At 48.5% G+C, this 143,512-nt stretch overlaps 4 protein-coding genes, 1 long non-coding RNA gene and 1 other non-coding gene across 6 annotated transcripts; 1 reads left to right on the top strand and 5 right to left on the bottom strand.

Moving 5' to 3' along the window:
• Positions 1–55,516: 55,516 nt before the first annotated feature.
• Positions 55,517–59,393, bottom strand: LOC144100565 (uncharacterized). Its single transcript, XM_077633474.1, has 3 exons — positions 59,089–59,393; positions 57,020–57,161; positions 55,517–56,033 (listed from the first exon to the last, which is right to left on the bottom strand). Exons 1-3 carry the CDS (start codon positions 59,225–59,227, stop codon positions 55,691–55,693), a joined length of 624 nt encoding a protein of 207 aa, XP_077489600.1. The 5' UTR covers positions 59,228–59,393; the 3' UTR covers positions 55,517–55,690.
• A 5,521-nt stretch (positions 59,394–64,914) lies between these two features.
• LOC144115587 (uncharacterized) lies at positions 64,915–68,721 on the bottom strand. The gene is made up of 3 exons (XM_077650009.1): positions 68,456–68,721; positions 66,386–66,527; positions 64,915–65,398 (listed from the first exon to the last, which is right to left on the bottom strand). Exons 1-3 carry the CDS (start codon positions 68,592–68,594, stop codon positions 65,044–65,046), a joined length of 636 nt encoding a protein of 211 aa, XP_077506135.1. The 5' UTR covers positions 68,595–68,721; the 3' UTR covers positions 64,915–65,043.
• A 5,234-nt stretch (positions 68,722–73,955) lies between these two features.
• LOC144115586 (uncharacterized) lies at positions 73,956–131,797 on the bottom strand. Its single transcript, XM_077650008.1, has 8 exons — positions 131,552–131,797; positions 130,373–130,542; positions 125,914–126,008; positions 121,058–121,120; positions 117,415–117,516; positions 77,496–77,853; positions 75,427–75,568; positions 73,956–74,439 (listed from the first exon to the last, which is right to left on the bottom strand). Exons 1-8 carry the CDS (start codon positions 131,584–131,586, stop codon positions 74,085–74,087), a joined length of 1,320 nt encoding a protein of 439 aa, XP_077506134.1. The 5' UTR covers positions 131,587–131,797; the 3' UTR covers positions 73,956–74,084.
• Positions 78,682–81,638, bottom strand: LOC144116477 (uncharacterized). The gene is made up of 2 exons (XM_077651198.1): positions 81,457–81,638; positions 78,682–79,203 (listed from the first exon to the last, which is right to left on the bottom strand). The coding sequence occupies exons 1-2, from the start codon at positions 81,636–81,638 to the stop codon at positions 78,816–78,818; spliced, it is 570 nt and encodes a 189-aa protein (XP_077507324.1). The 3' UTR covers positions 78,682–78,815.
• On the top strand, positions 101,157–106,864 carry LOC144100557 (uncharacterized). The gene is made up of 3 exons (XR_013307732.1): positions 101,157–101,374; positions 104,920–105,026; positions 105,156–106,864. It is a non-coding gene; the product is annotated as an uncharacterized LOC144100557 (long non-coding RNA).
• Positions 131,798–132,595: 798 nt separating the features above from the next.
• Positions 132,596–132,667, bottom strand: TRNAS-ACU (transfer RNA serine (anticodon ACU)). Its single transcript has one exon. It is a non-coding gene; the product is annotated as a tRNA-Ser (tRNA).
• Positions 132,668–143,512: the final 10,845 nt, after the last annotated feature.

Below are 143,512 nucleotides of genomic sequence, written 5' to 3'. Positions count from 1 at the left end.
ATCCCAGCTGGATCCCAATCAGCTCCGCCGTGGTGGAGGAGCCCAGGAAGGTGGTGTGTGTCTGGCTGTGCAGCCGCAGGGCGGGTATAGTAGCCGCCGCTGCGAGGGAGTGGCTTTCGCGGACCACTGAGCCGTCGTTGTACACGAGGAGATGGTCTTGAAGCTCCTCGTGTAGGACGGCTCTGGTCAGCAGCTGCACAGCGCACAGGGGTGTGCTCCGCTTTCCCGCAATGCCGACGATTTCTCGCTGTATCTCCGAGGCAGCAGGCCAGGGCGGGCAGGGGCCGTAGGGGGGGGGGGGGGGGCGGCTTCTGTGAGGCGCTCATATTCCTGTAACGCCGCACCCATTCGTGAGCGTTGGTGCGTGCGTATTCGTTGCAGAAGCGAGCCGCCGTCCGGTGCGCGATGGAGACGGTCGATATGATGCAATGCCCTGCGCGCTGCTTGGAGCTGGAGAGGCCACGCTCCTGCCGCGGCCAGTGTTGCGGCGCACTGGGAGTTCTTAGGCAGGCCGAGGCACACGCGCAGGGACTTGCGGTGCTGGAGCTCCAGTTTCCTCCAGCACGGCTTGCGCACCGAGACGAGCGCCAACGTGTAGAGTGCCGCCCCCAATGCTGCGGCGTTGTACAGTCGCAGCGCGGCTTGCTGTGAGATGTCCTGGCCTCGAGCGGTGAGCTTGTGCACGGCGGCGGTGATCCTCTTCATCTGCAAACAGGCCTTGATCGCCGCGGGGCGGAAGGAAAGGCGCCAGTCGATGTCGAGGCCAGGGTACCGCACTGATTTACGCCAAACAATCGGAGTCCCGTCCAGCAACAGTGGCGCAAGGCGCGCGCGCGAGCGCCAAACGCAAGCCATGGCTACCGATTTTTCCGCGCTCGGCGACAGACCTGGGCAGCGCAAGCAGGCATCAATTGCTGTCAGTGCTCCCTGCAGGCACTCCCGCACGCGTAGCGCCTCGCCCGGTGGCCCCCGGCACCACAGAGCAATGTCGTCCGCATACATGGACATGAACACATGGTGTCGGCCGCTCTTAGGGAGGCAGGCCGGCACCACCGACATGGCCACGTTAAACAAAAACGGGGATCTGAAAGACCCCTGCGGCACGCCCAGTTTCACCGGACGAGGCTCGGAGAAATTGCCCCCTACTCGTACGCGCATGGTGCGTCCGCTCAGGAAGCCGCGAACATATTGCAACAGGCGCCCGCTCACACCTGCTCCCTCGAGCACCGCGAGAATTGGTGCGCGATGGACTTTGTCGAAAGCGCTCGAGAAGTCCAGCAGCAGCTGCAGCGCAACCTGTCTTGCCGCCCTGGCATGCTCCAGCGCCGTGACGACGTCCGAAATCGAATCTGCCGCTCGTCAAACAAATCAGCATCCGCGGCTCGCTCGTTCAAACGCTGCAACGCTATATGCTCCATGAGCTTATCCGCCGCCGATGTTAGTTCCACTGGTCGGTATCCGGTCAGCTCCGTAGGTGGGCGCCCTGGCTTTCGGACAGGACAGACGACCGCGGTGCGCCAGTCCTCCGGTAGCTCCCCGTGCTCCCACACCAGGTTGATCTGCTGCAGGAGGATCTGTCGTTGCTCCGCATCCAGGTTTCGCAGCATCTGGTAGGTCACCCCGTCCGGTCCGGGCGCCGATCGGCCGCGGCAGCGCTGCAGCGCGTTGTTCAGTTCCGCCGCGGTGAAAGGCGCGTCGCAAGGACCTTCCGAGGTGACGAGAGAGGGAGTGGCACCGCTTCCGGGGCTCTCGAGTGCAGCCATGCTAGCAGCACCTGCGGGGCTTAGCGGCACGAACCGGTCGGCAAACCGCTCAGCGAGCTCTTCGTCGCTGAGCCCACTAGATATCGCCAGGGCGGCAAGCGGCTGCGGGTTTGCCTGTGGTTCCGTGATGCGCCACAGGTTGTCGAACAGACTCCGCGAGCTGGCGTTTTCATCCATCCTTTGGCATAACGAAGCCCACTGCCGGCGGTACAGTTAGTTCGCGTGGCGGCGCGCTGCCGCGTCCAGGCGGATGTAGACCATCCAGTCGGCGCCCCTGTCTGTCCGTCACGCCCTTCGCTCTGCGTGGTCCCTTTTTTCGCGCAGCTCGAGCAGTTTGTTGTGAGGTGTGGGCTGCCCCGCCCTCACCTCTGCTCTTCGGGTGGATGCGAGGGTGCTCCGTACCAGACTGGTGAAAAATGGGGCGCCTGAAGCGGCCGCCTCGTCTACAGCCTGCCTGAACGCACTCCAGTTGACAATGGAATATGTGCGTGTGGCGCGCGCCTCCGTCGCAGTGGGTTCAATCAGGATGGAGTAGTGGTCCGAGCCCCAGAGAGATGGTGATCGGTGCCATATCGCCTCGATGCCTCTGGATGCGAAGGCAACGTCGATGCAGGAGCCGGGTGCTCCGCGTCGTCGGAAGGTGGGCTCGCCGGTGTTCATTGGTGTGAGTCCCAGCTGCATTGCTGTGTCGTGCAGGTCGTCTCCTCGCGCGGAGTGGTGCACACTGCCCCACGCACTGTGGTGAGCGTTGAAGTCCCCACAGATGATTCGGCGTGGGGCACAACACGAACTCACTGCACGAAAACACAGCGCGTTCCACGCGACAGCTGGGCGCACTAAACACAGGCCACCGACGTGTCGACACCACCGACGCGCACTGTCACCACCACACACTCCTGGGCATCGGTTGTCGCCGCCGCCGAGCCAACGAGACTATGTTGTACATCCCGCCGCACATACACTGCACATCGCGATTTCCCAGGCCGATGGGAGCGGTTCTCACAGGGCACTGCAGCACAGGACTTCTCCTCACATGTAGTTGCCGAATGATAACCAACATAGCCGGGTAGCCGCCGTTGCGGCTCCCCATCGTGGACCCGCACATATGTTTCCTGCAGCGCGATAACCTCCGGCGTGCTTTCGTTGATGCGCACGCAAAGCTCGGAGTACCGCGCTGCAAGAGATCGCACGTTCCACTGCAGGATTGTGGGGATCCGTGGTGGAGACCGGCGACTAGCCATGTTGGGTGGCATCCAGTCGAGGAGAGCCTGCAACTTCTAAGCAGGCCCGGCGTCCTTCTGAGCCCTCCGGAAGCAGGGAGCTAAGCGCCCGCAGGGCGAGCTTGAGCATCTCAATCTCCCGGTCCCGTGCATCCGTAGGCTGGCCTGGGAATTTGGCAGCAGGTGCGAGTGATGCCTGGCGGGATGCACGCGGGCCCGGTCTCTGCCGGTCCCGCTGTGGAAGGTGCTGGCTACGCTGACTCCGTCCGCCGGTCACCACCTGCGTACGAAAGAGCGCCAGGCGGTGTAGTGCGGCGCTGCAGGGAGGCCTGGGGCGCCGTTTACGCGGTGACCATGGCCCGGACCGCGTGCCGAGACAGAGGCACCTGCGACGTGGTGAGCACGGTAGCCACATGTCGCTCGCGCTGCCAGTAGGGCACGCGGGGTCCGTGGCCGCATGTTGCCCGCCACAGTTAATGCAGCGCGGCTTGCGGCGCGGACAGGCGCCCTCCTGCACGTGGGGGCCCCCGCAGCGTGTACAGCGATGTGGAGCCCGGCAGGCCCCGGTGGTGTGGCCCAGTCCGCTGCACCTTCCGCACTGCAGTGGACGGGGTCTGCAGGCCCGTACAGCCAACCGCCGCCTGCAAATGTAAATATGCGCCGGGGGCACCGGCGCCGCAAATCTGACAGTCAGCGTGCTGTCAGACAGCGACGTCGACACTATAGGCACGGCTGATTCCGTAGCGGCGAGCAGCTCAGCAACCGTCCGGCGCCCGTCCACCCCGAACACCAGGCCAGCGCATTGGTTCCGTGGGGCAGGCTCCTTGGCGCTCACAGCCATTCCGCGGATCACCGCGGTGGCGAGCAACTCGTGCTTGGTGGCTGCAGTCTCCACGTCCTCAGCCACAACACCACGCCGAGTGTTGACGCGGACTGCCAGGACTCCAGGCCGCGGCCCAAGCTCCTCCGCCAGCTCCCAGCCTTGTTCGCGCGAGTAGGCCGCGTCCCGCTGGGCTGGGCGAAAGAGAATGTCCCATGGACGTTGTCCGGGACCTGCACCGCGGTGGAAGCCCTGACCAGGGCAGCCTGGCGTCGCCGCTGGGCCCGCGACGTTGGCTGCCTCCACGGCACCAGGCAGCAGTTCGGTTCCACTCCGCTGGAGCTGTGCGCGGCTTGCTGCTGCGTGGATGAGAATGTACCGCCCGCCGCCAGCTCGGCCGCTTCCTCCACCAGCTCAGCCGCTTCCTCTGTTTCCTCGCGGCGGCCCGGCGGCGCCGACTCCCTCGTATCTCGCCTCCCGGCAGCCTGCCTGGGAGAGGATTAGGGAGAGAGGCCCCTCTCCCCTCGCGCTGGGTGGGGCGAGGCTGAGCGGAGAGGAGGAGGGCTGTTCGCAATGGCGGCCTGGTCTGGGCGAAGCCGGAATGCCCCCCATTGTGCTGCTCGGGTCCCCCTGGAATGCGGTCCGGCCGGGCGACGAGGCGAGGCTGCCTGCCCCACTTCTTGTTGCGCCACGTGGTTGCCTTCCGCGGCCATCGGTGTTCCCAGCGGATGGGGAAGGCGAGCGACGGCGCTTCCGGTGAGTGGACTCGTCCATGGCCTCGTATCCCACGTCCGAGACCACGGCTGCACGTGGTGAGTCACTCTCTGGGGCCCCCTGGATGGTAATGGGGAGGCCCGCCATCGTTGCCAAGGCCGCTGGTGGTGGTGCAGCAGCCGACCCACGTGGTTGCTCCCGGCTCGGTCCAGGGAGTTGCAGGGCTTGAACTGACGCAACCGCCTCGGCCGGGGACAGGTTGGCAAGCTGTACCTCCTGAGTGGCACGCTCCAGTGCCACCAGCAGCCTGGACAGGATGGCAGCATCACATGGGCGAGCGTTAAAGCTGATCGACCTCGGCAGCGGCCTCATAGCACTCGGCTCGCGGTGAACGTGTCCGGGGTACGTGGGCTCCATGGTGGAGCCCGTCGACGCGAGGAAGGCTTAGGTGCTGCGAAGAGAGAGCCCTGAGAAAACACGTCTGCTCCCTTCGAACGCTCAAACCGTACTCAAAGTAGCATTCACGGCACCTGAAAGATTGCTGAGCTTGTGCAGGATGCGTTGCCCGGCAAGAGGCGAAAGCCCGGCTGATGTATTAGATACAGTAAGACCTATATCTCTTCTCGATGGGCATTGGTGTACAAAATTCTAAGGTCATGCTGAAAGTTCTACATCAGCCAAACGGGCAGGTGTATAATTGTGCGCCTGATGACGTTGTCTTCGTTCCATTTCTTTTTGCATTTTTTCGACACCTGTATATCTATGTTCCTCATCATGCGATTGGCCTAATCCTCAGTTGAAATTTGACGCTTGTCCTTGTCTTCTCGTTTGTCCTGATTTTTTGTGCACTATTATTTAATTTTGAGAAAAATATAGACCTAATATGCTTAATGAGGCTAACAAGAGGTTTATAAAGTAAGCACAAATGGTTTTGGGCAGGAAATGTGCGTAGAACCGAAAACCACTAAGACGAAGACAACGTCATCAGAGCGAAATACGCACGCCTGCACCAGCTGTTCGCGCCATATATTCAATTTACAGTTTTTGATGAATTAACGACTTCCTGATGACACACTTGGTTCCAGTTCGCACCATCTCGGAGGCATCTACAACCTCACTTGTTAGTTGGTCGTTGTCATCATGGCGAATAACTGTACAGTGAAAAAAAGTGGTCGGCAAGGTAGGCTATAGTCACACGTTTTGCAATGCATAGCCAAATGGCCGTCACAGCCGACGCGCACCTTTTTCTTGTGCTCTTTTAGGCGTACATTTATACACCTGCCCGTTTGCCCAATGTAGAACTTCCCGCATGACAGTGGAATATTCTACACCACTTCCCGGTGAAAAGGGACATAGGTCCTCATGTGACTCATAATGGAAATGCACTGAACAAAATACATAACCACTAAGAGTGCAGACAAGTACTGAAATATCAAGGACGGTGTTAAGGTTATGTCTTGGCTGGAATACGGTGGTGGTTGCAAGCGCAAAACAAGGCTAAGTGGTCTTTTTCCTGCTGCTGCCTGATTAGGCAAAGGCTCATGAATCTCGTTGCATAGGTCAAGCAAAGTACACAGCGCTGTAAAAATTGGAGATACGAGACAAGTTTCAATTACAAAGTTAGCGTATAAAAAACCGCTGAATGAGGAAGAACCTGAGCGGTACTTGACGCAGTGCGTTTCGTGCTTGAGATAAAGCGCACCGGTCTGAAATTTTTACCACAGTAGTGCGTATTTTGATCATGAACCTCTGTCATACTGGCTGCTGGCATTGTTAGCGCAACATGGCGTCGCCGCAGTGGTTATCAATACGTGATTGCTGTGGTTCGCCTGCTCAGGCGTGCCCAACACACTGCTGTGCGCATGTTGTTCGTTTACGTGACGGCAGACTTTCACAAGTGAAATTTGTTCTTGTTGTCGCTCGCCTCTGTTGAAAATGGTCCATACCCAGAGCGCAGGCCGTTGAGCAGCGTTCGGTGCAGGCCGAAGCAAGATCTCTCAGAGTTGTTATTTTACTGCTATATTAGCTGAAATTTCAACTGCAGCTGCAATCTTCTCCGAAGTGGGTTTATGCAGACGGACAATCTTGCTGACTTCTGTTATGCATGCATCCGCTGCCATTCACGCGAGTGGATGGCGCGCTTTGGACGCTTAACTATAAGCTTCGTATTTAGGTTTGCCTAGTTGCTTTGCAGGCAATTACCTATTGTAGGTGAATTCAGTTGCTGAAAAAGTGCGCGATTGCGGCGAGGTTACCGGCAAAGTCGACGCAAGACTTATATTAGTATGGGCAGAGAAAAAGAAACAAAAACAATGTTCCCAGCCCGCAAAAAAAAATCGCCCCAAGACAGGAGGCGCTACAGGTGGCGGGTTAGACCTGCTGCCAGAAGCCAAAGGACGGTCTTTCGACGTGTGCCTGAAAACAAGGGACACGTGAGAGCGGCTGCACGCCAGGTACCACCATGAATCATCCGTATAATTTAGAGGGTATATAGCGAGCCTCGGCGTTTTCTCAACCATGTCTTCATGACTTCGCCTGGCAACCTTCGTGGTGGCTCGGTGCTTATGGCGCTCGACTGCTGACCCGAAAGACGCGTGCTAGATCCTGGCCCCAATGGTCGCATTTTGGATGGAGGTGAAATGATAGAGGCGCGTATACTGTGCGATGTCCGAGCACGTCGAAAAAACCGCAGGTGGTCGAAACTTCCTTCAGCCATTCGCTACGGCATCCCGCATAGTCTGTGTCTATTTGAGGTGTTAAACCCCCATAAACAAACAAAGATTTCGCCTCGTTTCCTTCCCCAAACCGATCTCTGTATAGCAATAGTTTCATTTCACAGCTCTTCCTTCCAAAACCCTGCGTACACCCAGCGTTATTATCCGAAAGTTGACACTGGCAACAGCGGCAGCACCGTGAAGACAATACTCCCTGTGGAGTTCCACATTTATAGCAGGATATGCGGCTTGCACTAGGTAAAAAGTCGCATTAACAGCTAACAAATTGACGCACGTGCATGGCGAAATTATGGTTCACTTGAAATCGCAAACCCGTATTCACCGAGGTAGAAACTGCGTTAGCCCTCGCGTGAAGTGAATTGCGCATGACTTGCGTCGTGCTCGCCTCTTCTTCGCCAGTACACGAGCTGACGTAATGGCGACAGAGCTAGGAAATGTCCATCCTGCAAATGAGTATGCAGTTACCGGCCAGTCACATCATAAAGTTTACAAATGCTAAAAACGGCACGGGTTTTTATCTATGCCGCCAGTGATTACCCGACTTAGGAGAAATGCAAGGGCTGCATTTTGTTTTGCACACGATTTCAAAAGGCGAGGGCGCTCTCGTTACTGCGCTAAAGGTCCCGCTCGCAAGTACACTCAACTTTCGGCGCTATAATTTGAGCACTGTGCGCAATTTATTTCCTTGATAAGCTCAGGCAATGCACTGCACAGACAATCGAAGCGGACACACAGATGCAGCCGGGAAGAGTAGGTTCTTGCGGACGTCTTCGACCAGTGTCACTGAGAATGGATACTCGAAGAAGAGCGACAGCATGGAGCTGGTCTGACAGAGGAAGCCGACCAGGCAGCCAGAACACGCGCATGCCGCTTTACGCCGACATCGCCGAAACTAAAGCTCAGAAGGGCGCATCCCGTGGCGCTTATATGCATGCTCAGGTGCCATTGATTGGCGACGATGCTTCTGCGGTGATTTCCAGGAGACGAAAACATCCGTTGAACGGTCTTCCCAAAATGAACATTGGGGCTGTGCCATGTGGAGAGCGAGCAGTGCAACTCTCGAATCGCGGGACTTTGTTGGTCGGCGTTCGAGCAACACTTGGCCACGGTAGGGTAGCAATGTTAGATAGAAGCAGAGATTTGCCTACATTCAGATTTAAAATTAGATGCAACGCAGAAAAATGATGGCTTCATGACCAACGTACGTGTGCGTTTCACAACGCGCGCATGTGTGCACGCAAGTGCTCGTCGCATCTTCGCATTGTTCCTAAAAATGCGACCGCAAGGTTTGCCCACGAGAACAAGGACTTGCAGTGGCTGATTCGTGCTACAATAGCGAACAGGGAAGCTACCTTCGAGTCTCGCAGTTGCAATAGGCCAAACATAAAGTCTGCCGGACGGTCAATCAAAGCGCTCGCTTTGGTGCGGTACCACAGCAATGTACATGCGTAGATGCGAGCTACACACGCGTGCGCCAGGTGCCAGGTATTTCACGGGAAGGTAGCGCTGCGACCGCATTCACTGCACGACCGCAGCAGGAGCTCACTTCGAGACGATTCGGTGCGGTGTGTACCACCTGGCATTGGATACTTCCGGCCAAGATGCAGACGCTGTACCTGTGATGCGAATGGCGGAGGGTAACAACTCGTAATATTTATATACCTCATGAAATGCAGCCGAATAGATCTGACGTACAACGGAGGCCTTAATTTTTTCGGCTTGCCGTACAAACTGCCTCGAAAGCTCGCTCGAAATTTTCTAGCATCTGAGGTGACAGCACGCAAATAAAGAACATGCGTCCAAATAGCATGACGTTCGGCTCCACACGACGAGGGGGAAATTGCACGCCGAGAAAACACTGCATGAAACGCCCGTAACAACAGTACGTTGAAACAACCAGCGTGATGACAAAACAGCGCGGTAACACAATAACACGGTGAAAAAAAACATACATTAAAGATCTTTGTTAATGATTAAAGTTATTTTTGCGAGTAAAAAAAACGGTCTCTTCGAGATAGAGTGCAGCAGTAGCGGATGTAGTTGGCCTGTGGCCTGTATCGACTGGGTACGACGTTCTAATCATAAATTGACCAATTTCACCGAAAACGCAGCTTTATCAAGCTACGAACGACCAAGGACGGAAATACAGGTGGCGCCACCACCGGACGATTCCGAAAATGAAATGCGTTCCTCAGAACCCTTAGCCGCCGATCTCAGAGGCTATATATACGCTACACTGCCGTTCACATCAAAACGGCGGCCTCCCGACCTTTTCGGTCAGTTCGCACGATTTTTAATCGACTGACGCGAGGATTTTTAAATGCAATTTTTTCCCCTTACGCGCGCATTTTGCTGACGGACAAGCGTCAACACAGCCTCAAAGAGCCACATAAATTTCAACTTGCGCTGACTGAGAACAACTGGATTCAGTAGTCAAATTAAAATATTAGACAGTTTAATATCACAGTTCTCGTTCTAGTTTATGATTTGACGCTGCGGGAGCAATAACTATCTGCATTCAGCTTTAAATTTTCACTAACGCGATTCTCGTTGGGGCTGCAGTGCTAGTAATTCTAATTCCCCATCTGCTGAAGACAGAAATCGCAACTAGCGATAAGCGCACTCAGCAACGACCCCAAAGAACCACCGTTCCAGCAACGCCGCACTGCGGCCACCCCTCTTCGTTGCTGGGGTGGTACGCAGAGTCGAGGGCGTGATGTCATTTCTTGTAAACATAGAAATTATGATTACCGGGAAGAAAAAAGGCTGAAAACAAGTGGGGATAGGGCGTTCAGGAAAATTCCTTCCGAAACCCCATATCCTATCTGCCACACCGATCTAATCTTCAAACCCTTCTGTCCACTGTCAGACGCACTGTGGAAATAGCTGGCATGGACCCGAAAGGTTGTGCTTAATTAAAGCAGATTTCAGTAGGAAACTATATATGCCTATTTAATTATTTTGCTCAGTCGGTCCGCCTTCCCCTTTTACAGCTGCTTCCAAACGGGGTGGATGCAGCAGCAACACGTTGAGTAGGGTCTGATACGAGTACCTTTACGTCACCACCCCAAAGGCGCCACAAGTGCCAGCTTACATAAAGTAGGCATAAAGGAACACAAAGCAATGCCCGCAAATAAGAAGAAATAAAAACAATATTGCCAACCCCGCACCGCCTTCGGCACGACCGGCCAGTGCCAACTTACAGTCGTCTTCGCACATCAGCCAGGGTTGCCTATTTCAGTCACCCTCTAAAAAGAACACACTGAGGCAGCTACCGACTGGTTCTTAGCCGCAGTCCCGCGGAACTTTAAATAAAATGAAAGATGCTGCTCTCGAGAGCATGCCTATATCGCCACATTCATCAGGTACTCCCGCCCCTATTTTTCCTGCCGTCTGTTGGAAGACCAGCTTAGAAGCAAGATGGATGTGCAGACCTTTGCGAGAAATATGCACCACAAAATTAATAAGAAGAAATGTTAGCGTGAACGCCCCCAGGAGAACATGAGGCGGCTTGGAACAGACAATTTACATGCATGTAAAAGTACCGGCCAACAGGATGTCAACCACAGCATCCACGGGCGCGCCACGGGAATTAGTTAATGGGGCATCAATTCGGTGCCAGGGAATCGCCCAGGTGGCAGCGGCGGCAATTGCTTTGGCGATGGTTTCCCGGAAGGTGTCGTGTGCAATTGCGGAGTCCTAGATTACAGGTCGCAACTATACCAGAGGAAGGATTGGTAAATACGCTTATAGAATACTCAGAACTAAAGAAGGCAGACTTTAAACCCATAGTCATTTGGATTCTAGTACACTGCGGATGTTGGAAACGAGGGTGCTCACGCCAATGACCACGCGGTATTACTCCGAGTCCCCCAAAATTCGCAGGAACATAACTATTCAAAACCGCTATTAAGCTATAGTGTTTTAATCTAACACATAAGATTAACGAGGAAAGTTTACGCCGAACCGCACGAAAATGTAAACAGGAAGCATGGGGCCATTCTAAAGAAATTTGAAGTCGAACATTCAGATAAAGCTCGTCAAACACAGCGATATGTATCCAAATTAATACGATCCGTATTCCGCCTTCCGCGCCGAAGCGGCTAACTTATGCCGTAAGGTATATCCATGCCAGGAAAGCCCACCTATACTAGAATCAATAACCAAATAACTCAGGACGGGGGGGGGGGGGGGGGGAAGGGGGCGGCGGCCCTGTCAAGCTCAAATTCGGAAGACCAGATTTTGCTAGACAACCGGGCAAGAGCGGTGGCAAAAGCCTATAGGCTCCAGGAATGAGCGCCCACCCAACTATTATATGCATTACCTCCTTATTGCATGCATGAATTTTTATTTTTGCGCGCAAAAAATTCAGTGGCCTAGTTCTGTAACAGAAACAGCCAAACCAAATTTAGTTTTCAGAGAAACCACGCGGTTTTGAATTGCGACAGCATTTTCTTTGCTTGTCATATATGATACACAATGCAGTTACAGCTAGCCAATTTTTGTTGACAAGAAGAAAAACATAGGATATGGAGATAAACAAGACGCAGGCTGGAAAAATGAACAGGAACGAACTGTGATAACACAATTTAATGCACAAATATGAGGTAGCTTCCAAAAATTGATCCCTGGGGCTCTTGCAGTGTGATGACGTCTCTCATTAGCATGACAAGGACTTGCAGCCCTCCCAGTCAAACAATCCAAAGAAGTTTCGGTCTCTGTTGAAACAAAGGGCAGTGTCACAGTCTCGTTTTCACTCAGCCGTTTCACGTGGCGCCACCCAGAGGTATTGCCATATATCTTATGTGAATAAAAACCACGGATCGAACAGTGAATGTGTTCTTTTGCTAAGTGGAACGCAGTATACTTCCTGCCTCTTCTTCATGCATCTTCTTCAGAGTATAGCCGTCGACGGCGACCTCCTAGCCGGTACGCTTCTCAGCAAAGCCTGAAAATGCTCGTAGCAGGCAGCAGTGTACTTTTCTCAAGATAGGTTTCTGAGGCGGTTGCAAGAACGCTGTCTCCAGTGCCCACGCTTGTCAAGCCAATAAGGCAAGTGGTTCATTTTGTCCAGGCGAACATGAGTAGTTGGCAGCGGCGCCAGAGGTGCCTTCTTCTCTGCTTGGTTGAGTGACTCTATATGAGAACTAGGCGCCCTGCGCGCTTCCTCTCGTGTGGTTTTGTCTTTCTCATCGTCCGACAGATCCCTATCGCTGCTTCGGTCACCATCGCCTGGAATTGGCCGGACTCCACAGAACGTGCCGACATCTATTGCCTGAAAAAAAGGATGCTTCATGTTTCAGCACTGACAAATCAATCAGAATTATTGCGCCACAACGCATTCTTGTTACTGTCGCGAAGGCGCCGACGCGTTTCCGAACCACAAAACTTGTCCCTAACTGCATGGTGTAAAAGTGGTCCTCACGGCGCATTGCAAAGGTTTTGCATCCTCAAAATCCCTCAAGAGGAATATAACGAGCTTATTTACACGCTAGTGATTTTTTTAAAGGCAATACAGCATTTACTTACCGAATTTCTGCATGGAACGCATGACGCTAACTACTGGTACAGTGCTATTGGTGTTGTCGAACGTACATGGGGTTCAAAATAGCTTCAAAAGATTGAGCCACTACGGGTGTCGTTGCTAGACCGGATATAGATTCACGCTAAGCACGAAAGAATTCGTTTTTTTTTTCGCCAGCTCTACAAGAAACGTAGATAGTCTGGTGCGTATCATAAAGCATAAGAAATATTTTTGTTTATCTCTCTTTCGCTCACTGTTTATTTTGTACCAAAGCAAATCCAGCTTATACCACACTAACGTTCTGGAAGTCTTGGTACATTCAAAAGAAATTTAAAATAAAAATAACGGGTAAAACAAAATTATTTTGCACGGAGAATGATGGTAATAAAAAAAACGTGCTTGCACGCATTCTCAGCTTGGAAATCTAATGGACGATAATAAGAAGCAGAATTTATGATAATGATGATGGCCTCTGGATGAATGGCACGTACCCACGATGGGGGATTGGCCAGGGTACATTGTTGATACAAAAGCACACATGTGTAATTAGTGGAGTAATTGGATAATTTTGTGAAGAAGACGCAAATTTGGAGAAAAAAGGTGAGAAAAAGGAAATGAAAAGCCTTGAATTCCAATTTTAGCATAAGAATCGACCTGATGCAATTATATACCCGTGAATAAAATCGCACACAGGTTTCAAGGCATGTCCCTAGGCGCTTGCCCCAAAGAAGAGTAGGATCGGAATAGATAGAGGGAGCCCCAGTCGAGCGCAGAGTTGCACGAGCAGAGTTGCGCGAGGCCACGCAGCGCGTGCTCTCCCTGAGCTGACTGTGTGTCGATGCATGTTCCTTGCGACTCGCGCGCTGAGGCCGTCATTCTGGAAACAATATTGACTGAGAAAAGACTTTTTCTGTACCTCAGCAGCATTCCTCTTCGTTAGTGGCTCCAGTGAGTGCGGCGAGACAGCTGTAAAAGGTGAGCACCGTTTCTCAATTCTCCGCACTCCTCAGCCTTCAAGCCGACTTAGCACAATGAAAATTTAAAATTAGTTTTTGGGGAAAGGAAATGGCGCAGTATCTATCTCACATCTCGGTGGACACGTGAACCGCGCCATAAGGGAAGGGATAAAGGAATAACTGGGTTTTTTTGGGGGAAAGGAAATGGCCCAGTATCTGTCTCATATATCTCTGGACACCTGAACCGCGCCGTAAGGGAAGGTATAAAGGAGGGAGTGAAAGAAGAAAGGAAGAATAGGTGCCGTAGTGGAGGGCTCCGGAATAATTTCGACCACCTGGGAGATCTTTAACGTGCACTGACATCGCACAGCACACGGGTGCCTTAGCGTTTTTCCTCCATAAAAACGCAGCCGCCGCGGTCAGCTTCGTACCCGGGTACTCCGGATTAGTAGCCGAGCGTTCTAACCACCGAGCCAACACGGCGGGTTAGCACAATTCCCCGTAGGCATATTTTAGAACCGTCTTTGCTTTCTCGCACAGTGAGTTCGATCACGACCCTCACCATCTCATTGTGACGTAGTGCCGCGTTTCACTACGCATGAAAGTCTGCTTGAGCCTTTAGCACTGAGCGCGTTGTGCCTCAGTTGTCAAAAGCTGAATACTTTTTTTCAGAGGCGCGAAGGAAAAGAAATCCGAGCACTACAGAGCGCTTTGAAAAGGGACCTCGGTTTCCGCTGGTCGATACTGGGCGCTCTTTTTACATACGTCTGATACGTTCGCATGCAGCGTCGCCCTCTAGCATGCAGCGAGATTCACTGAAAGAAATCCAATCTATCTCGTCGCCTAGAATAGATGTAAGCACGAAATGCCTGGAGTAAAGACATTTAGCATGGTAGAACTGCTCATAGACGGTGGTAGCCGCAACGGAGTTCTTGAAGAGCTTCTGTCATTAACAACCTTTGCATTCCTAGCACTTCTTTTGTGAGCCCAAGCGTGCTCGCCACCTTCCTCCTCCACATTTTGTGTATGGCGACGCGCGTGACCAGCGCTCGCCACGGGCCGAAGAAGTGGCGGTGGGGCCAGCACGTGCTACGCAGAACGCCGGGACGTTCGCCTCGGTTGGACGCCGCCGTCGGTTCGTCGATGAACCCGTGAACGGAACAGTGGTCGCGGTTATGCAATAAACCTCAATTGATTCAAATTAAACATGAATCCTGCATTACGGCACTTAATTTCTCTTTTTCTTCTTTCACTCCTTTCTTGATGCCATTCCCCACGCCGCGATTGAGGCGTACACTGAGCAGTGAGACAGATGCCGCGTCTTTCCTTTCCTTTCCTCAAAACCACGGTTTCGCTCAGCGGTCTTCGCAATAATTCGGGGCGCAGAATGAAATGAAAATGAAAATTGGTTTTGGGGGAAAGGAAATGGCGCCGTATCTGCCTCACATATCGGCTGACATCTGAACCGCGCCGTGAGGGAAGGGATAAAGGAGGGACTGAAATAAGAGATGAAGAAAAAGATGCCGGAGTGGAGGGCTTCGGAATTATTTAGACCACCTGGGGATATTTAACGTGCACCGACATCGCATAGCACACGGGCGCCTGGTACGCATGCAACACAAGATCACTGCCCGCCTATGTGCTTATTGGCACTGTGTTTGATCCTATTTTCCCTGAGTGAGCATTTGGAATTTGCTCCGTGGAAGTTGGTGATTCTGTTCGGTGATTATAAGGAAAATTGCAGACAACCTGCTTACCCTGTGCACTCTTAATGTGACTGCGCCTACAATGATGAACATGTTGCCATTTTCCAGTTTAACAAGGGTGACTGTTGGCGTCTCAACTTTGACATTGATGGAAGGCAGCTCTCTTGAAAAAAATTTGTCCTTTTGTGTGAGCCATACTGGTCAATATTTGATGTTCCAGTAGGTAACGAACTGCAGTGTGGCTGCAAAATGTATTCCAGAATGCATGAAGGATAGTGGTGAAATTAAATCATTACAAAAATATTTCACTCCACAAAGTGTAACTGTGGGCGAAAAACACACCTCACTCCTCTGAGGCATAGCAACTTGTCTTGATCCCCCAAAAAACTTTCCGTTACTTTGATGTGCGCAGGCTTTCCATACAGTTTTTCTCCAGTTGCACATCTGGCCAAGTTGATTATTAAAGGGCCTCTGAAATACATCACTGCATTGGGTGCTCGCACCCGCCTCCGTCGCTTGCACCTGGGTATATAAGTTGAGAGATGGCTATTGGTTAAATTCATTGGACATCTACCAGCTGCAATAGCCACGGCCAATAAACCGTGCAGCTCCGGCGGGTCAGGAAGCTCTGCCCTTGGAGATGGGGCCGGCAGAGGAGCACCAGCTTTCCAGCGTGCAGAAAGTGACTAGAGAAGAGGGAAACACCCGCAGATGCGGAAATTCAAGTTTTGACTACAGATCGCTCAGCTTCTGCAAAGCACACTAAAAAGTTTTTCTTTTACAATATTTGCAAAGCGGCGTGCTTTAACATCCCAGGCAACGTTATTATCTCGCTTTCAAAACCCCTTTGAGGTATTGCCGATGCCACATGCCATACAGCACTGCTGATATTATCTGGTAGTATGACAAAAAAAAAACCTTTATTCTGACAGTACAAGGAAAGAACCCTGACTTGCTTTGCTTTGATGCTCGGGTTTAGGTCAAAAATAAAATTGCCAACACAGGAGTAGAAAAAGCTAATTTTTCAAAGGCCCTTACAATCATATATTTTGCAACCTTTTCTACCATTATTTGAAGATTAATTGTTTGTGTTATTTATAAACTTTAAAACTTCGAAATTCAGCGTCATACTTGGTCCCTGTGTTTCGCACTGCCTGAATGATGCTGTAAAGGCACTTTACCTTCCATGTGCACAAACCACTATGCGTTTTAATTTTTTTTTGTTCCTACAGCAAGGGACAGCAATTGCCTTTGTTCCGATGCAGTTCAACCTTCATAATCATGTGCACTTAATACATTGACTGGAAAAATCTATCGCACAGTATTCGTGCTCGCACCCTCCTGTGTCGCTTGCACCTGCGTATATAAGTTGGGAGATGGCTATTGGTAAATTCATTGGACGTCTACCAGCTACCGTAGCCACGGCCAATAAGCCGCGTAGCACAAATACCCACCTTTTCCGTAAAACTTCTATGCATATGTTGTTTAAAATTCTCTGTCTGCTGTCTGTGCATTTTGCATTCTGTTGATGTTATTTTGCTCCTACTTGTCCAGTTTCCGGTACTTAAGTACCGCAGCAAGGACAATTTGAGGCATCATTAAACGAATCAGTAAATAAATGACTTGAAATGGGCTGAGTGACTGCAATTATGCATGAACATGGAGAGATTCCTTTTTGTTGGTTAGGCTTTGGAATCAAGGAAAGCATTATGGATGCATGTAAGCTTGAGTAATTGGCAGTAAGTGCTTTATGCCATCATCGGTACCTCAGTAGACACAGTAATATTTTTACCTGCTGGAAACAAAAGCAAAGATAAACATGCAATACACTGTCATGTCTAGGGCATGGTATGTCTCAAAGAGAGCACTTGGACATGTTGGCTAACAGCCAAGAGGCAAAAATTCCTTTTGTTCAATTGTGCCTTCCTTATATACTGGTGTGCGGTGATAAGGTATGTACATGTGCCGTTTCACCATGGTTGCACATAACTATGCGCACACAGATCGGAGTGACACCACATGCCCAAAGCTGCCACTCTTTAAAAGCGACAGGTGAAGACTACACGAGGAAACAATTTTTAAGATTTTTATGCTTTTCACGCTCCGAAGCTCAGTGTTATTTGAGGGCTCTAATAGAAAGTTGTGATGGGTTCTTGTCTCAAGGACCCTGCTGACATTGTAAATGATTTGGCTTTTCAAGAACACTTTCAATTTGTTCCTTGATAAATTTCTCTGAAGAGGTTACCAAGCATTCATGATATGTAATGTCGATCTGCTTGATGGGCTCTGTGGTTGCAGGTGTCTATGTTATTTGTGAAGGGCCGCATGCTGCGCATTTAGTCATACAGCTGTGTATAGTGTGGGTGGAATGACTCAGGAACATGGATATGGCGTACTTTTCTACTTTGCTATGTGCTATACATTAAGAAGGAGTTTATAAATGTGTACTTCGGTTGATCCTTTACTAGGAAACATGAGTCAGGCTTGTTGCATTCTACAGATGAAAGCATGCAGATAAATTATTTTTGTTCATAGGCACGGTTCGTTTTTCATTCTTGCTTGACTGTACATATGGGCCCTGCTGTATTTTATAAATACTTGTTTCCATCTGAAATGCAGCTGGATATATTTTATTAATTGGATTCTTTTGTATGCACTACACTTATTGTTCGCAACTGCATTTTATCTCCCTTGTCCTTTAGATGATCTGGTGGAGACTTCTTTCTGGCCTTTCACAGATGCCCTTAGTACTTTATTTCGTGTTATTCATTCCTGGACTGTTTTTATTTTGCTCACCAAAGCCATGGTCACGAAAACACAACTCTTCTTGAACGCTTCTGGCAGACATGAAAAGTTTCTTTGAGCAGGAAAAAGTGAAAGCTATTATAATATGTCTTCACCTTCCATCTTCACTCTCTGCCTCTACGTTTTTTTCCCTTCCACATTGTTGAGTAGCTTATGTGAATACATTTTTAACTAGCCGACTTCACCCTTTTGAACATTGGACCTTTCCCTTTTCCAAGGAGTCTTGCTTCATTGGAAAAAGCTGCCTGGCGCTGCTGTAGATTTTATTTATTTAGTAATACTGCAGACCAATATGTTGGCCCAATCAGGAGGCATTTCACAAACAAGAAGAAAGCACAGACTAGCATGTATCCTGTGACATGAAATCAACATAATGCACAAAAAGAAACACGAATCTTGCGTCAACGTCACTAAATTTCACAAAGGAGATTTTGCAATGTAGCCATGAAATCGTTCGACTGAAATACACCACTGGGAACTGAATTCCACTCGCTCACCATTTGAGGGAGTAAACTGTACTTGTGGGTGTTCGTTTTTGCGAAAATTGGCACAAGCAAATTCTCATGACTGTGTCATGTTCTCCTGGTAGTAGGCCGACTTACGAAAGCTGTTAGCCTGATACTTTCTCCAAAAAGAGTATTGTGTAGTAGTACAGCACTATTAAATTTTCTGTGTTTGTAGTGTCTATATTCTGTTTTGTAATATTAATGGGAGCGGCTTATCTTTCGTGGAATATTTTCCGTATATGAACCTCGCAGCTTTTTTTGGACTCGCTCGAGTTTCATGGTGTCCTTTTTAAAAAAGTATATGGCTCTTAGAGTTCACAAGCATATTCTAACTTAGATAGCACCATTGCATTGTGGGCTAACATTTAGGTTCTTACAGGTGCGTGTTTAAGCTTCCTCTTTATGAACCACAATTTCTTTAGCGAAGCTGAGCAAACTACTGAGATATGTGTTGGCCATGTAAGCTTATTGTTAAGAGTAACACCAAGGTAGTTATATTTTAGACTTGTGGGCAGTTCTGTTTCCAAGCTCGTATGAAAATCTAGATTTTTTCTTGTTACGTGTAAAGAAAGTTTTTTCTGCATTGAGCTCCATTCTCCATTTGGAACACTAGTCAGTAATTTCTGCAAGGTATCGCTGCAACACATCGTGATCGTCAAAGGACACAATTCCCATGAAGATGAGACAATCATCTGCATATCACCAAATGGGCTCTTTACCAGGAATAAGATCAATCATTTCATTAATATAAATTAAAAGTAACAATAGCTCTAGTACACTGCCTTGAGGGACTCTTGAGGTGACGTGATGAGTACTGGAAGTACAATTTTGAATTTCAACAAACTGTCCTCTGTTTTTGAGAAGCTGGTATCCACTGTATGGAAAGAAAAGGAGGTCCTATTCTTTCTAATTTATATAGTTGCTTTACATGGAGAACCTAATCAAAAGCATTGTTAATGTCGAGAAAAATCACATCTATTTGTCCAGATTAATCAAGTATCTGGAATAGCTCATGTGTAATTGTTACGAGTTGATTCACAGTGGAGAGTTCTTTCCTGAAGCCATGCTGAAAAGGTGAAAATAGGCTATGACCTTTCAAGAACTCTTGTATGAAACCAGGGACAATGTGTTGCAATAGCTTGCAACAAGTGCTAGTAATAGATACAGTATGGCAATTTGAAACAGTTTGGCGGTCTCCTTTCTTGTGTACCAGTACAACACGCGCTTTTCGCCAATGTGATGGTATTGCTCCTGATTTTAAAGATAGCTAAAAAATAGAAATTAATTCAGATATTTGTTCAGAATGTCGCCTCAAGAAAGCATTGGGACTGTTATCTGGCCCAGCCGGCTTTTTAATATTTATATTTAGAAGCAATGCCAGAACACCTCCGCGAGCAATTAAAATAGGATCTACCGACGGGCTACTTTAACTGGAAAGTTCAGTCTGATCAAGCTCTGCAAACACACTTCGAAAATAAACATTGAAGTATTCGGCAATGCTGTGCGCATCCTCTGTTTCAATTTCTATTGATTTTAATGCTTTCTATTTGTTAGTTTCTTGGGTGTATAGGTGTAGTGAAAACTTTTTAGGATCGCTAGAAACAAATTCTTAAATGTTCGAGCTATAGAACTTATCTCTGGCCGAATTTACCTTTGACAGTAATTCTTGATTCAGCTCCGCAATTTGTGGGTTCGTCGTTTCGTCCGTCTTTCTCAGTCTTTATTTTGCTCTGGGCCTAAATAATATCTTGATTTATCCAAGGACTCAGGTGTTGTTTTCGAACTGCTTTTAAAGAGACAGAGTGCTCTGTACCGTACCTTACAGTCTCCAGAAAACGTTGCCATGAAAGTTCAAAGTTATTTTGAATTATTTGAAGGTGTGTATCTAAATAATCTGTGATCACAACATCATCTACCTTATTGAAATCTCTAATTTTTTTTCGGCTCTACGATTTTGGTAGTTATCCGCAGTGACTTTCCCGGAAAATGATATAAGCTTGTGGTCCCATATACACCACAATCGGCTATTGTCGGTCGGCCATAAAATACTTCGCTCAGGAATAGATCAAAAATATTATTTCCCCGGGTATCATTAAAAGGTTTGCAAAACACTGCTTGAAAGGATGTCGGTTACACATCAGCTGGATTCTTTGTCACAGATACTGACTCAAAAAGAATTACGAGAATCGATGCATATGGACGGGAGTTATTCATTGAAGAAATTTTAAAATATACGCGAACAAAATGCGGCCCCCAACTCGATTTTCGCGCAGCTTCCCATTCCCATTTCACTCTCCCAATGACGACACTTAGTCCGACCAATAAAAACAGCCTATCTGAGCACGTGGCGCAATTTTGCACTCCATGGTTGCCTGTTCTCTGTAACTCTTTCGTACCAAGGCTGGCAGCGCCGTTTGCATGGTTACAACAACCATGTGAACGCCCAGCTGACCCAGCGATGCGTCGTCACGTCAACGGCGCAGATAGGAACACTGATCAGTGACGTTCCCTTACTTTTGGATGCGAACTCGAGCGCGAGATACTGCGACGGTGTGTCCTACTGCGCAAGATATCAGACACATTCAGCATAGCGCATGTTGCTACTGCTTACCGCCTACCATCGACCGTCGCTCCTAGCGCGCTGGTTGGTCACTGCGAACAAGGAGCGCGCGCTGTTGACGGGAACGTGGCGCCATCTGGCGCTGCCGCCCGGTGATCCTCCACAAACTGACATTGCGCACTGCCTGCTAAATGTGAAACGAACGCATCCTTCTTTGGGACCGAAACGAACGCTTATGAGTGCAATGGCCCGATCATTGTGTGCATTACAGTTAGCGTTGACAACGTTCTAGACTCTGATGATTTTTAGGAGAGGAAGGCACGTGACTAGCCCTCTGGGACAGTACGGACGCCTCAATCGCGCTTTGAGGTACGTGGCGGTGGTGAGAGAGAGAGATGTGGGCGGGCAACTTTTGCGGCAGACACGCGGCACTGCAGCTATAGGCCGCAGCGTTCATTCGGTGAGCAACCTCTCGCGATCAGCGATTAATTTAACTGCCACCTGCCAGGGTGGCACGGTGGGCGCACTCCCTATCCAGTGTGCGGAACACAACGTTACAGACCCCAAGCCGCGTCTACTTGCCCGATATACCTCAGCTTTCGCTCTCTAACCAGATTTAGCAGTAGTTGAATCGCAGCTCATTTTTTTTTCCGTGACGACCGGCTTGTAAGGTCTTCGCATGCGTTCAGCACCATCACCCATCACCATCAGCACGTCCCGTTCAGCACCATGACCCAGCGAAAGTGTGTGGCGGTTACGCGAGGACCGCCGCCGCAACGCGTTTCACTTCCCTCTCTTCGGCAATACTGAGCGACGCGTACGCATGTACGTACACGCCACAGCTGCTCGGCTTCAGGCATGACTTTAGAGCATCTGTGTTTTTAGTACTTGGCACCAGGTAGCAGACGACAGTATTTATAATTTCATACTTCTTTATTTTGCAATTTCGTGTGGCGCCGCCTCGATATACAAGTCACGGGTACGCCCCGCTCTGGGGGGGATCGGCGAATATCGAGAATCGGGCCGGTGGACATGGTGAACCTTGACCACCCTGGGCCAGCCTCAAAGCATGGCCCACCCACGCCCAAAATTTGACTTTGGCAGATTTGGCCAATATCAATGTCTAGCGATAATTGACCACGCCCAACACGATGGTGATCACTTAGAAATATGGCCCGGGCTGGTCCCGAAATATGAACCACCCACCTTCGAGTTTTGACCTTGGTAGATTTGGGAACCCCCGAACTAGTCCCGGACAATTGCCAAATTTTGACCTTGGTGATTTTTTTTGGTTTATGGGGTTTTAACGTCCCAAAGCGACTCAGGCTATGAGGGACACCGTAGTGAAGGGCTCCGGAAATTTTGACCTGGGGTTCTTTAACGTGCACTGACATCGCACAGTACACAGGCCTCTAGAATTTCGCCTTCATCGAAATTCATCAGCCGCGGCCGGGATCGAAACCGCGTCTTTCGGGTCAGCAGCCGAGCGCCATAACCACGGATCCACCGCGGCGGCTCCTTGGTGATTTGGGAATGCTTTCGCAATATAACAGGTTTAACCAAGTTCGAACCCTGATAATTTTTTTCTGCCTCCTCCCATTCGGACAGACAAGATACGTGTTTCGGATACGTTCGAGTTCCTGCTCTTCAGGCGTGGGCTAACGTTGTTCTGGTTCGGCTTCGTGTTCTCCTTCAGCTTTTGACGATCTTCGCTGGAGTTTGCCGAGATTAGAGCTAAAAGAATTTCATGCTTAAAGTAAGTCAGAGTGGTCGCGCGAAGACAAGCTCTTATGCGGGTGCTCTTGATCACGTGGGGTACGTCCCACCATTGGAAGAGGTGCGTTTTCAATGTTGAACCAAATATTGATGAAAAAATTGTCTGCTGTCGCTACTTGCGGTTACTACTTTCTCCCCCTGCTCGCCTGTATCATTGTAGTCGCTATGTCGATATCGTTCTTTATACTAATTATTTTTAGCAATATCGCTGATTATGCATGCATTATAGCAAAGCCGACAGAACCTCGATTCGACTTTGCTTCGTGGTGTGTTCTCACACCAAATGTCAGCTGCAGTGCAACCAAAATAATAAAATTAGGACAAGGCTTTCTATGATCACGACATATGCGATGTGTTGAGACGCGCATTGCGCGCAGTGGCACAATATGGTCGAGTGCTATCCCCATTGACAGCATCTGCACGCTGTTAGGAAATATGCATACACCGTCTACTGAAGTGACAGGTTTCAGCGTTTCACGGTCGCTGCGGCAAAAGAAACAATGGTCCGTTAAAATCGTTTAAACGCACGTTAAATAGCTGCAGTGATTACGCGCAGTAGCCAGTCTACGGCGACGTATTAACCATACCAGCACAGGCTAACCTTTGGCGACTATCAATGTTTGCGCTCAAGTCATGCACATACGCAGCATGCTCTGGTCCTGCTATGGGGCAGTATACACGCATCGACGACGACGCACGAAAAAAAAATACAGTGAATAGACAAAGCCATTATGCACGGCGACTGCGATGGAACAGCTCGTAGGGCACACTGGACAGGCAAGCAATAGCTAGCAGATCATTTTTTACATGATCCCTTTTGCTGCCGCTAGAAGCACGTCGCCAAACCTTACCCATCTCAGCGCTGCGCCGCCGGTCGCAGTCGCCCGATTCCGGGCGATGAAGCAGCGAAGTGGCAGTGCTATGGTGTTCTTGCGCACGAGTTGTGCAAAAGATTCAAGCCAACGAAGTTAAGGAGTATGACTAGGAGTTTCGGACCTTTCCTTTGCGGTACGTAAGCAGCGCTGACCACGTAGTTCTGATACGTAAGCAGCACTGAGCACTGATATCTTTGCGGCGGTGACTGCACTTGCATTTGCAAATTTTTGACGGTTGATCATTGCCGCTCTGGTTTTGTGCTCTGCAAATGCATCGCTGGTGTTAATCAGTGGAAACAATGAAAAAGAAAAACTGCGTGTGCACGGCGATAGTGCAATGTTTTCGTGGATCATAGCGACAGTGTCAGCTGGAGACTTACTGGCTGAGAACTACGCTAGTTAAGCTCTAAAGGCATGTTTCGGTGCCGATCAAAATACACCGACCATTTCCAACGGTCGGTGGAAGCCAGAAGGCTTTCAGGTTCCGTTTCCGTCACGCTACCGCTCTGCAAGCGCCTGACATATTCGGTCTGGCGGCGCATGCTCCCACAGTGATTCAGAGTTCGTACACGATCTGTGCATGTACACTTTGCAGCTGTGACTTTTCTACCAGAACGGTGGCACAACATCTAGCGCTCGCAAGCAAGTCTGAATTGGTTTCCTACACGATCTGTGCGCTCTGGTTCAGACGATCAAAGCGATCAGTCGAACAAAATTTTAACCATCTGAACTTCAGTTTTTCACCGTTAACCCTGGTGAATGCCCTTCGTCATGTGTAAGGCATGATTGAAATTCCTGCTTTGGGTAACAACGCCGTGAAGCTTTTCCTAGCGAGCCGAAGATGAAGCGTCGAGGGCAATGCGCAGCAGTTTCTCGACACCAATTGCTGTCGCATAGCTTGAGGCTCGGACACCCGTGCTCTGGCCAGGCCTTACGTGGCGTACTGGTTTTTGTAGTAACGTGTACCATGCTGTCTAGTCTTGGTTTCCCGACAAGCTGCTCTGTTGACACCTTTAGGGTAACAATGGAACGATTGCAATGCAAACTGCGCAATGCAGGCCGTTGCTGTATCTACAATGATGCCTTACAAACGGTTGTGCATATGACTTGCTGAAAGATCGGTTAAACGAAACTTTACTAACTGACACAGAGCCACTGGACCTACGAATAGTACCAAAGTATACGACCAGAGCCATGGGAATGTCATGTTCGCCCAGTTATAGGTTTAGATAGGTTATTAAAAGTGAGGCGCAATAAATGTTTGTCTGGGTGAACGGTTCAACCGCGTTATTAGGGAAGGAGCGAAGGGGATGATAAAAATTGGCAGGACGATCGTGACACCTGGCATGAGAAAGCTGCGATAGCAGTTGCATTTAACTTTGGTGATTGATTTGATTCTTTCGGTCTAATGAATATTTTTCCTCTAAGCTGAGGCTTCACACACACTGAAGAATTTTTCTGGACGATGAAGGTGGGCGGAGATCGGTCGAGAGTGGCTGGTGGGTGGTGCTTCTGGAAGATAGCGGGCTTTTTCATTGCGTCCTTAATTTAGTTTCGTTGTCGCTTTTAATACGGTAAAATTTAGGCTGTCGTCGCACTCTAAACATAAAGGAGAAGAAAATTAGTAAGCTTTCCTCTGGCGCAGCCCTTTTTAAACAAGGGTGTACGCTAGGGGAAGCTTACTCTCTTTTTACTCTCATATAGCCGTATTCATGTTTACAGTGCATGCAGCTTCCGGTTTCACCCGTAACGAAATTCTTTATATGGTAAATTCTGGTCACGTGACCTTGTGCCGTCATCACAACTTGCCCACCGTGGCAGGTGGCAACTTGCCCACCTAATTATGAGCAGTCGACTGCCCACCGCTACCAAAACCAATACAGTTGCCACCTGCCCGCCATGGCGCTGCGCATGAGCCTTACGGCAACTCGGGAAGAGCAACTTGGGTCTCAAAAGCCCCACCGGTGGCTGTGTTTTAAGCAGCCACCTGCCGGGGCAGTGGCGCATCGCTTAATGCACCACTTCACCAGTAGTGGTATGACTACCCGCGATCCATGAATGCGTTTCATATGGTCGTGACATCATCAACAACACATGACCTCCGTTGAACCTATCTAATACACCGCCAAGTATTGAAACCTGAGGTCGTCTAAATTTGGAAGTTTGCCTAGCCCAAAATATGGATTAGGGTGGATTGGTGGGTCAGATTAGTATGATCTTGTACGATAATACAGCGGATGTTACTCCAAAATTTTAGAAGGTGATAACTCATGCATACCATGTAAGGGCAGTGGAACCGGTGGGGGAAAATTGCATCAAGACAATACGAAGACAAGTCTTTTTCCCTCGCTTGTTCACTTTGTAATTATCAAGAACCACCTCACCAACCTCTATCTACCATTGTTCACTTTGTGTGTATAAAGAACAACATTAGACACTCATTGTAGACACTATAGCAGGCAACTGAAACGCTACCGGGTTTTCGTGTTTAAGGGCGTGGTTAAGAAGGCTCCCACGTTTTTTTTTTTTTTTGCTCCTCTGATGCATGTGCTTCTTCGGTGTGGTGGATCGCGTTTCTGGAAGCTAAAGGTGGGCGGTGTTGGGATGGACAGGCGGATCGAAAGAGGCGGTTGGCGCATGGGCAGCCCTGTAGCAGTACTAGGGGTCAGCTTTCTGTGGCTATAGATTGGAAGCTACGCGCGCACGACGGCAGCTTACACGCGTATCGAATGTCTTTCACTCCTGAGCGCGTGCGAAGAGCGCCCTTGAGCAAGCTTTGCGCCTCGTGCTCGTAGGTTTCATTGCAAACTACGGATCAGTAATTTCACCCCTACTTTTCAATATTGCAATGATCGGGCTGGCCAAGCAACTAGAAAAGATAGAAGGAATCAGACACGCGATGTACGCCGACGACATCACGGTCTGGATAAATCAAGGCGCGCTCGGAGAAAAAGAAGAGAAGCTGCAAGAAGCGGCCACATGCATAGAGGAATACGTAAAAGCAAGAGGCCTCGCTTGCTCTACAGAGAAATTAGAACTGCTAAGAGTCTGGAGAGGCAAGATGAACGAAACGGTGGCGCAAGAAGTGTATAAGCTAAGGATTTATCTGGAAGCGCAGCCGATACCAGAGAAGACAACCGTAAGAATACTAGGAATGTGGCTCCAGTCCAATCAAAGATGCAACCAAACTCTGGCCCTACTCAAGAACACCACGACGCAAGTAGCGCGCGTGATAAACATAAGACGCGATGAGGGATGAAGACACGCTCCAGCTTGTCACGAGCCTCGTAATCAGCAGCGTAACATACAGCCTCCCCTACCACAACTACACCAAGCAGGAAGAGCAAAGAATTGAGGCTATTAAAGGCAGGCATACAAAACAGGATTGCACCTGCCACAACGCACATCAACCGTAAAACTATTAGCGCTAGGGATACATAATACCTGTCCCGAACTAAAGGAGGTAATCATGAGCAACCAAATCCAAAGACTAAAAAAACTAAAGCAGGAAGGGCACTCTTAAGGAGATACTGCAGCGAAGGATTAGTAAAAGAACTCGAGGCCACAAAAGAGATACCTGAAGAGTATCGGAGAACAATATATGTCGCGCCAATACAAAAAATATGGATCGAAATCTACATAAGGCAAGAAGAGAAGCTAGGGCCGAACACATGTAAAAAAGGTTAGATTAGAAAAGCAACGTTGCATACACCGACGCTGCGAGATACGACCACCACAACGGCGCACTGGCCACAGTTGTAAACGAAAACCTACAAGAAGTTACAAGCGCGTCATTAAAGGACTGCACGGTTGTGGAGGCGGAAGAGACGGCGATAGCTCTAGCAATCTCTGAAGTCAACCGTACCGTTCAGATCCCCGACAATCGTAACAGACTCGCAAACGGCAAGTCGAAATTACATGAATGGCAGAATAGGGAGCAGAGCGCTACGCATTATAGACACCCACCCAGCCGGCAAAAAAAACCATTAAACACGCGATTGTCTGGATACCAGGGCATACAGCGGTAAAGGGAAACCAAGTGGCTGATAGAGTGGATCGAGGGCCTACAAGCCGAGCACCCTATGCATAGAGCCACGAGCAACCCGAACCAGTAACCCTAAATATTCAGACATACTGAATTACTACAAAGCTGTAAGAAGATATCCACCACCCAACGCAAGACTAAGCACTGAAGATGCAGCTGGATGGAAAATAATCCAAACAAACAACTTCCCAACCTAAATATCTTAAGGAAAATGTTTCCTGAACAGTACGAGGCAAGACGCCCATGGTGAGGTGATGATAAAGTCATGGGCCTGTCAAAAGATAGAGCCCCCGACCATTACGATAGTCAATAACCCGAATATGAAACAGTGGGAGGGTATGCTGACCAGCACACACCTGGAGACTCAAAAGGGTCTGATAAACAGAGTGCGAGGCGCAGCCATACTCAGTGGAGCCTTGGACTAGGGCCTCAATCCTGTAACAAGATGGAGTGTCAACCGAAGAAGGAAGACACCGTCTGAAGCCATCAAAAATGAATTTGAGAGCTCAATATATGTTCTTTCCTCCTCCTTCATTGCATAGGCACACGAAGTTGTTCACGAGTGGGGAGTGGTGGGGCGAGGAGGTTGCTGGTAGTTCGTGCTTCTGGAGCATGGAGGCTTCATACAGACGCCGGAATTTTCCCAAAGTTTCGTTACTGCTACCGCAGTAAAGAAAAAGGGCGAGGGGATGAGGAGTGTGCAGGCAGATGGCACGCATGGCTTCTGACATGCGTTGGTGTGCAGAAGCCGCTAGGCATGCAATGCGACATGGGAGGCGATGGCGCTTGGTAAAATTTTCAACAACGTTGGTTTTCTTGACGGTTTCCTTTGCTCAACTAAATAGCACTACGCTGAAACTCTGTGCTAAAACACCTGCCCTGTCTGGGTGGTGCTGGGGTTATTCCACGGCAGAATGAAACCGAAAATATATCGCCAAATCCATTTCTGACGTGACAAAAGCGAGACTATATAGACCCGCTTGCCTGATTGACTTTCTCGTTTTGGTGAGCATGAAAAGGTTTTACCTAACCAACCTGCGTGAGTTCGACTTGATCTGGTCAGACTGACGTTTAGGCTCAGTGTGCCTTGGGCAGAGCGCGATACATGGCCGCCCGTATCGGACGCGCGACAGCCCTCCACGCGTCATACCTAGGCGGCCGCGGCGTGAACTCACGTGCCTCGGGTTCAGGTCTGGTGGCGTGAATCGTGGCTTATACAATGAAGAATAAAAATATGTACTGGACTAAAAAGCTCTTCTCGCCTAACCGAATGTTAAAGCTCTACGGGTGCCTAAACTCCTCCCCTAAATGGCTGGAAGCAAACACTGTAGCCGGTAGACTTTTGTCAGGCCTTGTACATGTCGCCTCCTCGCTGCTGCAGCCCTTGCGCCTTTGGCGTTTGCCACACGTGCCATTATACTCGCTCAGTCTACCTGCCGCTGTTCTGACTGCACGGCTCGTCGCACACTGCACGTTTCACATTTGGCAATGCGCTCTGCAGTTCTGGCAGTGAGCCGGAGACATTTTTCTTTGCTCCGTCATCCTTGCGTTCTTTCCGTTCTGACCACTCGAAGGACCAAGCGATCCCTCGACCTCGCACTCATGTGCATGCAGCCCGCCGCGCAGGCAGTGTGCCTCAATCCGCCCGTGTCCGTTTTTGGCTCCATTTACATAGTACAATACACATTCATACTGATATAGCATAGCATTTTATACGTCCCTTCCACCGCACTACAGAGCGCACTTCATTCTTTGTTTTTGTACTCGGTACAGCGCTCACACGAATATGTGTAACCTAACCATGTATGTCACTGTTCGTTCTTGACTTCGACGTCACTCCTAGCTTAACAAATCCTTGTTTTTTGTTGTGATATACTCGTAAATTTTGGAACGCTATTCCCCCAGTCTACCTGTAAATCATGTTTGCCTGCAACTGTCCTTTAATATAAAGAAATCTATTTATATCTGCCAGCAGATCAGCCCAATTGTTACAGTGCACTCATGTGGCTTCTTCAAATTTCCAGGTCGTTTTAGTTCGTTTCTGGAAAGCTTGGTGCGCATGAACCGCCGTCACCTCCGGCGAGACATTCCCAAGAAAGAAGCCACACGCGGGACCACCCGCTCTATCACCAGTCATCGAGTCATCACCAGCAAGATGCAGAGTAGTAAGCTGGCACAGCCCCTTTTGTCCCAAGCGCCAGCCACGGTGTCCTTGGCGAATGCCAGCAGACCAGGCAGCAAGCTGTCTTCGGGATCCGTTCAGAGGCAAGAATCTCGGTCTACTCTTGGGAAGCTTTAAGGGGTACAGACACAAAATTTAGAACGCACACAAACGATATTTTTTGTTTCATGGCGAATTCCTTCTAACAAGTTCCTGTCGAAGGCATTGAGTCGAACATAATTTATTACGATATTAAACGTTGTCTGAGGAGCCGCTCGGCATATGGACCTGAATGAAGTGAAGTCATGGTCCACTTGCCCCCAATTATTGTGACGTAACCAAACCCAGTGGTCGTTCGCTGGAATGAGCAGCGCTTGCCGTCGACGGTGTTGGCCGGTCGACCGTCACGTCAATGTTCATTTCAGCGCTGGCGCCGACCAAGTCCGACACTGCCGGAGCAAAATCGTTCGTAATGAATAATGCTGCGAGCTTATGTTTTAAGCCAATTTTCATAATAACTGGGCCCGAAGACCTTTTTCAAAGGAAAAATGCGGATGCCTCCGCAACTCTGTACCCCTTTCTGCACCCCTTTAAGCTCGGTGTGCCTGCAGGGTCCAACCGCCGAGCTATTTTGATAACGTAAGGACAACGTGGGCTTCCTTGATTTGAGACACGTCGGCGGCCAGAGCACAGCGCACAGGAAGAATAGCTTACTGGAGTCCACACTTCATCTGACTATTTCCTGCAGTAGCCAGCGCACGCGACGGCTACCACAAGTGAGCTATTCTCACGTGCTCATGAGCCAACCACAGTGTACATAGTCTGGAGGTGCATGGTCGCCTCCAGCTCATAGGTTCTGCCCGTTGTGAGTCGGCGGAGGCGACATGGCTCGGGGAGCCCAGCGTGCACTGCATTCTTTAACGACTTGCCAGGAAGTGCAGACGCAAAAACGGCGACGAATCTGGTATTGCCTATCGACCTTTTAAATGCAGGCGGAATATAAGCGCCTTGACATTCTAGACGAGAGCGTGCTGTGGAACCCGACTCCCGGATTTTGTCACATCTCGTAAATAACGCAGTACAGCCAGCCATGGTTCTGTCCTGTTGACAGCTGAAGAAACGCAGGTCTAAGAGTGAGCGGGTATTTGCGAATTTGATGCTTTGGGATGGCGTGCTCTGAACTATTTAGCTTAGCGCTGGTTTCACTTGGAAAGTGCGCCACTGTGATTTCGGCATTTGCTATAGTCGTGCAAAGCATCTCTATGCGGTGCTGGATATATACAGTGTTGCCGGTAAAGCGTTACAAGTAACGGCGTTACCGGTAACGTGTTACTGTTTCCGGCAACTTAGTAACGTACTCGTTACCACTTCGTAACTGTAACGGGTAACGTCCTTCCGTTAACATATTTTGGTAACGTGAGGTGTCACGTTACCAGTTACTGTTTGCTCCAATTGTCACCCACTCCACCCCCCCCCCCTTTTTTTCTTTAAAAGCGCAGAGCACGAAAAGTAATGTTGTAAATAAACGACACGTATAGGTGCTCTCGACGACCCTTGTTGCGGCTCGAATGCATGCCAGAAAACACCTGCCCTTGACGACGCAGCAACTAAAAAAAGGGCGTCTCCATGTCAAACGCCAAATGCCCTGGTTCGATTCGGGGCATCGGCACAGGCTTGCTTTTCTTTTATTCAGTGAGTGTGCGGGGTTTTCAGTGGCTCCCATAGATCCCGCCACCTGGATACGTTGGTTAGCGGTTAAGCGCAGGCTCTGTTGCGTTTATACTCCGGCGTAACGCGCGCGCGCACGCTGCACGGCGACGTCACGTCGGCAAAAGCGAGACCCTCTATATCCAACTGCGCTTGACTGCCGACGCGTTCGGCGGCTTTGGCGCATTTTGACTGCAATGGCGGAGACTTGGAGCGTCTCTATTTCGCGCCGAGTGCGCCAGCCGCCGCAACCCCGGTTCGGCTCCGCGGCGAGGCGCGCGTTGTGATGTCATGTGCTTCCTGGGAGCACCGCGATGGCGAAATCGCAAGTTCGCGGCCAGTAAAGTTTTCGCTTTAAAAGGACAGAATACGCATCAAGCACGCAACACGTGCATGAACATTCATTCACACAATTGCCTTCAACACCCTCCGCTTCCTAAACCACTCACACGCACACAACTCTCTAAAGAGTGGAAGCATGCGGAGCATTTGGAATATCACATTTTTCAGAATTACCTTAAAATGGTTCATAGTGCAGCGAGATTTTCTTTGTGAAGATAGAAATATCGATGTGTTATTTTGTGCATAATGTCACATTCAGAAAATGGCTTCACCATGCGCCACTATAACATTGCTAAGCTCCGGCAGATTTGTGCAAAATAATGGTTAAATCAGAATTTCGCGTGAAATCGTTGTTTGAGCTAGACGCTTTATGTGAAATGTGAGCTTTATAAAATTCTTATCGGTTCACAAGGCGAAGTCTAATTAAAGTTAGTGGCCATGAAGTAACGGCAAAGTAACGTGCGGTGCTTTTTTCAGGTAATGGTAGCGCGTTCCTTTTATTTTAGATTAGCGATTTACGTATTTAGTTACATTTTTTCAGTAACGCCTACAAAATTGGTTATATATACCGTGGTTCGCGTGCCCCTTTTACTTGGCGTTGTTCTGGGAGCATTGTACATGAATTGATCGCGTTAGAACTGGATTTCAACTGGCTTGATAGTGTCGTTCATCAAGGTATCCAGGCTGCTTGCAATTCGTAAATAATGGGTGGCTTCTCACAACTTATTTCAAAAATTTTCCACAAAGAAAACTGCTGTCCATACATAAGGTCTAGTTACGCAAAATAGCCAGCTGCCAATCATTGCCAGATTGCATAGTGAGTGTGAATTCTCGTCCTTGGAAACCAGTAATAAAAGAACCAAATATGCACAAAAAGTTTGCAGAGTGAACTAGGCAAGGAAGAAGTCCTGAACCTGTTCAAACTGCCCATTATTGCAAACACACATAACGGCGCAGCAACGAATAGCTCTCGTTCAGTCTGTACTTCTCTCTTCGAGCGCGGCTAACGCACTTTTTAAGGTGTGTTCAGGGACCCCGGATCAGGAGGGGCAGCCTCTCCCCCCGCCAACATTTTTCCAGGGGGAGCGGAATCCTCAGGATCGCATTTAATATATTCTACGGTGCACCTTTAACAGGCATTTTAGCCGCTCATTCCACGTTGAGTTTCTTAATGGATCTCAAGTGAGAACGTACAGTACACGCGCTGCCGGCCTCGGGCAATCGGCAGAGCCCCAACATCTGGCAGCTGCTGAAAGGTTCTAGACTCACGGCTTGCAGGCCCTTTTTCAGCCAGATGTAATTAAGAAGCAAAGCATCGTCCGTTTCGAAAGCAGAACTCTTTCTGGCACCTTACAGACGGGGTCAAAGGGCTGCGGCGTCTGCAGCAACACACATTTCTTGCTGCAGGTACACACGTTCGACAAGGAAGCTGAACCGTGCATTGCCGCTGCTAGCGCGGCACACGACACCCCGCTCTGCGGCTGCGGCTCCAGTGGGTACAACGGACGGACGTGATGTGGCGGCACCTGGCTCCAACTGGGTCGCGTCTAGGGCCGCTGATTTGCGTAGACGTTCCTGCTCTCCTTCTCCCGGTAGTGGACATTCTCGAAATGGGTTGCACACCTAGGGCTGCTTGCTTTCAATTCTCTTAATGGATCATACAAGGACAATTTATATTTACCGTAACTTTTATGGCTGGTTCATAGCATATTTAAACGCGACTTCTGAGCGTTATAATGAGGCTTCACACAAAAGGCGATGTTTTTTTTTTCTTATACACTATGCCAGCACTTTGTGATGATTGTTATTATGCGTTGTTACACTTTTTTCTGTGTGCAGTAGGAAACTGAACCCAATGAAACGCGGAATGTTGGATATATACTGTTTAATGAAGACAAATTCACCATCAGATGGTAACAATCTTGATCAGTAGGCTGGACTGTAACATTATTATTCATCAGAATTATTGAAGATCTGCTGTCTGTCTTCCATTGTAGGTCATCATTCACTTTTTTGTTGGCTCATTGGGAATCGTCGTTGGGTGCATCAGTGGGTTTGCGTTGACAGCTTCAACCGCTTGTGGTACCCGCACTGTACGCTTAAATAAAAGAGTATAGACGCCATAATTGTTGCTTGCGTATTTTCTTCTGTGAAATTATTGCTGAGACATTAATGTACATGGTAATGTAATGTACATTAATGTAATGTACATTAATACCCTTATAATAACTTACATTAGGGGCCACAGACGAATTTTTTCAGCATGAGGCGCGTGTAGGGTTACTTGACGGCGGAACGAACCACTGGCCCGTCAACGCAACGGTTTGATCGAACAGACCCTTTTCCCAAGCACCTCACTCCAGGACAGCCAAGCACCAAGATGGGGGAAATCTTATACGCAATAGAAAACCGGCGGGTACCCGGCAGCACAAGGTATCGAACCCAGCACCTCCCGAACGCGACGCGAATACCCAATCAAAAAGCCACGCTTCTGTTCACTCGGTTTATGTGGTATTTTCTTTCGATGGCTATATAAATTACTTTTGAGTTTCTTGATGCTGTTTTTATTTTGGTTTCATTAAGTTAGCAAGGTCTTTGACGTGACAGGTAGTTTATGTCCTGTGAGGCATAAGAAAACTGCAACATAATCGCTGATACGCGGTTTCAAGTCACTGCACCGGTATGCAGAAGATTGAAATAGTTGCAAAACACCTTTGGCACAGCCACTGGGGTCCAATACAAAACGTTGTATTCAGTTTTGCCGAAATAAAGAAAATTTTCATACCCTCAGGGCCAGTACGTCATTACAGAGGGGAGTGGTTACAAAAATGAAATCAATTTAACAAATGGAGGTAATGAAACAGACAACGTTTATGTATTGGGTTATTTTTTTATTTATTTAAGTTTAGGACTGGTCGTTGACGACGGCGCTTCGTGCAGGCAACTGGAGAGTGGTGTGTATGGTCTGATCAACGTGAGGGGCAAGGGGGCATATAATAGAATGCGAGGTCCCACCTGCGGTCTTGCACCATGGGGCCTTTTTGAAATGTATTTCTTGTGTAACTTAATTGTTCTTAATTTTTAACTAAACTTTCACCTTCAACATTCCGACCTACTTTATAGGGCGTGTCCTCGGAGCAAGCCGTCGTGGACCGGTCGGCCGAACAACGAGCTCTGCTTCGGCAGAAGAGAGCTACTGCGCGGGCTCGGCCACTCGTGGGGCTGGCACGCAGCCGCACTCGCGACCTGGCATTGGCGTCGCAACGGGACCGGGAACAAGCTCTGGCGTGGGCCAAAGTGCCCGCGTGCGTGCCATCCGACTCCCGACACCGGCCACTCTCCGAGACTTGGTTAGTGCTCTGGGCATTCTGTGGGATCTTCTTCCTCCATATTAATTGTGACAGCTGTGGGGTTGATTGGGGAGGGATAAATACGTTCTTCGCACTTAATCGCGACTGACGTAGTTCAAAGCCGCCCGGACCCCACCCGGTGGTCGCGTACACTACAGAAAGCACGCCGACCACGGCGAGCCTTGCTCTGAGGGAACAAAGGAACGACGCTGTGCCTGACACAAACAGGTATTTATTGCTACGGCAACAATAACGCCAGCTAGCCACAAGATACGATAACGAATCGAGCTCGTCCGACTCACCAGCGAGGTTCCGAGCCAATGTTCGCCCGCGCTAGGGCAAGGGATATGCTCCGAGGCTGGGCGGGACGAGTACGGGAGCCAGTGTTCCCACCGCTTCCCCACCGCGCTGGAGAAGAGCGGAGCCGCGAGCGACACGTCCGCTCGCGCAGACGATCCCAGCCGAACTGTCTTCTACCCTCTCCCGCATGCGAGCAGGCTCTCGGGCTGCGATGCACTCGCCCTCTCTCGTTAGTTATGGCAACAAGAGAATGTGCTCCTCCTCGAGGCGAGGCTGCTGCATCGCTGGAAAGTCTACACAGGGGACTGCAGGGCAGATCCCCTCATCCCCCCAACCTGAAACAGACCCACGCGCCTGAAAGGACATGATATGGAGGAGTCTCCTGGTCTTCATGCAGTTGAGGCAGGTTTTGCAGCGGAGGTCACGCTGTCAGCGTCCACGCAGACATCATTGTGTTCCGAAGGCGGCGTGATGGTCTCCGCTGGGACGAGTGGTATGGCCCGCGGACTACCGTGTCCGCAGGCCCGCGAATAGAAGGCCGGTGGGAAAACTGCAGGCCAGGATTCTGCAGTAGTCGCCAGAGCAGCAGCAGCCGAATGTGACTGCTGACTGGTCTCGCCACAGCTGCCCCGGATGGATCCGGCGAACAGGATACAGGCCGCTCCGTCGCAGCAGGTGACAACGAGACGATGTGCACCGGACAGCAAGCCTGGGTGGCTCCACCGGATCTGCAAAATTACAGGAAACGCTCTCGGCTTGCCTTTAAAGTAGGTTACGGGAGGGGAAACGGTATCTACAAAGGCCTTGTGGCACACTGTCTAACTCGCTAGCAAAACGTGTCGGGTGGCTGTGCAAACGCAAAGTTCGAGTGAACAAAGCCCTTTCTTGAGTTGAACGAGACTGCTCAGTTCGTGCGAGGTTACAAAAAAACGGGCGGGCAGCAAAGTGTGCCCCCTCTCAACACCACGGTCCGGTGGTCGTTCCTCTTCTGATGTGGTGCAAGCAGCTCCGAAAAGCATCAGGCCTGACTACCGCTGACAACGACCGTGACCACAACAAAGACCCGAAACGGATTACGAGCGCGCAGCCGCGAGAAGACGTCAGCTTGTGGGGTAGTCCTACCCCGCTCACTGCACAAAGCAGCTTCTGAGGGGTCGGCGCCCACCCTATCGGATGGAGTCGAGGCGCCCGGTGCCGGGCTTAAATACCAACGAGCTCGTAGCGGCACCCGCGGCCCCAGGCCACCCGGTTCCCAGAGCCGCTACTCCCAGAGTCGAAAAAAGAGACAGCAGAGAAAACATATACAGAAACTCGGACCAACCGCTTCCGTACTCACTCGCTTCGGGCTCGGCAACTCCGCGGGTACTAGGCCTCGCGCTTCCTCGATGTGGACCAAGCGATTCTTCCGAAAAAATTCCAGGAAAACTTGATGAAAAACGTGCTGAGCATGTTGAAAACTTCCAACATACTGCAGCGCAATACACCTCGCTCTCAAGAAAGCATGCCGCAGGGCGTAGCGCTCAAAAAATTCACTCTAGGTTTAGCAGTTTCCATGTCGGGAGAAAGAGCGTTCTTCGAACCGAACCGACAGCCATGCAAAGTTCACAGACCAGGCCCCACGTTGGGCGCCAGATGTGGGGTTGATTGGGGAGAGATAAATACGTTCTTCGCACTTAATCGCGGCGGACACAGTTCAAACCGCCTGGACCCCACCCGGTGGTCGCGTACGCTGCGAACGCACGCGGACCACGTCGGGCCTTGCTCCGAGGGAACAAATAAACGACACTCTGGATGACAAAAAGAGGCATTTATTGCTACAGCAACAGTAATGCCAGCTAGCAACAAGATACGCTAATGAATCGAGGTCGTCCGACTCACCAGCAAGGTTCCGAGGGAATGATCGCCTGCGCTAGGACAAGGTATATACTCCGAGGCCGGATGGGACGATATACGGGAGCCAGTCTTCCCGTCGCTTCCTCACCGGCTGGCGAAGAGCGGAGCCGCGAGCGACACGTCCACTCGCGCCGACGATCCTAGCTGAACCGCCTTCTGCCCTTTCCCGCGTGCGAGCAGGCTCTCGCGCTCCGAGGCTGGCGCAGTCCCTCCTTAATTAAGGTAACTAACAAGGGAGCGTGCTCCTTCCCGAGGCGAGGATGCTGCTGCACGGTGCATCGCGGGAAAGTCTACACAGGGGACTGCAGGGCAGATCCCCATACAGCAAACGAGAACTGCTAAGAGCTGCTGCGTTGCAGCTCGCCGGTGTCTTTCTCGACGTTTTAGCTCTAGCTATCGAAAAAAACACTCACAGAAAGGTTACACATACAAAAGGTGAGGGACCAGAAATAACGGAGTCGTTTGCAAGAAAAGAGTCACCTAACACTGCTTTATAACCAGATATTTAGACAAAAATAAACGCTCTACGTTTTGGCAGCAGCAATACCTACGGTTTGAAAAATGATGTACTTCTTAAAATGAGGCGGGATCCAATGGTGTAAAAAAACTTCATACAATGTCCCAAAACAAGGCCCGGCACATGAACGACAGGTGTATTGAATGAACACTTCTCAACCCAACCATTTACAATGTTTAAGCTCCAGAAAAAAAACGCAAAGAATTAATTACACCAGATTGTTCAGCTGGTGGAGTTGATTCTGATGCATAATGAAGAAGCAGCCCAGAAATACGATGAAGGAGAGAAGGGGCATGACACGGGTGCTGACTATCAACACCTGGATTGATTGCAGGAATGCCATACATATGCCTGAACATAAACAACGGAAGGAATGAATTAAACCGCTATCAGCAGTCACCAAGTCGCCGAGTATTTCAGCTCGCAAGATGGCAGGTTGACGCATATATATTGTCGTATACGCTAAATGAAGAGACCCCTGTCCAACGCGTGCCAATCCACGCCAAACTGCATGCGGGCGTGGCCTGACGAAGCACTCCTGTTGTCAAGATCCACGCAGCCCGCTCGCTGCATCTCTGTGCTCGTGATCGACGCCAGCCGGTGCGCCAGCCTCGACACCAGGATGGCTTCATCAGGCTGCACTAGCATTCATTTTGGAATGCATCGGCACGGGTTGGCTGGGGCATCTTCATTAATGAGCCAGCATTGAAGGTCCTATGTCGCAGAAAAAGCGATGCCGTCGTTGCCGTGGTCGAGAAAGGCTTAATGGACGGAGTTGTGACGCCGCAGCAATATTACCTCCCACGGGTAATTCGAACACGGCAGTGCAACCACACTCTTTCTTCCCGTATAAAATTCACGCTGCTTCGTCTACGCGCAGAACCTGCAAGCTGTGAAGGAGTTCAATTGTTGCTAGCGTGATCTTATTGGTCGCAAACGTCTGAAGCGTGCACGTTTATGTATTCAAAGTAAAGTAACTTCGGGGAAAAATGAATTGATATGAATAAGGTGGGATTTGAACCTCGACCTAGCTTGGAAGCGAGACGAGCAGGCTACCCCTACCGGGCCGCAAACGCTCGACGGTTTAAGCGGGATAGAGGTGGACCTGATGAATTCGTTGTGGTCTTTGACTTTATGTGGTGTCATAAGGACATGTACTCATGTATGTATAGGTAATTATGAGTAAGCTTATTTTCTATTAGGTAATTCAACCACATTAATTCGATTTTTGAGATGCTTTATTGTACTTGAACAGTTTGATGCGTGAGTATGTGTGATGTATCGATGTGAGCGGTACGATTCTGGCATCACTAATCTAGGAAAGAAGGAGAGGTATACAAAGGCGTCGCGAGGCTGACGGCTGTGGCGCCACGTGGTGATGCGATACTTCTTGACATTAGGTCTCGTCTGACTGTCGTGGCTTCGTTTCGGGTTTGGATTGGGCTGTAATTTCTGCTACACTCAAAAGAAAAAGAAGTAAGCATCTGTTGGAATGTTTGCATCCGCCGTTTGCATATGTTCCTGCTCGATCCGCTGAACGAATCAAATAGTGCATTCAGAAAAATACTCGAAATGAATCAAGTATGTTTTCAAGTTTTGAATACTTGTCGAATAACAGACGCTAACGTCGGTGAAGGCTGGACGTGGATTGTTTCCACAACAGGGTGCACTCCGGCGCTGCACAGCATGCTGCCGCAGTCGATATGCTCGGGGTGGGAAGTTTTGGCGGCTCGACGCGGTCTCTTCAGGTGGGCTTCGTTCGTGACAATTCATACGTGGCCTCGAAGGTTGAGCGATGCGGCATGTCGCGGGCAGAGTTTGTAAGCCCTGCCTTAGGTCTGGCATTCCATGACTAACACGTCGTTCTCACCCTTCTCATGCAGTGAGATGTGGCATTTGTTTATTCCCTGTCGTAAACAGTAGCAAACTGAATTTTTTCATACACAGGACGGTGATGGTCACATATCTATTACGCTGACTTCATGACACGTACTCCTTTGTAGAGATGAGTGCCGCGTACTTTGACAGGTATATTTATAAAACTCTAAAGTTACAGCGCGGTACGGCAGCGCCACCGCTAGCGCTTCGCTTTGACACACAATAATTGGTTTCGCACGAGTTTTCACGCAAGTACCGGACATTCGTGAAAGATTTCATTCGTATTCTATTTGAATACCTATATGATTCGTATTCGATTATATTTTGAAAGAACTATTCGCACACACCGCGTTCACTTGTCATTCCTCTAAAACATGCCCTGGATTGATTGCAGGAATGCCATGCATATAACCTCAACATAAAAACGAAGGGAACGAATAAAACCCGTATCAGCAGTCACCAAGTCGCCGAGTATTTCAGCTCGCAAGATAGCATGTCGACGCATGTATACTGTCGAATACGCAAAATGAAGAGACCCCTGTCCAGTGCGTCAGTACACGTTAGCCAGCTGATGCTCAAGAGCTCTCTTCGTTTGCGCAGCTCGTCGTGCCCTCGTCATCCGGACCTGCGACGCCGACGCTGGGGTCCGCGAAAGCACCTCCCGAGCTACACCTGAACTTCCAGCCGCAGTCTTTCGGCTCTTCATGACATGCCAGGCAGCAGTCGGCGCGTAGCTCTTCTGGTGTTGCATGGTGCTGTAAAGGTGCAGGACCACTCGGCACTGTCCGTCGACGAGCTGCGCCACGGTGATGTGCATGGTCAGCACAGCTGCGTGAAATTTAACGTAGGTTAATTGTTTTTAGGTGTTTCTAGGAAAAACACGTATAATTCGACATATGATTGGTGTGGGGTGTGGATTCACCTTAGGAGTCCAAAGAATAAAATAACAAAGATTTGATTCGTCACTCCTGTAGTCGTGAAATTTTTTTATGACCAGGCGAAGTTGTCGTGGTCCCGTTATCGCACTTCATTTAATACCGTAGTCTAAATCGGATCGTCGTATTGTTGACCTGTCGCTCCAGTTCATTCCGTTCTTTCCGTCGTCCGTAGCCTCACTTCGAAAGGAAAACTACCGATATCTGCAGTCCCTTACTTTCGTCAAACTTCACCGAGCATCAAGTCGGAAGCTATAAACTACTTTCCATAAACAGTTTTGCATTTTTGCGTCTCACATGCTGCCCTGGCAACGAAAAGTTCATGGCTGCGTCTTATTCGTATATGTGTGATGTTTAAGCTGTTATCACTAACTAAATCAGGTGTCATAAGAAACTCTATTCTGTGTGTGTTTTCTTTTTGCGACCTGCTTTAATCTTGTACAAATCAATACATTGATCCCACATCCACGGTATTTTCGAAAACAACACGACCATGTCAGTAAAACCAGGCGGAGCATGAAATTTTGTCAGCGGAGAAAAAAAGACTGGCTCTACAATGGAAGAGTATGAAATCAACTGATGTGTCAAACAACACATGCCCGCCACTTCAAACGGTAAGATGTGGCTTTCCTGAAGCCTCGCGTTCAAGTGAATGTACTGATAAAGTATGGCGGCTAATCCGAGACTTTATCTCCGCGGAGCGCAAGCAGCCGCGCCCTTTGGGACAGGCCACTGGGCGATGTGCACTACGCGTACATATACCCTTCACGCGCATTCCGTGTGACACAAGGATTCCCCTGCGACAGAATGTTTATCATCTTGTTGGCTGCGTGGAAATTGGCACTGGAAATAGCCTGCGTCGTAATAGCTGAGCAGCTCTCCGTTTCTGCTCAGGTGTCAAGTAAAACACGGAGTGACAAGTTCGCCATTCTATATTAGTGCACCGTTGAACTCAATCATCCTTTTCTCATATGTATTGCGACATATTTACAAGTTAAACGGATTTGAACTTGCCGCTCTAGTGTCCTTGTTGGTAGTTATAAAAATACTTTGGTGACACGACTTATTGGATTGCAGTATTTTATCTATTTTCTGTGCAGTTTTTAACGTATAATTTGATTGTAGAGGTAAAATATGGGCTCTCTGAAAAAGTGGCTTGCTAGGGCAACTGTTTTTGCAATATGTGATGATTCTTAGGGCTCTCTTTTGTAGTTGGACTGTGGGTTCCAGATATGTGGGGTATGTGTTGCTCCAAGATTCTATGTAGTAACTTAACTATGTATAAAAGCAAAATATAGTATGCGTAGAATCAAGTAATCAAAACATCCTCGCGCTTTCAAGAGAATGTGACATCCATATGCAAGTTTTCAACAAACTTTTTTTGTGTGATTTCTCCAGTGCATGTCAGAATCAAAATGCGCACCAAGGTATTTAAAACTTGTTACATTTTGTATCGGCTAATTGTTTACATGCCAGGTGATTTCTTTGTAGTTTAAATTTTTTTCCCCTTGAGCTGAGGACAGTGTATTTTGTTTTCTGGGTATTAACAGTTTGCTGGTTGGTAGTAAACCACTTTAAGACCGTAACTAGGTCTTTGTTTACTATGCTGTTTAGTTCTCCTATTGAGTCTCCTATAAATACTAACGATGTGTCATCAGCGTACAATAATGGTTGGGAATATTTTAAGGTTGACGGAAAGTCATTTACGTATAGCGAAAAAAGTTCGGTCCCAGTACTGAGCCCTGTGGCACCCAAGCCAGCACGGCCTGCGGTTTAGAGATCAAGTTATTCATTACAACCTGCTGTTCGCGGTTGGTGAGATAACTGTTAAATAACTGTGCTATATTCCCTCTAAAACCGCAGTCGGTTCTTGGGTTAGTGAACACTCAATCGCGCTTTGAGCTACACTCGCAAGGAGTTTGCTTGTGAGGCCTGCATTATGCTTCGTTATGAATCCTCAGCGACCGTAACCTAGGAATGGCTTTGCGTCCTCAATTCTCCCAAACTTTATACTTTTACCAGGTATTTCAGGGAAGACAAAAATTTCCAAAAATAGGCATTTTGGAGTAAAAATTGGGTTTTCCGGCGTACCATTCCCAATGTTGCAGGATATCAGAAAACCGGTGAAACATCTTAAGTAGTAAGGTGTCTAAATAATTTTTAATAATTATCTTTTTAAGTTATAGAGTTACGCGCCTAGTTTCGATTAGAGACTTGTAGCAGTTCGTTAGTATAGCCATGCCAGTTTTTAGAATTTCAAAAACGCAATTATCCTTGGCGCTGTTGCAGGAAAAATTTGGCGTTTTTAACCCATCACCTGCAAAGGAAAGGTGGCTTTGCCTGCATGCTTTCAGAAAGCGCATGTATTTTGGCAGGATGTAGCCAAATTTTGTTGAGCCATAGCGCAGAGAATAATCGCGTTTTCGAAATTCTAAAAAAAATGAATGGCTAGACTAACGAGCAGCTACATATCTCTAATCCCAACTAGGTGCATATCTCTACTAGTTAAAAAGAAAATTATTTAACTTTAGTTAAGCAGCTTAGTACTTAAAACGATTCAATGGTTTTTTGTTGTCCGCCAACCCTCGTAATACTTGTGGCAATACCGCTCCTCATGTGCACGTGTACTCATGTGGTGCTCGGCAGGTGCGTGACGTACTCAGTGTCTGCATATTTACTTGTCGTGAAAATAAAGCGGGGTGTTTTATCATTTGGCGTTCGCCAGGAGGGAGGGGGACGCAGGAGTCATTATCGAGGTGTCATCCAGCAAGAAACCACATTGTGTCGGAAGTCGCTGTCCAAAATATAGTGTACCCACTGTAGATATCGCTGCCTGTTGCCGGCCGCCAGCATCATTGTATACCAGCCGGATAGCAGCAATGAAAAATGTCACAGGAAACGAATGTTTCTTCAAAGCTTTTTTATTGCAGCCACCAGCGAGCTTCATCTTTAACAAGACGTCTGAATGGCCGGCGTGGATACAAGAATTCGATTACTACCGATTCGCCTCAGGACTTTATGAGCGAGCTCAAGAGGCTCAGGTGCATACGTTGCTGTACACGATGGGGCGACAGGCACGCACCATTTTCAAGACTTTCAGCTTGTGAGAGGAAGACTCGAAGAAATACGACGTTGTGAAGAAACAGTTCGATACCGATTTTGTCGCCACACGAAACTTGGCCTACGAAAGCGGGTGCTTCCATCGCCGCCACCAAGATCCAGGCGAACATGTTGTTACATACGCTGGCCGATAGATGTGACTACGGGGAGATAAAAAAGCGGATTATTCTTGATCGACCGTTTCGTAGTTGGACTACGAGACGCAAAGTTGCCCGAAGCTTATCGAATGGATGCGATGCTGGGACAGGCTGGTTGCTCACTGGCGCAGTCAGTTTATTTTTCCGAACTCGACGCGAACTCTGGTTTCAACCAAGTGAGGTTAGCAAGGAACTGTGAACTGCTCACAACATTCAATACTCTTTTTGGCCGTTATTGCTGTGAGAGGCTGCCATTTGGCGTAACTTTGGCTCCGGAGTATTTTCAAAGACAAATGTGTGATATTCTTGATGGAATTCCGGGGGTCATGAACTTAAAGGGCAAGTGAAGAGGTTTAAGAATTCAATGAGTGTTAACCAGCCGAATGTTTGGAACTTGTAGGTAAAGCATGCGAAATCTTTTTCTTCCAGCATTTGAAACGGAGCGTAACCGCCGACTAAAGTGGCGTCAGTGTTCAGACTTCTCTGCCGTGCACAGCGACAGGCAGAGGCCGCAGTGGTCACGTCACGTATAGCGGCAATATGTTCCCAGCGAAGAAACGGTTGTTTCAAGGAAGAAAACGAATGCCGTCGAAGGTGAAGCTCACGAAGCGTTGTGCATCGGAAGACGCAGGGCATCCTGCAGACAAATGCAGCGCACATCTGGTTTCTCCAGCAATGACGTCATCATGAGTTTCCCCGCGCGCCTTCATCGCACAAAGGAGAAGCCTGAGCACCGTCTAGGTTAGAATGAACTAGATGATAGTTCACCGTAGTTGAGACTTTAATTGGTCAGTACGTCACAATTTTAAATGCTAGCGCAAAACTACTTCGTATGCTTTACCACGGCCGGTCTCGAGGGGAGCGCGCGCTTCTCCTTACGGCCTTCGCAATGGGGTCTGTTTCCGCCTCCCGCCGCACCTCGGTGGGGTCGCCACTGCCCCACCGCTCCGCCACTGCGACTGCCGTTCACAAGGAAGGAGAATAACGCGCGCTCGCTCCCAGTTCGGCCTGCGTCAGTGGTAACCGTCAAGCCTTTATATTTTTACCTCTTTACGCAAAGGCCGCGTAGTCAGCCCCTTTGCCACGGGAGAAATTTGAAACAACGGATTAACGATGGCGCGCTCTCTCCTTTAGCCCGACTGTGTATGGTCGAACGCATTGCTTCGAGCACGGACGTCAACACGTTCTACCCTTATATTTGGCTAAAAAGCAAGGCTATCGGCTTACATAGTTCGTCTTCCTGCAGGTTCTTTATGAGCGTGTAGTATGATTTGCGGCATGTAATACTTGGATGGCAAGTTTCAAAGAGTAAAAGATTCTGCAGCGTACTGATAGCTCCTGAAATTTCAAGTGCAGCTGCTTTAATTTTGCACAACAGCGGCGTTAGCAAGAATTCATGGTGCTCCCCAGGAAAGCGCATCATGCCATTTGCGAAAGGAACGGGTATAGACGGAACCCAACCCTGGGCCGCAGGAGCAGAGCACGTTGCATACACGTGATGTCCAAGACCTCCTCTTGGAACAGCATTTTGAAGTTTGGCGCAAAAATTATGTCAGTAGTTGACAGTAACTGCAAGAATGAACTAACTGCCAGCAAAGCAAAATTAGTTCGGAACTGCGTTCTGTCAATAAAATCGGCCTTTACGAGCGAACAGACTTATCTGAGAGGCGATGATTATAAAAGATTTGCATATTCTCCGGCATTTCTGTAGCCTCGTCATCGCTTTCGATAAAACTCCCGAGTGCACGAACTTTCCTCACGTCATTCAGGAAACAAAGTAGCACCCCAAAAAGAAGTTTTCAGCAACCTAACGGAGCTCCACTAAAACTCACAGCAATGCGCTTTATACCAGGTGACTTAGCTTACAATGTAAGGAAATAAAAATTAACATTTGCGATGCTTACATCTTAATAAATGTCCCCGAAAATAAGAGACTAAAGTGCACTGGGCATTCAACTGCATAATCTGAGATCTTTCGCAAAGATATTTAAACCAATTTTTTTAGGCAGCTTAAGGACACGCCGCAGTTTGAATATACGTGGGCAACAAAAAATGGCGCTCTTTATGGTAAATGAAGTCAATCACTGGACATACATACTCTCTGAAATTGATATACTCAGTACGTGTCAATATCTGTGGCAGCATACGCAGCTTGTACTGGTTGCTTCTGCTACGTTCTGGTAGCGTTAGTCAGGCCAGAATGACGACAAGGAATCTTGCGTTCAAGTCGAAAATTGGTTATTGGGCGAACTCGTGTCCTCAAACAGGCGGCGCGGCGATAAAACAAAATTTAAAGGTGACAAGGAACTTGAAACATTAGACGCCTAATGCGCTTACAATTTTGAACATAAAGAGAGACTTGTGCGCAGCTACAGTCATTCCAAAGAAATCTTGTGGCCTCTCGTTTTACAACAAAAGCCAAAACGCCGCGTGCCATTGGCTTTGAGCACGGAACAGTGCAATACAGTTCTTCTTGAGACTTGCTCGCACATTAGTAATTAGCATTCTTTTGAGCTATCGATACAGGCCTCTCGTTCAAGGAAGTTGTGACGTATATGAGGGTGAAAATAAGTACATTCAGGACGTGCGAAAAGCGATATCGGCCAAATCGAGTACTATATACATCTCCCAGCAATCAGTTTATCTGACAGCTCAACGTTGGTGTACATGAGCCTGACTTTCAACTTCACAAGTATCGTCTCAAGCCACCAGCTACGGCGCTCTCGGATTTACGGCTCACGCGTCGTAGAGAATATTTTCCTCGATATAGTACATTTTTATGGGACGAGCGCAACACTTCCCTTCTCCAAGATTTCATTCTTTTCCCCTTAGCATTAACTTGTAATTTAATCAGGGACCATGAGATATACACGAGCAAGTGATCAGAGTATTTCCTTCTGTATTTAAAACCACAAATGCTTGACATAGTTGTGGGAAATGTGAGAGTGATTCCTTATTTTAAATGTTTTCATCGAGCAAAGTTTGTGACGAAGAATCTGTGCACAAGTGGACTGTATTAAAGATACGCAGCTTAAGCACCTGCATTTTGCTTTCTTTTATTTCGGTGCTGCGCCCACCGTGAACCAACGGGCTGCAGCGCGAAACCAGGCAAAAACCATTCGCCGCCGCAGATGCAGGCGTGGAGCCAGCTGTAGGGCCGTCGCGCCTGTAGCGGCGGCGGGCGGCGTAACTCTCGGAGAAAAATTCGCATTGCTTCCGCGGCGAATGCGAAGGCCGTATGAAAGAGCGCGCGCGCCCCCCTCGAGACCGGCCGTGGCTTTACCTAGATGCTTCATAATTCGAATTCTTGAATAACCGGCAATTCTCAGAAAACCATTTTATCTTCCCTTTCACAAACGATGTCCTTACCCAAGTGAAAATTTTCTGCTGGTTTGCTGCTAAAATCCTACTGGTTCCAGTAGTACTGGTTTATTAGCACATTCCCAGCAGCTACTGGAACAAGCAGCTGATGGAACCAGTAGGCTATGGAATCAGTAGGTGTTGGAGACATTACCGTCCATATAGCATCGAAACATTACATTTAATTCAGTTTAGATAAATCATTCGTAGGATATATCTTTTATTTTTGAACATTTCTGAACCATTATAAACAAATTTTAACTTCCTAAACACTAAGCACGCAAAAAAAACACTTGAAACCTGCAGTAAATTGGTAAACTCATCCTGCAGGACCATGCAAACCTGCCCGTAGTAGGAACTCAAGTACAGCTTCAAACCCCGTCTTGAAAAGCAGCAACTAGCAACACTAAAGCCCTAAAATATACATACAACTTCCATGTGTGACTTGTGCTCACATTCTAATACCACATGGGTTCTTGCTTATATATACCGCCAAGATGGGTGTCCCACAGGTGTTAGTGGTGAATAGTTAATAGGCAAAGTTATCTCATTAAATTTCTGACTTTTTATTCAATTTCTCACGCTCCTAGTCGAATAGGTTTATATTCTGATATTACATAAGTCTGCAGTGAAGTGCCGCCCAAATTCACCACCGCCGCACAGATTTCCTCCACGACAAAAAAGTAGACCGTTGTTAAAACTTTTCTTGTTCCCTAAGCAACAAACTAATTGCAAGAAAAAAATTATTGGAGTTACAATTTTAATGCCTTGCTTGTTTAATATAGTCAAACATTAAAATGTTTATTTTGTTTACTATAGCGATGGGCCAGCGGAGTAATACAGTACGCTGCGGATCATGGCCCAGTGTTCGCACCTGCTGTTTTTTTAAGTTGTATTCTACTATAGCTGTAAAGTTCTGAGGTGAAGGATATATTATTAACAAAAAACAAAACAAAAAAGCTCTCCGAACAGAACAACATAAAATCCTTATGCTGGAATCAGAACGACCAGCAGAAAACAAGTATAAGCACCGGGCTGAAACCGGAACAACAAACAGGAAACCAGGAGGTTTCCTGCTGGTTCCAGCAGAACCAGTACAAACAAGTCGGCTCCCATACACAAATTTTCAAATGGTAATCTTTGGCAGTACTCATAAGAAACACGACGAACGGTTGTTTCGCGTCTTGGAACGCTTGGCCTTAAGCGGCATGACCCTAAACGAAAAAAAATATCAAGTTTAGTGTAAAAGAGCTTTGTGCTGGTGTGCCGCGTGAGCCAATATTGCATACGCCCGGATACAACGAAGTTTCGCGCAACTAAACATTTAAAGCCGCCATCGAACGTTTGCAGAAATGAGCAGATTTTTAGATCTTGTTAATCATTACTCACCATTCATTTCAGAGTTGGCTGAACAAACGACACCTTTGGGTCAACTGCAGCAAGAGGGCACTGAGTGGGTCTGCGCAGCGCTTCAGCCGAGTAAAAAAAAATCGGCCGGATGTTTTTATGTCAAGGTCAATGAGAGCAACTGAGATGCGCTATGCGCAAACTGAAAAGGTGACGTTAGCTATAACATGATCCGCAAAACGCCTCGAAAGCTATGTGCGTGGACTGCACATTACTCTAGAAGCGCATCACGAACCGTTGGTTTCTTTGCTAGGAAAGACTCCACTTTATCTGGATCCACCGCTCATTCCAAGGTTCAGAATGCGGCTAATGGAGTTTAGTTTCGAGGTGCAATATGTCCCGGGCAAAAATCTGTAAATAGCTGATGCACTCTCCAGACCAGACCTAAGCTCTCAACTTGCGGTATTCAATGCCAACTGCCACGCGTGTTCCCAATTTCGCCTCCAGCCTTGCGAGCCGATGATTCCGACCGAGACGCCTTTTCGGCAATGCTAAAGGGTTGCAGCGGATATCTAATAATAATAATAATTGGTTTTTGTGGAAAGGAAAATGGCGCAGTATCTGTCTCATATATCGTTGGACAACTGAACTGCGCCGTAAGGGAAGGGGTAAGGGAGGGAGTTAAGAAATGAAGAAGGAGGTGCCGTAGTGGAGGGCTCCGGAATAATTTCGACCACCTGGGGATCTTTAACGTGCACTGACATCGCACAGCACACGAACGCCTTAGTGTTTTTCCTCCATAAAAACGCAGCCGCTGCGGTCGGGTTCGAACCCGGGAACTCCGGATCAGTAGTCGAGCGCCCTAACCACTGAGCCACCGCGGCGGATAGCGGATATCTGCCATGTGAAATTCTGTGACTACTTGCTCATGGCGGATTACTTTTCTTCATTTCCGGTATTGTGTCCGCTGACCTCCTAGCAGCACTGAAGGTATTTATCATATAAAAGCAGTGTTTTCTACGCACGGCATACCGGAAACGCTGGTATCAGATAACGTAGGTCTATTTGGGGGCCAGGAGTTCAAACAGTTCGCGCAGGTTGATGGATTCATAAGTGTGACGTGTGGCCCTAGGTACCAGCAGGCAAACGGGTAGGTACAAAGAATGGTGAAAACCGTCAAAGAGCTGTTGCAAAATTCTGGTGACCTACATCTCGCTTTGCTAGAGTACAGGGACACGCCAGGACCCCTACGCAAAACGACAGCAGAGCTACTCAAGAGGCGGCGGCTCCGCACTACCTTGCCTCTACAACCAAAGGAGTAGACAGCCAAGACGCCCAATCTGAAAGAAGCGCAGGACAAAGACGCAGCTTTCAGGGAGTATAGCGGCAAAACTATGATCACAGGCATGCTGCCCGTCAGCTTTTTATGCCAGGTGATTCTGTTCGGGTCAAGTACTCAGAGTCTCTCTCTCTCTCTCTCTCTCTCTCTCTCTCTCTATATATATATATATATATATATATATATATATATATATACACACACTTTTTTGGCGCTTGGCGATGGCCTGGGTGGGGGGGGGGGGGCGAGGCAGGAGTCTTCATCGAGATGTCGTCCTACGCAGCATCACAATACTAGGCCGCAGAAGCCATACCTTTACCAACCAAAAAGCCTATTTTTGAAAATTTTTTAAACCCTCCCTGAAACATTTGGTGTATGAGGAGGGAGTCCCCTAAACAGCTTTGAAGCGTACTCCTTGGAATGTATATTTTTCACGGGGGCTGTACCGGGGGAGAGGGGGGGGCGGATCTTCGATTAGCGCGTGCGTCCGATACATTATCTGTATCACATAACGGGAGGAAGGTGAGATAGAAATAGTAGAGGCGCAAGCCGTCTGCAACCGCCTGATTTAAATTTGACTATAACCAAGCGGCGAATTTGAATGAACTGATTGACAGGTCCCTGAAAGAATTATAAGAACGTGTATGTGAGATGCTGTAAATAGAACGTCGGCCAGCAGTCACACGTGAAAGTTGCATTTACGGCATCTGAAAGATTGCTGAGCTTGCCAGTTTAGCATCAATAATGAAAGAATAATCGTATTTCTCTTTAGCCTCGTCTTCGGAGAGCGGTCCCGTCTGCTACAAGTAGACTGACCGATAGGCGCATCCACCAGTCCGGTTTACGCGCAAAGTGATTGCAGAAAAAATGTGCAAACTTGTTGAAAACACGTTTTTAATGATCGTTATTGCTCAGTTTGAAAAAAAATATAGTACAGCTGTTTATAAGCTTTAGTTATATTATTATGCCGCGAGGCGGCGTGAGCAGTAGACAAGTTCCAATACATGGGCATGCAGACGGATTCTTAGACGTCACACTAGACGTCTTGTTAGGCGTCCAGAGTATTGGAACGCAGCCACTGTGACGACAAAGCTTCGCCCTCACTCTCCCCTGAGCACGCCACACGGCTGATAAATGTCAAGTGCGGCGTTCGGCTGTTTCGCGGCTGACTGTCAGTATGAAGGGGCGCGTCTCCGCTTTGCGCCGTTTGCCAGACGCGTAATGAAGGGGATTGCGCGCGGTTCGCCGTTGCCACCTCGATACTGCTTCGCTCTCGTAAGTCCCGCGCGCCCATGCGTGGTGAGCCTTGGAGCACGGGCATTACGGTGCTCAAGAAATAGGGCAGAACAAGCTATTTTTGCGTCAGGACCCAGGTCTGTGAACTCGGTGAAGCCCTGTTTTGTTTCTGGTAGTTTGTTACTCGTAATTTCATTGCAGCAGGAACGTGCTTTGATTTTTTTTAGCTTTAAATAATGATTTTAAAGCAGCGAGCTCCAGCTAGTAATTAGGGTTAACTCGACCAAGCGCCGGGCACTGGAGCGCGGCGTATACGGACGCGAGGCGCGCGTAACTATGGAATGCGAACCGAACTCGGACGCTTCGCAGGCAGACGCACTTAGTCGAACTGCCGAACGCACGCCTGCCGTAGCCGATCTGTGCATAACGAAGACGAGATATTCGAGTAGGCGCTGAAAGTCACACGCAGCACGCATCGCAGACCCCTCTTTCGTACTGACCGTCAGCCGCGAAACGGCTGAACGCTGCACTTGACATTCATGAGCCGTGTGGCGTGCTGAGGGGAGAGTGAGGGCGAAGCTTTGTCGTCACTCTGTGGACCCTCGCTGCGAGCGCCCGACGCAGGTAGCAGCGCCGCGGTGCGGCCCCGCAGCCGCTCCTTGCGCCGTAGCCGTGGGCCACGTATTTTTGACCGCAGCTGTACTTTATCGTTTACGTGAGTTTAACGTTCCAAAATGGAACAGGCTTTGAGGGACGCCGTAGTGAAGGGCTCCGGAGATTTCGACCACCTGGGGTTCTTTAACGTGCACTGACAATGCACAGTACACCGGCCTCGAAAAGTTTGCCTCCATCTAAATACGACCGCCGCGGCCCGGATCGAACCCGCGTCTTTCGGGGCAGCAACCGAACACGATGACCACTGAGCCACCGCAACAGCTAGGGGACAGTGGGCTTAGGGGACGTACTGGGAAGCGGTACTTTGAACGCGTCGTTGCAACGTCTGTCCGTCCCTGCGCGCTCTTCCGTGGTTGAAGGTTTCTTTCTCGCTGCTCAGTAATGCTCGCGTAAACGAACAACCGTAACGTCCGTAGCGGGATGTGGACGCGCCAGTTTTGACATATAGATTGCTAGTTAAATTTATTGCGAAGTAATTACACAGTTAAAGCCAGATTTAATGATGTGTAGAGCAGCCACGAGTTATTTCGATAAAAATGGAAATTCGTAATATTGTTGTAAGACATTTTTCCGCCCTTCGAAATCTGACATTGCATCGTGGTGTCAGCGCACGTTAAAGATCCCCAGCTGGTCGAAATTATTCCGATGTCCTCCACTACGGCAGCACTCTCTTCCTTCCCTTCTCTCAGTTCCTCCTTTATCCGTTCCCTTACGGCGCTGTTAAGGTGTCCGCCGATATGTGAGACACACTGCGCCATTCCCAGACTCTGTCGGGACTCCTGTACCGAATCCGCTTACCACATATGCAGGCATTACAAGACATCTGCGCCTCAGTAGGCAGACGTTCCCAGAGCCCGCCAGGGCCTGGATAGAGCTGAGGAACGACACCGCAGATGGCTGCAAACGGGGTCGTTTCTGAGCCGTGCGATTCTGAAACGCTTAGACCCAACTTTTTCGGTGTACTGTAAGTTTTGTGAGATGTGGGGAGACGCATATCATATGGTATGGGCCTGCCTGAAAAATCCGCAGATAAAGAGAGTAAATCAGCCAACGAGGCAGGTCTGGAAGGCGACCTTGTCCGGCTTCTTGGACCTGGAGTCTCAGAGGGCTCTGGTCGAAAGAGAGCGGGCAGCCGCTACCACCAATGTTGTCCCGGAATGAGGACTACCACCCAGGCAAGGGAGTGGTGAAACCCTCCACTCTCCTCTAAAACCCACCCCAGGGCATCCAATAAGATTTTACTTAGGGCGCTCGACTACTGATCCGGAGTACCCGGGTTCGAACCCGACCGCGGAGGCTGCGTTTTTATGGAGAAAAAACGCTAAGGCACCCGTATACTGTGCGATGTCAGTGCACGTTAAAGATCCCCAGGCGGTCGAAATTATTCCGGAGCCCTCCACTACGGCATCTCTTCCTTTCTTCTTTCACTCCCTTCTTTATCCCTTCCCTTACGGCGCGGTTCAGGTGTCCAACGATATATGAGACAGATACTGCGCCATTTCCTTTCCCCCAAAACCGATTATTATTATTTTCTGCGGCTGCGTTTTTATGAAGGAAAAACGCTAAGGCGCCCGTGTGCTTTGCGATGTCCCTGCACGTTAAAGATCCCAGGTGGTCGAATTTATTCCGGAGCCCTCCACTACGGCACCTCTTTCTTCCTTTCTTCTTTCACTCCCTCCTTTATGCCTTCCAGTATACGGCGTGGTTCAGGTATCCAACGGTATATGACAGATACTGCGCCATTTCCTTTCCCCAAAAAACAATTATTAGATTTTCGGCTTCAGGTGCCAATACAGGCGCATGCTGGCTGGTACCTATTCTAATATGTGCCCCGCTCCGTGTTCTGCCTTTTCCTTCTTCTTCTAGCTGACTTTTTAAACATCCTTCTTTTGTTTCCCCCTTTTTCTGTACTTGCGCGTGCTCACACATACACTTAGTTGTGTAGCAGCGCCAGCGTTGTCTGCCAGCATCTTTTTATCCCGTTGTTTTCGTACGCACCAAACAGCCAGTTTCCGCTGCTTTGTCGCACTCTCCCGTTGCTTCCTTTGATGCATGGCTATACCCGCCTGCGTGCAATACTAAGCGGGTTGGCTTGTGGAAATATCTGGGGGAACAGCCTTCCACCCCGCCCCGCACTCCCACTCCGCGGATGCAGCGTTCCCGCTCGCTAACCTCGGAGGGGTTCGTGCTCGAGGGAAACAAAAGGAGGGGACGACAACGCGTTAACACTCATATGCTATTTATTACAGTTGCAATTAATACTCAGAGCGGGCCAGCTAGCTACAAACCATCAACGAGGCATCCTCGGAAGTAGAAGGCAACGTAAGAAGGACTTCCGACTTACCGGCTGGGGCAGGGGCGCGACTTCGGAAGTATCGGCGGCGAACATTTGTATGCGCCGACAATGGCGGCCGGGTTTTCCCGTGCGCGCCGCATGCTTGAGGCAAAACAATTCCCTGCATTTGCTGGGGAATGCGACCAGAGCGCGCGTTTGATGCACTCGCTTCGCTGCCTGGAACCAGAAGTCCAGCGGCAAGGCACGACGGATCCCCGTGCGCCTGCCGCGGACGGTGACTAGAGCGTGCGGCTCCAACCGCTCGTAACGCTGGCCGGATCCCGAAGATCCCGAAGAGCGCCACCTACGAGGTGGCGCTCCCGTCGCCGTTCCCTTTCAACCATGAGGGAGACTTCCCTCCTCGCCCAACCCGTGCTGCCCGTCCCCGACGGCCGACGATGAAGATGGGCCGCATCGAAATGGAGGGGGGAAACAGGTTTCCACAGGCTTGACCTTCATCAGCTAACCGTGCTGAGCGCATTAATGCAGTGACCTTTAGTAGCGCATGATCTTTGTCTGAACAGACGTGATGCGCCATAAAACTGATGAGATGAGCTACCTTGGCACGCTGACGAAAGCTAGAGTTCGACATGACGTAGAATATAGCGCAAATAAACACGAAAGACAGCTTGACGCAGACTAGCGCTTGTCTGCGTCGTCATTTCTGTCTGTCGTGTTTTCTTTGCGCTGCATTTTAATCATGAAAGTTCACCAACTCGGCTAACTTTCGGCTTAACTTAGACTTTACAATCGCTTACTTTCGAAGTATCGAGCTTGTTTATTCCTCGCTGAGGGCAACTGACTGTGCACTCTCGGTTGCACTCAGCTGTCAGTCCTCGAATCTCACCAAGTAGCTCACTTCAGTCCATTCTGATTTGTAATGTGTTGAAAGCAAATGCTGTAGTGATGAGGCATGCGCGTGCCACCCAACAGACAATGTATTTTCATTCCTAGTCAAACAAAAACAAAAAAGGTACAGGTTTCTGCCGGCTGATGAGTGGGTGCTCGCTGAAGCCGGCTTCTTTCCTCGTCCTCCGTAATGTCGTGCACCATCTACGGGTCTCCTAGCGCGAACTCTCCGATGTTCTCGCCAGATTCCAAGTCGTGCAGTGTCTGCAGCATCTTCATCCTGGCCATGTGTCGTTCGCGGGGCAGAAGTCTCTTGAGGCGCGTCGCCAGGCTTAGGCAGAAGAGCTCCTCGGGGTCCGAGGAGAGCGCCTGCGCCACCGCGCCCGCCGCCGCCAGGCGATGCGGCATCACGGCAGCCGGCCGCATGGCCAGAGGTGTTGCTGCCGCCGCAGCCACCGCTGCCTCGCGCATTTCGGCGTCTTCGCCGGGCTGCTCATGTTTGACTTCCACATCGGCCAGGGCCGCCGCGTTCAGCGTCGAGCGTCTCCTGCGAGAGAAAAGGGAAAGAGGCGTGGCAGCTAGGGTGTATGAGACACTCAAACTCGAGCTGACAGAGTGCGGTGTTATAGTGGCTTGTACCCCGTAACCGCTAACTTCCGAGTTCGCCCGTTGGCCAATCTAATTTCCTTCCGCCAGCCGCCCACAGCTCATGCTCATTTACGGCGGTTCTGTGCACTGTGCTGAGACGCCTCGTGAAAAGCCTGAGACGCCTTGTGAATTATTATTATTAATTTTCCCAGACACAGACCCCTTGGTCCGCGAAATGGACATGCCGTACGCAGTGGGTTGCGTGCCACCCAGCATCGCGGCGATCTAATGCGAGTCGCGCAGCTTTGTGCGGACGGTAAAGCATGGCAAAACCGGGCGCTCGCTTAAGTAGCCGCTGGGCCACGTCGCAGTCACGCGAGGTAGTGCTTGTGACGCGAAGGCGGGCAGGTGTCTTCCTGTATTAATAATAATGATAATAATTGGTTTTGGCAGAAAAGAAATGAATCAGTATCTGTCTCATATATCGCTGCACGCCTGAACCGCGCCGTAAGGGACGGGATAAAGGAGGGAGTGAAAGTCCGGCCCCAGTAGAGTATCTGTTACGGGTCCAATTGAACTTCTTTTTGGAAATGTGGCGGAGAGTTTGAAGGATGCTTCACTCCCGCCATCGGTTGGCCCGGTATTGCACTGCCTCCGGGATCGGCCTTGTCTTTAGCGCGTCTTTACTATCCTGTCTTCCTATCCCATCTTTCAACTCCCCTACTATCTGCACGAGGTAGCGATTGTGGCTCGGCTAGAGTCAGTGAGCAGGCCTGTGCACTTTCCTTTTCTTTCTAACTGGCAACAACAGACAGACAGGGAGTGAAAGAAGAAAGGAAGGAAGAGGTGTCGTAGTGAAGGGCTCTGAAATAATTTCGACCGGAGCCCTTCAATACGGAACCTATTTCCTCCTTTCTTCTTTCACGCTCGGTACACAACACTCACGTTCGCGGCCTCAGGAAGTCATCGAGGAAGCCGAGATCACGCTCCAGCACGTTCCACTGCCCGTTGGAGCCGGCGCGCCGGCGCTTCTTGCGCTTGAGGTACGTGTCCCGGAGGGTGCGCCACCGGGTCTGGCACTCCTCCACTGCGCCAGGGAACGCGCGGTTTGCGGTCAAAACAACCATGCCTTTGTCGCGGTTAGGGGCACCCCACAATTAGTATACAGCTTTCGTGAAAACAAAAACCGCTCTTCCAGCGCCCTGTTGCTCTTGGTATAACTGACAGTGCCTCGTCGTGAGGGGTATGTACAGTCTCATCAAACTTCTCCGCAGTGAAGCTCCGCCCACATTTACGACCGGTGAAAAGAATTCCTCCACGACAAAACCGTAGTCCGTTAACACTTCTCACATAAACAAGAAGCTAATCGCAAAAAAAAGTTATAAGCTCTAGAATTTTCATACCTGGCTTGTTTAATAAAGTCAAACATAAAAAACTGATTCGTTTGTGGCTGGCAAGTGGTACTCCGAGATATGTGATACAGGCGTATTTTCCTTTCCTTGAAACCATTTTTTTTTTCATTTCATTTTCTTTCGCTTACGGGCGCCGTTCGGGTGTCCACCGAGATATGTGAGAAAATTATTAATAGTATTACTACTGCTACTGATAATAATAATATTTAGATTTTGGGGAAAGTATATGGCGCAATATCTGGAAGAAAGAGATGCCGTATTGGAGGGCTTCGGAATAATTTCGACCACCTGGGGATCTTTAATGTGCACTGACAACGCACAGCACACGGGCGTCTTAGCCTTCTGCCTCCATAAAACGCAGCCGCCGCGGTCGGGTCCGAATTCGGGGACTCCGGATCAGGAGATGAGCGTTCTAACCACTGAGCCACTGCGGCGGGTGAGAAAATTGGGTAATTATTTTTTGGGAAAAGGAAATGATACAGTATCTCTCTCACATAATGCGGACCCCTAAACCGTGCCGTAAGGGAAAGGATAAAGGAGGGACTAAGAGAATGAAGGAAAAAAGGTTCCGTAGTGGAGGGCTCGGGAATTTCTGCCATATTCAACGAAACGCGGCCGCCGCACCGAGGTTCGATCCTGCGTTCTGGTGTTAAGCACACTAACGCCGTAACCGGGTATTTGGTTATGGCATATTGGGAGGCCGACGGCGAAATCGGTGCCTTTTAAGATGGTGCTGCCTCACATATCTATAGCTGTAAGAAAACCGAACGCAAATGAAAGAAAATAACGAACGTTACGTTATCCTGACAGTAAGTAGCCTAGGCCCGGCACGTAGCCAGTAATTTTTTCGGGAGGGCCCAAGGGACTTCTTACAGGGCCCTGCCTCAAGAACGGAAAGGAGAGGGTGGAGGTGCTTGACATTGAGGAGTTGCTCGGGCCCCCCCAACGCCCACGGACACGTGCCTGGCCTAGGCCTTTTAGTACCCCAGCCACCGACGGCAGATTAATTGCGACGACGGGCAGTCGTGAGAGGAAAGGCTTCCGGCACAGTACTGGACGCGGCAGCAAAATACTAATATCGCTTCGAGAGAGCCAGCAGTCTTCGAGGTACAGACCTGACGTGGCAGCAGAAGGTTCAGACCAGATGCAGCAGCTCGTGGATCTAAGGCACCGTCAACTAGGACGCCTGTCGACAACGGACCAGAGACCACGCAATTCTACGCGGCAGCTAGTCGCGAAGACACTCTGGCTATGAGCCCGCAATCATCGGTACGACACTCGTTCCCGGCAAAGCATCCTCAATGACGCGAACAGCTGAAACGCGCGCTCATCCAAAAGACACGTCTTTCTATAGGCACCATCAGCTGTGCCATCAGCACGCCAAAGGAGCCTACGGAAGCTCAAGGCTCACGGCAATACGTAAAAGGAGGCCGATTCCGCATCGTACGGTGCCAGCTACACCGTATAAGACGCGGTCCACACCAAGTGTCTGCGACGAAGCCAGCTGCGAGGTTGCAGTGCACCTCGTCGGACACGTACGCGTTCGAGACCGGAGCGCGAGGCCGGCTGTGTGTGCGGTGAACGCAGCATGCAGCGGCTCACCGGTCACGGCCAGCGCGGCGGCGATTTCCATCCAGGCGGCCTCCCGGTAGCCGGCCTCCTTGTGCAGCCTGGAGTACTGGTCCCAGAGCTGCGTGTGCTTCTTCACCTCCTGGACGAGCTTCTCGTTGAATGAGGCCATTGCGCGGACCCGATGGAACGGAACACTGATCGTTGTCGTCGGGCTCGGGCTTCGGAGCCGCGTGCCAGCGTCTTCCTCGTCTTTTGCAGTGGCGACTGAGACAGCGGTGCCCACCACAGCGCCACCACGAGCTCCCGCGGGATACCGCACGTGCGCATGCAGCGCCGCCATGCTGACTTTTCTCTGCGGCGTTCGTTTGTGCCGGTCGTGCGGAAAGTCCAATCCAAGCCTTCGTGTGGAGTCTGTGGACACGTACAGCCGCGATCAAAAATACGCGGCCCACGGCTCCTGTACAAGGAGCGGCTGCGGGCCGCACCGCGGCGCTGCTACCTCCGTACGGCGCTCGCTGCGAAGCTGCTCAGAGGCTGCGTTCCAATACTCCCAAGTAGATGGCTACTTAGACGTCCAGCCGGACAGCCGCCATCTTGGGACGCGTTCCATTTCTCACGAAGCCGTCTAAGATGACTGCTTCGTCGAAGTCTACATCGATGCAGGCTAACTTGCTGTCTAAAGATGGCTGATGTGCGCTGATGAGCGAGTCGTGCTCTTGCAGGCGTCGGACTGTACCCGGAGTATAGGAAAGGAAAAATGTGAGTCATTCCATTATGTTATTTGGTACGCAAACTAGTGGCTAATTAATCTCCGTGGACGTGCGATTCCTAGCAGTGAATCACGCAGGAGAAAATCGTGCAGTTGAGAGCTTTGCTGCAGCAGCGGACGCTGTAGGTCTGTTTACGTGATTGGGCATCTGACGATGCCGGATCTTAATTAGCACCTTTATTTTAGAGATTATTACTCGTCGCTGTCGTTGGGTTCCTCGACGGGCGTTAAGACGGCTAGCGTGACGGTTAAAAAAATATGTTCTGTTGCTGTATTAGTTAGTTGCATCAACTCTTTTGCGTACATACTTTTTTATCTCTATAGTCTCAGAAAAAACACATCGGCATGTTGCGAATTGATTTCAGTCTTTGCAGGATTAAAGCTCGCTGCTGTCTATAGGTTTCTCGCCGTCTCCGAGTGCCACGCACGGCAGACAGCAGGTTTAATGGCACGCGTGCGTTTTTCTGTTGCGGTGTATATTAGCCGTATCGCATTTCGCGTATATTGATTACAGTCTTTCGTATCCTTTCTTATGTTTTCAGGACCGTCTGGACGAGCACGTTCGAGGAGCATGTACAGTTTAGCATCAATAATAAAAGATTAACCGTATCTCTCTTTAGCGTCGTCTTCGGAGAGCAGCCCCGTCTGCTACAAGTAGACTGACCGATAGGCGCATCCACCAGTCCGGTTTACGAGCAAAGTGATTGCAGAAAAAATGTGCAAACTTGTTGAAAACACGTTTTTAATGATCGTTATTGCTCAGTTTGAGAAAAATTATAGTACAACTGTTTATAAGCTTTAGTTACATTATTATACCACGAGGCGGCGTGTGCAGTAGACAAGTTCCAACACATGGACATGTAGACGGGTTCTTAGACGTCACACTAGACGTCTTGTTAGACGTCTAGAGTATTGGAATGCAGCCACTGTGACGACAAAGCTTCGCCCTCACTCTACCCTGAGCCCGCCACACGGCTGATAAATGTCAAGGGCGGCGTTCGGCTGTTGCGCGGCTGACTGTCAGTATGAAGGGGCGCGTCTCCGCTTTGCGCCGTTTGCCAGACGCGTAATGAAGGGGATTGCGCGCGGTTCGCCGTTGCCACATCGATACTGCTTCGCTCTCGTATGCCCCGCGCGCCCATGCGTGGTGAGCCTTGGAGCATGGGCATTACGGTGCTCAAGAAATAGGGCAGAACAAGCTATTTTTGCGTCAGGACCCAGGTCTGTGAACTCAGTGAAGCCCTGTTTTGTTTCTGGTAGTTTGTTACTCGTAATTTCATTGCAGCAGGAACGTGCTTTGATTTTTTTAGCTTTAAATTAATGATTTTAAAGCAGCGAGCTCCAGCTAGTAATTAGGGTTAACTCGACCAAGCGCCGGGCACTGGAGCGCGGCGTATACGGACGCAAGGCGCGCGTAACTATGGAATGCGAATCGAACTCGGACGCTTCGCAGGCAGACGCACTTAGTCGAACTGCCGAACGCACGCCTGCCGTAGCCGATCTGTGCATAACGAAGACGAGATATTCGAGTAGGCGCTGAAAGTCACACGCAGCACGCTTTGCAGAGCCCTCTTTCGTACTAACCGTCAGCCGCGAAACGGCTGAACGCTGCACTTGACATTCATCAGCCGTGTGGCGTGCTCAGGGGAGAGTGAGAGCGAAGCTTTGTCGTCACTCTGGACCCTCGCTGTGAGCGCCGGACGCAGGTAGCAGCGTCGTGGTGCGGCCCCGCAGCCGCTCCTTGCGCCGTAGCCGTGGGCCGCGTATTTTTGACCGCGGCTGTACTTAATCGTTTATGTGAGTTTAACGTTACAAAGCGACTCAGGCTTCGAGGGACGCCGTAGTGAAGGGCTCCGGAAATTTCGACCATTTGGGGTCCTTTAACGTGCAATGACAACGCACAGTACACGGGCCTCGAAAAGTTTGCCTCCATCTAAATACGACCGCCGCGGCCGGGATCGAACCCGCGTCTTTCGGGGCAGCAACCGAACACGATAACCACTGAGCCATCGCAAACAGCTAGTGGAAAGTGGGCTTAGGGGACGTACTGGGAAGCGCTATTTTGAACGCGTCGTTGCAACGTCTGTCCGTACCTGCGCGCTCTTCCGTGGTTGATAGTTTCATTCTCGCTGCTCAGTGATGACCCGCCGCGGTGGCTCAGTGGTTAGGGCGCTCGACTACTGATCAGGAGTTCCCGGGTTCGAGCCCGACCGCGGCGGCTGCGTTTTTATGGAGAAAAAACGCTAAGGCGCCCGTGTGCTGTGCGATGTCAGTGCACGTTAAAGATCCCCAGGTGGTCGAAATTATTCCGGAGCCCTCCACTACGGCACTTCCTTCTTCTTTTGTTCTTTCACTCCCTCCCTTGTCCCTTCCCTAACGGCGCGGTTCAGGTGTCCAACGATATATGAGACAGATACTGCGCCATTTCCTTTCCCCAAAAAACCAATTATTATTATTATGCTCAGTGATGCTCGCGTAAGCGAACAACCGTATACATCCGTAGCGCGATGTGGACGCTCCAGTTTTTACATATAGATTGCTAGTTAAATTTATTGAGAAGGAATTACACAGTTAAAGCCAGATTTATTGATGTGTAGAACAGCCACGAGTTATTTCGATAAAAATGGAAATTGTAATATTGTTGTAAGACATTTTTCCGCCCTTCGAAATCTGACATTGCATCGTGGTGTCAGCGCACGTTAAAGATCCCCAGCTGGTCGAAATTATTCCGATGTCCTCCACTACGGCAGCACTCTCTTCCTTCCCTTCTCTCAGTTCCTCCTTTATCCGTTCCCTTACGGCGCTGTTAAGGTGTCCGCCGATATGTGAGACTCACTGCGCCATTCCCAGACTCTGTCGGGACTCCTGTACCGAATCCGCTTACCACATATGCAGGCATTACAACACATCTGCGCCTCAGTAGGCAGACGTTCCCAGAGCCCGCCAGGGCCTGGATAGAGCTGAGGAACGACACCGCAGGTGGCTGCAAACGGGGTCGTTTCTGAGCCGTGCGATTCTAAAACGCTTAGACCCAACTTTTTCGGTGTACTGTAAGTTTTGTGAGATGTGGGGAGACGCATATCATATGGTATGGGCCTGCCTGGAAAATCCGCAGATAGAGTAAATCAGCCAACGAGGCAGGTCTGGAAGGCGACCTTGTCCGGCTTCTTGGACCTGGAGTCCCAGAGGGCTCTGGTCGAAAGAGAGCGGGCAGCTGCTACCACCAATGTTGTCCCGGAATGAGGACTACCACCCAGGCAAGGGAGTGGTGAAATCCTCCACTCTTCTCTAAAACCCACCCCAGGGCATTCAATAAAGTTTTACTGCCAGCATGACCACAAAAATCGAATTTTAAATTTTTCTGCGGCTGCGTTTTTATGAAGGAAAAACGCTAAGGCGCCCATGTGCTCTGCGATGTCAGTGCGCGTTAAAGATCCCCAGGTGGTCGAATTTATTCCGGAGCCCTCCACTACGGCACCTCTTTCTTCCTTTCTTCTTTCACTCCCTCCTTTATGCCTTCCAGTATACGGCGTGGTTCAGGTGTCCAACGGTATATGACAGATACTGCGCCATTTCCTTTCCCCAAAAAACAATTATTATTAGATTTTCGGCTTCAGGTGCCAATACAGGCGCATGCTGGCTGGTACCTATTCTAATATGTGCCCCGCTCCGTGATCTGCCTTTTCCTTCTTCTTCTAGCTGACTTTTTAAACATCCTTCTTTTGTTTCCCCCTTTTTCTGTACTTGCACGTGCCTACACATACTCTTAGTTGTGTAGCAGCGCCTGCGTTGTCTGCCAGCATCTTTTTATCCCGTTGTTTTCGTACGCACCAAACAGCCAGTTTCCGCTGCTTTGTCGCGCTCTCCCTTTGCTTCCTTTGATGCACGGCTATACCCGCCAGCGTGCAATACTACGCGGGCTGGCTTGTGGAAATATCTGGGGGGAACAGCCTTCCGCCCCACCCCGCACTCCCACTCCGCGGATGCAGCATTCCCGCTCGCTAACCGCGGAGGGGTTCGTGCTCGAGAGAAACGAAGGGAAGGGACGACAAAGCGTGAACACTCATATGCTATTTATTACACTTGCAATTAATACACAGACCGGGCCAGCTAGCTACAAAACATCGAGGCATCCTCGGAAGTAGAAGGCAACGTAAGAAGGACTTCCGACTTACCGGCTGGGGCAGGGGTGCGACTTCGGAGGCATCGGCAGCGAACATTTGTATGCGCCGACAATGGCGGCCGGGATTTCCCGTGCGCGCCGCATGCTTGAGGCAAAACAATTCCCTAGCATTTGCTGGGGAATGCGACCAGAGCGCGCGTTTGATGCACTCGCTTCTCTGCCTGGAACCAGAAGTCCAGCGGCAAGGCACGACGGATCCCCGTGCGCCTGCCGCGGACGGTGACTAGAGCGTGCGGCTCCAACCGCTCGTAACGCTGGCCGGATCCTGAAGATCCCGAAGAGCGCCACCTACGAGGTGGCGCTCCCGTCGCCGTTTTCTTTCCCCCATGAGGGAGACTTCCCTCCTCGCCCAACCCGTGCTGCCCGTCCCCGACGGCCGACGATGAAGATGGGCCGCATCGAAATGGAGGGGGGAAACAGGTTTCCACAGGCTTGACCTTCATCAGCTAACCGTGCTGAGCGCATTAATGCAGTGACCTTTAGTAGCGCATGATCTTTGTCTGAACAGACGTGATGCGCCATAAAACTGATGAGATGAGCTACCTTGGCACGCTGACGAAAGCTAGAGTTCGACATGACGTAGAATATAGCGCAAATAAACACGAAAGACAGCTTGACGCAGACTAGCGCTTGTCTGCGTCGTCATTTCTGTCTGTCGTGTTTTATTTGCGCTGCATTTTAATCATGAACGTTCACCAACTCGCCCAACTTTCGGCTTTACTTATACTTTACAATCGCTTGCTTTCGAAGTATCGAGCTTGTTTATTCCTCGCTGAGGGCAACTGACTGTGCACTCTCGGTTGCACTCAGCTGTCAGTCCTCGAATCTCACCAAGTGGCTCACTTCACTCCATTCTGGTTTGTAATGTGTTGAAAGCAAATGCTGTAGTGATGAGACATACGCGTGCAACTCAACAGCCAATGTATTTTCATTCCTAGTCAAACAAAAACAAAAAAGGTGCAGGTTTCTGCCGGCTGATGAGTGGGTGCTCGCTGAAGCCGGCTTCTTTCTCGTCCTCCGTAATGTGCATTGCTTAGGGTTCTCCGAGCGCGGCCTCTCCGATGTTGTCGCCAAACTCCAAGTTGTGCAGTGTCTCCAGCATCTTCATCCTGGCGATGCTTCGTTCGCGGGGCACAAGTCTCTTGAGGTGCGCCGCCAAGCTGAGGCAGAAGAACTCCTCGGGGTCCGAGGAGAGCTCCTGCGCCGCCGCGCCCCCTGCCGCCAGGCGATCCGGCATCACGGCAGCCGGCCGCATGGCCAGAGGCCAGGGCTGAGGTGGTGCTGCTGCCGCAGCCACCGCTGCCTCGCGCGTTTCGGCGTCTTCGCCGGGCTGCTCCTGTTTGACTTCCACATCGGCCGGGGCCGCCGCGTTCAGCGTCGAGCGCCTCCTGCGAGGGAAAAGGGAAAGAGGCGTGGCAGCGAGGGTGTATGAGGCACTCAAACTCGGGCTGACAGAGTGCGGTGTTATAGTGGCTTTTACCCCGTAACCGCTAACTTCCGAGTTCGCCCGTTGGCCAATCTAATTTCCTTCCGCCAGCCGCCCACAGCTTATGCCCATTTACGGCGGTTCTGTGCACTGTGCTGAGACGCCTCGTGAAAAGCCTGAGACGCCTCGTGAATTATTATTATTAATTTTCCCAGACACAGACCCCCTGGGTCCGCGAAATGGACATGCCGTACGCAGTGGGTTGCGTGCCACCCAGCATCGCGGCGATCTAGTGCGAGTCGCGCAGCTTTGTGCGGACGGTAAAGCATGGCAAAACCGGGCGCTCGCTTAAGTAGCCGCTGGGCCACGTCGCAGTCACGCGAGGTTGTGCTTGTGACGCGAAGGCGGGCAGGTGTCTTCCTGTATTAATAATAATGATAATAAATGGTTTTGGCAGAAAAGAAATGAATCAGTATCTGTCTCATATATCGCTGCACGCCTGAACCGCGCCGTAAGGGAAGGGATAAAGGAGGGAGTGAAAGTCTGGCCCCAGTAGAGTATCTGTTACGGGTCCAATTGGACTTATTTTTGGAAATGTGGCGGAGAGTTTGAAGGATGCTTCACTCCCGCCATCGGTTGGCCCGGTATTCCACTACCTCCGGGATCGGCCTTGTCTTTAGCGCGTCTTTACTATCCTGTCTTTCTATCCCATCTTTCAACTCCCCTACTATCTGCACGAGGTAGCGATTGTGGCTCGGCTAGAGTCATTGAGCAGGCCTGTGCACTTTCCTTTTCTCTCTAACTGGCAACAACAGACAGACACGGAGTGAAGGAAGAAAGGAAGAAAGAGGTGCCGTAGTGAAGGGCTCCGGAATAATTTCGACCGGAGCCCTCCACTACGGCACCTATTTCCTCCTTTCTTCTTTCACGCTCTGTACACAACACTCACGTTCGCGGCCTCAGGAAGTCATCGAGGAAGCCGAGATCACGCTCCAGCACGCTCCACTGCCCGTTGGCGCCGGCGCGCCGGCGCTTCTTGCGCTTGAGGTACGTGTCCCGGAGGGTGCGCCACCGGGTCTGGCACTCCTCCACTGCGCCAGGGAACACACGGTTTCCGGTCAAAACAACCATGCCTTTGTCGCGGTTAGGGGCACCCCACAATTAGTATACAGCTTTCGTGAAAACAAAAACCGCTCTTCCAGCGCCCTGTTGCTCTTGGTATAACTGACAGTGCCTCGTCGTGAGGGGTATGTACAGTCTCATCAAACTTCTCCGCAGTGAAGCTCCGCCCACATTTACGACCGGTGAAAAGAATTCCTCCACGACAAAACCGTCGTCCGTTAACACTTCTCACATAAACAAGAAGCTAATCGCAAAAAAAAGTTATAAGCTCTAGAATTTTCATACCTGGCTTGTTTAATAAAGTCAAACATAAAAAACTGATTCGTTTGTGGCTGGCAAGTGGTACTCCGAGATATGTGATACAGGCGTATTTTCCTTTCCTTGAAACCATTTTTTTTTTCATTTCATTTTCTTTCGCTTACGGGCGCCGTTCGGGTGTCCACCGAGATATGTGAGAAAATTATTAATAGTACTACTACTGCTACTGATAATAATAATATTTAGATTTTGGGGAAAGTATATGGCGCAATATCTGGAAGAAAGAGGTGCCGTATTGGAGGGCTTCGGAATAATTTCGACCACCTGGGGATCTTTAATGTGCACTGACAACGCACAGCACACGGGCGTCTTAGCCTTCTGCCTCCATAAAACGCAGCCGCCGCGGTCGGGTCCGAATTCGGGGACTCCGGATCAGGAGATGAGCGTTCTAACCACTGAGCCACTGCGGCGGGTGAGAAAATTGGGTAATTATTTTTTGGGAAAAGGAAATGATACAGTATCTCTCTCACATATTGGCGGACCCCTAAACCGTGCCGTAAGGGAAAGGATAAAGGAGGGACTAAGAGAATGAAGGAAAAAAGGTTCCGTAGTGGAGGGCTCGGGAATTTCTCCAATATTCAACGAAACGCGGCCGCCGCACCGAGGTTCGATCCTGCGTTCTGGTGTTAAGCACACTAACGCCGTAACCGGGTATTTGGTTATGGCATATTGGGAGGCCGACGGCGAAATCGGTGCCTTTTAAGATGGTGCTGCCTCACATATCTATAGCTGTAAGAAAACCGAACGCAAATGAAAGAAAATAACGAACGTTACGTTATCCTGACAGTAAGTAGCCTAGGCCCGGCACGTAGCCAGTAATTTTTTCGGGAGGGCCCAAGGAACTTCTTACAGGGCCCTGCCTCAAGAACGGAAAGGAGAGGGTGGAGGTGCTTGACATTGAGGAGTTGATCGGGCCCCCCCAACGCCCCCGGACACGTGCCTGGCCTAGGCCTTTTAGTACCCCAGCCACCGACGGCAGATTAATTGCGACGACGGGCAGTCGTGAGAGGAAAGGCTTCCGGCACAGTACTGGACGCGGCAGCAAAATACTAATATCGCTTCGAGAGAGCCAGCAGTCTTCGAGGTACAGACCTGACGTGGCAGCAGAAGGTTCAGACCAGATGCAGCAGCTCGTGGATCTAAGGCACCGTCAACTAGGACGCCTGTCGACAACGGACCAGAGACCACGCAATTCTACGCGGCAGCTAGTCGCGAAGACACTCTGGCTATGAGCCCGCAATCATCGGTACGACACTCGTTCCCGGCAAAGCATCCTCAATGACGCGAACAGCTGAAACGCGCGCTCATCCAAAAGACACGTCCTTCTATAGGCACCATCAGCTGTGCCATCAGCACGCCAAAGGAGCCTACGGAAGCTCAAGGCTCACGGCAATACGTAAAAGGAGGCCGATTCCGCATCGTACGGTGCCAGCTACACCGTATAAGACGCGGTCCACACCAAGTGTCTGCGACGAAGCCAGCTGCGAGGTTGCAGTGCACCTCGTCGGACACGTACGCGTTCGAGACCGGAGCGCGAGGCCGGCTGTGTGTGCGGTGAACGCAGCATGCAGCGGCTCACCGGTCACGGCCAGCGCGGCGGCGATTTCCATCCAGGCGGCCTCCCGGTAGCCGGCCTTCTTGTGCAGCCTGGAGTGCTGGTCCCAGAGCTGCGTGTGCTTCTTCACCTCCTGGACGAGCTTCTCGTTGAATGAGGCCATTGCGCGGACCCGATGGAACGGAACACTGATCGTTGTCGTCGGGCTCGGGCTTCGGAGCCGCGTGCCAGCGTCTTCCTCGTCTTTTGCAGTGGCGACTGAGACAGCGGTGCCCACCACAGCGCCACCACGAGCTCCCGCGGGATACCGCACGTGCGCATGCAGCGCCGCCATGCTGACTTTTCTCTGCGGCGTTCGTTTGTGCCGGTCGTGCGGAAAGTCCAATCCAAGCCTTCGTGTGGAGTCTGTGGACACGTACAGCCGCGATCAAAAATACGCGGCCCACGGCTCCTGTACAAGGAGCGGCTGCGGGCCGCACCGCGGCGCTGCTACCTCCGTACGGCGCTCGCTGCGAAGCTGCTCAGAGGCTGCGTTCTAATACTCCCAAGTAGATGGCTACTTAGACGTCCAGCCGGACAGCCGCCATCTTGGGACGCGTTCCATTTCTCACGAAGCCGTCTAAGATGACTGCTTCGTCGAAGTCTACATCGATGCAGGCTAACTTGCTGTCTAAAGATGGCTGATGTACGCTGATGAGCGAGTCGTGCTCTTGCAGGCGTCGGACTGTACCCGGAGTATAGGAAAGGAAAAATGTGAGTCATTCCATTATGTTGTTTGGTACGCAAACTAGTGGCTAATTAATCTCCGTGGACGTGCGATTCCTAGCAGTGAATCACGCAGGAGAAAATCGTGCAGTTGAGAGCTTTGCTACAGCAGCGGACGCTGTAGGTCTGTTTACGTGATTGGGCATCTGACGATGCCGGATCTTAATTAGCACCTTTATTTTAGAGATTAATACTCGTCGCTGTCGTTGGGTTCCTCGACGGGCGTTAAGACGGCTAGCGTGACGGTTAAAAAAATATGTTCTGTTGCTGTATTAGTTAGTTGCATCAACTCTTTTGCGTACATACTTTTTTATCTCTATAGTCTCAGAAAAAACACATCGGCATGTTGCGAATTGATTTCAGTCTTTGCAGGATTAAAGCTCGCTGCTGTCTATAGGTTTCTCGCCGTCTCCGAGTGCCACGCACGGCAGACAGCAGGTTTAATGGCACGCGTGCGTTTTTCTGTTGCGGTGTATATTAGCCGTATCGCATTTCGCGTATATTGATTACAGTCTTTCGTATCCTTTCTTATGTTTTCAGGACCGTCTGGACGAGCACGTTCGAGGAGCATGTACAATTTAGCATCAATAACAAAAGATTAACCGTATCTCTCTTTAGCGTCGTCTTCGGAGAGCAGCCCCGTCTGCTACAAGTAGACTGACCGATAGGCGCATCCACCAGTCCGGTTTACGCGCAAAGTGATTGCAGAAAAAATGTGCAAACTTGTTGAAAACACGTTTTTAATGATCGTTATTGCTCAGTTTGAGAAAAATTATAGTACAACTGTTTATAAGCTTTAGTTACATTATTATACCACGAGGCGGCGTGTGCAGTAGACAAGTTCCAACACATGGACATGTAGACGGGTTCTTAGACGTCACACTAGACGTCTTGTTAGACGTCTAGAGTATTGGAATGCAGCCACTGTGACGACAAAGCTTCGCCCTCACTCTACCCTGAGCCCGCCACACGGCTGATAAATGTCAAGTGCGGCGTTCGGCTGTTTCGCGGCTGACTGTCAGTATGAAGGGGCGCGTCTCCGCTTTGCGCCGTTTGCCAGACGCGTAATGAAGGGGATTGCGCGCGGTTCGCCGTTGCCACATCGATACTGCTTCGCTCTCGTATGCCCCGCGCGCCCATGCGTGGTGAGCCTTGGAGCACGGGCATTACGGTGCTCAAGAAATAGGGCAGAACAAGCTATTTTTGCGTCAAACCCAGGTCTGTGAACTCAGTGAAGCCCTGTTTTGTTTCTGGTAGTTTGTTACTCGTAATTTCATTGCAGCAGGAACGTGCTTTGATGTTTTAGCTTTAAATTAATGATTTTAAAGCAGCGAGCTCCAGCTAGTAATTAGGGTTAACTCGACCAAGCGCCGGGCACTGGAGCGCGGCGTATACGGACGCGAGGCGCGCGTAACTATGGAATGCGAATCGAACTCGGACGCTTCGCAGGCAGACGCACTTAGTCGAACTGCCGAACGCACGCCTGCCGTAGCCGATCTGTGCTTAACGAAGACGAGATATTCGAGTAGGCGCTGAAAGTCACACGCAGCACGCTTTGCAGAGCCCTCTTTCGTACTAACCGTCAGCCGCGAAACGGCTGAACGCTGCACTTGACATTCATCAGCCGTGTGGCGTGCTCAGGGGAGAGTGAGGGCGAAGCTTTGTCGTCACTCTGGACCCTCGCTGTGAGCGCCGGACGCAGGTAGCAGCGTCGTGGTGCGGCCCCGCAGCCGCTCCTTGCGCCGTAGCCGTGGGCCGCGTATTTTTGACCGCGGCTGTACTTAATCGTTTATGTGAGTTTAACGTTACAAAGCGACTCAGGCTTCGAGGGACGTCGTAGTGAAGGGCTCCGGAAATTTCGACCACCTGGGGTCCTTTAACGTGCAATGACAACGCACAGTACACGGGCCTCGAAAAGTTTGCCTCCATCTAAATACGACCGCCGCGGCCGGGATCGAACCCGCGTCTTTCGGGGCAGCAACCGAACACGATAACCACTGAGCCATCGCAAACAGCTAGTGGAAAGTGGGCTTAGGGGACGTAGTGGGAAGCGCTATTTTGAACGCGTCGTTGCAACGTCTGTCCGTCCCTGCGCGCTCTTCAGTGGTTGATGGTTTCATTCTCGCTGCTCAGTAATGCTCGCGTAAACGAACAACCGTAACGTCCGTAGCGGGATGTGGACGCGCCAGTTTTGACATATAGATTGCTAGTTAAATTTATTGCGAAGGAATTACACAGTTAAAGCCAGATTTAATGATGTGTAGAACAGCCACGAGTTATTTCGATAAAAATGGAAATTCGTAATATTGTTGTAAGACATTTTTCCGCCCTTCGAAATCTGACATTGCATCGTGGTGTCAGCGCACGTTAAAGATCCCCAGCTGGTCGAAATTATTCCGATGTCCTCCACTACGGCAGCACTCTCTTCCTTCCCTTCTCTCAGTTCCTCCTTTATCCGTTCCCTTACGGCGCTGTTAAGGTGTCCGCCGATATGTGAGACACACTGCGCCATTCCCAGACTCTGTCGGGACTCCTGTACCGAATCCGCTTACCACATATGCAGGCATTACAACACATCTGCGCCTCAGTAGGCAGACGTTCCCAGAGCCCGCCAGGGCCTGCATAGAGCTGAGGAACGACACCGCAGATGGCTGCAAACGGGGTCGTTTCTGAGCCGTGCGATTCTAAAACGCTTAGACCCAACTTTTTCGGTGTACTGTAAGTTTTGTGAGATGTGGGGAGACGCATATCATATGGTATGGGCCTGCCTGGAAAATCCGCAAATAAAGAGAGTAAATCAGCCAACGAGGCAGGTCTGGAAGGCGACCTTGTCCGGCTTCTTGGACCTGGAGTCCCAGAGGGCTCTGGTCGAAAGAGAGCGGGCAGCTGCTACCACCAATGTTGTCCCGGAATGAGGACTACCACCCAGGCAAGGGAGTGGTGAAATCCTCCACTCTTCTCTAAAACCCACCCCAGGGCATTCAATAAAATTTTACTGCCAGCATGACCACAAAAATCGAATTTTAAATTTTTCTGCGGCTGCGTTTTTATGGAGGAAAAACGCTAAGGCGCCCATGTGCTCTGCGATGTCAGTGCGCGTTAAAGATCCCCAGGTGGTCGAATTTATTCCGGAGCCCTCCACTACGGCACCTCTTTCTTCCTTTCTTCTTTCACTCCCTCTTTTATGCCTTCCAGTATACGGCGTGGTTCAGGTGTCCAACGGTATATGACAGATACTGCGCCATTTCCTTTCCCCAAAAAACAATTATTATTAGATTTTCGGCTTCAGGTGCCAATACAGGCGCATGCTGGCTGGTACCTATTCTAATATGTGCCCCGCTCCGTGATCTGCCTTTTCCTTCTTCTTCTAGCTGACTTTTTAAACATCCTTCTTTTGTTTCCCCCTTTTTCTGTACTTGCACGTGCCTACACATACTCTTAGTTGTGTAGCAGCGCCTGCGTTGTCTGCCAGCATCTTTTTATCCCGTTGTTTTCGTACGCACCAAACAGCCAGTTTCCGCTGCTTTGTCGCGCTCTCCCTTTGCTTCTTTTGATGCACGGCTATACCCGCCAGCGTGCAATACTACGCGGGCTGGCTTGTGGAAATATCTGGGGGGAACAGCCTTCCGCCCCGCCCCGCACTCCCACTCCGCGGATGCAGCATTCCCGCTCGCTAACCGCGGAGGGGTTCGTGCTCGAGAGAAACAAAGGGAAGGGACGACAAAGCGTGAACAGTCATATGCTATTTATTACACTTGCAATTAATACACAGAGCGGGCCAGCTAGCTACAAAACATCGAGGCATCCTGGGAAGTAGAAGGCAACGTAAGAAGGACTTCCGACTTACCGGCTGGGGCAGGGGTGCGACTTCGGAGGCATCGGCAGCGAACATTTGTATGCGCCGACAATGGCGGCCGGGATTTCCCGTGCGCGCCGCATGCTTGAGGCAAAACAATTCCCTAGCATTTGCTGGGGAATGCGACCAGAGCGCGCGTTTGATGCACTCGCTTCGCTGCCTGGAACCAGAAGTCCAGCGGCAAGGCACGACGGATCCCCGTGCGCCTGCCGCGGACGGTGACTAGAGCGTGCGGCTCCAACCGCTCGTAACGCTGGCCGGATCCCGATGATCCCGAAGAGCGCCACCTACGAGGTGGCGCTCCCGTCGCCGTTCCCTTTGCCCCATGAGGGAGACTTCCCTCCTCGCCCAACCCGTGCTGCCCGTCCCCGACGGCCGACGATGAAGATGGGCCGCATCGAAATGGAGGGGGGAAACAGGTTTCCACAGGCTTGACCTTCATCAGCTAACCGTGCTGAGCGCATTAATGCAGTGACCTTTAGTAGCGCATGATCTTTGTCTGAACAGACGTGATGCGCCATAAAACTGATGAGATGAGCTACCTTGGCACGCTGACGAAAGCTAGAGTTCGACATGACGTAGAATATAGCGCAAATAAACACGAAAGACAGCTTGACGCAGACTAGCGCTTGTCTGCGTCGTCATTTCTGTCTGTCGTGTTTTATTTGCGCTGCATTTTAATCATGAACGTTCACCAACTCGCCCAACTTTCGGCTTTACTTATACTTTACAATCGCTTGCTTTCGAAGTATCGAGCTTGTTTATTCCTCGCTGAGGGCAACTGACTGTGCACTCTCGGTTGCACTCAGCTGTCAGTCCTCGAATCTCACCAAGTAGCTCACTTCACTCCATTCTGGTTTGTAATGTGTTGAAAGCAAATGCTGTAGTGATGAGACATACGCGTGCAACTCAACAGCCAATGTATTTTCATTCCTAGTCAAACAAAAACAAAAAAGGTGCAGGTTTCTGCCGGCTGATGAGTGGGTGCTCGCTGAAGCCGGCTTCTTTCTCGTCCTCCGTAATGTGCATTGCTTAGGGTTCTCCGAGCGCGGCCTCTCCGATGTTGTCGCCAAACTCCAAGTTGTGCAGTGTCTCCAGCATCTTCATCCTGGCGATGCTTCGTTCGCGGGGCACAAGTCTCTTGAGGTGCGCCGCCAAGCTGAGGCAGAAGAACTCCTCGGGGTCCGAGGAGAGCTCCTGCGCCGCCGCGCCCCCTGCCGCCAGGCGATCCGGCATCACGGCAGCCGGCCGCATGGCCAGATGCCAGGGCTGAGGTGGTGCTGCTGCCGCAGCCACCGCTGCCTCGCGCGTTTCGGCGTCTTCGCCGGGCTGCTCCTGTTTGACTTCCACATCGGCCGGGGCCGCCGCGTTCAGCGTCGAGCGCCTCCTGCGAGGGAAAAAGGAAAGAGGCGTGGCAGCGAGGGTGTATGAGGCACTCAAACTCGGGCTGACAGAGTGCGGTGTTATAGTGGCTTTTACCCCGTAACCGCTAACTTCCGAGTTCGCCCGTTGGCCAATCTAATTTCCTTCCGCCAGCCGCCCACAGCTTATGCTCATTTACGGCGGTTCTGTGCACTGTGCTGAGACGCCTCGTGAAAAGCCTGAGACGCCTCGTGAATTATTATTATTAATTTTCCCAGACACAGACCCCCTGGGTCCGCGAAATGGACATGCCGTACGCAGTGGGTTGCGTGCCACCCAGCATCGCGGCGATCTAGTGCGAGTCGCGCAGCTTTGTGCGGACGGTAAAGCATGGCAAAACCGGGCGCTCGCTTAAGTAGCCGCTGGGCCACGTCGCAGTCACGCGAGGTTGTGCTTGTGACGCGAAGGCGGGCAGGTGTCTTCCTGTATTAATAATAATGATAATAAATGGTTTTGGCAGAAAAGAAATGAATCAGTATCTGTCTCATATATCGCTGCACGCCTGAACCGCGCCGTAAGGGAAGGGATAAAGGAGGGAGTGAAAGTCCGGCCCCAGTAGAGTATCTGTTACGGGTCCAATTGGACTTATTTTTGGAAATGTGGCGGAGAGTTTGAAGGATGCTTCACTCCCGCCATCGGTTGGCCCGGTATTCCACTACCTCCGGGATCGGCCTTGTCTTTAGCGCGTCTTTACTATCCTGTCTTTCTATCCCATCTTTCAACTCCCCTACTATCTGCACGAGGTAGCGATTGTGGCTCGGCTAGAGTCATTGAGCAGGCCTGTGCACTTTCCTTTTCTCTCTAACTGGCAACAACAGACAGACAGGGAGTGAAAGAAGAAAGGATGAAAGAGGTGTTGTAGTGAAGGGCTCTGCAATAATTTCGACCGGAGCCCTCCACTACGGCACCTATTTCCTCCTTTCTTCTTTCACGCTCTGTACACAACACTCACGTTCGCGGCCTCAGGAAGTCATCGAGGAAGCCGAGATCACGCTCCAGCACGTTCCACTGCCCGTTGGCGCCGGCGCGCCGGCGCTTCTTGCGCTTGAGGTACGTGTCCCGGAGGGTGCGCCACAGGGTCTGGCACTCCTCCACTGCGCTAGGGAACACACGGTTTCCGGTCAAAACAACCATGCCTTTGTCGCGGTTAGGGGCACCCCACAATTAGTATACAGCTTTCGTGAAAACAAAAACCGCTCTTCCACCGCCCTGTCACTCTTGGTATAACTGACAGTGCCTCGTCGTGAGGGGTATGTATAGTCTCATCAAACTTCTCCGCAGTGAAGCTCCGCCCACATTTACGACCGGTGCAAAGAATTCCTCCACGACAAAACCGTAGTCCGTTAACACTTCTCACATAAACAAGAAGCTAATCGCAAAAAAAAGTTATAAGCTCTAGAATTTTCATACCTGGCTTGTTTAATAAAGTCAAGCATAAAAAAACTGATTCGTTTGTGGCTGGCAAGTGGTACTCCGAGATATGTGATGCAGGCGTATTTTCCTTTCCTTGAAACCATTTTTTTTTCATTTCATTTTCTTTCGCTTACGGGCGCCGTTCGGGTGTCCACCGAGATATGTGAGAAAATTATTAATAGTACTACAACTGCTACTGATAATAATATTTAGATTTTGGGGAAAGTATATGGCGCAGTATCTGGAAGAAAGAGGTGCCGTATTGGAGGGCTCCGGAATAATTTCGACCACCTGGGGATCTTTAATGTGCACTGACAACGCACAGCACACGGGCGTCTTAGCCTTCTGCCTCCATAAAAACGCAGCCGCCGCGGTCGGGTCCGAATTCGGGGACTCCGAATCAGGAGATGAGCGTTCTAACCACTGAGCCACTGCGGCGGGTGAGAAAATTGGGTAATTATTTTTTGGGAAAAGGAAATGATACAGTATCTCTCTCACATATTGGCGGACCCCTAAACCGCGCCGTAAGGGAAAGGATAAAGGAGGGACTAAGAGAATGAAGGAAAAAAGGTTCCGTAGTGGAGGGCTCGGGAATTTCTACCATATTCAACGAAACGAGGCCGCCGCACCGAGGCTCGATCCTGCGTTCTGGTGTTAAGCACACTAACGCCGTAACCGGGTTTTTGGTTATGGCATATTGGGAGGCCGACGGCGAAATCGGTGCCTTTTAAGATGGTGCTGCCTCAGATATCTATAGCTGCAAGAAAATCGAACGCAAATGAAAGAAAATAACGAACGTTACGTAAATCCTGACAGTAAGTAGCCTAGGCCCGGCGCGTAGCCAGTAATTTTTTCGGGAGGGCCCAAGGGACTTCTTACAGGGCCCTGCCTCAAGAACGGAAAGGAGAGGGTGGAGGTGCTTGACATTGAGGAGTTGCTCGGGCCCCCCCAACGCCCACGGACACGTGCCTGGCCTAGGCCTTTTAGTACCCCAGCCACCGACGGCTGATTAATTGCGACGACGGGCAGTCGTGAGAGGAAAGGCTTCCGGCACAGTACTGGACGTGGCAGCAAAATACTAATATCGCTTCGAGAGAGCCAGCAGTCTTCGAGGTACAGACCTGACGTGGCAGCAGAAGGTTTAGACCAGATGCAGCAGCTCGTGGATCTAAGGCACCGTCAACTAGGACGCCTGTCGACAACGGACCAGAGACCACGCAATTCTACGCGGCAGCTAGTCGCGAAGACACTCTGGCTATGAGCCCGCAATCATCGGTACGACACTCGTTCCCGGCACAGCATCCTCAATGACGCGAACAGCTGAAACGCGCGCTCATCCAAAAGACACGTCCTTCTATAGGCACCATCAGCTGTGCCATCAGCACGCCAAAGGAGCCTACGGAAGCTCAAGGCTCACGGCAATACGTAAAAGGAGGCCGATTCCGCATCGTACGGTGCCAGCTACACCGTATAAGACGCTGTCCACACCAAGTGTCTGCGACGAAGCCAGCTGCGAGGTTGCAGTGCACCTCGTCGGACACGTACGCGTTCGAGACCGGAGCGCGAGGCCGGCTGTGTGTGCGGTGAACGCAGCATGCAGCGGCTCACCGGTCACGGCCAGCGCGGCGGCGATGTCCATCCAGGCAGCCTCCCGGTAGCCGGCCTCCTTGTGCAGCTTGGACTGCTGGTCCCAGAGCTGCGTGTGCTTCTTCACCTCCTGGACGAGCTTCTCGTTGAAGGAGGCCATTGCGCGGACCCGATGGAACGGAGCACTGATCGTCGTCGTCGGGATCGGGCTTCGGAGCCGCGTGCCAGCGTCTTCCTCGTCTTTCCGGCGGTGACTGACAGAGCTCTCTGCCCACCACAGCGCCACCATGAGCTGCCGCGGGAACCGCACGTGCACAGGCACCGCCAGCATGCGCTCGCAGCGCCGCCATGCTGACTTCTTTCTCTGCGATGTTCGTTGCTGCGGGTCGTGCGGAAGGCCCAATCCAAGTTTGTTTGTTTTTTTCTCTGTACTGCGGACATGTAAATTATCGTTTATAGGAGTTTAACTAGAGTTCCCGGTCGAGTTCCCGGGTTCGAGCCCGACCGCGGCGGCTGCGTTTTTATGGAGGCAAAAAGCTAAGGCGCCCATGTGCTGTGCGATGTCAGAGCACGTTAAAGATCCGCAGGTGATCGAAATTATTCCGGAGCACTCCACTGCTGCACCTCATTTTTCCTTACTTCGTTCACTCCCTCCTTTATCCCGTCACTTACGGCGTGGTTCAGGTGTCCAACGATACATGACACTGCGCCCTTTCCTTTCCAAAAAACAATTTATTATTATTGCTCCTTGCTAAGGGAAACTGACTGTGCACGCTCTGTTGCACTCGACTATCAGTCCTGTAAGTCACCAAGTAGTAGTAGTAGTAGAAAACATTTATTCCAAAAAGGTAGGATAGAGACGCGAAAATACAGATTTTGGGTGCAGTCCTTATTTCAGGACCCCAATGTCCACCGCAGTTGCTCTTGCTTGGGATATCAGCTTTCGCTGCGTCGCCAAGTCAGAGCTGAGCAGGGCAGACTCCCACTGTTCCTCGGAGTGATGTTTGTCTAGTTCGGGGGCTTGGGATCGGAGCAGCCCCATGTTACATATGTTGTTGGAATTTCGCCACACCAGGGGCAGATGCTGTCATATCTGTCTGGAAAGATGATGTGGTACTTGTGTAGGTTAGGAAAGGTGTAGCACACTTCAGTCGTTACTGGCTTAGAGTGTGTTGAAAGCAAATGCTATATTGATGAGACATGCGCGTGCCACCCAACAGACAATGTATTTTCATTCCTAGTAAAAAAAACAAAAAGAAAGCTACAAGTTTCTGCCGGCTGATGATGGGGGTGCTCGCTGAAGCCACCTTCTTTCTTGTCCTCCGCAAAGCCGTGCACCGTCTACGGTTCTCCGAGCGCGGCCTCTCCGATGTTCTCGCCAAACTCCAAGTCGTGAAGTGTCTGCAGCATCTTCATCCTGGCCATGTGTCGTTCGCGGGGCAGAAGTCGCTTGAGGTCCGCCGCTAGGCTGAGGCAAAAGAGTTCCTCGGGGTCCGAAGAGCACTCCTGCGCCGCCGCGCCCCCCGCCGCCAGGTGGTGCGGCAGAACGGCAGCCGGCCGCATGGCCACAGGGCAGGGTTGAGCTGGTGCTGCTGGCGCCACCGCCACAGCTGCTGCCTCAGCCGCCGCAGCCTCACGCATTTCGTCGTCTTCGTCAGGCTGCTCGCGTTCGATTGCGACCTCGGCCGGAGAAACCGCCCGGGCCGCCCCGTTCAGCGCCCAGCGCCTCCTGCGAGGAAGAGACGTGGCAGCGAGGATGTAGCAGGCACTCAAACTCGGGCTGGCAGAGTGCGGTGTTAAAGCGGCTTTTACCCCTTAACTGCTACCTTCCGAGTTCGCCCGCTGGCCGATCTAACTTCTTCCGCTACTAGCTCGCCGCCCATGCGCATTTACGGCGGTTCTGCGCACTGTGCTAAGACGGCTCGTGAAAAGCAGTCCACGTTCAGAACCCGACCGCGGCGGCTGCGTTTTTATGGAGGAAAAACGCTAAGGCGCCCATGTGCTGTGCGATGTCAGTGCACGTTAAAGATCCCCAGGTGGTCGAAATTATTCCGGAGCCCTCCACTACGGCACCTCTTCTTCCTTTCATCTTTCACTCCCTCCTTTATCCCTTCTCTTACGGCGCGGTTCAGGTGTCCAACGATATATGAGACAGATACTGCGCCATTTCCTTTCCCCCCAAAAAAACCAATTATTATTATTATTATTCAGAATGGTTTGGAAAAAAGTGAACTCCCGAGATCACTTATGGCCTTCTGTATGCTCGTTGGCCGCATGGCGAGCGAATGTTTTTTTTTCTTTAGTTATGGTTTTCGTTTTTCGATTTTACGTGCCGATGGTAATGACTCCTCCACTTCGTCGTCACCACCACCTTAATCGGCGCAGACCTGTCCACTGCAAGGTAAAGACGTCTTCCATTCATCTGCAATCAACCGTGCAGCCCCGCTATGTCCCCTACAGTTCCTGACCTCGTCTGCCCACCCGACTACTCCTCGCCGCCCCTTGTTTACTTCCTCCCGTAATCAGCTCTGTTGTCTGTGCTCCCCGTTACATCGTGAACACGTCCAGTTCCCTTGCAAGAATGACGGAGGACTGCATTTATTCACACAGCGGTGGTGCGCGAGCGGTAGCTGACAGTTCGCGGCCTGATGTTAGCGGAATCTCAGAGGAAACCCTCTCACAGTGTCGTTTCCATAAAAAAGGCTCCCATTCGAATCCTATAGTACATCCAAGCTACCCCGAACATCAACCGCACAACAGGAAACATCCCCCCAGTATGATGCACAGGGACTTCGCTCTGCAACTCAAAGAAGAAAAGTCTCCAATGACCGCCTGCCCACAGTGCAATAACATGACTCACAGCCTTAACCTCCTTCCTCCCCCACGCCTTTCACATCACAGCTTTCGTTCTTTTGATCTCCTCCCCTCCATTCATCCTTAAAGACGCCAGCTAGTGCCCCCAGCCACCCCCAATGAAGGAGCCGAGCCGGCTTCGAAATGTTGGGTTTCAAATTAGTTTTTGGTTGAAGATGTGCAGACTTTATTATAAACCGTTTCCATTTAGCATGTGGCCCACTTAGCGTCAAAAGAAAGGATAAAAAATATTCCACCTCAAAATGTGCTGGCATATACGGTGGTCGCGAGAGACGCAAGACATTGCTGGTTGGAAATGAAAGGGAGCTAATGACGACGTGTACTATCGTGTACACAAGTGTCCACCGCACGCCAGCGCCGGCTCAAGTGGGCATTGGTACTGCGTCACCTCGAGACACTGGTGTCGACACCGCACATGATGCGTCCATTTGTGGTGCAAAGAATGGTTGCCCTTGATCCCGAAGCACGAAACGTTACTTATGTGATGGTATACGCTCTTTGTGAAGCCTTAGCAGAATAGACGGACGGTGTGGTGCAGGCTGGCTTGTCGACTACTCTTCGTCAGCATCGCTTTTCGGACCAGGCGAAAGGAAAACAGCGCGACTGCTCCCAGACGCAGACGCCCTCGGTCCGCGAAATGGACATGGCGTACGCAGTCGGTTGTGTGCCACCCAGCAACGCGGCGATCTAGTGCGAGTCTGAGCGAGTCGCGCTTCGTGCAGCTTTGTGCGGACAGTAAAGCCTGGTAAAACCGGGCGCTCGCTTAAATGGCCGCTGAGACACGTCGCAGTCGCGCGAGGTTGTGCTTGTGACGCGAAGGCGGGCAGGTGTCGTCCTGTCTTATTATTATTATTATTATTTAATAATAATATTAATAGTAATAATAATAATAATAATAATTGGTTTTGGCGGAAAGGAAATGAATCAGTATCTGTCTCATATATCGCTGCACGCCTGAACCGCGCCGTAAGGCAAGGGATAAAGGAGGGAGTGAAAGAAGAAAGGAAGAGGTGCCGTAGTGAAGGGCTCCGTAATAATTTCGACCGGAGCCCTCCACTACGGCACCTATTTTCTCCTTTTTCTTTGGCGCCCTGTACACAACACCCACGTTCGCGGCCTCAGGAAGTGATCGAGGAAGCCGAGCTCCCGGTCCAGTACGCTCCACTGCCCCTTGGGGTCGATGCGTCGGCGCTTCTTGCGCTTGAGGTAAGCGTCCCGGATGGTGCGCCACCGGGTCTGGCACTCCTCCACTGCGCCAGGGAACACACGGTTTGCGGTCAAAACAACCATGCCTTTGTCGCGGTTAGGGGCACCCCACAATTAGTATACAGCTTTCGTGAAAACAAAAACCGCTCTTCCAGCGCCCTGTCACTCTTGGTATAACTGACAGTGCCTCGTCGTGAGGGGTATGTAGAGTCTCATCAAACTTCTCCGCAGTGAAGCTCCGCCCACATTTACGACCGGTGCACAGAATTCCTCCACGACAAAAACGTAGTCCGTTGTTAACACTTCTCTTGTCGCGTAAGCGAGAAGCTAATCACGCGAAAAAAAGTTATAACCTTTAGAATTTTCCTACCTGGCTTTGATGAAGCCAAACATTAAAAATCTGTTTTCGTTTACTTTTGTGCCTGGCTTGTGGAGTAATACAGTACTCCGAGATACTGGCGTAATTTCCTTTCCTTGCATGGCCAGATTCTGGTTCATCCGCTCCTAGTTCACAACGCCGCCACCACGGGCCGTATGAAGTTGAGCTCCTCCTCCTTCTCTTACATTCTTCCTCCCGGTTTGAGAGAGAGACGCTAGTAAGCTTCGCCCATTGTCCGCTTTGTGTGTCCTCCCCTCAAGCCAAGCTCCTCGGGAGGGGGGCACCCTTCGCGTTTCTGTTTTTTTTTTCCACCCAGCGTGTTCGAAACGGGCTGACTGTGCGGCTCCCCTAGTCTGTTCCTTTACTGCGGTGCAAGAAAAGAAAGAAGTCGGGTTGGCGTTGAAGCGGTGTACACGCCCCGTCTTTGTCCGACTTTGAGGGGCCATTTGTCAAAAACTACTGGCGGTATATATGCACATCACACAAGATATGGCTAAACGTTCCAGAATTGTGCCAAGGCCCAGCTATCACTCAGTGAGTCCAGAGCATAATGCGTGGAATAGAATTTTTTTAGCGCTGCACCCAACTTTTCCCCGTGGGACGGTCTGTGTCTTCATGGTAAATGGTGTTTTGCTGCACAGAAAATCTGATGACTGGTGACAGAACAGAACGAGCGGCCGTACAAGCATCAGTAAGAACCTTGTGTTGCGCATTTGTTTACACGTCAGTGTTTTTATTTTTTCGAAAGAGGTTGCAGTTATAACCTGACTCACCATAATTGTCAAGTTTTTTCGCAACGGGGAAAAAAATTACGGACAACAATTAAGTCTACTGACGAGCTGTGAAGGAGAAAGCTTGCAGCGTGGTGTTCGGCTGCGGCGATGGCGTGCTGCTCTAATGCAATGGCCAGCCAAGCTGATCAGTTCACGCCGCCCGAATGGAAGTTGATAAAGGCGACGATACCCAAACCCAGCTCGAGCCCCTGTGCTTCCTTTTTTCGAGTTGAGTTGAGTTGTCGACAGAAGGACGAAAGGAAAAGCACGGGCTTGCTTACTGGCTCAATGCGGAGCCACGCCCAGCTGCCTGCGTGCTGATAGTAGGAGGTGAAAGATGGGAGCAAAGAGACAGAAGAAAAGCGCGCGCAATAGCCCGTAGGCCACGGGCCAATCCCGGAGGCAGTGCAATACCGGGCTGACCTGTGCCAGAGTGCGTTACGCCAAGCACTCCGCCATACTTTCAAAAATATGCGTAACACCCAAGCCTCAAGGGCCCATATGAGATATTAAGCCAGGTATGTGAATGGCATCCCCCTTCGAAAGCGGACCGGGGATTGAGCCACACCCGAATACTCGATCCTGTGCTTCCTTGCTATCGCTCCCCTTTATAATTCTCCTCGATATCATTTCCCTTTCTCCTCCGCCGGCTGCAGCTCGGGTGGTTAAGATATTAGATAGCAATTGCCACGGCCGGCAACATTATTTTCCTTCACTTTTGATGCGAAAGCTTCACTATGCTACCTCGTAACGATTTCGCGGTGCTTACGGTTTTGACCTTCAAGTGGGCCAGAGGTCAGTCCTCTCACGGCGTGGTTCGAGCGTCCACCGATATATGTGAGACAGTTGCTGCGCCATTTCCTTTCCTCAAAACCAATTTTAGAAACTAACCTTGAAAGTAAAAATTGAAATTTGGTTTTTTGAGAAAGGAAATGGCGCAATATCTGTCTTTCATATCGGCTGACACCTGAACCGCGCCGTAAGGGGAAAATGGAGGGAGTGAAAAAAAAGAAGAAAAAGGTGCCGTAGTGGAGGGTTCTGGAATAATTTAGACCACCTGGGGATGTTTAGCGTGCACTGACATCGCGCCCTATCCACTGAGCCAATGCGGCGGGTTCCCTTCGTGGGTGCGGAGCCCACTTCGGAAAGTATTTTATTTACGAAACTTAATTTTTCTTTTTCTGATTACGTCACGTGGTTTTTCCAAACCTCTGGGGAGGACAACGCCTGATTTTCCTCCTTATGAGCTGCTATGCTTTCGCAAAAATGAAAATATGCTGCCTTCTACTTACGAACGGCGCTGATCATTTTACCTAGGCTGCTTGCACACATGTGTTTCCTGCATTTATACACAAGTATGGTGACAGGTTGCTCAGCGTACAAATTATTGAATAATACCATTTAAACGTGTAACCATTTTCGGGATGCGCTTGTATAGGAATTGTACCTGCATGCACGTGACTTTCTGGCGCCCTAGTTCACTGCCTTTTTCTGCATGTGTGTGTGTGTGTGTTGGGCTGAGTGTGTGGGTGTGCGCGCGCGCGCCACGGTACAGTCCATTGCATGCAGTGGCGCAAAAACGCGGAGCTCCCACTTGGCTTGTCGCAAGTTTGGCTTGGTTAGGAGGGCGAGGGCCGGCTCAGGATGTGAAGCTTTTAAGTTCCATGGCTGATCACCGGCCTGTCTTATGACGTAGGGATAATGTAAACAGGAAATTCGAGAATGTAACATGCAACCAGATCCCTCGGATTTTTTTTTTCATCACATTACTCCGCTTGAACATGTCCAGATATCGAGAACCACACGCTCGAGACAACACAGGCTTTTTGCGCGCGTGGTTTTCTTCCACCGGCCTTGAGGAAACGCGCGCGCCCATTTTCATACGACAGTAATTCATGTCCCCATAAAAAAAAGACATGCTATGCTTGATGAATCGTTTATCTTCAAGACAGTCACGTTTCCATGCCCGCCCCCCAAGTCGCCACGTGCTCGTCGGCCATGGCGGCCTCGTCGACGGCGACGTGCGCAAGCAGTCATATCGGAAAAGAGCGGGCTTTCTGCGCACCTATTCGCTCGCGTCAGCCGCCGCCTCATCAACCGTCGCCGGACGACGTGCGAAAATTATCTGGTAGGTCCACATTGGTGGCGGCGCTCACCATCGGGTGAAAATCGCCGGCCTCACGCCGTAAAAACGCCTCATGCATCCCGGCATTAAACGCTGTGGCTGAGCGGGGTTAAGATACTAGATTACGATACCTGGTGACATGACCAAGCGCCGTCACATGTCCGAGATGGGAGGTGCACTAGCGGGTGGCTGTTGGCTGGTTATACGGTCGAGTGCTCATTGCTCGCCGGGCTAAATGTTACGTCATGAGACCATGCGAAATAGCCTGAAATTTCGAATACAAAATATGCAGAGGACACCAAGCCGCAGAAAAGACCTGTTAATGCTATAGCATCATACCAACAAGGCGGAGCTAAGTGTTCCCCAAATTTCTTAATTTCAGCGCGATTTCTTTTCTTTGTTCAAAAGTACTGCTCATAGTGCTGCCGCAATGAGGAGTTGTGTAGTCAAGTCATCAATGTTGTACTTTGCGATCGTTATGGAGCGCTTGGATTTTGATGCAGGCGAAATGCTAGTGGTCCGTGTACTGTTCGATTTCAGTGCATGTTAAAGAACCTCAGCTGGTCGAAATTATTCCGGAGCCCTCCCCTACGGCACCTCTTTCTTCCTTTCTTCTTTCACTCCCCCCTTTATCCCTTCCCTTACGGCTCGGTTCAGGTGTCCGCCGATATGCGAGACAGATACTGCGCCATTTCCTTTCCCCAAAACACCAAAGCGTGCTTGTGGCCTCGAGCGCGTTTGGTTCGCAACCTAGTGGTTGTGTCGAATTCTGCCTAAGCCTCTTATCTTCTTTAATCGAAACGATGACCCCACACTGAATTTCCGTGACAATCCTTCCACACAAACCAAATTCACAGTGATTGCACACGCATGTAAGCTCTACGCCTGTCATGCTGTAGGAATTAAAAAAAAGTTACCAACAAGCTCTACAGACCGCCCTGAATTGTGTAATCAGGACATGCAAACAAACACAAAACGTAACATGGACCGAGGTGCTTAAAGAAATGGCTTGGGAAGGTTGTTACTTACCGTTTTGGCAACGACTCTCTCGACCAGGTGGTACATCAAAACTTCAGCAGAAGAAAGTCAATGGACGCAGGGAACTGGCTAACCAGATGCAGCTGATGACAGACAGTAGCGAGACAGCCAGGTCCTGAGGAGCTTAAAGGATGCGGGAGACGAGGGCAAGGTGTATGGGGGGCGATGGCGGTTACATGGAACTGGCTAAGGGAAAATCTTCCTTCATTGGCACCGCCGAAGATGCAAGGGATCTAAATCTAGCTCAGAACGATCTCCCATGGCTCCGGACCCTGGTTTTAAAGACCTAGAAACCCGGCCCACCTCTTGCATCGCCCAATCAACAGCAAACTAACCCATCATTGGTTTACAAACTTCATGGCACGCCCTCCAATTTCGGCAAGGTTCAAACCCTCTCCCTGAAATACACAGCACATCTAAATTGCTATAAGAAAATGTAATTCCGGGAATGAACCCTCGAAATGCTTGGGCCAACAGGTTTACGTGCCACGCCCCATTCTTCCACAGTATTACTCAAACTCTCTCCCTTAAAAGGTAAAAAGAGAAACATATGAAAAAACTTCAAAACATTCCCATGCGGCTCCCAGCTTTACGCCAATTACCGATATTCAACCGATCGCTACCGCTGCGAGTAGTAGACTACTCGTCTTCGGGACGACTGTTGACAGGCGTCCCCGCAAAATCTGGAAAGAGGCGCCAGCCTGTCGTTGCTGCCTCTGAACACGCTTCAGCGTTTCGTTAAGCAGGCCCGCTTCTCGGGACCCGTTGGTATGCCCCATCCTCTGACTTCGACGCCATCGCGGCTTGGACGCGGGGTCTGCTTGCCGCGTCCGCGCTGACCATGCGCTATGCTACGCTATCACTGCGGTGGTTTCCTTAGACGGGCGAAGGGGGGCGGGCGGTTTCGGGAAAACGTCTTGGCTCCTTTCCTCTGGCTCGGTCTTTGCCTTCGCCGGTCTACGCCCGCTTGCCTCGCCATGCACGCTTCCTGCTGACGGGGATTAACAGGGAAATCGCCGCATCTCGGCGCCGGGTTGTCGACAAACCCTCGGATGGTTCGAACCTCGGCTTTTTAAGCCCTCGTGTTGAAGACATCCGGGTCAGTGGCTGCAAACCATGGATGTAAGAAGCGGGAAGTGTCCCCAGGGAGCGATTAACATTCTTACCTGTCTGTTGGATGTGCCACGACTCAAGTAGAAGCCTCCTGTGCGGGTTAGCTTCGGTTTCCAGTACATTAGTGCCGTCAACGTCCATTCGGTGGTCACATGCCTCGCAGTGTTCGGCCGCAGCGCTGCGGTCACGGTTCATTTGTCGGACGTCCGCTTTGTGTTGCCTCATTATTTCGGCGAAGTTCTTCGTTTCCCCTATGTACGATTCCGGGAAGACCGAGCAGGACATTTGGTATACAACCTCTTGGGCCCTTTCTTTTGGGTGGCGGCCGTTTGGGGGGGGGGGGGAGAAGGCGTCCGATGGTGGTAGTCGTAAAGCCACTCAATAGACTGTGCGTTGTTAGCACCCTTCTTTACCGAGAATGCGTGCCAGCGTCTCGCTCACGCCTTTCACGTATGGAATGCAAAACGTTTCCACTTCTGGCGTGTGTTTCTTCCATGCACATGCACATGTGTTCGCCCCGGCTAAACCATTCTTATTTTCTGAGAATTGAAAATTGTCCACCCACCCCTTCCACCAATGCAGACACCTTTGCTGCGCCTTCGAAGCTGATTTCCCGGACTTGGCCGAATCACCTTTGACTAGGGAACAGTAACACCGTTAGTGCGTGCCTTTCAGTGTCACTTTGTACAGCGCCCAGAAAAAAGCCTAAGCCTGTCCTAGCACAGAAATCCTTCAGTGGTTTTGAAAGCCGCAGTCGTGATAACGTTTGCCGTAAATGAGAGGTTTTTTTTTTAGTTTTAAATGTCTTTCATTGTGCCGCAGCCAAATTTGCGTTGGTTTTTGTCTTTTGCTAACCGATAGTAGGTCTGTGTATTTTCAAACAACTATATTGACGGGATCATAGCATGCAGCGTGCCCTTGCCATCCGCACTTTCGTACGCGCTGTTTTTGTGAAGATGTTTAGGATCACCAAATAATTCTACACATGCTGGAAATATATCTTCCAGTCCTACAGCATCGCCATCGTGGAGAGACATGCTGAAGCGAAGACTACACCACACACATGCAGCACCAACTTCCTTTTATTACAAGAGTGCCGTATAGACATTAGGCTTTTCCATAAAAATCATGGGAGTCATGGACGATTAACAGAAAATCAACAGCTCAGCAGATACAAATCAACATAAAGACAAACTTTCGGTTAAAGTTATGCACACATGAGAAGACCCGTAACCGTCACAGCTAAGTACACTTAGCCTGTGAATATGCAGCATTAATAAGACAAAAAGAAATAGTTACGAACAATAAACGACTCAAACAAAGCATGCTCCTAGCAAACGCCCGAGAAGATGCCCGGCGCGCCAAAGAAAAGCGCGGTGATAAAGTAGAAGCTTCAAGGCACAGCCGTGCCATAAGACTAAGAGAAACGCGCAATAACAAATACCAAGCCCAAATAATGCATAAAATAGAACCGAAGCGGAAAACGTAAGAACCAAAAAACGTTACTGGTTACATGTCTTTCTGGTCGGTGCTTACGGTTTAGTATACGCGTACATTCCTACTAAATCTGAAAGAAGCGAAAAACGCTTTCTTTTATTGGTTTCCTTTCCAGTACCCACCTGTGATCAAAACGGTTACTATGAACTATTTCAATATATTTAAATGGCTTGCTTGCTGATGCTAACTGGAGATGTAATTCTTCCCCAAGGGCCTACCACCCGCTCCGAGTCTTCACTCTTACAGATGAAATCATTTCAACTGCAACAGGTAATTTTAGTCGGCTCTTGATCAAATAAAATTCACGTCGTGATAACATAGTTTTACTTGACTCTCTTAGTCGAAACATTCCTGCAAGAAACTCAAATATACTTAAAGCTCTAATAATTTGTTTTTCCCTTTTTCCGCTGAACACATTCAGGTTGTCAGGGCTCAGATGCAACCACGTCCTAATGAACTACGCTCAGTAATAGGTAAATTATAGAACTTTAAAATAAGAAAAATGTCACCGCTACGTCAGCAGTTCATTTCGATAGCATCATACGTGACAACTCATCCGCGAATCGTTCAGCTCGAAAAGAAACTAACTTCGCTTGCTTCGTTTTCAGCCTCGTCAAAACTAGATTTACAACAAGCCTCGTTACACCTAGCCTCGTTACAACTAGGAATACAGCATATATATCTATCGTTCATAAGGATCAGGGAATTAAGGTACGTTGTTAGGAGAGCGTGAGGGGCGATGGCCGCTCAGACCATCCGCTTCTTTTTTTTCACCACCGCCAGCAGCATGCTCTATCAATGCAGCTCTAATCATTCATGCTATAGATACGTTCTCACCTCAAGTCGTAGCCATGCCCGGTACGCGAATTTCTACAAATGCTTTCTTTGAGCTGTCCTTCGGGCTGTCTAAAATTATTCCATCGGCAGCTATAAGTGCGCAAGCACTAATCCGGAGGTTGAGAGCCTAGAAAAATCATCTCTTGCCTATGTATGTCCACTCCGTCCCGAGCACAGAAAAAAAGAGGCAGAAATGGCAATCACAAATATCCACGAATGGGAGTCGAACCCGCGGAGACGCGAACAAAGGCATTTTTTATTGCAGCACTGAGGCTTCAATTTTGGATTTCGACGTGGCCTCTTTGTATGTCTGAAATTTACTTGACCTGAAATAAAATAATCGAAAATGTTTTACGGCCGCGAGTGAGTTCCGAACCCGAGGCGGCGAGAACGCATACGTTTTGCTGGTTACTGCGTTAAGCGTGGCCCGCATGGAGCGTTTTTCCGGGCGATTCGCTGGCGTCGGCGGCAGCGGAGCGCTTTTTTGCCGCCGTCGACTGCCACACCGCCGCAGCCGAACATTCTGCGTCATAAAATACCAGTCTCTTGCGCTGTATTTTGGATATCGTCGTCTTCATCAGCTGCATCTATGCGCAACGGAACCGAACACTGAAACAGCACTGAAAACCGAAGTGCTAGCACTCCTAGTTGCAACTGGCGTAACCAGGCTAACTCGTCCGAAATTGATTTTGGTGGCACTGTCTACCTGTGCCATGCGCTGTGCTTTTAACCAGGCTGGTGGAATTCCTTAGTTTGGCGGAAGGCAGTAAAGAATCTTCTGCAGAAATTCTGATGTCTTTTTTGGGAAATTTTTGTCAGCGAGAGGAGAAACCCTTTGCCATGACTGACACATTAGCGGTTGTAAGTTTTTTTTTGTGACAGCCTGGAGGCAAGAGTGCGTCCATGACCTTTCCGGGCCGTTTTCGCAGAGGCGCCGACTATGTCGTGCAGCTCGTGCTTCGCACCATAGGGAACAGAAACATAGCGCATCCAAAAAGCAACCATGGACTGCGCTCCACGATTCGAGGAAAAGTAAAAGGAGAAAAAACAAGAAAGGCAGGCAAAGGCACAGCAGGAGATCCCTCCCCACTGTCCTTTTCTTCCACCCTGTTACCACCCTGCTACCGGCTGCCCGTGTAGCTCTTGAAAAAGAATTTCTCCGTACCTATGCACCTGCTCAAATCATCCTTGGCCCTTTCCGTTACCGCCTCTCCACGTTCTTCATCCGTTTGATGCTGCGTGTTGTGCGTCTTGTTCCCGTAGCCTTTTTGGGAGGAACAGTGCTGAAAATTGTGCCCTAAGGGTAGGGTGGAATTCAAGCAAGTTTTGGTTAAGACGATTCCCAATTCTTGCATATTTGTTTTAAAATCAGCGACAATAGCAATGACACATCGCTTTGAGCATGCGGCTCGAGGACGGTGTGTGATTCGTTCCGCAGTGTCGCCGTGTACCCACTGATTTCCAATGGGTAGAAGTTTTCTCGAAGCCTAGCGCTTGGTTTCTTTGGGTTGAAGTGCTCGGAAAATGGTCTTCCACCAAACATTGTGTTGAAGAAAACACTTCAACCCATTGCGCTTCGTGCGAGGTTGCCTGTGCGCCATTAAAACTCATCATCAGCAAAAGAAAACATTTCTAGGCAATGGATACCCAAGATTCTTCACTCGATGTATCATCTAAAACTCAAAAGGATGCAACGAAAACAACTCGATATGCTTATGCTAAGGACACGCTGGTGGCAAAAACGCGTATGCAGTTAGTACGTAAAGGGTGTCTGCGAAACCTTGGCCAGTGTTCTCAGAAAGGAAGGGATGCAAACTACACACAAGCCGGACATCATTATCGGAGGCCTCCTGTGCCACTTCAAAGACAGTCATCCCACCCCAAAAAAGGCCTAGAGGCGCCAACTCGAATGGCCCTTCCTGGGCGTACGCGCTCAGCGTCCGCGCTCTTAGCGTAAGCCGAAACCGGTCTGCGCATGCGCACTGCAGGAGACGCCAGCAAGCCTAGGTGAGGCGTCCGTGCTAGATGTCGGCATCAGCGCGCGGGCGCTCGTGTACGCGTTGGAAGGGGGGTCCGGTTTATAACAATGGAAGGATCGCCGGGCTCTCGGTGGCTCTTTTCTTCATGGCTTGAAGCTATTTCAGGTTCCCCGAACTTTTCTTCGCGTTTAAGTTGTTCTTTCATCGCCCCCCAACCCCTTCTCTCCACGGCTTGAAATTCTCTCCGTCCGCTCGACAGGGGAAGGGAGCCAGCACCAGGAACATGGAGATGCATGGCACATTTAAAAGTCGCGGGATCGTTCCGTGGAAACGGCTCCCTCTTCTGACTCCCGCGGTTTGTGCGCTTAAAAAGCCGCGCTAACTCCCCGGGAGTCACACATCCTAGAAGTAGTAGTTTGCCAACAGCTTCAGAGGCAACAACAACTGACGAGAATACAAAAAGGAAGCTAAAAATGTTGCCGGCCCAGCGATTGCTATCTAATCCCTCAAGCACTGGAACTGCAACCGGTGGAATTAAAAGCAAAGAGAGAGGATAGCGAAAAGTAGATAGGAGAGCGGCAGAAAAAAAAAACGAGGGTAGGTTGGAACTTATGCAAAAAAAAATATATGTTCGCGCCACTCGTGCGAAAGTGCTTATGGGTATTGTTGCACATATTCGCAACACGGTAAATTCACTGCATATTCAGGGCCGCGAGCATGTAGCGTCCTGTCGCTAATGAATCGCGCTAGCGGCGCATTGCACAAACGGGTTGGGTGGAGCGCCGAGTCACCGTACTGGAGAAAACCAGTAATCTTTTAAACATCGTGTTATCCGACAATAACTTCTGCTCATTTCTTAGCAGATTTAAATTATAATCAAGAACATTTAACTAGAGTTTGACTCTTGATTGCTGCTCTGGGTAACGGCGTAGTTACTGGCTTGCCGAACTGATGGCACACTCTTCAGAATAGTTCCCAGCATGCCACTCTATGAAGTCTTCGTTAGCGGTTCATCCTTCACGTACATCTTTGACAGAATTGCCGAAACTAGCATCGATTACAGCAATGGTAAACCCCTTCTCGACGGCGAACGATCGAATCGTGAGAAGCACTTTACCAACCTAGACAAAAATGTGAACTACCACACTACTAATTGTTACATTGGACAAATAACCTACTGGCATAAAACGCAGCATCAGGTTTGCCGCCTCTTATGTGCAACACATGCAACATTCACTTCAACGCATCCTTGCTACACTTGCACCACATCGACAAAAGATTGGAACAGCTTTCTGCTATTGAGGCTAATAACATGAGTGTTGAAATGTAGACATTAAGACACGATTTTACAATTTTGAATGCACAGTGCAAGAACCATATACAAGTATCGGTGAGTGAGCTCTAAGTATGAGCGTCCGGGAATTACAAATTTCACTGCTTGAACGAAAGTACCTAGAAGCTTCATTGCTTTGCACTGTTATTGCGTACGCAATTCCACTATCACCTATGCCGGTGTGGTCACTGTACGCGCTTAATGAAAAATGTACCTGTCAAGCAAAAGAGTCTTCTTATAATTTCATCTATATACCTCATAGAAGGCACACGCTTTCTTGTAGCATTTTATGTAGCAGCCCATGGCCATAGCCTCCCTCCGATGGGGGCACTTTTGATAAAACTGCGCATTCGTACGGCAGGCTCAACCTCCCAAAGCAACCTACCAAAGCAGGGACACTGTAGCAGGGCACGGCCGGAATCGAGCCGCCTCCGCTACTCGAGCCCGGCCGCGAGCAGGGACGTGTGCCTTTCCAACGCACCGAGAGAGGGCGCCACACGTTTCATGAAAAAGCTGACGATGCATGATCAATAGTGAAATAGCGCAGGAAGACTTTTACGCCATTGAAATGTAAAATACCTTATACTTCCTTAAAGATAGGACATTACCCTACGTGAACCTGCTAGAGCTTGTCGATATATTTTAAAATAGGGCTGTAGTGAGCGATAAATTGAAGTCAAGTGGGGTATTTTTCAGGACCTCGCCATAGGCTCCATGCTGTCATAGATCATTGCTCATGGCAAACGCAATATGTAAGCTACATCGATGAAACTCGACTAAATGAAACTTTAAGATGCATTTAACATCTAGGCGAGAGAGCTAATTTCTAACTGTTATGCGCGACGAAATATCAATTTTTATTTTTCGTCGCCATTGAGTTACGCGCCGCCGCGCCGCCGGCTGTCGCGAGATGGCGCGACCGGTTTTTCGAGGCGCATGGTCCAGAATCCTGGGGATGTGAGCCCTTGTTTTATTTGCTCAGACTATTGTTGAAGCTCCAGTTTCACAGCACCAAAGGCGAATCTTCAAATTTCTTCATGTCGTGCAGAAACTGCCGGTTCTTTTTAACTCTTTACCGTCACATAACCAACTAATCTGTTCTGACTCATCTTTCCTTCTGCACTAGCCGCACAAGTACTGCTGTGCCTCAGTTAGCTCATGCCACTGCATTTCAAGATTGATTTTTGTTTTTGCCAGTAAAGGCTGGAATGGCCTTCCACCTCACAAGGCTTACTAGCCTCTTGTCCTTTTAGCTGGTCACTGCAGAAATCCACCCAGTAAATGATGATGTTCTTCCACTGATCAAAGTGATTTCCCCAAGGTAGAGAATATTTGCAACAAGGGAGTAAATACTCATTAATGTCCACCCAAGTGCAGTCATAAGGTCACAAAGAAGAGGTACAAAGCTTTTCTTTGTAGCTGTATGGCTGTGCTTGGATGCTAATGGTTGATTACTTCTACACACAGCTGACCACTCATGTATTGTCATTTAGTACTATTTAGGTATAATAAATGCTAAAATAAATTGTTCTAATGAAGTGCTTAGTCGCTTGCTGAGCTTGGCAAGCCAATGCAATGTTCTCTTACGTGAAAGAATTTTCCTCACAATCTATTTCAAGTAATATTGGGGCACATTTACACAACACTTTTGTCGGATGGCATACAGTTGCATTTACGCTAACTTGCACACTGTGCACAAGCTATAGTTCTAGCCAACTGAACCTGTGCACTCAAAAGCTAAGCATGCATTATTGTGCCTATCTGTGTCAGATTTCTCTTGTTTTCTCTCTTATCGTCTCTTCAGCTAAGCAACACACCGCCTTCATAACATGGCTCAGTGAGAATGCTACGAATGCATATTTATGCATGTGACTTTTATATATTCAGGATATTGTTAACAAGGCTGTTGGTTCATCTTGAACACAAAAGCCGTCAACTTCAATTTGCAGCAAGGAAACACCAGTAAAGACAGAAGTCATCACTGCTTTTCTGTTTTTTTTTTCGGCTTTCTTCGGCCTAGCTTCAAATTGGTCTTTTCCAAGTTTCTGATGCCTATCCATGCCTCAATTAATTTTTTTCTTTGAAAACCAGACTGGCAGTGAAATAGGTATATTTTGCTGAAAATGTTGACAGTCGGCAACTAATAGCACACTCTTTTTAAAATTCAACACATGTTGAGTTGTATAAGCATCAGTTAACAGTAAGCAATGCTCACTTTTGCTAGCTAGATTGTGAACTGATCACCTTTACATTCAATCAGTCTACATTTTACTAATGAGTGAAAATAACTCTTAAACATTGCTTTAAAGTTGTATCAGAGAACATACGCATATATGCCTGTCACATACTTAAATGGCTCAATTTTTATTTCATTTTATTGTGCAACATCATAGACCTCATACTGGAAACCCAAGTTTACAAATTCTTCTTGAGATGTTGGTGTTTGCTCGAGATAAGCAGATTATAGGGTCATTGTATCCTGTTTCCCTGACTGTACAAAGTATTCTTTCCCAGCCTAAGCCAGGAGCCATTGCAATGTAACCCTCCAAATTGGTTCTTGCATTTCCTCTACCTGTAATCCACTTTACTGGCTCCCACATCTCATTATGTTTATAGTAATAGAAAGACATGTGTAGACTTTTATGCAATACAAAGGCACCCACATTGTTCTCCACTCACAGCGACATTTGAGAATACTTTGGAGTTGAACAGAGTATATGCCAGCTTATTTTGTACATGGCAACAATGACATGGCCTTCAGCAGAACTTCCCATACTTGTTTTGAATGCTGTAGTCTGACTTGTGCAACGGCAATATCACCTCATGAAGGTATGCTAAAGGACTACCTGATGGCCCGCTGTCTCTGTGGAGAACAAAGCGCCTTGCACTACAACCAAGTGATGCATGTCTAAGCCCCTTTGCAGCCGCACAGTGCTATTCCTATTTTGGCTTTAATAATGGACTGATAAACAACAAAAATAAGTCACTATTGTTACATTGCCACTGTTCTGTAAAATGTAGAACTGCTTTAATTAGAACTGATTTTACCTGTTCCAAACAACTGGAAAAGTAATAATTTCTCATGTGCATTTGCATTTGTGTTTGACAGCTGTGTGCTAAAATGTGAATTTTTAATGCATACACAATTCAGACACACACACAACTTATATATTGAGTAGATAAGCATGTCTTTTGCATTAGCAGTCAGCTGGCTGTAGGTAGTTGGGGGTGGGGGTGGGGGTTACATATTAAAATGACAACAACTGTGCAAAAGACAGGCCAACAGTCGGCCGATTCGGTCTGCCAAAACCATGTCATCGTGATGTCTGGCTCTATGTCACACTGCGTCGACGAAAACAGTCGGCCGACTGCCGGCGTCGGCGCCACGTCTCCCACAAGGCGGCAGTTTCCGATGGTTCGCCAACCCCCATGTCACACTAGCGAGACGTGTGAGACCTCCCGCCGACTTGGCCCTTTCTCGTCCTCACTCTTCTTTTGTCATTTCCTGCTATGCGAAATTCATGGGCCGGGTCGCTTCATTTTTAACTCTATTAAATAAATCCCACCATAGTAAAACAAACTATTAACACTCATGATTATATGAACCTATATTGAGTGCAGCCCAGTACTGAGCGGCACTTATTGCTGGGTCAGAAAGGCATGGCTCGAAAAATAAATCCAGTCGCTCGCGGGTAAACAAGACGGGAGAGTTTATTTAAAACTAAAATAAGAAAAAGAAAAATTCGCGACCACGCGGATTCGAACTAGGAACCTCTGCAATGCGAAGCTACTGCTATACCCACGACACCATGGAGAACAGAGCACTTCGTTGTTTTCAGAGGTGCTGATAAGAAACACTGAGCAGTGTGACGCGACAGATGTAAAAAGCAGGCGACCCATGTGCGAAAACTCGGCCGGCGCGCTGCACCGGTCGCTGCTTGCGAATTGCAGCCCCACTGCAAGCAGGGACACACAGAGCAGCAACCATCGCTGCGCCGCTCGACTCAAGCACTCGAGCTCAAAGCGTACGCTTTGCCACTCACTCGCAGCGGTATGATTACTGCTTGGCTTGGTGTTTGAAGTTCTCACCATAAAAGACAAAATAGAAATATTATCAGAAAGACCGCCTGCTATATACGAGCAGCGACAAAGCATGCTTGCGCTAGTAGCGAGATTTCGGCAACGGCACCGCCTGCGGTCGCGCCAGGCGACGAACTGCGCTGCTGCCTGGCGCAGCACACGACGCTTCGCGAGTAGCTTGCGCTCTAATATCTCTTAATATCGCTTTGCTGTTAACAGTATAATCTTACCATAAACTAAAATTATGGTCAATTTCCGCGACACCTTCGGCTGCGGAGCCGGCGGACCGCTGCGGGCGACAGGCGAGCCGGACCGCAACGGCGGGCCAGCGGCAGCTTGCGAGGTGATTCTGGCGAGAAATTTTGCTCGTATCAGAGTTGTTGCTTTTACCAGCAACTCGGTGTTGATCAACGATCCTCAGGAATGATACATTTGGCACATTTCTGTCTCAGCGTTTATTGCTTACGTCAAAAACAATCTTAAGTTGATTTTTATTACGGCGGCGGACGGATCCACACTGTAAAAAAATTCCGTACCTATAACGTAGACTATGTACGTTTTAAATACAGAACCACTTCTGCTTTCAATGAAACGTAGGGAATGACCGTATATTCAGTCCAGTATTGAAGGAAACGTCCGTGTTCCTCTGTAGTCGTTGCAGGGAAAAATACTAAACATTCAATTTAAGGGATCAAAACTTAACACGACAGGACGGTTGACCCCATCGACTATGTGCTGCACCAACCGCACTAATAACTTGCTTAAAGGCAGCAAAAACAGAAGATGCTTATGATGTGACGCCACTTTTACACGAACTGCTGGCCCGCGGACTATAGGCATCACATGACGTCCGATTTTTTATTTGTCTGGTTTACTCTTAGCCAACAATGTCCGCAAACTAGCATGGCGAACGACCGTGAGCATGTCTAATGTGATTAACACAATGAAGAGCCGAGGAAGGGTGATAACGCATTACGTTGATTCAAGGTTGAGTGATTGGTACAAATTGTGAGCAACGTTAAATAACAAAGGCCTTAATTTGCTATAATGTTAAAAGCTGACTTGATGAAAAAAATTTTCGCTACATTGCTAGCCACATGATAGAGTAACATTTAATAAAAATGTTACTGCAACATTTGCTTTCTGTGAGAAATGCTGCGTAATGAGGTCAACTGTTAGAAAACATTTAGACACAGACAATGGTTGGACAACTTCTCCAAAGTGAAACTGAACACCAGCTGAAAGTACATTGCAAACATGATGAAAGTGCACAAGTTGAAAGCTGAATTTCCATCTGGCATTTCGTAAGGAAATAAAAAACTGAGTAAACCAAAAGCATGGGCAAACAAATCTGTGAATGCAGTGCAATGTAGCAGTTACATCTTTGCTACACAACCATTAATCAAAAACACCAACTCCTTCATGGATAACAAAAGCACCAACACATTGCTCAATGCAATGTTTAATTTAGTAGGTACCTATTGCCGCCCATTCATGCCTGCTCTTCCTGCAGATAAATGAAACGCCACCGAAAAGCAGCGAGCAGCCATAATTGCTGCAGTGACAAGGAGGATGTGCACCATCGATGCTGTTCCCCCATCCTGAGTAGGAAATAATAGCAGTTTTTTCTGGAAATACTCTGAAAGCACGAATTTTCTATCCATCGTTTACTTAGCTTCCACTGACACGACCCATTGTGTACTCGGTACCTTTGACAAACAAGGGGCCAGCCGATAGGCACACAAGACTGTAGAACCTTGCTAACTTGCAAAAAATCAATGCACAGAAAGAAAAAGCTGACAAAAAAATGAGGAATTCCTTATTTGCCCTTTTTATACAATACTAAGAATGTCGCTAAGATATGGCATGAACATTGTTTTTTTCTGTTCACTTACAAACTTTCCAGCCTGTGCTAGCATATTACTGTGATGTAAATAATGAAGCATGCCAGCACTGTACAATATGCTGTAACACTTATGAAATACTCCCCTTCAAGGCTACCGCATGCCTCTTACATGGGGTAAAGTTTAAATCTGCCAAACTAGCTAGTCTGCAAGATGAGACTCCAAGCCTCTGACATCTGGCGATGTGTACCTCCCATGTAATAGAGTGGTTGGAAATGCTCCTTTTTGATGGCATTTCAGTTGCTGGGTGTGGAAGGACCAGATATGAAGGGCAACAACTAGACACCAACTTTTTAAGCAACATCACAATAAGCAATGTGCCTTAGCTTTCCTTCTGTCCAAAAAAAGTTTCATTTTCTATGTTCTGTGTTCACATAACTGCTTGCATTTGCACATTTTGGCTTGCTGAGAGGTGCTTTCCTCTGTTAAACTACAGTTTTAACTCTGGCCTCAGTCTTCTGCGCCTTCTTAATTTTTTGCTAGCGTTCACCTTAAGTCGCGTACAAACTCACGCAGATCTCCACTTTTCTACGTTTCCAGCTGTCACATCTTCTCTGCCTTCGTCATGTCCACCACTGCATCCAATGCCTTCAAGTCTGCTGTGTATAATCATTTTAATTATTCTGCCTACACATGTATTTATGTTAGTTGCTCTCCTCTCTTCGATGCCAATTGGCCCTGAGAGTAAATAAGTGAAATGGTAGTCTAATCTAGGAGTGAGCAATCACGCATTATGTTGAGTTTATTTTACCACGTTGGCCAGTAGAGAGTGGAAGGAAAAAAAGCTGCTAAGTGGAGCTCGACATGCCTCTCGACCCCTACACTGGAAAGCAGCAGACACCAAGGCATACGTAATCACTAACGACAACAGAACATGACAAGTGTGAAGTAATTCAGTAACGTTCATCGCATTTACCACAGTGCATACTCGCTGCTCAGTAATTTATTACCTCATTAGACATTCTTCAAAGAGAGTGTACAATTATGTGTTTTGTTTGAACATGGCACCACAGTACAATGACAATCATTAACCTTGTGCCAACACAACATAAAATAAACTTCTGCCCAGTAAATGCATTGCTTACAGTGCCACCACGGCACCTGTTTAGAAAATAAGCTCAAAATATTAGTGACATTAAATTTGAGCAGACGGTAATTCCCCCACCCCTCCCTAAAAAAAATGAAAAAGGGTGCTCTTCCAACGGCACGTTTGTACGCTGTAATATTTGCGAGTCCAACTACGTGTGAAATTCCGATATAAATAATTAACGCCAAAGCATTCGGTTGAATGCGAGGCGCCAGGGCGCAGGCAAACAGTAATCGTCTTCGGGTATCCACTGGTGCCACGCCCTGAGGACCACTGCTCGGCGAATACCATTCATGGCCACGTTCACATCCAACAAGCTTGTCACAAACATCACACAGGTGATGATGCAGCAGCAGTTCATTGCTGTTGGCCAGTGCTGAATTTTTTGGCGTGGTAAACGGAATCATCCACCGAAACGCGCGTCGACTGTTACTCGCCAGATTCTTGCAGTCCCACGAGGGAGAGCAGCTTTTCCGTTGACTTCAAGTCCCCTCTTTCGTGCAGGGCCACTGGCATTGTAACGCACATTCTGCATGATCGTTTTACTACGCACCGATGCCGCACGGGACAGCGAGCTGTTGTATGTACACTCCAATGCAGCATTCCGGCCACACACATACACACACACATACTAAAGACACACAACGCGCAGGACGCACGCAGCGAACACGGAAGAACAAAAACCCATTCCAAAGCGCCTGTTCATTCAACTCCACACTGCGCTAACTGCGCACATGTTTCCGACTGCGGGCTCGGCTATAGCGCTTCGACTTCGCCATGGCTAGCCATGGCCAAGCTGCACTGCCCCAGGTGGTAATAACGTTCATGCAACGAATAGAAAAAACAATATATCAAACGATTCAGGTTGTCAGCTAAATAAGCTGCCCTAAAATTAAATACATCTTATATGTTTTTGCCGTTCTGCGCCTTTGCGACATCAGCGACGTGAGCTTGAGCGCGAATACGCGAATGGCGCTATGAATTTCCCGTGTAACTCCGTAAATTGCAAATGGCGTGGCTGCGCCGCTAACTTTGACATGCTTGCAGAGGTAGTCGGTGAGAACAGGTGGAAGTTCAATCGACGGGAATTGCTCAAGGAAAGTAAGCGGCACTGCATTTTTATTGTTTCTGTGCATTGCGAGTGACTTTGGCGGCAGCCATTCGGCAACGTCTCCGGTTTGGCGAACTTGTGAGAAGGTGAGCCTTTTGTTCTCAAATTTTGAAAGCGGTTTTTTGTTTGTATTGTAACCTTGCGTCTCGTCGCATGTTATGTTCACGATAACATCAGTACAACGTGCATGCGCTTTCTGTCTCTATTTAGAGTAACATTGGTCGATCACCGTAAACTTTTGGATTCGATTAAGCACGAACTGTCCATGTTGGTACTGCGTGTCGAATGTGCTTTGAGATGATTCTGAGCGGGAGATGGTGTTCTGATAATCTGTGTACTACCAGATATAGTCTAGAGATTTGAAACCATTTATCACACTGAAACAAAGTTGGAAAACTGTTTTGTGTTCATGCATCTGCTGTCCTTAAACTTGACTTTTCGGCAATCATTCGCATGGCTCCTTTGGATCTGGAAAATTGACTACTGTTGCTAGGGGTGCCTGGTAGCAGAGCTCCTGGGGACGCCCAGTGGGTCATTTGTTTGTCCAAGTGCCCAGTACCAAAGGTACCATTCCTGACATTTTTTCGCAGTCCGTTAACCTCATATTCCTTGCAAAGATTACAGTATGTAATCAGGTAGAAAAAAAATTGGTAACTTCTGCATATTTCAGAACAGTTCAGAGAAATGCACATGCAGCATCAGTATTCTCTCGGTAGAATTTCTGAGACCTGGATTAATTTCTTCTAGGACTGTGGCAAGCAGTAGGTCAACTGTACAAAAATTTATTTTCCTCTGGTGCAAAGTAAAGAGTGCAAACGTCATAAGACAAGTCTAGTCTGTTTCATCCTCACTGCATTTGGCCAAAGCATAATATGAAATGCTGTATGTTCTATGCCCTAGTTTCCTTTACTTTGAGCAGTAGATATTGACAGTGAATAGCAAGGCAACTCCACTCGCTGACGGTTTTGCCTTCGGCAGCAAAACAGGGAATACCTTACCCCATGTGTTATCTCGACAGACTCAAAACTGCGATGGACAGCTGCGTCCACAGCTGCTATCACCTCCAAAGTGCATGCGCTCGTAAGACACATAACTCTGGATTCCCATTAACATAGCCTTGCTCATTGCAGTTGCCGATAAACACCTCGTAAGTGGTACTATTATGCACTCTTTTCTTTGGCACTATGTATTAGCTTCTGTTCTCGCACTTTCTAGAAATAATGCATGCAGTTTTGAAGTGCGAAAAGGGAATTTACGTGTAACTATATTGTCATGTCAGTATGTTACAGCCAAATTGTACATTGATGTCAGTGCTGGTGGTTTCTTTTCATTATTTTAAGAGAATGTTATAATTTTACCTATATCAAATAATAGCCCTCACTAATTAGCTGATTTTGTCATGTCCAGTATTTTGATATGCTAAGCCACCAAAGCATGATTCAGAATGTTGTCAGAACTAAAGGCACTGAGTCTTTCGTGTCAGTAAAAAATGTGCTTTATACCCCTGTCACATGGCATTCCTCGAAGGCCTTTCCAGCAAAGGCACCATTTTTCACCAAAGAAGCGAAAGCTTAAAGGAGCAGCGATGCAGCTACACGGTGCAGCCCAAAGGTGAAAGTCGTTCAGGCTGAGCACCCGCTGCTATACTCGAGGTGGCTGAAGTGAGTGTTCTAAAATTAAAGTGGTGTATTCTGTTCATTCGTTGAGCTTTGAGAATTTTTTTATTCTGATTGCTTCCTTAAAAGTACTGCAACAGCTACTCTCATCAGCAGGAGCAGGTTTTGTAGGTGTATTGCCTTGGCCACCATGGGCGCTCGGTGTTGCCGCAACACTTTCACTGTCTTGAAATTTGAACATAAAACATAAACACCCGTACAAAAACCAAAGCCAGACACACCTTTCGTATTTGAAAAAAATGTTTTCAAACATTATTAGCTTATCTATTTTTTTTATTGCTTTTACTTTTTGACTTTGGATGGTACTGCGATCACAGCTTCTCGAATGCTGTGTCTTCGGGCTCCGAAGGTCTCGGTTGAGCGCCTTCGCCTCCAAGGCCCTTAGCGACAAAGGCGCAACATTTGTACCGGGTAGCTGCACTCCTTACGCCTTTGGATATGATTCTCCAAGGCCTTTGCGGTGCCCGTGTGACAGGGTATTAGTGTGGTATGGCTGCTTGAACACCTGTCCCTGGTATCTCACAAACTGAATAAGGAAGGGAAAAGCCTCAGGGTGCTTGCCGACGTTTCGACAAGAGTACTTGTCTTTGTCTGGCAAAGTGTTCATCATTGGTGGGGTTTAAATAAGGTTTTCACTTCGAGGCGAAAGGCCTGTTGTGTGGAACGAGGGTGCGATATGGGAAGGGCGTTACGATGGGTAGCGTGAACCTTGACCAGGCATGATAGCTGCTAAAGAAGATTAACCGGTTGACCTGCAAAACTGTGAAAACAAAAAAGCCCAATTCAGTAGAAACGAATCTCGGGGTATGGAGTGTGCAGAGTGGGCTTGAATGGCTTTATGTCCAGCCGCAACAGGTGGCTTGGTATGGCTGGATGCCTTTTCCTGAAAAACTAGGATAAAGGAATTAAGCAGCATGGCAGAATAAAATACCAGGGGGGGGGGGGCAAAATAATTTGAAGGAAAAAGAGAAAATGAGGGCAGGTTCGGAGAAAAGGCAAAAAGAAGGGGGAGGGGGAGGAGTATGGCAGCCAAGGTTCCGAGAAGTGATGTCAGGAGGTGCAGGGCGTAAGGTTAAAGTATAACGATAAATTAAAGAAAGCAGGAAAGGAGGTCGAAATTATGGGTTGGGACACCTCTGACCATGTGCAAGGCCTTTTCAAATAATTATGCCAATTCCGGAATGTACAGAGCTGGCCACATTTATTGCAAACATGTGAGCGCATGGCCGCACTTTTTAGAGGTCCACTGTGTGCGGCGCAGCCACTCATCGCTGCAAAATGGCGCAAGAGGAGATGCACCTGGATGTGATGCTTCGTGTCATGTTACACTTCGATGTGTGGCAATGTCAGACACAGTGGCCCAAAGAGCACAGCCATGTGCTCGCGTGTTCGCACTAAGAGTGGACAACCCTGTACTTGATTCTAAGTTTCCTCTGTATATGTTGACCCCAGACGAAAACAAGTTGTCGAAACGGCAAGCACCCTGAGATTTTTCCTTCCCTTGTTCACTTTTTGAGTGTCAAGAAACCATCTGCCTACTGTCTCTGTACCATGCACTCCACATCTTGTACGGTTATCTTTGTATGTATACACCAGTGATAAATCATGAAGGAAATCAAGGGATTTGTATTTGTATTGCTTAACACTTACTTTAAAGCTATATCATGAGGGTATAGTTGAAAATGTGCTACGGGGGCTTGGTTGTGTGTCGTGACTGGTTTCTCTTTATCAGGGCTACTTGACAGCCACCATGAAACGCAGGCTTTTGAAAAGTCGTTCCTCAAATAAAAGAGCGTTTCCACTGTTACAATGGAAATGTTATTTGCTAAAAACTTCAATCATTGCAGTTCAGGGATTGATATTTTTCAAATATTAACCTGAAGTTCAAAACCTGCAGAAGGAACTATGTAACTTCTTTCCTGCCTTAAAAACCCAGTACTTATTTGCCAGTTTCAGCAAGCAGAGGTCTGTTTCATGGCACATACTTTCCACTACCTTGCATGAAAATTGTGCAGTACAGGCCCACCATAAAACTAGGGGCATAGTATACTGCTTGTATGGAACTACTTTGGCGTTAGAGCATGCATAGCATGGTCTTAAAGTTATTCTTTTCATTTGCAACTGGTTCCTTAAAGGCCTATTCTGGCAAAAGGCATTTAGCAAAATTATCTTCCTCTGAATGCTTCTAAGGATAACTTTAGTTCTTTCAGGAAAATATATATTGACAATATCTCTTAAAGGCACGATTGTCCATATTAGCTCTTGTTACCTCACAGTATTTAGTTTTGTGCCTCCAGCATCACTGACTTGCATCATATGTTAAATAGAGTAGTAAAAAGCTCGCTGTTAGTTTAAACCACAACTCATGATGGGGCTGTGCACTTTTTGTTGTGTTACATGAAATATACTTATGTATGAAACAATTTCTTTCAGCTGCACCTCACATGATTCAAATTCCACCAGAAGAAAGGCTGCAGCACAACATTGCTCACCACCTGTTGCTTTCCCAGCACATAACATGCCATAACAGCACATAGCAGGTAAGATGTGAACAAAAACAGTGCACGTATATGTTCCATACATGCATTTTGTGTACTACCAACACTATGATATGATTAACAATGTCATGCAAGAGAGAGCACACAAATCATTTTTTGTATATATTGCAGCATGGTTATTTCAAGTTTTAAACTGGCCATTGAAACGACCCATTGTATCACCGCTGGTTACCCGGTGGCACTAGGGATCGAACTCCGCACCTCCTGCTTGCGAGGCAGATGCTCGGACCACTAGGCCACTCCTGCGGTCCCCCCACTGATGTTGCTTACACCAGGTGCTGTTAAAGCCCCGGTATGTATGTTAAATGCATTTTAGAAAACCATTCACTTCCAAAGTACCATTTCATCTTTATAGCAAAACCACAGTTCGTCTAGCTAGACAAACCTGCTGCATACAAGCCAGCAGAAGGGTTGCACGTACATGCTTCGTTAGGAAAACATAAAAATCAAGCAGAGCCTGCCCTTCATGGTGCATTATACCCTGATTTTGAGCAATGATCAAGATAGGCACATGGTCATTTCATTGAACATTTGCATGATACATTCGTAGAATCGAAAAGACAAGTACTATTGCAAAATCTTCAAACAGTGTTCATTCTCTGAGAAAACATCATGAAAAAAGTGTTGGATTAGTTATGGTGCACATTGTATGGGGAAAGGGGCTCCCACTTTGTGAAAGGCTTAAGGGCACAGGGTAAGCCCTATACTTCCCATGCATTTTAGGCCATGTTGAGGTACATGTTTCTCACTAACTAATAACAGTAGCCTAATAATGCATATATCATTGTTTGCCAAATTTTGTGCTCTTTTTACTGAAGTAGAATATTTGAAATGTGTTGAAAATTCGATTTTTAATAAAATTTTTTCCGGTAGTACACAAACCTGGCCTTTCTTTGCGCATTTCAAAATTCATAACAGAATAACTGCTCAGTGAAATTGCTTAATTCTAGTTCAGTAGTTGGCAACACTTATGTAGATGATTGCAAAAAAAAAATCAGCCGTCTGTCTTGAAAGGCATTGGAAATAATGGTACCTTTGTAAGAAAAAACACTGTTTTGAGATAATAGAGCGTAAAGAGAAAAAAGATGTGAAAAACCATTTTTTATTCGCAGAAACGCCTTCATAGTAATTGGTTTAATAGCCCCCTGCTTCGTAGTCACTGTCGCCGTCATTTTTTCGCTTTTCGGCTTGTCGTTCTGACTGTCGGGCCTCTTTTGTAAGCTGTCGTGTTGCTCGGCCCGCAAAGTACATGCGCTTATGGTCAGCTTCCCTCAGCCACTTGATGGTGTTGCTCCCTGGGTTCAATCCACACGCCTTCAAAACGTTGGCCCGTGCGATGCTACCATCATTAAATGAAAGAACAGCATCCAGTGTTGCCATCCGTAGGGTCCGAAGCCTAACAAACACATTCTTTGGCGCGCGTTCCCAAACAACATGGTTGAACGACTCATTTGCATTTTGAGTTCGCCCATGCAGGCACTTCTCTAGGAGCTCAGCCTTCGATAGCTCCCTATAAATGGGTTTGATAGCCTCCAAGACAGATGCAGGCAGACTCTCCTTGTGGAAAAATGGCTTGCCCTCTGACTGACTTCTGTTGAAGGCACACCACGTATCAGGTCCCTTTGGGCAAAGTCCATGGCATGGGTCATCGTCTGTGGCCGATAAGTGGAAGAAGGTTGCCCAAACGGCCTTTCGCATTTCATCCAGGTTTCCTACATTTCTTCTGATGGCCAAACCATAGTACGTCTGGAGCTTGTATATTACTGCATCAGTCAGTCGGCCTCGGCCCGAGAGGCTCTTTCCATCAGAGAGTTTTCCTGCTTTGTTTCCTTTTTTTAGCCTTCGTAACCTTGTGCCCATCCTTTTTTGCACGTGCCCTATGCACTCAACCTTGGATATTTCAACGGAATCACCATATGGCATTTGTGCCTTCACAGCCATAAAAGCCTTGCTGTCACCATCCCCAAGGTATTTGACGTATCGAACGCCGTGAAGCTCCTCACTCCTGCCGAAAATTTTCAGTGCTCCTGCGACTTCCATTTCACCGCTGGTGCCTTGGTAGTTGCTTTGGCACACCTCTCTATGAAGGGGGTCACTGTTTATACCCTTGATGCTGCACTTTGGACAACGTTTAGACAAAACCTCCACATCCAGCACTTTCCCAGAGTCTACACTGGTCGCAGAGACTATGCCGTTATTGGAAGTATGGCCTCGCTTCTGCCAGCTTCCATCAAGAGCAACTGCGATGTCTTTATCCCCCTCATTCAGCTGCACAGCTTCGTCAGCTGCCCTTTTCATCGACTCCTGAGCAGCAGCTTCGATGTGACCTAGAAGCTCTTGATTGTATTTCGCAAACTTTGTCGGCGGCTTAGGAAGGTTTAGCATAGCACAGAGTATATTTCCTGCAGCCATTCCCTTACCAATGAACCTCAAGCCATACACTAACCTGAGGTTGGCTTCATAGAGGCCAGAAGTAGTTTTCTTCTGCGTCTCAAATCGTTGTGCGGCACTACACACTTCACAGTTCAAACTGTAAACGCTTGCAACGCCTACCCGTTTTGTCAATATTTCGATGAGCTCAACACTTCCACCGCACTCTCTGCACACACAAATTTGTGTAATTGCGGCACAAATGCCGTCCATGTCCATTAAGGCATATTGGCTGCTGCTCTGTAGCACATCCTCTTCCTGAAAGCACAGAGAAAATCTTGAAAGCTTCGATGTCGAGGAGCTGACGCGTTCGGCGTTCGGGATCTCATTCGGTCGTGGACATCCTTTTGCTTTTTCACGATGAGGCTGACGAAGGCCGTCACGCCTGACGAAGGCCTTCTTTGCCCTGGGCATCTCAACTTATCAGCAGCAACCAACACCGGCACAATTTACAATACTGATCGAAAGGAATAGCACTCGGACGCAGCTGCATGAAGGTTGCAGAAACGTGGAAAAAACGTGCAAAGCGTCTCAGGACTGTCTTGGCTAAAAAAGAGGAGCTGTACAATAGTTGCCAGACAATTTTTATATGTAGCTGATTTTAGACAAGTTTTGAAATCAGGTGGTGGACTTTTTGGTTGAAAAAATTGACGTTAATCCTGAAAGGGGGCGTGGCCGCTCACTACTTGGTTTCGGAAAAAGCGTTTTTCAGCCGTAAATATGGCTTTCTGAGGAAAGTGCGATCATGGAACATGTGTAGAAAGAATTGAACTTCTAAAATTCCAAAAGAAAAAAAAAACGATTTTTTTTCTAATTTTACCTTACCCTGTGCCCTTAATTTTGGAATAACGACAGCGTTTAGGCTAGTTGGGTTACCATGTTTAGATAGCGGATGTGCTCAAAAAGACACTGGAAGTAAGTGCACTGTGTGGAAATCTCTTTCTGTATCCTTGTCTTTTTGAGCGCTTTCACGATCTAAACTTAATTTTGCAAGAGAGCAAGGAAAATGAAATATCTAAATTCTGATAATTAAGGATAAAAGATCATGTTTCATTGTGTTGCTTAAAGTGTACATTGTATCGCTATTGCTGTATTGCAGCACTTCTGTAGTGGCCTTGCATTGCAGCCTCGACTTTTGTTTATATAATAGGCAGTCCTTTTTTTCATTCGATTGCATCACTTTAGGAGTTACTACAGAGTTGCGTGGTAGCGAACTCTAAGATTAACGGTTTGCATTATTACGCCAGCATAACTTGCTAAGTGTTTCACTGCAGTCTTGTTACTAGAACAGCCTCTTGAAAGTATTCAGCCTGGTGGTCATTGAGGGTTACTGTTCAGATATCAAAATACCGGATCAGCTGTATACTCTTTACAGCTACCAGAACTATGGTGCATTTCATGACATGCGGGCTGAAGAGTGCTGGAGCACCAGACTGGGGATTTGGATGAAACAATTTTCAAATGTGTGCTCGGTATCACGCTGTTTTGTTCCAGTTGTGGAGAGGTTTTCTTTTCATATTTGTTCTGTCAAACATTTAAATTTTGGGCAATATGTTGTTGCCTTTATCTTGTGTTCTCTTTGTTGTTGAGGTTTAGTATTTTTGGCACAAGCACTCCACTCTATTACTTTTCAGTATAATTTAAAATTTGTAGGGCACGTCATGAAGAATAAAACTTCTACTTGAATAATCTGCATGTGTTTATGTTCTCATTGTTGATATAAAAACTTAGTTGAGACAGCTTGTATTTTAGCTATGGCTAGAATTTTTAAGAGAGCCTCAGTAACATAATCACATGACCAACACAAACTCGGTATTATTGTTTTTGCAATGAAAAACAGTTTTAAAATAGTTATTAACAGCTGTCAGTGTAGGACTGGCCTAAAATGTTTTGTGCTCTATGTAGCTCTTCTCTGAGGCAGGATTAATTCATCTGCACCTGCAGCCTGATACCGCCAAGATACCAATTCTTGGGTGAACTTATGATTTTTTTTCACTGAGCAAACTTGCATCATCTTGAAGCATGGAACTTGAGCTGATTCTTAACAGCTGTAGTGTAGCGAATTTCATTATCCTCATTGCTTAGTTTACATTCACCTCAGGACAATGGCCTTTTCCAGTTTAATTATCTGTGTCTTGCACCAGCTACATGCCACACTATCAGAAATCACCTAATCTTATCTAGTGAGCTTATAATCAGCTATCTCCTGCTATATTTTCCTTATCGTGAAATTCATTTTCTTGCAATGCACAAGCTGTTTCCTGGCGTGGTGCTCAGCTTATCTGGAATGAAATGCTTGGGAAATGGGTCTCTGATTTCACCTTGAGTAGACGAAATTAACTTGTTCTAAGGCACTTTTTGGCCACAGATGCCCTTGTGCCATTAAAATCCATCAAATTCATTCTGTTGCCCTAAGATACCATTGGTGATTCATTTTCTGCATTGTATGCCCTGGCCAGATCCATTTTCTCGAGTCCAGGATCCAGATTCCGAATGAGCCCGTCCGCAGTTACGTCGAGGAGATGAAGCGCCTATTTCACCGCACCGATCCCGGGATGACCGAGGAAAAGAAAGTTCAGTTTTTAATGCGCGGCGTAAAAGAACAACTCTTTGCAAGCCTCGTCCACCAGCCGCCAAAAACAGTCGAGGAGTTCATGCAAGAAGCCTGCACGATTGAGAAGACCCTCGACGTCCGAGCTCGGCAGTACAATCGTCCTTCCTCTGCCTGTGCAATCCGTTCGGACACGCCGGCCACCACCAGCGACAGCTTGCGGGAAGTTATCCGCGAAATCGTCCGAGAGGAGCTACGCCGATTACTGCCATCTTCCCCACAGCCACAAGCAGCGACTCTGATGGATGTGGTACGGGAAGAAGTGCAACAGGCACTTGACACCACGACGGCCACAGAACCCCAGGCCATGACCTACGCCGCTGCAGTAAGGACTGCTCAGCCCCAGCGACAACCCCCACGTCCTCCCCGAGGTGAGCCAATTGTTCCACAACGCCGCCTCCCAGCCCCCGCCCGCCCAGCCTATGACCGACGCTCAAGCCCCAGGAAATGCGACGCCTGGAGGACTTCCGACAACCGGCCATTGTGCTTCCATTGCGGTGAGGCCGGCCATATTCTTCGTCACTGCCCGTACCGACGTATCGGTCTTCGAGGATTTTCCGTTAACGCCCCACGACCACGCTTCGGACAACGTCCGCAGGAAATCGACGAGTACCTGCGTCGAGAAGAGCCCACGCCGTACCGCTTTTCGCGCTCACCATCGCCGTCAACCTCGTGCTTTGCGTCGCCACGCCGCAGCTACGCAGCAGCGGTACGAGGAAGGTCTCTCAGCCCCCGTAGGGGAAACTAAAGGCAGCAACCTCTGGAGGTGAGGTTGCTCACGAGCTAAACGCCGAAGATCCTCCACCGACCACGCCCCACGAAGACGCTGCACCCGCGACGCCGCATGAAGAACTGACACTCGCTGCACCGACGCCGCACACAATGAGAACCTCGACCACGACGCAAGCTACCTTGAAATCGACGCCGCCACCCAGAGGAGCTTCGACCACACGCCCAACCCGTGACTCGCATACGCGACGAAGCCGTGACCCGACGCCGAGAGCGACATGCAATGCAAGAGCCAGGACCTCCGACCTAGAAGTGACTATCGACGGCCGGAAAGTTACCGCTCTAGTCGACACAGGAGCCGATTACTCCGTGATGAATGGAACATTCGCTGCGCATCTGAAAAAAGTCATAACGGCTTGGGACGGCCCACAAATTCGCAACGCAGATGGCCACCTCATTACGCCATCAGGACGATGTACAGTGCAAGTGACTGTCAAAGGACATACCTATCCTGCGACCTTTGTTGTGCTACCGCAATGCTCCCGAGAAGTGATCTTGGGTATGGATTTCCTTGATGAGCATCAAGCGATCATCGACCTGCGATCCAAGCTGATCACGCTTTCGACGGAAGAAGCCATCGCTTCGATGAAAACTCGGGAAAATCTCGTTGCCCTAAGTGTCCTGGAGGAAGAAGTGAGCGTCCCACCCCGTTCAAGTGTTATCGTGACCATAGGCGCTACGAAAGCCATTAACGCTGAAGCCATCATCGAGGGGAACATGCAGTTGCTTCTAGACCGAGGAATCAGCATCGCAAGAGGCATCGCACATTTCCGCAATGGCCAGGCCGAAGTACTGCTGACTAACTTCAGCGAAGAATACCGGCATATTAACAGAGGAACGACGATTGCTTTCTTCGACGAAATATCTGACGTACGAGACTCCTTCGCCCTCTCCGACCCCTCCGCAGAAGATTCACCTGACCAGGAGAACTCGACCACTTTCGACATCAACCCAGCCCTGCACCAGAACAGAGAAGACCAGATCCGCAATCTGCTTCAAAGCTACAGTGAGTGTTTTTCGACATCGCCGAAGGTGCGACAGACGCCAATTTCCAAGCATTGCATTATAACGGATCAACACGTCCGACCTCTCCGTCAAAGCCCCTACCGTGTGTCACCGCGAGAACGAAAAGCCATCCGGGACCAAGTCGAAGAAATGCTTCGCGACGACGTCATCCAGCCTTCAAACAGCCCATGGGCGGCACCGGTTGTTCTAGTGAGAAAGAAAGACGGCGCACTTCGATTCTGCGTGGATTACCGCCGCTTGAACAACATAACAAAGATGGACGTCTACCCCCTCCCCCGCATCGACGACACACTGGACCGCCTCTGCAACGCCAAATATTTCTCATCGATGGACCTCAAGAGCGGCTACTGGCAAATTGAAGTCGACGAAAGAGATCGCGAGAAGACAGCATTCATAACTCCGGATGGGCTGTTTGAGTTCAAGGTGATGCCATTAGGTCTCTGTTCTGCACCGGCGACGTTTCAGCGAGTAATGGATACAGTGCTGGCAGGCCTGAAGTGGCAAATTTGTCTGGTATATTTAGATGATGTCGTTGTCTTCGCCTCGAACTTTGAAGAGCACCTCAAAAGACTTCGAACAGTACTAGACGCCATCAAGTCGTCTGGCCTAACCTTGAAGGCAGAGAAGTGCCACTTTGCCTACGAAGAGCTACTGTTTCTAGGCCACATCGTTAGCAAGGAGGGAGTACGCCCGGACCCGCAGAAAACAGCTGCTATTGAACAGTTTCCACCGCCGGCCGATAAGAAAGCAGTGCGCAGATTTCTCGGACTGTGCGCATATTACCGACGATTTGTGAAAAACTTTTCGCGCATCGCCGAGCCCCTGACCCAACTGACGAAAACAGACGTGCCATTTAAATGGGAAGCGCCGCAGGCAGAAGCCTTCAAGGAACTTCAGCGTTGTTTACAGTCCCCACCGATCCTCGCGCATTTTGATGAAAACGAAGATACTGAAGTTCATACCGACGCAAGCAGCGTGGGCCTAGGTGCCGTTCTCGTTCAAAAAAGTGACAGGCTGGAGGTCATTGCATACGCTAGCCGTTCCCTTTCCAAGGCCGAGGCTAACTATTCGACAACTGAGAAGGAGTGCCTTGCCATCATCTGGGCTACGTCGAAATTCCGCCCCTACCTCTATGGACGGCCGTTCGCTGACCACCACGTGCTCTGCTGGCTTGCCAATTTGAAGGATCCCTCTGGCCGACTCGCTCGATGGAGTCTGCGTCTCCAGTATTTTGACGTCACCGTCGTTTACAAGTCCGGACGCAAGCACTCTGACGCCGATTGCCTCTCACGAGCCCCTGTAGATGCAACGCCGCCGGACGACGATGAGGACGCCTTCCTGGGACCCATCAGCGCAAGCTCTTTTGCTCAGCAGCAATGCTCGGACCCCAACCTAAAAGGCCTCATCGAGTACCTGGAAGGCAAAGTTTCTTCACCCCCCGCTTCATTCAAGCGAGGACCGTCTTCCTTCTGTGTGCAGAATGAGGTCCTTGTGAAGAAGAACTTTACAGCGAACAAAACAGCCTACCTCCTTGTTGTACCTACTTGTCTCCGCGAAGAAGTTCTACAGGCTTCTCACGACGAGCTGACAGCTGGACATCTCGGATTTACTCGCACCTTCCGCCGCATTCAAGACAAGTATTACTGGCCCCGACTGTCTGCCGATGTCGCACACTATGTGAAAACATGCCGAGATTGTCAGCGACGAAAGACTCCTCCCACGCGACCAGCAGGATTTCTGAACCCCATTGAACCTCCCTCAAGGCCCTTTCAGCAGATTGGCATGGACTTGCTTGGCCCTTTTCCAACGTCAACATCTGGAAATAAGTGGATCATCATAGCGACCGACTACCTGACCCGCTACGCCGAGGCGAACGCCCTACCGAACGGAACAGCAGCAGAAGTCGCCAAATTTTTCGTGGAGTGCGTTCTTCTTCGACACGGTGCCCCCGATGTGCTCATCACGGACAGAGGAACAGCATTTACGGCAGAACTAACGCAAGCCATCCTGCGCTACAGCCAAACCAGCCACCGGAAGACAACTGCATACCATCCGCAGACCAACGGACTGAACGAGCGCCTGAACAAAACCATCGCCGATATGCTCGCTATGTATGTCGATGCCGAATATAAAACCTGGGATGTCATCCTGCCTTACGTCGTCTTCGCCTACAACACCGCAGTGCAGGAGACCACCCAGATGACGCCTTTTAGGCTCGTCCATGGCAGGGAGGCCACGACCACGCTAGACGCCATGCTGCCCAACGTTACAGAAGAAGAGAACATCGACATTGCCGCCTACCTTCAACGCGCAGAAGAAGCTCGAAGGCTTGCCCGATTACGGATCAAAGATCAGCAGCGGACCGACGCCAGACGCTACAACCTACGAAGACGCAACGCGGAATACAAGCCAGGAGACCAAATCTGGGTGTGGATGCCCATTTGCCGCCGTGGATTGAGTGAAAAGCTTTTGCGCCGCTATTTCGGCCCGTACAAGGTTCTTCGTCGGCTGGGTGAACTGGATTATGAAGTCATCCCTGACGCAATGAATGCATCCCAGCGACGCCGCGTACGACCAGAAGTTGTCCATGTAGTCCGTCTGAAGCCGTATTATGAGCGCTAAAGGCCACTGCATTTCCATGGTCTATTTTCGCAAGATTCGTTTGTTTTCCTTACTAGTCGCATTATTTGTTTTAATGCATCCGGTCGATGCTTCTTTGAAAGAGGAGTAATGCCGCGAATATTTGCAGTGTGTTCGTTTTTCAAATCTGCCGCCACATCGCTTTATCGCTTCGTTTGCGACGCAAGACGCGACTAGATTTATCTCGATTGATCGCAGCCAGGCAGAGCTGATTCTACGTTGTTCCGGAATGTTCTAGTAACTTTGCACTCTTTATCTCGAAAGTTCGCTATCAGCTTTAAATTGAGCACGGCCGACAGCGGCGGGCATTCTGTTCGATGACCGCCGAGCACGCTTGTCGCTTCGCCACCGCCGAGTGATTCAGTCCATTTTGGGTGCAAGTCAGCCCAATAAACAGTTTTCTTTTAGAAGACCCTTTCGTCCGTCTTCATTGCTGCTTCGACTGCCATCACCACTACGTGACATCATACTACCAGAGTTTCCTATACTTTTACACAGGATTTTTAAGGGGATAGTCTGTGTGTTCAATACAGGCGATAATTCGAAATAGTATGCAGGCTCGGTATATCTGGGCTCAAGTGAGTACTCTTCCCTGAGGAGGAACCATGAAAGCATTACACATTTGCAGCAATGACAAACCGAAGGTACCTGCATTCCTTGTCCCTGAAGAAGGCACCGTAAACCGTATATTTCCTACCATTCATTGGCATAAGAAGCCCTAACCAGCAACATCATGCAGCCATTTCCTAATTCAAGCACTCAAATAATTTGTATTAAGGTGTGTCAGGGTTAAACTATTCAATGTTCACAGTGTTTAGCCCACGGTAAGCGTTTGGCATTCGCACACAGCAAATAAGCCATCTGTACAAGCTTTCAGCAGTTAGGCACAGTCACACCTCTTTGTATGGAGCAGTTAGATGTGGAAATTGAAAAGTAAAGAAAAAAAGAAGAAAAGGCGTTGACTATCGATTTATTATCCCCTTTGTTTCATAACCAAGCATTGTTTCTTAAACTGCTCCCCAGCAAGAAATGCTAGCCCTAATCTTGTCCTGCAGCTTCCAGGTTGGCATCAGTGAAAATGCAGTGTGAACTTCCCATTTCAATCCCACCAAATATCCAGTTACTACCATATTTCCTTGCATTACTAACCCACTTTTTTTCCAGAAAAGTTGACATCACTTTGGGGGGAGGGTTCAATACGTGAGGAAGAGAATTTGACAGATATTTTTGCAAGAGTAGAAATTTCACATCATACACCTGCCTGCCCGGCCACCCACCAGCTCACCCATCTGTCCATCCAGCAATCATGAACAAAGCACGCAGTAGGCCATGCTCATGTTGCCGGTGTTAAGCACTGTTCACTTAGAAAGCTGTTTGCTGCATCATGACGCGATGCAACGATTTTGTGATAGTCGGCGCAGTGAAATAAAAAGTGCACATACTGAACACTGGCCCTGAAGGTCAGATGTGCGTTTTTTACACAAGGTTAAAAAACTTGCGGGACGGTTACGAGAGTGTAATGCAAATGTATAAGTGTTAGCTGTAGTGTGAGAGGAGTTAGACATTTTCGCTCATGATTTCGAGCTTGCCAAATCGCTTCAGGGTCTGAAGGTTCTGCTTCCTCCATAGCATTTCAGTGTAGAGGATGTTTTATAGCATTATGGCTTAAACCGCTATGTTCCCTCTAATGCTCGAGCATTAGCCGACTTTCTAACCATACACCGGAGCAGCCAGGAGCACAATAGTGCGCCGAGCAAGCCACCACCACTGGCGCTCCTGACAAGAGCACACAGCGTCTTGGCGCTCTGCCATGTTATCCAAGTGGGTCATCTCCACAGGAGCTGTCATCAAAAGATAAACACGCTGTGATGTTATTGGCGCGCATCACCTGGAGCGCTGTCAAGGTCTGCACTACGGATGGCATGAAACCGTGGATTGCACTAGGAAAAGGTGACGCTTAAAGAAAAAAGAAAATTCTCAACGACAAAATTGGTGGGTGAGCTTATTATGCGAGTGGATTCATTACACAAGTAAATACGGTAACTGCACTATTATCTGGTTATGCCACTCACACCAGCTTACTAATCATAGCAACTAGTTCTTTCAACCTATCAATATGGCCCATGTCCAGAAAAAATAGCAGGCTGCCGCAACATCTCATTTTAACAGCTTTCCGAGCACGCGTGTGCGCACGCACACGCACACACACAACTCTATGTGAAATTAAAGGGACTCTGAAATGATTTTGATGGCCATATTCTAAAGCAACAAATTTTACAGGTGGTCTTTGTGAACATTCAAGTCAAATTTAAAAGCTGCTCATAATTGATTAGGGCAACACCACACTGTGCTTGCTTAGCTGCCCCAACCCCAATGACGTGAATGGTCAATCTGGCCAAGCCTTCTCATAGGATGTGCCCAAATGGTGCTTGGCTGGGTGCAGTCCCGACCTGTTCTTTATCTTTTTTTTTTCTGGCACATCATCATGTATGGTTTCAGGGGGAGAGGAGGAGCCCCATTTCTAATCACCAATATCTTCGGTGTTAAAGAAGCTAGCTTAAAACTTTTTATGGTGCGCTGATGAGCGATGGAACACCAATTCCTCATGCGCTATTCCTAACTTAGTAAATACCATTTCATGGCCCCTTTGAAGAAAAAAAAAACGAACATTACGGAACTTCAGTACAAAAGCCATTCCGTACTAAGAACAAAAACTAAATTTAAAACCAAACAGAAAAAGGGTGGGCTAGAGCAGGATCATGAGTGTTTATTGCCAGTGCTTGTGTGCAACAAGTACAACAAACTTTCATGGCCCCTAGACAAGCAGCACATCACAGCTTTCTAAAAATGTGAAATACACCACCATTTACAAACCTGCTGCTGCTGCTGGGTATGATCCAGAAGTCGATGCACAGGGCTCTCAACCTCATTTCTTAGACTTGTGTACTTGGCTGTCCGTGATGAGTTGAACAGTTCCTGCAGGCACATAGCATACTATCAGTTAAACACTGCCACAGACATGGAAAATATTGTACCCTTGTCACACAGGAATCTTCAATTCACAATGAACTTCCCCTGCATCAAACTCTTCAAGTGCAAATGAAGCAAGCTGCCACCATACATGTTCAATTCTATGCTAACAGACGTGTTTACTACTTACCCAGCCATGTAGTGCAACCCGTATTCAAAGCAGTATGCCGCAGCTTACAGATATATTTTTGTACAGACAAGAAAGGAAGCAGAACTAGGGAGGGTCTGGGCGGGCCAGAGTTCTTTACATTTTCTTATGGTGGGTTCAACCCGTGTACATGGGCATGTACATTAAAAAAGGTGCAAATGGGACAGGAAGTGGAGTGCATAAAGGTACTTAGTCGCTCAATGGGCCCAAGGCATCTAACAGCAGCCCTCAATCAGGCTTGAAAGTATAAATCGCAATCTGCCTTTCGCATATGCCTGTGCTCCCACCAGCTGGGATTCACGAGAAAGACAACAGATGGCAGTGTAGCTGATGACAAAGGGTGCATCATGCAAGACGTGATACCAGAGTCCAGGCAGAAAGAAAAAGCTAGGCAGAGAGAACGACTAAAGGTGCTCACTGGCAGCTGGATGTTTGATACGGGTACACGATGAAACTACCTTGGAAACAGAATGAAGACCCAAATACAAATAATGACTAACAATGAAAGTCAGGCGAGCAACATGAAAAGTTACCCATGTCCACAATGTGACTGCCTTGTCAGAACCCTAGACCTCTCAATGACAAGGAGATAGAAAAAGGGAGTAAATTGCTGCTAATATCACACTTTTCACTCTTTCTGAAATGAGACAACATTTTAGGGCTCTCCCCTGGACATACAATACAGAGAAATCAAGGCACACTGACTTATAGTGCCTTCGTTCACTGATAACGCAGGCAGTATTTCACAGCCCACATTCTGTATCTATACATTACAGGAAAACTAAGAAATACAACCAACATCCTGTTCACCAATGCTTATTGTACAGTGCATGGCTGCTCAATCCATAATATAATGCTGCATTTAAACAGTTGATGCAAAGTTGGTCACAGCATTAGCTTGCTCATTTATCAGTGACTCTATGTAGCAACTTCCATTATAAAAGGCTGTTCACTTTTTCAGAGCACTGAAGCGCTGAATGGCAACAATGAACAGTACACCTTGCTGTCGACCTGGTGTCATGTCTGCTACCCTAGTAGCATTGCCAACATGGAAGTGGCTCCCTCAGCAACAGGGATACTGCTCGCAACAGCATTTTCCTGCCATGTCACACCTCATCATATTGCTGTAATTGCTGCTCCCATGTTAGCCATTTTGAACTGCACATGAGTACGCACCGGCAACGACCCCACTTTCATGGCTTTCCACGCACTAACTATGCAAGCAGTGCAACACAGCACCACACAGACTGTTTCCATCAATTACTGCTAAGGTGTTCCACAGATAAGAGTTGGTAAAATGTTTAGGGGAACCACCAAGGTGGAGTAGATTTGTAATAAGGGAGTGATTACTCACTGGCATCCACCCAAGCCAAATGTTGGGTGGCATCCACCCAATGTTTGACCAACACTGTTCCCGCTTCGAGTTTTTGATCGATTCGCTCTCGCCCTACCATAAGCTTGCCGTCCCGGCTAGCTCAGTTGGTAGAGCGACTGCTCTGGTAAAGCGCTGGTCCCGGGTTCAAACCCCGACCAGGACGAATTTTTCTTTAACTACAAAGTTTCTGAGGAAGCTGTAAAGCTTTCCTTGTAGCCGTATGGCTGTGCTTGGGTGTATGCCAATGAGTAATTAATCCCTTATTATAGATAAGAGCTGAGCATGCTAGAAAATGTCTTTGTAGCAATGCACACCACGCAATATCTGATCAACCTGCATCGCCTCAAGCAGAATTGAGAGCACCTGTGTGACAGATGTACTGGCAGGCCTATGCACAACATCAAGTTCTTAAATTTGTTGCCTGGCTGTTCTACTGCACTGTAAAATGAATTCCCATACCTGAATTTTTTAACAAATTAAGTCATTACTCACAGACCTTTGAGGAAGTTAACTTTGTTTCCTGCTCACTGCCGTGGCCCCTTCCCTGACAGTCACCCTTGCCCACACACTTTGCTTCTGCAGGCATTTGAGTGGTTTCAGGCTGTATTGAAGCACCATGTCATGGTAGCACCTCACTGTTTTTTTGTTCTACTTTGCAGCAAACCTACACTATCAGCAGCCAATGTTTTATTCCGTACGTACCATGTTTTCCGGTCTATAAATCGCACCATTCAGCAAGCACTATAAAAACCCGGTGAGGATCTCTATGTCAGATAGAAGACGAAAATACTCAGTTGTGGCAGCTGCTGAGCATAGATGACTCACAAGCTCTGACCACCATACCATCTTTCTGTGGCCTGCCTTTTTTGTTGGCTTCATCGACTGGAGTGCTTTTGTGGCTTTGCACAAGTTCCAGATAATTTTTTCACTCACATTGAACTGTCTACTTGCTGCCTGGTTCCCAATCTCCAGTACATATTCAATGGCATGCAATCTGAATTTTGAATCATAGCTCCTTCGCCTCGCAAGTGGTGTCACGTTGAGCAAGAACACACTATGTGCACTAAGCCAAACCATAGCCAAACGGATACGCAGCTGAAATCGTAACTGTCAATCAAGAATATGGCTGGACCAGCTAAACTTGATGCGATGGCGACAGCATGCAAAGTGCACCGCCACAATCAATTTGGTTGTGAGATTATGCAATTCTATTCACAAGACAACATTTAAAAAGTAACTTCATTTTTTTCTCTTTCACGCATTGATTTTCTTTAAAACATAGTTACTGGGCGCAGCAAAAGAAATTGCGCAGTGGTGCGTCATTTTTGTCATATATAAGCTGCAACACTGAATAAGACACACACGACGAAAAATTCAGAAAGAAAAGCACGACTTAAACACCAGAAAATACGGTACTCATAGGAATAAATAGCTTTCTCAGTCCCTCACAGCCAGTAACAGAGCACTTTCAAGAATTGTATCGCAGCAAATCCATGTTGTTACAGGCAGCAGAAAGGAAAATAAACACCAAATGAGCCCACAATATTTTACGAAAACAGTTCAATTTCCTGCAAAGCACAGAGCTGTAAAACTTCATTCCAATGAAAATGGTCATGTGCAGATCACAATTCGAACTTGTTCACTCATGGTGTCAAAGCTTCTTCACAACCCCTTTAATAAGGCTGTCGGCCATGCTGCACAAAATGCTGAGTGAATATCGAGAAAAAAAAAAGAAAAAAGGAGGGGGAACGGCTCAAACCAACCCCACAGAATATCTACTGCTTTTGCTCACTCATGGCGCTGGATACATCAAGCTGCTCCAAGCAACTCCTCCCCTAACTCTCCATATGTACAATAAGCAAAATGAGGTGAAAGAAAAAGTTATTACATGGCTTGTTAAGGCACACAACATCATAAAAGCCTTTGCAGGATGCAAACGCGAAGTGATAAGAAAGGTTTCTTACCATACTGGATGGTCTCATCCTCTTATTTTTTGCCTTGCTTTCAAGGATTGCTTCTTTCATACACTGCACAAATGAAAATAACAGGTGAGCTCCAATCTCAAATAATAAATTCTTAACTTAATTGCAATGCTTAATTTTTAGTTTAAGTTTTATTTCTGCATTACTTTTTAATGGCAAACGATGCACAAAGCAGGATACAAGCTTCATACACAGTCATCTGCGTACCACAATAAGCACAAGACTTGCTGTAACTTGCATGGCGAGGTCAGAACCATGAAAGCTAACAGCATCGTTTGGCCCCCAAAGCAGTAACTTCAGATATTTCAGCTGTAATTTCGGCATAGGTATTGTGTGGGGGCAGAGACTATATTCTTTGCAAGGCATGCTAAGTGGCTTACGCTTGGAGAAAGCATGGCACCACCCCCTAAAGCAAAAGCCAGCTGCTTGCAGCCAAAAACTGCCTCAGATTATAGAACTGTTAACTAATGCATCATTGAACAAATAATTCCAATGGAAGCTTTCACCTCATTCTCAAATAACCTGCCAAACAAATAGCTTCACGATTTTCTGCACATACGAGCTCAGCAAAAGATGCAACTCTCCTGCTTTCAAGGCAACTGGTAGAACAAGTCCACAACACACAAGAGCCTGTGCCCAGGTTTAGTGTCGACAGGCTCAGTATTTAGTAACCTTTATTTGGCATCCCACAGTTTCCAGTTTGCATTATAAATATGCCAATATATTCCCTTGAAATCACAGTAAAATGCACTCTATGTAGCAGTCACTTCATATTGCCTACCTGACCACGCATAAAAGTATGTTAAGCTTGCCTTTCTAACGATGCATGTGGCTATCCCTCTCTTGCACATGCACGCAGACACAAAAAAGAAATGAGACTGAAGGAATAGAAAAGAATTTCCTTTGCAAACCAAATGAGGATCAAAGTGACAGCTCGGCTTGCTTCTGACCCTCTTCGCCCACCACAGAAGTGAAGAGTATGTGCATCTCAAAACCTGCAAGTGCTTTCATGAGACAGCAGAGCTGTGCAAGAAGCCTCTGGCTAATTCCAAGACACACATGCATTAGCCACTGGCTCTGGCTACAATTCAAAACAAACTAGCAAGTCATACTGGTTCCACCAATGTTTGATTTGTCTGAACTTCACCGAGTTACCGTAAAAACCGGAATATAGGTTGACCCCCCAACTAACCAATTCTAAAAATGAACAAAAATCTTTTTCAATGAAAAAAGTACCGAAAGACACCCTTACCTTGAAACAAGTGCGACTCAACAGGTTGCACAATGGTGACAGTATTTATTAAATTATTTTCATTTAAATGCTGCCCGTATGTACAACCAACCAATTTTTTAACAGTATCGCACGCCCATCGACCCGCGTGTTTGTTTTTGGCACACAGAAGTACAGCGCCGTAGAGCAAAGCCCTTCCAATTCTGGATACGCTGCGGTCCGCATCTCTACCGCTTTCACGCGGATGCATTCAGCAGTCACAGGCAGCCATCTTGCATGCAGCACGACCTTTCCTTCCAATTCTGGACACGCTGCGGTCCGCCCACAAATTGATGTTTTTTTCTGGTTGCTGCAAGTTGTAATACGCAGCTTCTCCCTCCGCTAGTACTGAATGCTCTTTTCGGATACACCGAATTCGCGCTGTGCCGCCAGGTTGCCATGAGCTTCTGCATACTCAATCGCGTTTTTCTTGAAGGCGACGGTGAATTACCGTCAGCTTCCGCTCATTTTGAAACAAAATGTGAAAAAGCAGCCTTTAACCAAAACAGCTTTGCAACTAAGGAAACGCAAAATGGCGGCACTGCTGCTGATGGCGATGGTGATAGAGGCACACTGTTGAGTTCAGCTGCCCATTGTTGCAAGACTTCCGTAGTTCTTCCGCAAATGACCAGTATATAAGACAGGGGTCAACTTTCCACCATGGTTTTTCGAAAAAAGTCCGACATATATCCCGGTTTTTACGGTAGATACAAAGCGCTACGGAACAACACGTGCCAAAGCCTCAGATTAGTTACCATTGCTGCCTGAACAAAGGAAAAATTGAGCACACAACCATTAAAAAAAATAATTCACCAGAACTATCACAAGCCAAAAATGTGAACAGGGCCTTTATGATGTGATCAGATTAAACCTAAACCTGTCGCCCAACAAACCACCCACACAAAGATCATCGGAGATTTCAGAGCTGCACAAAAAGCCACAATACGATTACAAGGCACGAAAACTGCAGACTTGCACATACCACACTTAGGGACTGTCAAATGCATGCACAAGTTGGGCTCTTTAGGTTCAAGATATTTAAAATTTCGGGAGCAAAAATTTAGTGTTCTTTCTTTTGAGCTGCTGGCTAGAAAGAAATCAAGTTTTCGTTGGAACATTTCAACACTAAGGTATCTTTAATTTCACCAACCAAAGCAGTTAAAAAGAAACACTCACCCCTTCTAGAGCATCTATGTGCGTTTTTTTCTCAGTTCTTCCTGACATATCGTATATTACCATCTGCATTCGAAGCACTGCCACATACATACTAAACCTGCCAGGCCTTTGCACAGTAAACTCAGAGAACATTCTTGCATTACAAATGCAACACGGAATGCACAACAGCAACAAGGCAGCCTCTGTCTAGTGCATAGTAGTGTGTGGCACAATTAAGCCAAGATAACATTGGGCCAATATCCCAGGTATTCCAGCTAACTTAAGCTAAGGTCTAGAAATATAACGCAGTGCAATAGGTGGACGCAACTTCAGCCATGTTGTTGACCATTATATATAATAATGTCAGAGTACATATATTTAAATTTTGTTGAATTGAGCAATTTAATAAATTGAAAAAAATTAACTTTTAAGATATTAAGATCCCGGGAGGCAAAATTTCTAATGCCAAATTGTAGAGGATCCCCAGAAAACCTCTAATTTATCAGTTTTTATTTTGATATGCGCTTCTTTAGATTAGTTTTTTTCCACGTCCAAGAGAAAGTCCTCGAAATATGAAGAAAAGAAAAAAAGCATGCGGCAATCTGCTTGCAAAGTGCCACCAGAGTGCTCTCAAACGTGGGACTCGTGAATGTAGCCGTGTGAGATGGTGCTGCAAATATGACCGGGCAAAAACTGACGTGAGCACTGGTGGCCAAATTGAAAGTAAAAGCCGCAACCTGGCCGTGTTCAGTGTGAAAAATAGCTGGCACGGTGGTTTACTTAGCGGTGCTTTACGTTAGCGGCCGAAGCACTAAGCCACATTCCTAGCCATCGGCCAGCATTTCGCATCTGGCATATTTACATCTTGAGGTCATGCTTTGCTAAAGAAGTTGGTGATTTCCATGCAATTCCAACAGGAGAGATGCCCGGCCAATGGCTAGGAACACTAATAGTATATTGGCCCACATATTGGTACCACAAACCACTGCACCTGCTGTTTTCGGCACGAACACCGCCAGGTAGGTAGCAGGTGTCACTTTCAATTTTGCAAAGCACTGTCGTTGCTTTTGTTTTATTCGTAGCACCACTATGCGCAGCTAAGCTGATGGCTTCCACGTTTGAAAGCACTGGTATAATGGCACACAAGCCGAATGTCCCGTTGGTTTTTTTTTCCTTATTTGATGGGCTTCCTTTTCAATGTAAAAAAAACTGATCTGAAGCATATATAAAAATAAAAGCTGATGAAATAGAGGTATTTCTAGGATACTCCACAATTCAGTACTGAAATTTTCGACTGAAAAGCAATAGCTAAAAAGTTAGTTTTGCCAATTTATTTCATTACTCATCTGAACAAAATATTAAAACACTCGCCATATACAGTAGTCAACAAAATGGTAGAAGTTGCATTCACCTATTGTGCCCTGGTATATTTTTAATCTTTGGCCAAAGTTACCTGCGACACTGGTATGTGCGCTAAGCTCACTACTAACATTTGCCAATCAAGCTTACAGAGATGAGAAGCCATGCTTAGAGTTCTGAATGTGAACAGAAGTTCGCAATCACAAGGGCGTCCTGAAATGGTTTTGGTACAGCATCAGATTTCCACTGACATTTGCAACTCTGGTACTTGATTACTGCATTTTCAGGAAGGTGACATTGCAGGGAGAGATTGGCTAATTTTCATAGAAATTCTTCTTTTCGATATGAAAAAAAAAAATTACATTTTACCAAAAAAGGGTGAGGGGGGTCTCTTATACGTAACTTCACTCTGCCCCATTACAAGTGCACACTTTAGCAGAGTGCATTCCTCCAGTGCATTTAAAAATGCCCTTAACAAGTGCATTTCACGTGACTGCCTACAAAATGACTCACTTTCATAACTGTGCATTCAAAGAGTGCCATGCGCTTTGCTACACTGCTCAAGAGGGCAATATGAATCTAATCTCAAGCAGATTACAAAATGTCATGATAATGTAAGGCATTTACATGCAATCTGCAATTGATAACGACAGCAGGAATAAATGCATAAAGCAAAACTGAAACGCTGCATCAAAATTCCATGCCACCACACAGCTGTTAAAGGTATTATTTTCGGCATTTTCACTTCCACTGCCCAGTACTACTGTGTCGTTTTTAAGGGTAAAGATGTACAGAGAAAAGCACTTAGGTCTATTGTGGAATGTGGAACTTCTAGGTTAACCTTCTCACAAAAGAAAGCAGGATTTCAGAAATGAACGTTCGTAAATACTATGTAATTTTGTTTACAGCTTGTTGGTATAACCATGCATCATACCAAGCTGGGTTGCCAGATACCTGGAATCAACATGGATCCAACGTTGGATCCATCCAGATTCCTGGATCCGTGCATGCAGAAAAGGTGTCATGATCAATGAAACAAAACTGCACAACCAACCTTTACTTCATTCCTGGATTGCTCAATGAATGCTTTCCGGCTTTTGATTTCCTTTTCATCAATCTTGAACTTCTTTGGATTTTTTTCAACAATAGCTGGAAGCACAGCAGTTAAGGATGTATGGTAAAAGGTAGAAAAAAAAAGTGAGCACCCAGCTTCAAATCCTCACTGTTTTTTTATTGTGCAGCAGCTGCCAGCCCTGAATCTTCTTTTAACAGACTGACTGTAGCAGCAATGCTGAAGCAGCTGTGTGTCCATGCTACCTAACACAATATGCCTGAAGTACTGTGAAAAACTACAGGAAAATAAAAATAACCACATTTACACATACAGAAATAACTGCCCCCACTGACGTCATGAGCAGAAAAACACTGCCCTACATTCCACCCACTAGCTGAAAAAGATTTGGTATCAAGAACCATATACAATCGTGCCCCAATAATACAGATGACCTGAAATTTTTCTGGACATGTAACTTTTTCAATACACTTGCGCCTTGTTGATATTGAAGCTTTTTTTACCGTATAGAAAATCGGCACGGTGAGAACGCACAGTGCATACAGAGGCCTATGTATTTTTGTAGTGCTAATACCGACGGCTATGTGAACAAGACCTCGACTTCTCAATCAGATATTTCTTTTCCTGTTTTTTTTTGTTTTTTTTTGCAATGAACAAGTGCCAAGACAGGTAAGAGCTGAAAAGCCTTAGTGATGACTTTTTTTTGTGAGTTCATTCTTTACCCTTCAACTGCCCAGTCAAAAACCCTTTTCATTTGCTGTGAGGTATTGTATGAACGCCGGTGAAGAGAGGTCATTCATCACCTTCTGCTACTTCAATGCATCTAACACCTCCAGTCTGTCTGGGAAGAGATATGTGCTAGTCATTTGTAAGTAGTACACAGTCTTAGTAACAGAGACTCCGTCACATGTGTCATGACCCGCAAGGTGCTTCAAAGTGCATTTTTTAAAAATAAAGGTAACCAGGATTATGGACTTCAGGTTCTCAGGATTTTGCCCAATTTTTAACTTCATTGCATACAGCTGTGCAAAGAAGCAGACTTAATGACAAATTTTTTTCCTAATAAATAATTCGTTCCTCTTCACTATTTGTTTTGTGGCCGACTTGTCTTACAGCGAATTTTAGTCGGACACCATGTCCATTTTAATGAGGCACCACTGTACTTCCATGTCATGATGTTGCTTTAGCAAATATTTAAATAATTATTGACACCTAGCTTATTAGTATGCCAACTGATGTGAAAATGGCATGCAGAACGCAGCTCTTTGGTAACGCATGACTCTTTCACACAGTGGGGTTGCACTAAGAAGTGCAGCTTACAATACAAAGTGAGCACAACACACCAATGCTCAGAATACTCAGTTGACGGAAGAACAGCAGATGCATCACGGTCATCGCCAACTAGCCCCAGCCACTTCGGATTTCTCTACAGCCCTTCCAGTGAGCTCACACACTGCATGCATTGCAAAGGCATACAAAGCATCTAGTGCTCCCAAACACCTAAACCATGGGCTGCTTGCATGAAATCAAGAAGCAGGAAAATCTGCACATGAATGAAGGAAAGCAAAAAGCACAAGCAAGAAAGCAGGAGAAATCCAGAACCAGCACCATCCTGTGTGCTTTCTCTCATGTTCATCCTTCGCGATTCGGGCGAACTGTGCGCCTTGCACAAAAGCGACACATTTCAGTTCAATTTTGCAACTTTATTCCAAGAAAACTACTTTATTGTACCATATAGTCTGATATTATATCTGGCACCTAGCAGCAGATACCTTTAAGTTTCTTCTTTGTTATTGCTGTCTCCACTGCACAGACACAGCTCTTCAACCTTCATGTAAATGAAGTCATGGTCGGTTACATCAATTACATCCACTTATAACTTTTAACAACTATGTCCATGCACATCACACTCCATAAATTCATGCATTCAAAATCCATGTGCAGACGAGCTTAAGTGGTGCTTTTCTTAGAGACTCAGTCAGCATCACTTCATGGTTGACCGTTACCATCCACTCCTGAGTACAGGTGCCTGAATTTTGCTTTAAATAGCACACACCTGCACGGCAGTGCATGCTAGAAGATGACAATAATGATATCAGTGGGCAGCTCTTGTCATTTAACACCTCTTTGGCTGCCACACAAGGAAATGTATACATGTGAAATGCAGCAGCTCTTTGCCATTCATATTTTCAAATTATTGGCTCCCAAGTTGGGGGAGCAGCCCACGCACGAGCGCAGCCCTTAGTCAAGTGTATATGGCAGTTGGTATTAGTATGTAGGGTTTAATGTCACAAAGTGACACATGTATGCTATGAGGGACACCGTACCGGAGGGCTCTGGACTCATTTCAGACCACATGGGGTTCTTTAATGTGCGCTGACATCACACAGCACATAGGCGTGTTGCATTTCGCCTCCATTAAAGTGCGACCACTGGGGCAGGGTTCAATCCAGAGACCTTGGGATCAGGATCTGAATGCCAAAGCAACTGAGTCATCACGGTGGGTAAATAACCGAGAATAAACGAGCAATCAACTTTCGCCTCCCCAACAGACAAATGACCGTACTCCGTCTGACTTAGACCATGAAGAGTTCAGAAAGGTAAAGCCTGTGGTAATTAATTATGGACAGAGCAAACAAAGCTAAATGACCAAAGAAACAACTTGTCATTGGCATTCACTTCTGAATATTTCACCACTGCCCAATAATAGACCAGTTCCCCCTGCACCAGTCATTCAACAGCTGTTCTAAACTGCAAGCGGCATCATATACCATGCTCCAAACTAGCCAATACCAGCATCAGCTTTCAGAATGCTGCAAGGTATTAGTGCACTTTTGCAAAGCAAAAAGTGCCACAAACAATTATTAGCATTCTTTCTTCGCATCATTCAGCCATAATCTTGTCATTAGAATCAAGTATGAAATCAACAAAACTACTTGAATACTCACAATTAATGCTACTGCTCGCCTACTTAAACTTAATGAGCAGTTAACAGTGTTGCCACCAGTGGAAATTGCAAAAATAGAATTTGCCAGCATCAAGTGATCAATAACGATATTACATAGAAACACAGGGAACCATGGTACATATCAGGGCTGGAAGAGCGTAGAAGACATGACAAAACAGAAGTGAAGACAACGGTGCCTATATGTTTCATCCTATTAGTTGCAATGGTAATTTCCAAGGGATCATGCATTAAAATTGAAGACTGAGAAACTTCTCACAATTTCATGCTATTTTCTTGGTGCCATATTTTAAAAGTTGACAGCATATTCAGATGCTCACAAATTGTTTTAAAACTAATTTAGCAACTTCTAACTTGCAGTAATTTTAAAACAAAAGTCAACACATTATATGACTTAAGAAGATAGCTAATCTGACTGCTCATAATAATGACTCCATGATTGGCATTATTACCTGTAAGTTTTGAAGAAGGCGAGATATTCAAACAGTTCATTTTGACAGATTTAACATCTCAAATAACATGTCACAGAAATGTGAACTTGCCACTCCCAGGAACTGCTCGGTCATGAACGTTGCAATGCTAATAAGTGGCTGAGACAAATACATGCAATGCATTGCACCCTTTCTGCACCTCTCACAAAGAGCTCATAACAAAAACCAAACTGGCACTATTGGTGCTGCATTGTCAAGAGCTATTTACTGTAAAGCCCTTCTTGCAAGCACATGTTAAAAAATTGGCAGTATTAGTAAATAATAAAATTAAGACACTGCAGCACTGAATACTCCAGAATATGTAATTATTCATTGACAATTCCTACAACTTCCTACCAACTATGACAAGTTACAGGAAAATCTACATCAACATCACCATCACTAATAAAATAAGCATACCAAGCAATGCCATAAAAATCAGTGCTGAACAAGGCAGCCTATGTTTGGAGCTATGTTTCAGTTGTGGGAACAAAACCCATTTCGGCAACTAAGGTGCTCTAAAGCAAAGCTCTTATTACAGGTTTCATCCTGGCAATGGAAGCCATGCTACAATAAAAGCAGAACGCAAAGCCACCTGGTAACAAGATTTTGGTGCGCCTTAAAGAGCCCCAGATAGCCAATATCAATTTAGATCCCAATGCTACATCATGCCTCACAATCCGGGTGTACCTTCTGGCCTGCAGAGATTACAAATTTTGTAACTAGCATAAATAAGTGCATCACAACAAATTTGCAAAACATGCCTGGCATGAGCCATGCAATCTATGACTAATATATGCAAACTCAGCCCACCTGACAATGCTTTTTCAGCTTTTAAGAATTACATTGAAATAAAAACACATGCCATAAACATACACAATACTTTAATACAGGCATGTGTACACAAAACATGAACAACACACAAATAAGGGAAGCCAACAGTAACCTAAATGACTACTTTGCTTTAGCACATCATGAGGAATGCCATAATAAAATAAAAGGATACCAACAGTCTCCTCAAGATCTTCTAGGTCCCATTCTATGCTGCGTAGTCCTTTCCGGAGCTCACTTGTGGTCCAGTCAATATCTTCTTTACTTGGTAAGCTCGATGGGTCTTGGTATTGGTTCCACCTCTCAAACAGTGTTTTGTTGTTGGCTATGGCCTTGACGATTTCACTGAAGACAAGGTGTAACATGCATCAGAGCAAGTACCACAACCACACTTAAGATTTGCAATGCATTTTGCTGTTGCCTAAAAAAAAACTGAAAATATAGTCATACATACACTTCAGGAATCAAGCATGAAAGGGTAGTAAGGTGACACATGTATAGCTCCTACATCGATATACTTACAAAAGTCAATCAAAATAACAGTAAAACTATCCTCGGCATGAAAGCCACTTAAGTAACGCTAACAATACTAGTTCACCATACACAAGTGGCCAGCTGCAACAAATGTTTAGTTTCCTCTATTAGACAAACATTCAAACCTTCAAGTGGCATTTGTATTCGTCCAACAAGCAAAAGTCGGACAACGCCTGACGAAAGCAGGGCGCACGGTTACAGCAGTGGAAACAAGCGCTGCCTAATCTCACGCCCCATAGAATGCCTTTGTGGGCCTTTCCCAGTTATCGCACCTTCTTGAAACACAGGTGCTCGAAAACAAAAGCTGAACGATAACAGTATAGACTCCTCCTAGCTTATTTCCACTTTGAAACATGGCAGTGAACAGGCCTCCCTACCCGCAAAAATAGCGGCACTGAAAGTTCAGACCTGTAGCAGACAATTTTCAGTGCTGAAATCAAATGCTTCCTGCTTTTGATTTTTGCTTTCTCGAGTCGATATCACGTACTGAGACATCCTTGCTCGCGGCACACAATGCGAATCACAGCAGCTGCAGCGCTCCGCGATGAATCAAGAATAAAGCATCGCTAGACGACAAGAAACATAAAACAGCCTGCGCAGCAGATGTACGGAACGGAATTCCTTTGCAGCGAAAATTTGCTGTCGGATTACTTCCCAATCCTAACCGTCCGGTTCACACGCAAGGTGGCTAGAAATCAAAAATAAATGTGATCGAAATACAGCAGGCCGGCTAACCTCCCTTCATAATACATGAAACAAGAAAGTCACATCAAATTCAATCGGCAAAATGTTAGAGGTAGTGAGCATACAGGGAACTTACTCTTTAACGACAAAAAATGGATCCTCAAGACTCATGGCCTTTGCGATCCACTCATAACAGTCGTGGCGTCCGTAGTGGCATGTGGGGCTCTTGTGACAAGCTCGGTGCTATCGAAAGAACAACAGATACCGCACCGTGGGAGCGGCGCACGCAGTTATCAACCTCCAGCTCAGATTCCTCGGCAATACGCGATGAACGCTATGACGTCCGCGCTGAAGCAAAAAAACAAATCATATGACGCGAATCGCAGTGTTGCCTACCGTCGCTAAGGCATTGTTGCTAGTTCAATCCTCTAAACGTTGCAAAAGCGCTAAAGCTCTGAAAATAAGAAATGGCGCAGTATCTGTCTCGCATTTTCGCGACATCTCAACCGCACCGCAAGGGAAGGGATAAACGATGGAGTGAAAGAAGAAAGGCAGAAAGAGATGCCGTTGTGAAGGAATCCGGAATAATTTCGACCACCAGGAGATCTTTAACGCGCACTGACATCACAAAGCCAACGGACGCCTTAGGGTTTCGCCTCCATCAAAACGCAGTCGCGCGGTCGGGTTCAAACACGGGAACTCCGGATCAGTAGCCAGCCGCCCTAACCATTGAGCCACCGCGGCGGGTCGCCAAAGCTCTGCCGCAGCCGATGGCAACCGCTCTGTTTTGTATTGAAGCGAAAAGCTTCACTACGCCAGCTTTTCGAGCCGTCAGCGGGCCGCAAGTTTGACTTTGAATGTAAGTAGAGGTCAGTGTGGCCGCAAGTTTCACCTTGAACGTAGGTAGAGGTCAAACCATGAGAAATGACGCCTGTCTAATAATAATAATAATATTAATTGGTTTTGGGGGAAAGGAAATGGCGCAGTATCTGTCTCATATATCGTTGGACACCTGAACCGCGCCGTAAGGGAAGGGATGAAGGAGGGAGTGAAAGGAGAAAGGAAGAGGTGCCGTAGTGGAGGGCTCCGAAATAATTTCCACCACCTGGGGATCTTTAACGTGCACTGACATCGCACAGCACACGGGCGCCTTAGCGTTTCTCCTCCATAAAAACGCAGCCGCCGCGGCCGGGTTCGAACCCGGGAACTCCGGATCAGTAGTCGAGCGCCCTAACCACTGAGCCACCGCGGCGGGGGTGACGCCTGTCTCGCATATCTCTGTTAACACCCGAACCGCGCCCGTAAGGGAAGGAAAATGAAATGAAAATTGATTTTAAGGAAAGGAAATTAAGCCTGTCTCACACATCTCGGTGGAAAACCGAATCGCGCTGTCTGCGGCGGCGGCTGCGTTTTGATGGAGGCAAAACGCTAAGGCGCCCGTGTGCTGTGCGATGTCAATGCACTTTAAAGATCCCCACGTGGTCGAAATTATTCCGGAGCCCTCCACTACGGCACCTCTTTCTTCCTTTCTTCTTTCACTCCCTCCTTTATCCCTTCCCTTACGGCGCGGTTCAGGTGTCCAACGATATATGAGACAGATACTGCGCCATTTCCTTTCCCCAAAAACCAATTAAAAAGGGAAGGAAATTGAAATAAATTTGGTTTTAAGGAAAGGAAATGACGCCTGTCTCACAGGTGGTCGAAATTATTCCGGTGCCCTCCACCACGGCGCCTCTTTCTTCCTTTTTTCTTTCACTCCCTTCTTTATCCCTTCCTTTACGGAGTGGCTCAGGTGTCCGCCGAGGTGATCCGGAGTTGACGGGTTCGAACCCGACCGCGGAGGCTGCGTTTTTATGGAGGCAAAACGCTAAGGCGCCCGTGTGCTGTACGATGTCAGTGCACGTTAAAGATCCCCACGTGGTCGAAATTATTCCGGAGCCCTCCACTACGGCACCTCTCTGTTCCTTTCTTCTCTCACTCCCTCTATCTCTTTCCTTACGGCGCGGTTGAGGTGTCCAACAATATATGTCTTGTGTGAGCGCCTTTAATGTCGTTTCGAAGAAAGCAAGATGTTTAACAAATAAAAAAATCCCTACCAATGGGTGTGTGTCAGTATATCTATGGAAACCGCCAGTCGCTCGACCACAAACGTACCCAGGGAGATGCAGCTTTTCGCTTTCGACCAGGGTTAAACAGAGGTAAACCACCAGCAATTTTTGTTGTTTTTTTTTTCATATGAGAAAGCAGCTGGTGTTTGCTCCGATCGAGCTCTCTTCCCAACAGAACGCCTCGGCCTGCGTGCTACGCGCAGAACATAGCCGTAATGTACTCATTACGGTCGAACTGATTAGCGGTACTTAGAAAAAGTAAGTAATTAACAGACGACCAATTGCAATGTGATTAATGCCAAGGGGCATTTGCATTGCGACTCCGATTGTGTGACCGATTTATGTTGACGAACTGAATTACCTCACACCAACGACAATTAAAGTTTTGATCTTACAATTCATTATTTAGTCGAGCCCGGATATATCGAACCCTGATTGTAGCGCAGTATCCGCGCTCCTGCAATGGCGCTTTTCCTTACGGCCCTCTTCGATCACTATACGCGCGCAGATCGAGACGGGTCGGCTGCGCGGCCTTGGTCATCTGCTGTCAGCGCTAGCGCTGTGACACCTTGTGTCGAGGTAACGTGGGGTGTGCATGAAGGGTGGTCGTCGATCTCTTGCACCCACGCCACAGAGCTGTCATGCGGTGTAGCCAACCTAACTATAAAGCCGGTATATAGCGGCGGCGTTTACCGGACGTGTTTCGCTGACGAGGAAGAAGTTGCAAAAACCAACTGCACCTTAATTCATGTGAATTATTATTGTAATTACGGCATACTGGTAGCAGGAGTAAACATTTTGTGATTGGCAGTGGCTATTGTTGCAAAGAACAGGCCGCTGCGGCTTCGATGCACTAGTGTGGGTGCAGAGTATTCTTGCTTCTAGGCTACAGAGTGGCTTATCTATTGCCATTTTTATGTACTGATGTATCATACTGTTTCGCGATCTTTTTCGAGCTAAATATATCCAGGTTCGATTGGAGCTCAGATCAGATATCCCTAGCCATTAATTTTCCTCCTCGGTGGTGGTTTTGAGCTTTTCACACTCTTACATCGGGTCTACAAACCACCAACGACACCGGGTTTTGACCATTATGAACCTAGTAATGCCAGCGCGTTAAAGCTCTACCCTCCTCTCCACGGCGCGCTTGATGTCTCCACCGAGAAATGAGATCACCATTGTTCCTTTCCTTTGCTAAAAACCGATTTTCATTTTCTCTTCCGTACGTCATTCCCACTTTTATCCCTTCCACTTTTAACGCTCACACAGTGTTGGGATTTTAAGGCGCGGGCTCCTTTCCCAAGCCATGCACCCTCCCTTCCCTAATGGCGCAGTTTAGGCGTACACCGAGAAGGGGGACAGTCTATGCTCCTTTCCTTTCCTTCTCACCACTCTGATCCCGAGGCTTCAAACTGACACCAATATCGACAGCCACTTTTTGCGAGGATGGCAATACTAATGCTATAATGCATTAAAAAAAATACAGGGCGAAACCTTGTTTAAGAAATTGCCTGCGAGCCACCGTGGGGTTCGGCTGTTGAGAACGAGTTCATGGGTTGGTCAGCTCGTCGGCTGTATTTCAGTGGAGGCAAACTGAAAACCGTACTTAGATCCCAGTGCACGTTAAATAACCCGAGGTGGTCGAAATTAATCTGGAGCTTATCATTACGTGCACGGCGCCCCCGAAGTTGTTTTAGTACATGGAAATGCACTGATGAAACTGCCTGCGATAAAAATGCGTCTTTTGCTTCCAAGCTGCGCAAGCTGGCTCCGCTTAGTGCAAGCTGCCATTGTCGGTGCTCCTTTTTTTCCGTCTTGTGTGCTTTCTGTCATTTTCTCACGCCTTTGTTTATTTCATTCTTGCAACCAGTAACAACGTATCAGACACCAAAACATACTAGAGTGCCTTTCACGTACTTTCTCTCTCCCATAACCTCGCTTCTCGATTCTTCAACTTGCTAATCATTGAGTCCCTCCCGTTTACAACAATCTTGTATGGTATGGTATAGCATGGGTCGGGAATTTAACGTTCCGATGATATATATGCTGTGAGGAACGCCTTAATGGACGGTTCAGGATTAATTTCTACCTCCTGGGGATTTTAATGCGCCTGACGTCGAACAGCACACGGGCGTTTTTGCATTTTGCTTCCATCAAAGTGCGGCCGCCACGACCATGATTCGATCCCTCGGCCTTCGCCTTATCAGCCGAACGCTAAAGCCATCGAGCCGCTGCAGCGGGTGGTTCATAACAGTCTCATATATCTCTCTCGAAATAGAGACTATTCCGATTTCGCTCGCTCATGGGATAACAGTTCAAAAAAATTTCTGCTTGAAAAAAAAATCTGTGCATTGGACGCGGCATGCTCGCCAGAACTGGTAGCAAGTGCCGTACAATATCGTTCGCCTGAAAATCTACTTCTTCCAAACGGATATGTCCACCTTAAAACAAAATGCAATAATTTAAACGTCTACTGCGGAGCGAAGAAGAGCTCTGCTTTGTTGTGTCGTCCTTTTGCCCCGTGGTCTTCCTAATAGCGCTACCTTCACTTTCGAAGACGTCACCAACCAGCTCAGCACTAAGTTTTATCTACAGCGGTGGGAGTCGGAAATAGCAATGCTTATTTTCGCGAACTACGTACGTCAGAAGCGGCGCAGGCAATGTGCCGCTGCGCGCTCCAGCAGGAACGCGGTTTTCACTTCCAAAACACATCTCTGTAGCTCAAGCATGCGGGACCGAACGAGGGGAGCGCAGAGAGGGCATATTTTCCGGTGACCCTAACATTTCCAATTCAGCTAGGGCCGTTTCGATGCTGTTGTAACGTAACACAGGCCAGTATTGTGCAGCCGGTCAGAAACACTGCCTTATAAAGACCGGCCTCTCACAAGTTCGAAGTGGAAACTTGGATTCCGTCATGAAGAAACGCAGCCAGCTTCTGCATTTTTTTTACTATCTTGCTATTTATTCGCCTACCCTAACGCCAATGGCGATATATACATACGTGGTGCAGGTTCTCCTCACACTGCTTTCTCCCCAGCGAGTCGCTTGCTGGTCAGTGCTGTTGAACACGTTTCTTACTGTTTAATGAACTGCAAAAAATGAACAGAAAAAATTCGTGGTGTCGCAGTAATTAAGAGGCCTTATTCAGGTTTTCCTGGTGCACTTAAGCAGCAATTCCTCTCCATATGCCAAGGCTCTGCGACGGCTTCCTGCTCTATAAAATAACTTTAGTGTGCGGGAAGCCGCTCCTTTACTTGAATTCCTTTCGGGAGAGGCGCCATGCAGCTTCGACTTCGATCCTAGTCGACGCTAACGCCTCTCGTGGCTGGTTCTGTCCATATATAAAACTTGGAGTGAAATTTCGTGACCTGCAAAATAGTCTTTCAGTCATGCTTTCAGAGGACCTCGGTAGAGAGCTTATCAAAAATTATTTCAAACTGTAAGCTATTTTATTTTTCGCCAATGCGCGAAGCATGCTTCGCATGGAAACGCAGAGCAGGGCCCTCGGCCTTCGTGCATGATACTAAAGTGTCCGTAACAGTATCTCTAACGGGACCCTGCACGTCTAGTCGCTGTAGACTGGAACACCGTGAAGCAGCAGCGCTACACTCTGAACACGAGCTCTAGTAGGCCTATATGTGGAAGTAAACAGGGAGTAAGCTGCCCTATAGCGCACTCACTTAAAAAAAAAAAAAGGTGTGCTGTAGAGGACAGTTTAGTCTCTTTTTACTCATTTATGTCTAGGTTTGTTTTAAGGGTGTTTGCCGCCCCAAAGCGACTCATGCTATGAGGGTGCCTGGGGAGGACTCCGGATAATTTCGACCAGCTGGTGTTCTTCAACGTGCACTGATATCGCACAGTACACGGACCTCTAGCATTTCGCCTCCATCAAAATGCGACCGCCGCGGCTGGGATCGAACCCGCGTCTTTCGGGTCAGCAGCCGAGCGCCATAACCGCTGAGCCAGTGCGGCGGCTACATTTATGTTTCGAGTGTACCCACAGATCTTCGGCGCCGCATCTGTGATCTCAGCCGCAGAGGAAGCGGGAAGCGTAAAGCCCACCAGTGGTGGTGGTGAAAAACATTTATTCATGATTGTTTACAAGAGAGAGTGGTAACTGGCCTTAAGGGCCAGCCACTTACAAATAATAGGAGGGGTCCCTAGTCCGGGACCACTGTGGCCTCTGCGGCAGCTCGGGCCCTAGCGACGAGAGCTCTTTGGTTGCATAACGTAGAGCTGCCGAGCAGGGCAGCCTCCCAGATCTCTCGAGTAGGTGAGGGTAAAGGGGGGTAAGCAGGGTTAGGGGGACATGCCCACACCATGCGGCACGTGTCCGATAACGCGCAAACACAATGCGGGCACTCCCCGTTAAAAACCGGATTAAAATATTGCAGCACTGCCGGGCACATTACCGTTTTGTTGTATACGCGAAGGAGAAAACGTTTCTTGCTTTTGATGCTTTTGCCCTTTCTCGGGGGGGATGAAAGCGGCTATGCTGTGTTCGATATCACTGAGTGGACAGAGCGCAAACAGAGAAAGCGAATTTATTTTTCGACAGCGCGGGTCACCAGCTCGGGGACAGCGTGAGACTGGATGGACCGCGCTGCGATTGTGATCGGTGCTCATGACCGCTTATGCACTATTAAATAGGCTTCGTCTGCATCAAACGCATGTGCATTAACATTCGTGAGCTTCAACAAACGGCTCGTGCTTCACATTTCCAAAGCGATGGCGCCGGCAGTATCATATCGCAAGGCTTGTCCACAGTGCAGTGCAGGCGCGTAAGATCAGATGCCTAAGTGGATCAACATTTTTGGGGGGCTAGGCTGTTTCTGTTGAACAGGTAAACGCGGCGCAGAAGAGACACTACGAAGCACACACACCTGAATATGGATATCAGACTGCGCTTTTACCTGGAAGAGAGTTAGAAAATAACAAGCATATACAATTAAGCAAAAGAAAAATAAGGATTCCAACAAAACTTAAAGCCAAGCAGCTTTGTTTGCGGATAAATGTTTGTAATCACCTTGTTTCACGCTGCCTACTTTTCTGATCAGTGGCTTGTTGTTTTATTTGATTATAATTGCTAGTTTCGCCTCGTATTTTTACTTTTTTTCTGCTGTTGCAGGTGTAACAGCCGTTTATCTTTTTTTTCTCGACGTCGTCTCGGTATTAATGCTTGTTGCTGTGTTGTGTATACATTGTATTTTTTTCCCCTTTCACCGATCCATTTGTCTCAATAATCAGTGCGCTGTCCCTTACCATGGTCGCGATTCTGCACCCGTATAGTTGGCGTGTAAGTTTCGTCGCTCATTCAATGAAGGTTTAGCCAGAATTTCACCGCCTCTCCGCTCGCGTGTGTTTCGTGCCGCCTCCTTTTGCCCTGCGTTCACCTATACATCGTGTTCGTGAAACATCTTCCGAGAAGTTTTTCGTCGCTCCAAGTCCTGAACGTGACTATATTAACGTGATAACGCATAAGCAATGGTAGAAGCCTTACCTGCGCGTGGTAAAAACCGAATTCCATAGTGACCAGGACAGAAATAAATCCTTGTTCATAAAGGTCCCTGACTAACGTTAAAACTTTTGAATCCTTATTAGCAACATATGATCAGGGCTTAAAGGCAGGGGGTCTCGAGGGTATCGGACTCCCCCCCCCACCCCCCCCCCACCCACCCCACACCAGTATTGACAAGAGATCTGAAATCCCCGTGTTAGAATGTATAGGGACTGCATGAAACCGAAGCAGGCAAGCATTTTTTATTCTTTCAGTGATGGTCGGAAAATTTCTTCTCTATCGTTTCGAAAATTTTCCTGTGATTTTTAATAAGAACCAGTAACATGTTTTCTGAAACCTGAAACGGAGAAAAAGAAAAGGTGTGCAGCACTATACAAACCCTGGAATAGAAAGGAAACCCATGCCCTCACATCGCGACTCAGTCCAGAGCAAGCCACTCATCTCTAATGCTGTGCGCAACAACACACAACAACAACGAGCACGCTTTTAAACTACCTAGAAGAAATAGTAAATATTTAGTAATAAAAGTAGTAAAATGCTGTGAGAGTTAGTAACTGCTGCACTTGCTCCTTTTTACAACCATTGTTTTTTTAAGAGTGATGGCAGAGCGTGGGGATCGTTTGTTTCAGGTCTGTGTCATAAAATGAGGAAACAACAACCTTTAAAAATGATTTCTCCCCTTTGTATAAAGCTATATGTGTAAAACAGGCCGCAAGCCGCTTTCTCTCTCGCTCTTTCTGTCTCCATTTCCCTCTCCAACTGCGCTTGAATAACTAGAGACCACCTTTCGTGGAGTCAGACTTTAAGTACTGCATGTGGAGCAGTGCGCTTATTAGCTATTGTCGTTAGCGAAAACGGATGGGTTCCAGAACACCGCATTAGAGCGCATGTGCACATGGCCAGCTTTTGTGCTAATATAATATGCCACGCATCACTATCCGTGCAAAGGCGGCAGTCAATGTAGGTAGTGGGCACGCGCAGCATAAACTGAAAGCGGGACAAGTCAGCACTCTACCACCGCAGGGCAGTGCTCGAGGAAATTGTGCCGGCTCTTCAGCAGTTCCTGCTGCTCGTGGTGTTTGCCCACTTGCAGCGGCCAGTGAGGATACGCGCATTATGCGACGCAGGAAACAAAAAAAAAAGGGAGGACATATGTTAAGTGGAAGCCCACAAGGCCGATGGGACCCCCCCCCCCCCCCCGCACCTGTTACCAGGAGCGGTCATGCCCGAGGGGGAATCGAGGAATGTACGTCGAGGCGTGACGCCCGCGCTTAGGGTGAAAGGCGGCACTAATCCTTTCTGTCCCGACGCGTGGCAACCGTTGCATCGAATGCGCATGCAGCTAGCTGCGCATTCCACTGGGCTCGCGACAGCCCAATTCCCCCCCCCGCACCTGCTACCAGGAGCGATCATGCCTGGGGCGGGCCCTGGGCTCCGCCCACTAGTACATACGATGCAATTGCTTTGCTATTGGTCTAAATTGGGCGAGAGCTAGATTACTCAAGCTCCGCCCATTTATCGAAGGGGTTAAAACCCGCGGAAAACGACGACTTGGACGAGCGCGCCGAGTCTCAAGCTCGGCCGTTTTTAACAGCCTTTTTTTTAACAGCCTTTTTTTAAACTGCCCTTTTTTTAAACTGCCTTTTACTCACCTGTCTTTTTATGTCAGTGCCGTCTTTAATAAATAAGTTTTGCTTTGAGAAGCTGGAATTGCTGCCCCAACCGGCAACGTGTCGCCGGACGAAGACCTGAAGTACTCTTCGTACTGCTAACTGCCGTTCCCATCGGTAGGAGGGCAGAGGATAGTTTAACTGGTGCCGTGACCAGGATCGTCTGAGCGGCTTCCTGCAGAGCGGTTGGAGGCAGTACCTTCCTGAAGGTTGACGGGCACAAAATCTTGGTGAGAAGCCCCGGGGACCAAGGTCCAAGTGAGGCGATACCCTTGCGCGAGGCCTCGGAGTCAAGGCTCCATGTCAGCGCTGACAGCGAGGAAGCGGACCGACGGAGCGCCTGCGGCTGGCGACTTTTGCGGCACCCGCGGCTGGCGACTTTGAAGGCCGGGAGGACGTGAAGTGCCTGCTTCAAGCTACAGATTCCGGCCAGACTTCTGCGCCTCAGGACGTGACTTGCTGCTGCAACGAAACAAGTACCATGACCGACCGCCCGACAACGGAGTGAGTTTCCCCATTCTCACTTTACTTGCCTCGGGAGTGCTTGAGCCGCAGGGTTAGACTTAAACAAGGCATAATGGCTACAATAGGCTGGGTAGATGGGTATGAGTATGGCGCTCAGCGCGCAGAAATGTCAGAGGCTGAGCGAGCCAGAGAAAAGGAGCGGGGCGACGCTATTATTCAAGAACTCAAGCGCCAGTTGGCGGTAGCCGAAGAGAAGCTTCGGCAGGAGAGGAAGAAAATTGAGGAGGAGCAGCGCTCGCGGAGAGCGGCGCAAGTATCGTCGGAGCCGACACGGACAAAGCCATACTCGATTAGCGCGAATGACGCTGTTGAAGCGCTGGTCGAGGTAGGAAATAACGAGGATAACTGCGGAGGAACTCAGTCGGCTCCTATTGAAGACAGACAGCAGGAATCCCAGGTTCTTGCGAACGATACAGCTGTCGATAGCGCCGAGGAGCCGCGAGTTGTCGAGTCGACCAAGAATGTTGACACAGACCAGCAGTCCTTTATTCCCAACGTGGAGGCGAGTTCCACGGACATGGCTGTTCAAAATTCGAACAGTGATCATACCCTGCAGGTCGAGTGTTGCGAGGCAGCCGAGCAAGTTATTGGCGGTGCTAATGGCACTGATGAGCGCAACGACATGAACTGCTCGGTCGGCCCGATTGCCCCGAATGACCAGTTGTTGTTCACTGAAGCACCAGCATGCCAGGCAGAGAAATGTGAAAGCGGCATGTGCGTTCAACCAGCATGCGCCGCACTCACAGCGGCGTCGAAGAAGCCAGCACCACAGATGGGTAGGCGAGGTTGTTCGGAGCCGGAAAACTCAGACTCGTTCAAAGCCGCAATAAGCTTGGCTCTAGATGAGGGGAATCAGAGCAGTGACGACGGGGGATTCACCCCATGTCCTGGAAGGAGCGAAGTTACACTACCGCTGATAGAAGCGAAGCGCGACCTATGCTGCGATTTCCTTGCGGGTCTGGGCGACAGGCGAATCGCAAACATAGAGGTCTCTGATGACAAATTCATTGAGCTGACCATGCCACGTTCTAAGAGGCTCTCTAGACACGAGCAGTTAAAGCCTTTCGCGGAGGCTTGCACCCCATATGCGCAGACGGTCGACGTCTCCTTCGAGGAAGACGAGAGACACAACCGGAGAGCAGGACGAATGCGAGAATGCTGCACGCTGCAGAACGTATTGTTCACTTTGATGCCACCGGGCAACGGGCTCGATCCTGGTGGATAGCGACAAATGCATAATGAACACACAGCCTTAACCCACTCTGCCACTGCCAGGTTGCGATAGTCATAAAAATTCCTTGTGGCTCGAGCACACGATGAGGCAGTGAGTGAGAGTGGGGAACGCAAAGAGTTCACAGCTAAGAGACTCTGAAAGTGATCGGACAGTCTCATGCCAGTGTGCTAATTATGTTCTGTGTGAACTGTTTTCCGTTGCGGCGTATATGCCACTTCATGAGAACTGGAGTTGTATGTTTTCTTCATTCGATATTTAGTTCCAGTGTTGTTGCATGTATACTTTTTCTGATTTTAGCAGAGGGTTTCATTTGTGCTTGTCATCCTACAAATGAAATGTGTAAACTATGCTTGCGTCTGCATGCCTGAAGGTATCTTCCCTAGCATGTTTTTTTTCATTGTTAGTAGGATGCAGAAGGCTATTTTTTTTTGTGCTGGTACAGCGGCCAGTGGGGGCCCGGACCCTTTTGCTTTCGCGCATTTTGTATGTTGTTGAAGGCCGGATTTTTTTGTTGTGCTATTGTGGGCTTCGGTATGTTGTTTGTACAGCAAGTGTCCCTCCAACATTCTTGGTGGGGAGGTGTTAAGTGGAAGCCCACAAGGCCGATGGGACCCCCCCCCCCCCGCACCTGTTACCAGGAGCGGTCATGCCCGAGGGGGAATCGAGGAATGTACGTCGAGGCGTGACGCCCGCGCTTAGGGTGAAAGGCGGCACTAATCCTTTCTGTCCCGACGCGTGGCAACCGGTGCATCGAATGCGCATGCAGCTAGCTGCGCATTCCACTGGGCTCGCGACAGCCCACGGGGACAATTCCCCCCCCCCCGCACCTGCTACCAGGAGCGATCATGCCTGGGGCGGGCCCTGGGCTCCGCCCACTAGTACATACGATGCAATTGCTTTGCTATTGGTCTAAATTGGGCGAGAGCTAGATTACTCAAGCTCCGCCCATTTATCGAAGGGGTTAAAACCCGCGGAAAACGACGACTTGGACGAGCGCGCCGAGTCTCAAGCTCGGCCGTTTTTAACAGCCTTTTTTTTAACA

This window comes from Amblyomma americanum, chromosome 1 (assembly GCF_052857255.1).
Source record: "Amblyomma americanum isolate KBUSLIRL-KWMA chromosome 1, ASM5285725v1, whole genome shotgun sequence".
Taxonomy (NCBI): domain Eukaryota; kingdom Metazoa; phylum Arthropoda; class Arachnida; order Ixodida; family Ixodidae; genus Amblyomma; species Amblyomma americanum.
The sequence above is the reverse complement of the archived record's forward strand: the minus strand, read 5'-3'. Positions and strand labels throughout refer to the sequence as shown.

What these genes read in the sequence shown, in the direction of transcription:
- LOC144116477 (XM_077651198.1), bottom strand. Translation starts at nt 81,638, where the DNA reads ATGGTTGTTTTGACCGCAAACCGTGTGTTCCCTGGCGCAGTGGAGGAG. An exon ending in CACTTCCTGAGGCCGCGAAC is followed by an intron (nt 79,204 to 81,456) that starts GTGGGTGTTGTG and finishes TCTTCCTCGCAG; the next exon opens with GAGGCGCTGGGCGCTGAACG.
- LOC144115586 (XM_077650008.1), bottom strand. Translation starts at nt 131,586, where the DNA reads ATGAGTCTTGAGGATCCATTTTTTGTCGTTAAAGA. An exon ending in AGATCTTGAGGAGACTGTTG is followed by an intron (nt 126,009 to 130,372) that starts GTATCCTTTTAT and finishes CTGTGCTTCCAG; the next exon opens with CTATTGTTGAAAAAAATCCA. An exon ending in AATCCAGGAATGAAGTAAAG is followed by an intron (nt 121,121 to 125,913) that starts GTTGGTTGTGCA and finishes TCATTTGTGCAG; the next exon opens with TGTATGAAAGAAGCAATCCT.
- LOC144115587 (XM_077650009.1), bottom strand. Translation starts at nt 68,594, where the DNA reads ATGGCCTCATTCAACGAGAAGCTCGTCCAGGAGGTGAAGAAGCACACG. An exon ending in CGCCGCGCTGGCCGTGACCG is followed by an intron (nt 66,528 to 68,455) that starts GTGAGCCGCTGC and finishes TCCCTGGCGCAG; the next exon opens with TGGAGGAGTGCCAGACCCGG. An exon ending in GACTTCCTGAGGCCGCGAAC is followed by an intron (nt 65,399 to 66,385) that starts GTGAGTGTTGTG and finishes TTTCCCTCGCAG; the next exon opens with GAGGCGCTCGACGCTGAACG.
- LOC144100565 (XM_077633474.1), bottom strand. Translation starts at nt 59,227, where the DNA reads ATGGCCTCATTCAACGAGAAGCTCGTCCAGGAGGTGAAGAAGCACACG. An exon ending in CGCCGCGCTGGCCGTGACCG is followed by an intron (nt 57,162 to 59,088) that starts GTGAGCCGCTGC and finishes TCCCTGGCGCAG; the next exon opens with TGGAGGAGTGCCAGACCCGG. An exon ending in GACTTCCTGAGGCCGCGAAC is followed by an intron (nt 56,034 to 57,019) that starts GTGAGTGTTGTG and finishes TTTCTCTCGCAG; the next exon opens with GAGACGCTCGACGCTGAACG.